This window comes from Peromyscus leucopus, chromosome 19 (genome assembly GCF_004664715.2).
Source record: "Peromyscus leucopus breed LL Stock chromosome 19, UCI_PerLeu_2.1, whole genome shotgun sequence".
Classification (NCBI taxonomy): domain Eukaryota; kingdom Metazoa; phylum Chordata; class Mammalia; order Rodentia; family Cricetidae; genus Peromyscus; species Peromyscus leucopus.
In genome coordinates this window covers 70,200,587-70,344,765 of record NC_051079.1, presented here as the reverse complement: position 1 = coordinate 70,344,765, position 144,179 = coordinate 70,200,587, and the positions used below count along the sequence as shown (strand labels likewise).

Here is a 144,179-nt window from a genome sequence, read left to right as displayed (position 1 = left end):
TATATACCTTCAACAGGATGTGAATGAATCCCTTAGGGAAGTCTGTGAATAAAATAGTAAAAACAGTTCAAGACATGAAAGTACAAATAGACCACTCATGGAAACCTAAACTGAGATGAAACTGGAAGTGAATAATTTAGGAATTCAAATAAAAACACCAATGGTGGGCTGGAGAAATGGCTCAGAGGTTAAGAGCACTGCTTGCTCTTCCAAAGGTCCTGAGTTCAATTCCCAGCAACCACATGGAGGCTCACAACCGTCTGTAATGAGATCTGGCGCCCTCTTCTGGCCTGCAGGGATACATGCAGGCAGAATATTGTATACATAATAAATAAATTAAAAAAAAAAAAAACCCAATGGTAAGCTTCACCAGCAGCATACAATACATGGAAGAGAGACCCTCAGGCATTGAAAGCAAGGTAGAAGAAACGGATATTGTTATGCCCAGATCGCAGGGACCCCCAAAAGACCACCACAGAGACTGAGCCCTGCATGTAAAAGCAAAGAGCCTTTACTTCAAGCTCCAGAGTTTGGTCCCTCTGTCTGTCTGACAGAGCAGAGAGCCCTGAGCTCAGGTGGGGCAGAGTTTTTATCATAGCAGAGGTTGGGGTGAGGGGATTTCCAGGGTCCAGAACCCTGATTGGCTGACAATTGTCTAGGAGTATCTGTAAAACAAACAATAAGTGTGTGCTAGACTCAAGGACATCTGGCCACCTTATCTAATGGTTGGAATGTTTGGGAGGTCAGGTACTTCCTCATCACAGTGTGGATCCCTGGGTGGTATCAGCTTAAGGCTTTTCCTGGATCTGGGTGTTGCCTGCCAGTCAGTAAGCCTGTCACAGAAGCTGTGTCTAGGCTCCTAAACCTGTCATGGCTGCTGTGTGGTCAAGCTATTTTGGGGCCCCTTCACAGATGTTGCAATCAAAGAAAATGTTAAATCTAAAAAAAAAAAAAAAAAAAAAAAAAAATCCAAGCACAGAACACCCAAGGAATCTGGGACACCATGAAAAGACCAAATCTGCACATATTAGGAATAGAGGAAGGAGAAGAAATTCAGGTCAAAGGCACAGAAAACATTCTCATCAAAATCATAGAAGAAAATGTCTCTAACCTAAAGAAGGAGGTGCCTAGCAGAGTACAAGAAGCATAAAGGATGCCAGATAAACAGGACCAGAAAAGAAATTCCCCTTGACACATAATATTCAAAAACAGTAAACATGCAGAACAAAGAAAGATTAGTAAAAACTGGAAGGGGAAAAGACCAAGTGTCCTATAAAGGCAGACCCACTAGACTAACACACGACTTTTCAATGGAGACTCTCAAAGCGGGAAGGCCCTGAATGGATGTTCTACAGATTCTAAGACACCACAAAGGCCAGCCCAGGCTACTCCACAAAGCAAAATTATCCAACACAATAGATGGAGAGGGGAAAATATTTCATAATAAAACCAAATTTAAGCAGTATCTATCTATAAATCCAGCTCCACAGAAGGAAAACTCCAATCTGAAGAGATTAACCACACCCAGGAAAACAAGGAATAAATAATTCCAGTAAGTCAACAGAGGGAAGAAAACCCACACCATGACAACAAAATACCAGGGGTCAGTGGACACGCTCATTGATAGCTTTCAATGCTAATGGTCTGAGTTCCCCAAGAAAAAGACACAGACTAACAGATTGGTTTAGAAAATCGGATCCATCTTTCTGCTGCACCCAGCAAACACATTAACTTCGAGGACAGACACCACCTTAGGGCAAAAGGATGGAATATCTTTATTCTAAGCAAATGGATTCGAGAAGCTAGCAGGGGCAGCCGTTTTAATACCTGACAAAATAGTCCTCAAACCAAAACTAATCAGAATAGAGGAATACATTACATGCTCATCAAAGGAAAAATTCACCAACAGGTTATTGCAATTTTAAACATCTATGCACCAAACACCAGGGCATCCAAGTTCATAAACAAACAAACAAACAAACAAACAAACAAACAAAACCCACGACTACAGCTAAAAGCACACACTGGCCGTCACATAGTGATAGTGGGTAACTTCAACACCCCACTTTCCCCGATAGGAAGGGCATTCGGACAAAAACTGAACCCAGCTCATTTAGAGTGAGCTAGGGAGGGAGCCAGAGACAGTTCAAGTCGGCTGATGAAGGGGAAGCTGGATTTCTTCGGGGTGCGTCCCCTACCAAGCTGACCACACCCAGTGAGGGGCCTCACACCCAGCAGTACAAGGGCAGCACACGTTCAGTGGACTACAAAGAGAAAAAGGAGTGTCGAGGGTGAGGATGGATCTGAGCTTAGTTAGGAGGCACAGCAGGATGTGAATATAATCAAAATATGTTGCATGCACATATCGAGTTCTCAAAAAAAAAAAAAATGAACTATTTAAAAAGACCTCCCTCCAGTGGAAAGAAAAAAATGGTAAAAGTGGTGGGCAGCACTGACATTGTGAGCCGAGATTTTCTCCAGGGAAATGGGGGTGGGGCGGGGCGTGGGGTGGGGGGGAGACATAATTGCTGGGACATTTGGAAAGAAAGGGCGGATGTAAACGAGGCAGACTTCAGAATCAGAAAGAGCAAAGTGACCACTTAGGGTCATTTTTGAGAGGAAGTAAAAAACACTGTAAAGGAATTGACCTTCTCTAAAGCTTAGCCCACGAGGGTGGTGCATGTCCTGGATCATAATGCATCCAATAAGCGGTGTCCTGGCCTGGACTCGGGGCTACAGAACGCACCATTGTTATCAGCCAGCGCTACAGCAGTACACAGTACACAGTGGCAGAAACCAGAAACCGCTTTAATCCTCCTTCATGCTGGACGTGAAACAAGGGACAGCTTGTGGGAAAAGGCTGTGTGGGTACCGTGGAGACCACAGGGTGGTTGGCTTGGCATTTCTGCTCCTGCATTGCACGCATTTTGGAAGGGCAAGGAGGGCACAGCTGGGACAGACCATGGAGTCCCTGTCCAAGGCATGCAGTCCACCTGGAAGAGGAACGCTTTGTGGTCCAGTGTGCGGTCAGCATGCAGGGCAGCAAGGGTGACTGCAGGAGGAACTCCACCCTGAGTCTGGCACCACCCTGGCCTCTGAGATGGCTCCCTCCCTGCCAGTGGAATTCTTTCCTACCAAAGGCTATGGGGGAGGGGAGCGGGGGATCCCTATGACTCAGGAGCTGTGGGAGGGGGAGTACAGCTCTTGGATGCACTCCAGGGAAGCTGTGTCTCCTGTTACTTTACAGTCAGAAACCCCAGTGCAGGGGAGGAGGCTGGGCTGTTCTGGAGGGCTGGACTCATCTTGCCTCTTGCCTTAGAAGGCTTTGTGAAAAATTCCAGGAGGGAAGTAGGTCTGGGGTCAATTAGGAGGCTGTGCTATGAAATAATGTTCTTGGTGCCTGGATCTGCAGGCCTCGAGGACGTAATCAGCTGTTCCAGTTTCTCATTCTGTGGTGGACTGGTAGGCCCTGCCATGCACGGGGAAAGGAAATGCTTCTTCCAGAACTTTCGAAGGCTGCTGGAATAAGCTGGTTATTCCACACACAGGGGGTCCGAGGGTGAGCTTCATGAGGTGAGAATTGTGTCATTCCGTGGAACAGGAGTTGCTTTCTGATTCTGTGGGCCTGGCTGCACTGTCTTGTCTTCTATGACCCCCACGGTCATACTCACAGGCATGATGTCTGGTCTCACTGAGGATGGAGCTAACACTGTCCACATTGATTATGCCGGTCCACCCTGTACGGTCGCCCTGCAGACTCAGGACAACACTCAAAAGTTATTTTCTCCCTCTCTGTCAAAGCCTTGGGAAGAAAAGGAAACACAGAAATCATACTAAATCCTGAAGGGGAGAGTAAACAACCTCTCCTGATGACCTTTGACCTCCTGCTGTATTAAGACCCCAGGGGAGGTTAAGGTCCCAGGCTTAGCATATGACCCCCCTCTGTGTCGAGCTGAAGTGGCCCTTTGTTTTAGGTTTCTCTTGCTGTGATAAAATGCCACAACCCAGGCAACTTATAAAAGAAAGCATTTAATTTCAGTTTACAGTTTCAAGGGTTAGAGTCACAATGGTGGAACAAAGGCCTGAAGGCAGGAAGAGCTGAGAGCTTACACCTTTATCTGCTAGTGTGTGTGTGTGTGTGTGTGTGTGTGTGTGTGTGTGTGTGTGTGTGTGTGATAAATGGAAATAACTTGGGCTTTTGAAACTTTGAAGCCAGCCCCCAGTGATGTACCTCCTCCAACAAGGACACCCCCCACCCCACCCCACCCGACCCCTCACCTCAGTCCTTCTCCAACAGCTCTATCAACTACCAACTACTCAAATCTATGAGCCTGGGGCAGGGGCGGGGGCGGGGGGAGGCACCTTCATTCAAACCACCATATCCTCTGTGGCCAGACCAGCAATCGGTGCCAACTGTGCCCTCCAGGGTGACCCAAAAGCTGGACATGGTACACTTCATTCTCAGGAATTCGCTGTTGTAGAGGAGGCAAAGATTCCTAGGTAAGACACTAACTTGTCATACAGAGCAGCATACATTTTTTTTTTCTTTCTCTTTTTTCCTTCACAGGTCTGTAAGTCGAAGTTCAGGTTTAAGAGGGGTTTCCTGTGTCCCGAAGAAGCCAAGAAGTGTTTTTTTCTTCCTCTCCTGGCCACTGGCCTCCTGTCTCTTGCTGCTCTCCCACTTCCATTGTGGCTTCCACACTCATGTCCCGTTCAGTACTCTCAGCTTCTGTCCTAAAGGTTACTCAAGGTGGGCAGAGTGACCCTGTCCGTGCTCCTCAGATTCTGCTGGGCCTGCGAGACAGGTCATGGAAGTTCAGATGTTAGTCTCAGCACACTCAGGCCTGAGAACCACACTTGAAAGAGTTCACCGTCGTGGGCCTGGCTCACGAAGGTGGGCCTCCCTGGTGAGATTCTAACACTTTGGCACGTTCTGGTCTGCTTGCCTCCTCGGCTATGTGAGGAAAACACCAGAAGGGGCAGCTGATACAGGAAGGGAGGCGTCCTGGGCCCACTCAGAGCTGGGGATTGATTGGTTTGCGTCTGTAAAAGCGGAGAATCTCAGAGACCAACATAGCAGAGGGTATGTGCAGTGTGGCTTCAGATTTGCTCTGGCAGAGGCCTCTGGATTGAACTCTCCAGAATTAGCACCAGCCCCAGAAACAGGGGTGCTTTCTGAGAGCACATAGGTAGCAATGCCTTGGGGGTGCCCACGCACCCCATCCTGACCACTGCTGCTCATTTTTGTCGTCCCTTGATCTCCTGGAGACAGCCCTCGGACTAGCAGCATCTTCCAACAACCAACAAAGGTGCAGACATCCATCCCCACCGCCGGGGTCTTAAAGGGTCTTTGGGGAAGCTAGGAAACATTTTGGTCATTGTGATCCAGTCCTCCGTGAGAGCATAGGTCTCCCTCTGTGATCCACAATAAGGTCACTTAGAAAACGAAGACTGACGGGAACATCCGTCACCATCACGAGGACAGTGTAGCCTGACAGGCAGGTGAACAGCTGGGCTCTGAAGCTTCCCGCTCAGGGCTGACTCACCCAACACCTTCACCTATCTTCCGGTTGTTTAAAGTGTGTTCCCACTGGCCACTCCTCCCAATGTGGAGGCAAACTGCGGGCAGCACTCACCACCTTAACCTCTAGGTTGAAGCAGTAGGCAAGTGCCGGAAAACAGGTTGCTCTCCCTTCAAGGTGGCCACGGTGCCTCTGTTTCTGTACCATTTTTCACAAGTGATTCCATAATCGAGTTGGCACAGTTTTCAAGCATAAAACAAATGCAGCTGTAGCGTTATTTCTCTTCTTGTTGCTGCCCTAGAAGAAGTAGACCTGGGGCCAGTGAGATGGTTCCGTGAGTCAATGTCCTGACTGTCACACAAGAGGACCTGAGTTCCATCCCAGGGACCTACTCCGAGAAGGAGAGAACTGACTCCTACAAGCTGTCTTCTGGCCTCCACGTGGGCATCGTGGCATGCCCACACACCCCCACACACGAAATACGTTTACATTTTTATAAAAGTGGTAGATCTGGCTGTTGCTGAAGAATGACAGAGGGAAGGAGACAGTGTCGCCTCTGAGGCTGCTAAGGGTGGGGTGGTCACATGACACTCACTGTTCCAGTCAGAATTTTTTTACTGGCACAGTGAACTTTTGTCCCACATTGTCTAGACAACTGCAATCTCAAGAGTTTTGTTTTGTTATATATATATATATGTATATGTATATATATGCAAAAAAATGGGTGCCGAGAGCTGAACCCATGTCCTCTTTGCAAGAGTTCTCTTAACTGCAGAGCCATCTTTCCAGCATCCATTTTGTCCATTTCTTGCTTGAGTAGAGGTATAGTTGCCAAGATGTGAGTCCTCATTTTTTATTTTTCTACGGGAATGTGCCTTCTGACAGAGGGAAGGGACAGATCAGAGAGCGCCTGTCTCTCCAGCTCCAGGCTTACTTACAGATAGAGAGTCCCAAGTGCCATGGTCCCATCTTCCCACGTGAGAGATGAACTTGAGTAAGTCAGAGGAGTGACGTGTTAAAGGGTGGGTGCGAAGTAACAGGAGATTTTCCGTGTGATGGAATTTGATGTCAGAGACAGCGAAAGCTGCTCATTCCCCATGAGTAGGGATGTAGGAATTGCCGGAGGCAGATGTCCAGCTATGTGTAATTCCACACAGATTAAAGATGCCATGCATCTACTCAAGCAAGAAATGGACAAAATGGATGCTGGAAAGATGGCTCAGCAGTTAAGAGAACTTTTTGCTCTTGCAAAGAGGACATGGGTTCAGCTCTCGGCACCCATTTTTGTTGTTGTTGTTGTTTTTTTTGCAACCATCAGTAACTCCATTTCTAGGGGATCTGACGCCCTCTTCTGCCCTCCCTGGGCACCAGGCACACACCTAGTCCACAGATGTACATGTGGACAAAACACTCATACACAAAAGAAATAAATCTAAAACAGAAAGGAAGAAAAAGGGGCTGGAGAGATGGCTCAGCACTTAAGAGCACTGGCTGCTCTTCCAGAGGACCCGGGTTCAATTCCCAGCACTTGTAAGTCAGCTCACAACTGTCCGCAGCTCCAGTGCCAGGGTATCTGACACCCTCACACAGATGTACAAACAGGCAACACACCAATGCAGGGAATAGATAAATCATTAGAAATGTTTAAAAAAGAGGAAAGAAGGAGAAACTGTCAAAACGGAACACACGGGTTTGACACAAATTCCCTCAGAAAGTGTCCCTGCTCACTGGCCATCACACCCAGTGGGACCGGAAGCAGCAGGACGGTGGGGTCTGTGCAGGGACAGCCCTCTGCAGCCACGTCTGTAAGTCTGGTGGCCAGTTCCACCCCACCCACCAATGTAAGAGCAGGAGGCCAAAGGTCTGGTAGGAGGAGGTTAGGGACATAGTTCTATGGTAGAGTGCTTGTCTAGACTATTCTAGGCACCGGCTACAATAGATAGTTAGTACAAAAACATTTGTGTCCTACCTCACATCCCACCAAGGTTGAAAGCCGTCATTTCTATCTCCCTTCTGGACCAACTTTCATAATTAACATATAGATATGTAGATGTATGTGTGGACATATATCTATATATATATATCCATATATATATGGACTAAAAATGATTGCTGGCACGGATGATGTCCATGTACATAAAGATTGCTAAATCTCACCACGAGAAGTTCAGTATAGCCATGGTCTCCTCTTTCTAGACGATACAACCAAGGTTGGTTGACATGATGGGAAACTGAGGTTTGCTGACCTTTCTGTGAGTCCCACTGATAAGGTACTCTCTGCTTTACAGGAAGGTGTCAGTAAAGCCTTGAGGTGCAGAGTGACCGGGAAGGACAGGTGCCTGGTCACCTTCCTGCTTTCATGGAAAGTCTTCAGACTCCTCACAACCAACATCGGAAGCTTTGAGTAAGCTGTGAATCACTCTTAGTGTCAGACCCATCACAGGTCCCTCAGAAAACATCCTTAAAGTGTCCTTCCTGTTGTGTGCTAGATTTTTAAAACAAACATTGAAAAAATCTCTCATATCTAATGGGACTAGCCTACGCCCATTGATAGATGAATGGATACAGAAAATGTAGTATATATACACAATGGAGTTTTCTTTAGCAGTAAAAGAGGGTGAAATTAGGTTATTTGCAGGAAAAAAAAAATGGATGTAACTAGAGATCACCACTGTCTTAGTTAGGGTTACTATTGCTGTGATGGAACACCATGACCAAAGCAACTTTGGGAGGAGAGGGTGTATTCAGCTTACACTTCTGCAGCATTATTCATTGTCAAAGGAAGCCAGGACAGGAACTCAAACAGGGCAGGAACCTGGAGGCAGGAGTTGATGCAGAGGCCATGGAGGGGTGCTGCTTACTGGCTTACTCATCAAGGCTTGTTCAGCCTGCTTTCTTATAGAACCCAGAACCACCTGCCCATGGAGGGCACCACCCACAATGGGCTGGGACCTCCCTCATCAATCACTAATTGAGAATATGCCCCACAGGCTTGCCTACTGTCTGATCTTACGGGACGTTTTCTTATCTGAGGTTCCCTCCCTTCAGATGACTTTAGCTTGTGTTGTGTTGATATAAAACTATCCAGCACAATCTTGTTGAGTGAAATAAGCCAGGCTCAGAAGACAAACACTCATTTTTTCTAATATGTTAAATATATATATATATTCATATACACATATGGAATGGAAATAAAAGGGGAACTGTTTAGGTGGGAGCCCAATCGGCATCTACATATACTCCCCAAAGGTTGGGATGTTGGGGATCTCCCCTGGAGCTGCTCTCTCTAAACCCTGCCCCTGAGAAAGTCCACCATGCAGCTGTTCCACCCCTGGAGGGTATTTAAGGTCCCGCCCAAGACTTCCCTGGTTTCCTTCATGGCTTCTCCTCTTCCCCTGGGGCCACCCAGGAATGCTCTGATCAGATTAAACCTGGATTTACTAATTCGGCCTGATCTGTCTTATCACATCATCGGTGTTACTCACCACCAGGGGTTTAAACTTTTCAGGAAGCATGAGTGGAGGGAAGAGGGAAATATCTAAAGGAGGGCAGGGGCGGGTACTAGGGAAGGGAGAAAGATAAAATAGCATTTCTTTCATTTTTAGGATCTAGATTTAACTCTGTGGTGTGTCTAAGATGATGAGTCCTCATTGTCAGCACAGCTGGATTGAAGCACCCAGGAGACACACTTCTGGGAATAAGTTTGAAGGTGTTTCCAGAAAGGTCTAACTGCCGCAAAGAAGACCTACCCTGAATGTGGGGCAGTACCATCACATGGGCTGAATAAAAAGGGAAAAAGAAGAAAGAGGTATTAATTACTTGTCTATTGCTGTGGTATAACACCATGACCAAGGCAACCTACAGAAGAAATGGTTTATTAGGACTTAGGATTCCAGAGGGCTAGAGTCCTTGAAGGTAGAGCGAAGGCTTACATCTTGACCCAAGCACAAAAAACGGAGAGACAGATCTGGCAATGGCTTGAGTCTTTAAACTCTCAAAGCCCGCCTCCGGTGACACCTTCCTTCATTAAGACCATTCCTCTCCAGCCTTCCTGAACAGCGCTGCCGAGTGGGGGCCAGGCATTCAAAAGCCTGAGACTATAGGGAACATCTCTCCTTCCTCCACCACGAAAGTCAACTGATGCTGGCATCCCTTTCTCTGCTTCCTGACCTGTCAGATGCAAGCAAGCTCCTGTGTCTGGCCGACATGAGAAACTGTACCTTCAAACTGTAAGCCAAAACAAATCCTTCCTTCCTTAAGGGTTTCCAAAAGTCATTTCATTTCTAAACTAAATTTAGAATAGAAAATCTTTTTTAGAGATGAGATTATTATTCGGCAGTAGGAGCACTTGCCTTGAATGCACAGGCTCTGGGTTCAATTCTCAGCACAGAGAGAGATGGCGGGAAGCACTCTAAAGAGACTTTAATTTTTAATGTTAGATTTAGTATTAGCAAGCAGCTAGTTCTACATCTGAGGACTGTTGGTGTGATCATGTTTAAGGGACCTGAGAACAGCCAGTCCACGTCTATGCCAGGCAAAGACCCCAGCGGTCCCATATGAACTTTTGAAAATGCAATACTGGCCTGGGGCGCTTGCCTAACAAGCATGGAGCATGAAGTGAAGCATATTTTCTTTCTCTTTTCCTGGTGAATTGTAGAGATGGCTCAGTGGTTAAGAATATTGATAGTTCTTCCAGGAGACCAGTACCCAGGTGTCGACTCCCAACTGTCTATAACTCCAGTTCCAGGGGATCTGAGGCCTTCCATCTTCTGGCCTTCCTAGGTACCAGGCATACATATGGTGCAGACTTAGGTGTAGGCAAATACATGTAACTTACATATAACATAAAATATAGTTTACAAAAAGAAAAACGAGTCAACCAGTGGTGCCTAGCACTTGGAAGGCGAAGGCAGTAGGGTCGTGAGTTTGAGGCTACGTACATTTCAGCCACAGCTACACAGCATGACCCTATCTACAGAATTTTCAAAAATCAAAGTAGGGCATGTAGTTCGGTATTTTGGTACTGGCGGACAAAGCCGATTCAGGTACCACGCGAAGCAGGCAAGTACATTTTCTGCTGCTTTTCCTCACATTGTAAAAATGAGGCTCACTTCTTCCTGGTATTCCTTAGCCATGCAAATCATCTCCTTTGGATAAATATGCTTTGGAAGTAACAAACATTTTAACCAAACTATCTTTCTAATGTATGCTATAAAAATAACTTAAGTGAAGATAAAAATGTATGGCTTCTCTTTATCAGGGCTTATGCTGCTGACCTCTAAGGAGGGCAACATGCTTCACTTAACCTCATAAACGCTCTTCTCTTTCCTGTCCTATTGTGCTCTGCCCACCATTCTCTGTGTTCAGCCCTGTTGAGATTATTAGCACACACAGACTCCAGTTACATAATCCTTGGGGAAAGAAACCTTTAAAGATTCTTTATGCGGGCACTAAGAATGATTTAAGGAGGATTAATCATTGGCTGATTTGATTATCAGGCACAAACTATTCTTTCCAGGATGTATAACTGAAACACTCTCTTCCAGCTGCAAAAGGAAATTGCTCATGATATATAGAGGAAAATGAAAAATGGGCTCCTAACCAGGACATTATGAATGCTCGTGATGAATTTGAGTCTGAACACAGTAGAACCCTTTCACACTTCAGGGCAATTGAAAATGTCAAATAATTCCTCAAGTATAATGTGTAGTTTGTTAACCCCTAAGAGAGTCTTCATGCTCTCTGTGTGAGGGGGCGGATGGAATTGGGACACAGTGATGGTGAGACAGGAACATTTACCCAGGACCATGTCCTCTTCCTAGAGATCCTGCCCATAGTGCTGTCTCAGCACCAGAAAGGGTCAGCGGAGCACACAGTCAATTCACTGGTGAATTTCAAGGGCCACGGTGACTAAGGACTGAGCAAGGTCAGGGGCTGGGAATTTTCTACCCAGTGTGGAATCAGAGACAATGACGCACTTAGAATGAGCTGCTGATTAATGACATCGGCAATGATACTGCTCATGGATCAATTTTTAAGAGGTAATCCCATCATTCTGTCCCAGGAAAAATATGGCAAACAGCTCCATCAGGTATTCTCCAAAGAACAAGCTTAGAAAGCAAGTCAAGTAATGAGAAATGCCCAGCCTCAGAAATGGCTAACGGAACACAAGGAGCCGGGCGGTGGTGGCGCACTTTAATCCCAGCACTGGAGAGGCAGAGGTAGGCAGACCTCTGAGTGTGAGGCCAGCCTGGTCTACAGAGTGAGTTCCAGGACAGCCAGGGCTACACAAAGAAACCCTGTCTTGAAAAACCACAAAACAACAAAAACTAAGTAGTCAAATAAACTTTCCTTGTCCATTCAACACGACAAGTTCCCCGCCCCAATGAAAATGCTTAATTTTTGCAAAGAAGTTGGAAATGTGCAAACGTCTTGTGTGCTGTTGGTGGAATAAATGGTATGTTATCCAGGTTTTCACCACAGAGGCAAGGACCAGAAAACGATTTAAAAGAGGACATTTGGCTTATGGCTTCAGGCCAGCCCATGGTCTCTTGGCTCTGTTACTCTCCCTGTGGCAAAGAAGGCAAGACATAATGGTGGGGCATGTGTGGTGGAGTGACAGTGAAGCTGCTAACTCATGGTGGCAAGAAGGAGACAGACAGACAGACAGACAGGGGGGTAGACAGGTAGCTAGATAGGCAGACAGATGGGTAGATAGATAGATAGATAGATAGATAGATAGATAGATAGATAGACAGATAGGTAGATAGATGTAGCATGAATCTTAACAGTTCTTATTAATAAAAACAAACCCGGAGCCAGGTATTGGGGTGAATGCTGGAACATCAGAGAAGCAGAACAAGCCACAGCCACCTCACCTTGCCAATTCCTCAGCTGATCTTGTTTCCTCAAACTGGAAGCTTCTGAGTCCTCATCCAAATGGATCTCAGCTGAACTGTGCTGCTCAAAGCCTAAAAGCTTAACCAGGCTCTAGTTCCTCATCCTCAAGCCTTAAATAGCTTTCTGCCATCACTTCCTGGGATTGAAGGCTCACTTCCTGGGATTAAAGGCGTGAGTCACTGTGCCTGGTTGTTTCCAGTGTGTCTTTAAACTCACAGAGATCCGGATGGATCTCTGCCCTCCAAGTGATAGGATTAAAGGCATGTGTGCCACCATTTTCTGGCCTCTATATCTAGTGACTGTTCTGTTCTCTGACCCCAGATAAGTTTATTAGGGTGCACAATATTATGGGGAACACAATATCACCACAGGTAGATAGATGGATGGATAGGTAGGTAGGTAGGTAGGTAGGTAGGTAGATAGATAGATGATAGAGAATGCATAGACTATACCCTGAAAAGGAATGCCTATGTCCTGCTCCCTTCAACTCCATCTCCTCGGGAACCATGCCCTCCCAATAGTCCACTCAGTTTCAGACCCATCTATACATTACATCGATGGGGTCGGAGGCCTCAATCTTAACCTTTGAATATAGATTCTGTTTCTTTCTCTGTTGCTGTAATAAAATATGATGACAGAGCAAGGGAAGGGAGAAAAGACTTCTTTTGACTCACGGTTCCAAGGGGATTCAGTCCGCCATGGTAGGAAAGCCATGACGTAGGGAGCAGGAGGCTGACGAGTCACGAAGTGAAGAAGAAGAGAGAGAGGGGACTGGGGCCAATCCACACAGCCTCAGGGCCTGCCACGATGAAGCGCTCCCTCCAGTCAGGCTCCACTTCCTGAAGGGTTCACGACCTCTCCAAACAGCACCACCCCTGGGGACAAGGTGTTCAAAGTGAGCATGTGGGGGACATTTCATATTCAAACTGCAACAGCTGTATTGGGGGCCCATCCTCCACCTGAGTCTCCAGCGGGCAGTCCAGGTGGGGGTCTTTCTCACAGGGTGTTTGCTACCCAGACTTTTCCAGTGAAAAGATGAAGAACATGATCGTCATGGTCAGTTTCAGCTGTCAAGTTGACGTAACTCAGGGTCACAAGGGAAGGGGACCCTCAATAGGGGGATTGCCTGGATCATACTGGCCTCTGGCCGTATCTGTGAGGCATTTTCCTAATGGCTAATTGAGGTAGGATAGTCCAGGCAAGTGCTGGTGGTGCCTTCGTGGGCATGGGCTGTGTAAGAAAGGAAGCTGACCACGAGCCTGGAAAGCAAGCCAGTAAGCTGTGTTCCTCCTTGCTTCCTGCTTCGGCTCCTGCCTTTGGAGTCCCTGCCTTGAGTTCCTGCTGTAGCTTCCCCTGAGGACCTGGAATCTGAAAGAAACCCTTTCCTCTTCAAATTGGCTTTGGTCAGCACTTTCCCACAGTCACAGAAACCAGCTAGGAGGTGGGAGGTGTGTCCTGCCCACCATGGTTCTGTGCACCATACAGAAGAACGGATGATTCTCCTCAGTGCAGAGAATCACCTTACCAACCTCGTTGTCATTAGTAATGGAAAATTCGTGTGTTGAGGGAAAGAATGTGTAGCTAAGTTGTGCTCATTGAGATCTCCCTTCCTTCCCTCTCCCTCCCTCCATCTCTCTCCTTCCTTCCTTCCTTTTTTGAAGCATGGTCTCAATGTGGCCCAGACTAGCCTCAAACTCACTATGTGGTCAAGGATGGTCTTGAACTCTGGACTCTCCTGCCCGTGTCTCCTGAATACTGGGATTCCAATGAACACCATCATGCCCAGTTTGTGTTGGAGATGGAGCTGCGGGCTTCGTGCACGCCAGGTAAGCAATTATCCCCAGCTCCACAGGTTTTCTTTTTCTTTTCTAAAATCCGAGATCTCGTGTAGCCCAAGCTGCCCTTGAATCACTGCCTAGTGAAATATGATCTTGAACTCCTGATGCTCCTGCCTTTGCCTCCTAAATTCTGAGGTTTATAGGTATGTGCCACCACTCAGCTGAGATTTTTCTGATTATAAAAATAAGATATTGTCACTGTATTGGGAAAGAGGAAAACCAGTAAAAAGTATGATGTTGCAAATTAAAAAGACTCATGGTCCTGTCTTCATTTTTCAGTATTTATTCCCTCCCTGAGAGTCCACACAGCTCTAGGCTCTCCTAGGGTCAGGAAATAGCAAACCACACCAACCAACCAACCAAATACCCCTGCTACTTTGGATAGCACTTAGAAAAGAATAGGCACATCATTTACCTCCTTGTTGTTTGTATCTTTGGGGAAGAATTACTTTCCATAAATACTAAGTAACAAGTCAGTAAACACATAAGCTTGTATAGGCACTCGTGTGCCCTCCTCCATAGGGAGTGCTTTGAAACTGGTGGCTGATGAGCAGCTCAGGGATGAAAACTGTCCTTGGGTTGTAGACTGCATGGTCTTCGGACCCACTGTGGGTCTCTGCCCGCAATCCTTATGTGTCTGGATTAATGGTGTAACAAGGTTTAGCCCTGTCCCTCAGATTCAACTATTCAGAGGGACTGCTGCCCATCTAGATGAAGACTCCCTCAGCTCCCTGAAGACCAGATAGCTGCCACACAGATGTATATGTCTACAAAATTCAGAGACATAATTTTTTTTTTTTTTACCAATGGAAAAATAAACAGTGCCAGCATCCCAGAGGGATGCCCGCTCAGCATGTTTATTACATCCATGCATTAGTTATTACTGCTCACAGGAGCTGAGGTGTGGAATTGCCTGCGTGCCCATCAGCGGAAGGCTGGAGGAAGCAAATGTGATACACACAGTAGGGTTGTGTGCAGCCATAAACAATGAAGAGTATGGGGTCCAGGAAGGCAAGAGGGGGTGAATTAAAACAAAGTACCATGACACACACACACACACTCCTACCCCTCAGGAGGCAGAGGCAGGTGGAGCTCTGTGAGTTCTAGGACAGCCTGGTCCACATAGGAATTTCAGGCCAGCCAGGGCTATATAGTGGGACCATAACTCAAAGAAAAAAAAAAAAAAGGGCTGAGAATTTTATCATTTGCAGAAAATAGATAGAACTGGAGATTGTTGTGTGAAGCAAAATGAGCCAGATTCAGAAAGATAGAATATCACATGTGCTTTCTCTCCTATGCAGAATCTAGGGGTGTGTGTGTGTGTGTGTGTGTGTGCATGTGTGCGTGACGTGAAAGTAGACTGGAGACTATCTATCAGGGAGAAGGAAGGCAGCAGCAGAAGGCAAAAGAGGAAAGAGAAAGGGTGAGTATGAGCAGAGTCCACAGTGTGCGTGTGTGAAGATTTCATCATCAAACTCATCATTTTATGCTATTTAAAAAATTTATATAAGAAAAACTAATAAAGAGGTATGAACTTAACTGCTTCCCGGAAGTACTTCCTCCTTGTGTGCATGAGCAGCTGTGGCTGTGCCCTCTGTGACTTCCTGCCTTCTGTGACCCCGGAAGAGACAGCCCCCAGGTTTCTACAACGCTTGTAGATCCGCAGCTTGAGCTTTGGCCCAGTGATGGCCAGGTGCTCAGCGGCTTCTCCTCCTACTATCCGGTTATGTCAGGCTGAGGATTGGTGTCATGTGACCTGGATCCACAGAACCCAAGCCCAGCTCCCTCCCTGTTAATGCACAGTCAAGCATTACTCTGCTAACATAAAATAGTCTTCGGCATCAAGCCTTCTGTGGATAGAACTAGTCTGTTTTTTTTTTTCCCCTTCTAACGAGATCACTTCTGGCAATCTCTAGCATTTCCTTTTGCTAGAGCATGAGTCACCTCTAGAGGCTTCTGATGGACACTGTATGATGTAGAGTTCAACATCCCTCCATCCTGACCTCTGTTCTCCCAAGGCACCTTAGGAAGAAACCGAGAGAATGATGGTGAAAATCCTCCTCCATGCTGTGATACAGAGGAAGGCACACCCTCGTCCAGTTTAGGTTTCTGGGATAGAGTCTCACTATGCAGTCCTGGGTAGCCTCAAACTATGAGGACTCAGAGAACCCCGTCTTTCCAGTGCTGACACTCAAGGCATGCACTACCGTGCTGGCTCAACTCTTATCCATTCGAAAGTCTGTAAACCGTGATGTGTCTCCTCTTTTTCCCAGCCTTCTCCTTGGCCTCAAGGGAGGTTGTTTAGCCCCGGGTAACTGGTGGGAGTGGAGGTTTGGAGAGAGAGAGAAGGGGATAGGTAATGTCCAGCAGGGGGGAGGGCGGGGAGGGCTGAGGGTGTATGTGTGCAGAGCTCCTTCAGTGCTGGTTCAGTACCTCAGCAGCCGCAGCTATAAATGCGAGCTCGAGCTCGAGGCATGCCTCCTCCCTGCCCCCTGCCCTACCCTACCCTCACTGAAGGCAGCTACAGGCAGCGCTGGGGAGGTGTTTTGGTATACAGCACTGTTGCAGCAGTCTTCCGTGGGAGGCACTCATAGCCTCATGCTCTGCACCAGCAGGACTTGGGCACAGATGATCTCTCTCACCCTTGCTGTTCCCAAGATCTGATTAGACTCGGCGGCTACTACATGGGCCTTAAGGTGAGCCTGTTGATATGAGTCATCCTAAAGTAAGAACAGTACAGCCAAAACTCAGTGGGCTAGTTTTAACCATGGCTACTCTGGTGGTTTGAAAGAAAATGGCCCCTAAAGGGAATGGCACTATTAGGAGGCATGGCCTTGCTGGAGTGGGTGTGGTCTTGTTGGAGGAAGTGTGGACTTTGAGGTCCCATATGATGCTCAAGCCATGTTCAGTGGGACAGACCACTTCCTGTTGCCTGCAAGATGTAGGACGCTCAGCTCCTTCTCTAGCACCATGTCTGCCTGAATGCCACATGTCACACCATGATGATAATGGACTGAACTTCTGAAACTGTAAGCTACCACCCCAATTAAATGTTTTCTTTATAAGAGTTGCCATGGTCATGGTATCTCTTCACAGCAATAGAAACCCTAACTGAGACAGCTACCACATATAAAGATTTTCAGAAAAAAAAATTGTATCTGGGCTAATAATGTATTTCATTTCAAGTCAAAAAGCTCTGAAATCCTACTTCCTGAATATATAATTATAACATATTAAGTATCCAAGGGTAGAAGCTACATAATAACTATATTGTTCTTTAGAATAGATTCCCAGATGACTTGCTTGCTTACTTTTTGAGGCAGGATTTCAGGTAGCCCTGATGGGTCTCAAACTCACCATGTAGCTGAGGATGACCCAGAATCCCTGACCTTTTTGTCTCCCCCTTCAGAGTTCTGGGATTGCAGACATAGCCACCATGACCAGCCTCTGTGGTACTGAGGATTGAATCCAGGGCCTCGTGTATCCTGGGCAGGTACAATATCAACTGAGCCTTATCTCCAGAAGCAGCAGATTTGGTTGAAGGGTTTTTTTTTAATGCCTCTTCTTCATGTATATGTGTGTGAGATGTGTGTGTGTGTGTGTGTGTGTGTGTGTGTGTGTGTGTGTGTGTGTGTGTGTGTGAGAGAGAGAGAGAGAGAGAGAGAGAGAGAGAGAGAGAGAGAGAGGTGTGTGTGTTCACATGTGTCATGTGTGCACTTGTACTTGTTAACAATACTAAATGTGCTTAGCTGGTCCATCAACATTTGTACTTTCATGGTTGTTTTTATTTTATGTGTATTGGTATTTTGCCTGCATGTATGTCTGTGTGAGGGTGACAGATCCCTTGGAACCAGAGTTACAGCCGGTTGTGAGCTGCTATGTGGTTGCTGGGAATTGAACCCATGTCCTCTGGAAGAACAGCCAGTGCTATTTACTGCTGAGCCCCATAGACAGAAACTTTTGTTTTGTTTTGTTTTTCGAGACAGGGTTTCTCTGTGTAGTTTTGGAGTCTGTCTTGGAACTCACTCTGTAGACCAGGCTGGCCTCGAACTCAGAGATCCGCCTGGGATTCAGAGTGCTGGGATTAAAGGCGTGCATCGCTGCCCAGCCTCTTTCATGGTTGTTGTCATGGTGATCTGAAGGGCCAGCTCTGGGTCTACCTGTGATTTTTTTGTCTCAGGTCTCCATGGAGATAAAGCAAATGCTTTCTTTGTGTGTGTGTTTGTGTGTGTTGGGGCGGGGAGGGGGGAGAGGGTGTTGTTGTTGGAGGAATCCTGCTGTTTTTGTGGTTTTCTGAGAAACAACTTTCCGTGTCTCCAAGTAAAGCCTCTATAATTCTCGAGTTGCAGAGGTGTCAGACCTATGGAGACTACCAGCGCCTACTCTGATGAGCTCAGTAAATGGTTTCTGAGAAGTGAGGTGGCTTAGCTGTGTGGCAGCTGGCCACACGGGCCCTGCTTCCTGACTCTGACTCCTCTGGTGGCACTGTAGAGCGGCTCCTGGACCTTCCCGGCTGGAGTAGAGAGTCACCAGTCTGTGCATGTGGTAGAGAGCAGGGTAAACTATAAACCCTGAAGTCCATTCACTTTTTTCAAGCTGCAGTCAGGGCTTGGTTATTCAAAGCACCCTGCCTTGCCATCCACCACTGGAGGTCAGGCCTGTGTAGGAGATGGCAGCTCTGAGACTCCTGCACTGTGACGTGTCATCACTAGGTGGCAGTATCCTGATCCTCTCCCTCTGTCCCTTAACTGCTCAGGGTGCCTGATTCTGCCCTGTCACTCAGCCTAGCCTGCAGAAGTGGAGAAGGCGTAGTTTCATGTCAGGCTTCTGACCACCTTGGTCCTGGCTCACATCAAACACATGGATGGGGCTAGTGAGAGGACTCTGTGGGTAAAGATGCTTGGCACGAAATCTAGGTGACCTAAGGGCCGTCCTGGGAGCCCACTTAGAGGGAGAAGAGAATGACTCCACGCGGTTCTCCCCTGACCTCCACATTTGCATGCAGCAGGAATCTTAAAAGTTCTTATTGATAAAATCAAACCCGGACCCAGGTATTGGGGTGAATATTGGAAGATCAGAGAACAAGCCACAGCTAACCTCACCTGGCCAACTTCTCAGCTGATCTTGTTTCCTCAGACTGGAAGCTTCTGTGTCCTCATCCCAATGGCTCTCAGCTGAACTGCTGCTCGAAAGCCTGAAAGCTTAACCAGCCAAATGCTTAACCAGTCAAATGCTTCTAGTTTCTGGTCCTCATGCCTTATATACCTTTCTGCTTTCTACCATCATTTCCTAGGATTAAAGGCTCGCTTTCTGGGATTAAAGGCGTGAGTCACCATGCCTGGCTGTTTCCAATGTGGCCTTGAACTCACAGAGATCCCAGATGGATTTCTGCCTCTGGAATGCTAGGATTAAAGGTGTCTGCTATTACTGCCTAACTAGTGGCTTTTCTGTTCTCTGACCCCAGATAAGTTTATTAAAGTACACAATATTTTGGGGAACACAATACCACCACATTTCCTCTCTTTTTGTCTAAAATTAAAGAAAGCTTATAACTAATAGAAGAAAAACTATCCAATAAGTATATACAATATATATAGCCAAAAATTACGTTAATGATGTCTAGTCCATTAACATTTGACAGATTCCGATAAAAACTCCATTATATATATTAACAATGTCCAGTCCAGTAACATCTGATAAACTCAGACCAAAAAATTTTCATTACTTATCTTATTTAAAACAAGTAGTTCCTTTTTAAAAGTAGATTCCATAATCTCCCTTCTTATCTTATCATATCCATTTGCACCCAAGCAGGGGTAAAGAATGTGCAACTGTGTGTGGTGTGTTGATGCACACCTGTAACCCCAGTACTCAGGATGTGGAGGTAGGAGGGTCAGAAGTTCAAGTCATCCTCAGCTATACTGAGAGTGCAAGACCAATCTGGGCTACGTAAGACTCTATCTTGAAAAAAACTATTCATGAACCTAATTTTAAACAGGCAGAATTAAAAACAGGGAAATCAGTGGGAACGGAAAACCTCCCAGGCTATCACAGATTAAGATGTCTGCTGGTGACAACTGTGATGAAGATGTGGAGGGCACAGAGTGCCGGGAAAACTGTATATAACAAGCATGTTGGAGAGGATGTGGAACCCCAGCAAAGCCCTCGGACAATGCGGGGAGGCAATCGCAAGAGTGATGTTATTTATAAAAGCCCGAACAACAAAACAAACAAAAACGATAATCAGAAGTAGCCTATTTTTTTGGCAAGAGAAAAAAATATAGCTATTGGAATAGTTATTTTTGTGTTACCATGACCAAAATATCTGGCAGAAACAGCTCAAGGAAGGAGAAAGATTTCTTTTGCTCCAGCTTTAGGAGCAAAATTTCAAGTCCACCAAGTGTGTGGTGGCAGGGACATGTGGCAGGGGATGTTCTTAGGGCTGCAGCTCAGAAAGCAGGGTCTGACCAGAGCCTGGGGTGGGGGGGGGGAGCGGGAAGCTGGCTACAGACTTCAAAGGCACGCCTCCCTCTAGTGGTGACCTACTTCCTCCAGCCGGGCTCTACCTCGGAAAGGTTCCCGTCTCCCAAAAGGGTGCCACCCACTGGAGACCAGGTGCTCCAACTGGAAACTGTACAGACTGTTCTAGATCTGTATTCTAGAATATTCTAGATCTATAGCATCGCAGCCATGCACAGGACCGTGCATAGCACAGAAAGTGAATGAAATGCAGTTTACACAACGGTGAAGATGATGGGTGGAAACGCACCCGGCTGGGTACTCACGTGAGGAGGGTCAAACACGATGCTCCACACGGCCTTGGGATTCAGACACAGCGGACCGTGATTCCTTAGTGTTTTCCCACTTAACATAAAACACCCTGACAAAAGCAACTTGGAGAAAACAAGAAAACAACCCTTTCTTGGAGAAAAGTTTTATTTTGGCCCACAGTTCAAGCCACAGTTCCTCATGTTGGGGGAAGTAAGCCAGAGAGAATTTGAAGCAGCTGGTCACATGACAAGGTCCTCAGTCAGAAGAGAGCAACAGGTGCAGGAATGCTAGAGCCCAGCTCACTGTCTCCACTTACACCATCAGCTTCCACCTACAATTAAGATGGATCTTCCCACATCAATTAACACAGTCAAGCCAATTCCCCGCTGGTGTGCTCAGAGACACCTTTCCCAGGTGAGTCTAGCTGCTGTCATTGACAGTTAATGCTAACCATCACAGATGATTGACAATGCTAACCATCACAGATGACTGACAGTCAATGCTAACCATCACAGATGATTGACAATGCTAACCATCACAGATGACTGACAGTGCTAACCATCACAGATGATTGACAGTCAATGCTAACCATCACAGATGATTGACAATGCTAACCATCACAGATGACTGACAATGCTAACTATCACAGATGATTGACAGTCAATGCTAACTATCACAGATGATTGACAGTCAATGCTAACCATCACTGGTGATGACTTCTGTGCTTTGACTCTAAGAATCCTTTTTTGGAGGGGGAGAGTGGGAAGGTGAAACTCTCAGCTCCTCTCCCCACTGTGGGCCCTTCGCATCTGCCCTGAACTGGCTGTGCGCACGCAGGGCTCCCACAGTCCCTCACAGAAACAGGGTGATGCTATGCAAGAGCCAGTAGCTTTGTGGTGCACCTCAATTGCTGCATGACTTCCTCTCGGTTCCGTCGTGCGGGAATCAGCAAAACAGAATTCTTGGAGCATAGGAATGAAAAGGACAGGCTGAAACTTGAGAACTGAAACTCTGCCAGCAGAACAGGAGATGGAGCTATATAAGGTCTCAAAAGAGGGAGAGTGTGAGTATACCTGTGTCAGCAGGGCCAGGGGAATAAATCCTCAAGGGACATCCTCCTGCTTCCTGCCTTCCTGGGCTCCAGGGTAAGCAGAAGGTGCTGGGCTGGAGTCCCCAGGATTACAGAGGACAGTGGGAGGCTGCCCTAGTATCCCCCACCTCCCCTGTGAGGCTAGTCCGTCATATCAGGAAGCTTGTGCAGCACTGATAAACTTTTCATTATAGTGAAGAGTGACTCATGTCTGTGATCAGGCAGGCGAGCAGGTGTGGCCTGGCCCTGGAGGGTGTGACTCTTAAACCTCATCCAGCCAGCTTCCGGGAGAAGGGAGTGCTAAGTGTTTATATTAGCTGTGGAACACTTGTAGCTGGTTAAACCTTGGAGTCCTTGAGGAGCAGCAGGATCCGTGTTCCCTCTTGTAGTCCGAGACCTAGAAAAGTGAAGTGATTTCCTGGGGAGTCATCCTGCTTGACACATGACTTTATGTAGTGGAAGTTTATGTTGTTTTTCAGCTCCACAGCCTGTCACCTCCAAATGTTGACTTTTAGAATACTCACTTTTCCTGAGATTTGAGGTAAGGGAGGTGTGGAGCATCCTCTCTGTCCTGCCTGGGCAGGTGAGCCTAACTTGATGGTAGAAAGGCTGAGAGAGGAATTTTACACAGGAGATTACCTACCTCCAAACAGGAAAGCGTGTCCATGTCTGTTCAGGAGAAAAATCACCGGATCTTTTCACCCAGAAACTAAAACTGCTCTCCCAGCTGACATTGTCACTCAAGGTCAACCAGCCAGGAACCTGCTGCAGGGGCCAGTCTTCAGCACCCCAGCACGTGTTTACTCATGGGATATACACATCCATCCTACTTTCAAAATGATAGCTCATGTCGCCGCAGTTCATAATGCACACTGCCCTGAACAGTTTATAGAAATGGAAACCCTAAGATTTATTGTACAATAGGACTGCATAAACCTCCTTTTTATTTCCCTGAGGTGGGAGGCTAGTTATGGAGTTTGGAAAAGCCATGTCGTCCTATCAGAGGGACAAGTGTAATTGTTCCTTCTGAGGAAGGTTTGTGTCCTCTGCCCAGGAGCCAGTGTGTAGGGTCAGGGGACACACATGCCCTGTGGTTCTTTTATGGCCTGGTACTGCTTCCCACTGTAGTGAAGTCCTTAGTGATAAAAAAAGTGACATGGCTGAACTGCTGACCCATGATGAATGTGAGCATACTGTCTACTGCATCCCCAGTGTGGGTGGAGAGCAAATGGTTTGTCACTTTTGCCTAAAGGCTTGGTTGGTGCGAGACCAAAAAAAAAAAAAAAGGTTGGGGGTGGGGGAGAAGACTGTCAAGAGGGCTCCAGGTAGGAGTACACAAACATGAAAGCTGGAATTCAGCAGAAAATATCACATGGGGCCGGACGGTGGTGGCGCACGCCTTTAATCCCAGCGCTCGGGAAGCAGAGGCAGGCGGATCTCCGTGAGTTCGAGGCCAGCCTGGACTACAGAGTGAGTTCCAGGACAGCTGCAAAGCTACAGAGAAATCCTGTCTCGAAAAACCAAAAAAAAAAAAAAAAAGTACAAAGCTGTAGGGCCCTGGTCTTCTCCCATATTGAGTAAAGCCATTGCCTGCTTGCTGACCTTGACCAGATGTCCTCCCTGTGATAATTCCCTGCCGGTATCCACCCTTCTGAATGCTTAAGGGAAGTTCCTTGTTTGTGTATCCTGCATATTGGGTGTTAACAGCTTAGATGCAAGATTGTAAACATCAATAGCGAACTTCTGCCCTCTGGGGTTCTCCCATTGTGCTGTAAGCCTGTATTTAAGGTTTCCTCCCTCTTTCAATAAACGGCATTCGACATTCTGCTGAGGCGAGTGACCCGCTGTGTTTGTCTCTGTTTTTTCATCCACAGCCCCTCGCTCAGACAGGGTGAATGGGTGGTGGTAGCACGGGCGTTATCAGTACACAAAGCTTAAAAAAAAATCACATGGAAAAAGCACTGGCTAGGAGATGTGAAGAACGGCTCTGCTACACACTTTCCATGAACTAGTCAAAGGATGTTACTTGACACTTGTAGGTCTCACTGTACTCATGGATAAAGCTGGGTGACTCTTAATGGATCCACAGTTACATTGCAAACTGCCCCCAAATGGAATTTCAGGTCCCTGTACCCTCTTGTTATTAAGATAACATAGAGTCTTGCCTAGCACACAACAAGTCTGGAGTTGGATCCCTAGCCTCACACAAGCAGAGTGTGGTGTCTGTATCTAGCCCTGAGGCGGCAGAAGCAGTGTGTTAGTCCTTTTCTATGGTGATATTTTATTTGTACTGAAATGTGATTTTATTTGTATGTTAATAAATAAAGTTGCCTGGGGGTCAGAGCTAATAGCAAGCCATAGCAGAAGCTAGGCGGTGGTGGTGCACGCCTTTAATCCCAGCACTTGGGAGGCAGAGCCAGGCAGATCTCTGTGTGTTCAAGGATACAGCCAGCATGGAGACACACGCCTTTAATCTCAATACCAACCACAGAAGACCTGGAGGTCTGTACAGAAAGGCAGTGACGAGGAGATCATGTGGTTGGGTTTACAACCAATGAGAAGGCAGAATAGAAAGTCAATAAAAAGGACAAACACACAGGAAGTAGGTCTCTTAGCTGAGGAGGACAGCAGCGGCAGTGAAGGGTAAAGTTTTTAGCTTTTAGCTATTGCTTCGACCTCTTGGGCTTTCATCTTTGCATTGGCTCTGTGTTTCTTATTTAATAAGATGGTTACATCTACACTTTTCTGTTGCTGTGATAAGACATCATGACCAAGGTAACTTCCACAAGGGTTTATTTGAGCTTACAGTTACAGAGGGATGAGTCCATCTTGGCAGGGAATAATGGCAGCAGGTGGCAGGCACGGTAGCAGGAACACTGGAGAGCTCATATCTCAAACTACAAGTAGGAAGCAGAAAAGGTAAACTGGAATTTCTGGTGTGGCTTTGAGAGTTTCAAGCCCGCTCCCAAGAGACATACTTCTTCCAGCAAGGCCGTATCAACTAAATATACTCAAACAGTGCCACCAATGGGGACTAAGTATTTTGAACATATGGGGGACATTCTCATTTAAATCACCACAGACAGCTACATAAAAAGACAACCCGACCAACCAAAATGATTTTATTCAGAATTCCAATGTTTTGCCTGTCCCTTCTTTAGCAGTTTTCAGGGCCAAATCTGTTTGTAATTAAAATTTGGAAAAGAACATTTACACGTTTCACCAGCCTGTATGTCAGTGTACCATGTACATGGCTGACAGCTAAGGCCAGAAGAGGGAATCAGAGCCCCTAGAACTGGAGTTCAGTTCCAGACAGCTGTGAGCTGCCTTGTGGGTGTTGGGAATTGAACCCTGGTCCTCTGAAGAGCAGCAAGTGCTCTTGACTACTGGGCCATCTCTCCAGCAGTAGCTGTCATTTTAATCCTAAAGAAGTTACTATTGTATTTCTCGAAGTTTCCACGTGAGAAGCTTGAGTCTGGATTCTGTCATAATTTCCTATTAGAGGCGGTCTTCAGAGTGCTTGCTTCCCTCTAGTCCTGTTGGAACGGCTTTGGGTTTGTGGTTCCAGGGGAACACTAAAGTGGAATATCTTTCTGGATGAAAGATTCAAGTATTATTAACTGCATAGGTAGGTGGACAGCAGGACAGTGGGGCCCTGAGGACATGAGGGAGAAGGTAGGGTCCCCTCTTATGTATTTACATACCTGATTGCAGTCAAGCTACCTGTTAGTTATTTGGCGGTGTTGTGTTCTTACCCTGCAAGGAAATGTCACGAAACATGACAGAATCTGCTAATAAGAGTTTTATTAAAGATAAAGGGACAGAGAGTGCACAGGCCTGTGGGAGAGACACATGTGTGGAGAAGAAGAAGGAACCAGGAACATGGCGCTTGTTTTTTAAAGGCTGGGCGTGCCCAGGTCACGTCACTACTCCATGTATGTGCATAGATCACATGGCCACGTTGCACGCTTACGTCGCCATGAAACATCACGGGTCCTGGTCACGCGAGACACCTTGACCCAGAAATGGCTATCTTGACCTGGAACTGGCTAAGCAGAAGTGTCCGCCGGGCATATACAAACATGCCTGACCATGGGAGTGTGTTGTGAACCCTTCACTACCTGGCTGGTAGGGAGAAGGCGTGAGTCTGTTAGCCTGGAGCCTGTATGTATATGTTAGTTAGGGTTTTCATTGCTGTGAAGAGACACCATGACCAGGGCAACTCTTATAAAGAAAACATTTAATTGAAGTGGCTTACTTATGGTTTCAGAAGTTCAGTCCATTATCATCATGGTGGGGAGTATGGTGGCATGCAGGCAGGCTGGAGAAGAAGCTGAGAGTCCTACATCTTGCTGGCTCGGACACTGGGAGTAGCTTCAGCCTAGAACTCAAAGCTCACCCTAGAGAGATTTGTCCTGACCATGGGCCAGGCAGGACCAGGAAAACTCTAGCTACAAATGGTGCCCAACGGCTTGAGATTCCACCTTAAATCTGAGAATATTTAATAAGCAGTTCTAAACAGAGCCCAAACCTGCTTCATGTCTCATAAGAGAAACCAGATGCCCCAACATGTGGGCTTGAGCTACTCTATGGCGGGTTTGAAACGTGGGCTTGACCTGTTCCCGCCGAGTTACACAGATGGTTCTGTAAGCTGAGCAACATGCTGCATGGTGGATTTAGTCTTTACTAGTTAAAAAAAAGGGGGGGCGGTTTCTGGGGTACATGTGCTGCTTTGATAGAAGCATAGACCCACTGCTTCTGAGAGTTGATGGCTCCCAGAGCTGGGGGCCATGTTGGGATGCTGAGGTGGGTACAGCCAGCAGCCACAGCACTGGTTCAGTCTTAGAATGTTGCAGTTTATTTTTTTTTTTATTTATTTTTTTTATTTATTTATTTATTTATTTTTTTTTTGGTTTTCCGAGACAGGGTTTCTCTGTGTAGCTTTGCGCCTTTCCTGGAACTCACTTGGTAGCCCAGGCTGGCCTCGAACTCACAGAGATCCGCCTGGCTCTGCCTCCTGAGTGCTGGGATTAAAGGCGTGCGCCACCACCGCCTGGCAGAATGTTGCAGTTTAAAGCAACAGGAACATAATAAGTCAGATTCAGATGGAATAGTTTACAATGTGTGTAAAATATACATAGGCTTGAAAGAGACAAAAAAAGGTGATATATACAGTTATATAAACAAATACATAGTTTTAAAAAATAAAGTCTTTAAAGAGACAGTAAAATTAATATAAAAATAAGCCACATAAAGATGGAAATCACACAGAGAATCTGGATTATGTTTTCTTTGATATTCTTAACAGCAGAAAGACATTTGATTGTAAAAGCTATTGAGTTAAGCCATTATGTATATTTTAAAGATACTTTGACTTCAAAATTTGGATCTAAGGATATGTTGCTTTGGAAAGGAGGCTCTGCTTTTGTTTCCCCAGAAAGCCAGAGGTTATAGATTTGTTCCAGATTAAGATACATCAGGTTTGACCAGCCAAGACCCCCTGAAAGGTCTCCAATGACACCACGGCCCAGATGATCCAACATCCAGAACAGTTTCAAGGCAACTGGCTCAGACAATACACCCTCACGGACTACCCCATAAGCCTAAAATTTTGTGTCCCCATAAGATACAGTGTCCCCCTCCAGCAGGAAGTAGAAAGAGAAGCTACGCCCAAATTCCCAAATATACCAAGCTGGCTTTAGAGATGGAATTGGCTCACTCCTTCTCTAAACCTAAGCATATTACTAAAAAAAAAAAAAAAAAAAAAAGGTTAAGAGATTCTTGTGTCCCATATCAGAAGAGCCCTCTGGTGTGGGACAGAGAAAAACCAATATTTTTTTTTAAATAGGTTGATTACAAATGTGATCCCTTTCTAAAAATGAAAAGTGGATATTATATAGATAATGATAAGATAAAGGGATAGATTATTGAACCTACTTTCCCCCCATTTTATTTATCTATTTTTCTATTATCAGCTTGATACAGTATAAATTCTTATACTAATAGTGAAATGTTTGATTGAGGTTTGCCCAGTAATTGAGTAAAACCAAAACTTATAAGCCACAGTCATCCTAGGGTCCCCCCTGCTATATAGCCTCCCTGATTCTGTGGGTTGCAGTCTGATTGTTCTTTGCTTTATATCTAGAATCCACTTATGAGTAAGTACATACCATGTTTGTTCTTCTGGGTTTGGGTTACTTCACTCAGGATGATTTTTTCTAGTTTCATCCATTTCTCTGCAAATTTCATACTGTCATTGTTTTTCTCTGCTGAGTAGTACTCCATTGTGTATATGTACCACATTTTCTTAACCCATTCTTCAGTTGACGGGCATCTAGGTTGTTTCCAAGTACTGGCTATTACAAATAGTGCTGCTATGAACATAGTTGAGCATGTATCTTTGTGGTATGATTGAGCATTCCTTGGGTATATGCCCAAGAGTAGTATGGCTGGGTCTTGAGGTAGTTCAATTCCCAATTTTCTGAGAGACCACCATACTGATTTCCACAGTGGTTGTACAAGTTTGCAATCCTACCAACAGTGGAGGAGTGTTCCCTTTGCTCCACATCCTCTGCAACATTGACTGTCATTAGTGTTGGCTTTTTTTTTTTTTTTTTTTTTTTTTTTTTTTTTTTTTTTTTTGGTTTTTCGAGACAGGGTTTCTCTGTGTAGCTTTGTGCCTTTCCTGGAACTCACTTGGTAGCACAACCGCCCGGCCAGTGTTTTTTATCTTAGCCATTCTGACAGGTATAAGGTTGTATGTCAGAGTCGTTTTGGTTTGCATTTCTCTTAAGATTAAGGATGTTGAGCATTTCTTTAAATGTCTTTCAGCCATTTGTGTTTCTTGTATTGAGAATTCTCTGCTTAGCTCTTTAGTCCATTTTTAAATCAATTGTTCAGTATTTTGATGTCTACTTTCTTGAGTTCTTTATATACTGTGGAGATCAATCCTCTGTCAGATGTGGGGTTGGTGAAGGTCTTTTCCCATTCTCTAGGCTGTATTTTTGTCTTATTGACTGTGTCTTTTGCCCTAAAAAACTTCTCAGTTTCAAGAGGTCCCATTTATTAATTGTTGTGCTCAGTGTCTGTGCTGCTGGTGTTATATTTAGGAAGTAATCTCCTGTGCCAATGCATTCAAGAGTACTTCCTACTTTCTCTTCTATTAAGTTTAGTGTAACTGGATTTATGTTGAGGTCTTTGATCCACTTGGGCTTGAGTTTTGTGCATGGTGACAGATATGGATCTATTTGTAACCTTTTACATATTGACATCCAGTTATGGCAGCACCATTTGTTGAAGATACTTTCTTTTTTCCATTGTATAGTTTTGGCTTCTTTGTCAAAAATCAGGTGTTCATATGTGCATCCATTAATGTCAGGGTCTTCGATTCGATTCCATTGGTCTGTATGTCGGTTTTTATACCAGTACCAAGCTGTTTTTATTACTATAGCTCTATAGTACAGCTTGATGTTAGGGATGGTGATTCCTCCAGAGGTTGCTTTATAATACAGGATTCTTTTAGTTATCCTGGGTGTTTTGTTTTTCCATATGAAGTTGAGTATTTTTCTTTCCAAGTCTGTGAAGAATTGTGTTGGGATTTTGATGGGGATTGCATTGAATCCGGAGATTGCTTTTGGTAAGATTGACATTTTTTTACTATGTTAATCCTACCTATCCATGAGCATGGGAGATCCTTCCATTTTCTGATATCTTCAATTTCTTTCTTTAGAGATTTAAATTCTTATCAAAAAGGTCCTTCACTTGCTTAGTTAGTGTTATCCCAAGGTATTTTATCTTATTTGTGGCTATTGTAAAGGGTGATGTTTCTCTGACTTCTTTCTCAACCCTTTTATCATTTGTGTATAGGAGGGCTACTGATTTTTTTGAGTTGATCTTGTATTCTGCCATATTACTGAAGGAGTTTATCAGCTGTAGGAGTTCCCTGGTAGAGTTTTTGGGGTCACTATGTATACTATCATATCATCTGCAAATAGTGAAAGTTTGACTTCTTCCTTTCCAATTTGTATCCCTTTGATCTCCTTTTGTTGTCTTATTGCTCTAGCTAGAACTTCAAGTACTATATTGAATAAATATGGGGAGAGTGGACAGCCTTGTCTTGTTCCTGATTTTAGTGGAATTGCTTTGAGTTTTTCTCTGTTTAATTTGATGGTGGCTGTTGGCTTGCTGTAAATTGCCTTTATTTTTTTTTTATTTTTGGTTTTTTGAGACAGGGTTTCTCTGCGTAGCTTTGCACCTTTCCTGGAGCTCACTTGGTAGCCCAGGCTGGCCTCGAACTCACAGAGATCTGCCTGGCTCTGCCTCCCGAGTGCTGGGATTAAAGGCGTGCGCCACCACCGCCCAGCGTAAATTGCCTTTATTTTGTTTAGGAATGTTCCTTCTATTCCTGATCTTTCTAAGACCTTTATCATGAAGGCATTTTGTCAAAGGCTTTTTCAGCATCTAATGAAATGATCATGTTTTTTTTTTCTTTCATTTTGTTTATATGGTGTATTACATTGACAGATTTTTGTATGTTGAACCATCCTTGCATCCCTAGGATGAAACCTACTTGGTCATGGTGGATAATTTTTTTGATGTGTTCTTGGATTCAGTTTGCCAATATTTTGTTGAGTATTTTTGCATCCGTGTTCTTGAGGGAGATTGGTCTGTAGTTCTCTTCTTTGTTGTGTTTTTGTGTGGTTTGCGTATCAGGATAATTGTAGCCTCATAAAAAAAAGTTTGGTAATGTTCCTTCTGTTTCTATTGTGTGGAACAATTTGAAGAGTATTGGAATTAGTTCTTCTTTGAAAATCTGGTAGAATTCTGCACTGAAACCATCTGGTCCTGGGCTTTTTTTGGTTGGGAGACTTTTTATGACTGTTTCTATTTCTTTAGGGGTTATTGGTCTATTTAAATAGTTTATCTAGTCTTGATTTAACTTTGGTATGTGGTATCTATCCAGAAATTTGTCCATTTCTTCCAGATTTTCCAATTTTGTGGAGTACAGGTTTTTGAAGTACAACCTGATGATTCTCTGGATTTCCTCGTTGTCTGTTGTTATGTCTCCCTTTTCATTTCTGATTTTGTTAATTTGGGTGCTCTCTCTTTGCCTTTTGGTTAATTTGGCTAGGAGTTTGTCTATCTTGTTGATTTTTTTCAAAGAACCAATTCTTTGTTTCATTGATTTTTTTTGTATTGTTCTCTTGGTGTCTATTTCATTGATTTCAGCTCTCAATTTGATTATTTCCTGGGGTCTTTTTCTCCTGGGTGAGTTTGTTTCTTTTTGTTCTAGAGCTTTCAGTTGTGCTGTTAAGTCATTGGTATGAGATTTCTCTGTCTTCTTTATGTGTGCATTTAGAGCTATGAATTTTCCTCTTAGCACTGCTTTCATAGTGTCCCATAAGTCTGGGTATGTTGTACTTTCATTTTCATTGAATTCTAGGAAATCTTTAATTTTTCTTTATATCTTCCTTGACCCATTCGTGTTTCAGGTGGGCATTATTCAGTTTCCATGAGATTGTAGACTTTCTATAATTTTTTTTGTTGTTGAAAATCTAACTTTGAAGCATGGTGGTCTGATAAGATACATGGTTAGTCCAATGTTTTTGTATCTGTTGAGATTTGCTTTGTGACCAAGCACGTGGTCAATTGTTGAGAAGGTTCCATGGGGTGCTGAGAAGAAGGTATATTCTTTTTTTTTTTTTTTTTTTTTTTTTTTTTTGGTTTTTCGAGACAGGGTTTCTCTGTGTAGCTTTGCGCCTTTCCTGGAGCTCACTTGGTAGCCCAGGCTGGCCTCAAACTCACAGAGATCCGCCTGCCTCTGCCTCCCGAGTGCTGGGATTAAAGGCGTGTGCCACCACTGCCCGGCGAAGGTATATTCTTTTATGTTAGGATGGAATGTTCTATAGATATCTATTAAGTCCATTTGACTCATAACATGTTAGGTCCTTTATTTCTTTGTTAAGTTTCAGTCTGGTAGATCTGTCTTTTGGCGAGAGTGGTGTGTTGAAATCTCCCACTACTAATGTGTGGGGTTTGATGTGCAACTTAAGCTTTAGTAATATTTCTTTTATGAATGTGGGTGCTTTTGTATTTGGAGCATAAATGTTTAGAATCGAGACTTCATCTTGGTGGATTTTTCCTGTGATAAATATGTAATGTCCATCCCGATCTCTTTTGATTGATTTTTAGTTTGAAGTCTATTTTATTAGATATTAGGGTAGCTTCACCAGCTTGCTTCTTAGGTCCATTTGATTGGAAAGCCTTTTCCCAGCCCTTTACTCTGAGGTAGTGTCTGTCTCTGAAGTTAAGGTGTGTTTCTTATATGCAGCAGAAGGATGGATCCTGTTTTCTTATCCATTCTGTCTGTATCTTTTTATTGATGAGTTGAGACAATTGATATTGATGGATCTTAATGACCAGTGATTGTTAAGTCCTGTTATTTTTTTGTCGTAGTGTTGCATTTTCCTTCTTTGGTATTTGTTGGTGTGGGATTATCTATTGCTTGAGTTTTCATGGGTGTGTTTAGCTCCTTTAGGTTGGATTTTTCCTTGTAGTGTTTTCTGTAGGGCTGGATTTGTGGATAGGTATTGTTTAAATCTGGTTTTATCATGGAATATTTTGTTTACTCCTTCTATGGTGATTGAGAATTTTGCTGAGTATAATAGTCTGGGTTGGCATCCATGGTCTCTTAGTGTCTGCATAACATTTGTCCAGGACCTTCTAGCTTTCATAGTCTCTATTGAGAAGTCTGGTGTTATTCTGATGGTGTTATTCTGGTGTTATTCTGCCTTTATATGTTACTTGGTCTTTTTCCTTTGTGGCTCTTAATATTTTTTCTTTGTTCTGTATGTTTAGTGTTTTGATTATTATGTGGTGAGGGGACTTTTTTTGGATCCAGCCTATTTGGTGTTCTGTAAGCTTCTTGTATCTTCATAGGTATTTCTTTCTTTAGTTTAGCAAAGTTTTCTTCTATGATTTTGTTGAATATATTTCTGTGCCTTTGAGTTGGTATTATTCTCCTTCTTCTATCCCTATTATTCTTATATATGGTCTTTTCATGGTGTCCCAAAGTTGTTGGACATTTTGTGTTACGACTTTTTTGTCTTTAGTGTTTTCTTTGACTGACGAATCTATTTTCTCTATTGTGTCTTCAGCGTCAGAGATTTTCTGTTCCAGCTCTTGCATTCGGTTGGTTATGCTTGCTTCTGTAGTTCCTGTTCGTTTAGTCAGGATATCTATTTCCAGCATTCCCTCAGTTTGTGTTTTCTTTATTGTCTCAATTTCAATTTCAAGTCTTGAATTGTTTCCTTCATCTGTTTAATTACTTTTTCTTGCCTTTCTTTGATTTCTTCCAATTTTTTGTTTGTTTTTTCTTCCATTTCTTAAAGTGTTTAAATTTTTTATTTCCTCTTTAATGGAGTTTTTCATTTCCTCTTTAAGGGTCTCTATCATCTTCTCAAAGTCATTTTTAGAATTGATTTCTTCTGCTTCTTCTGCCTTGGTATGTTCAGGTCTTACAGGTGTAGAATTGCTAGGTTCTGATGTTGTCATATAGGTCTTTATGTTTTTGCCTGTATTTTTGCACTGACGTCTACTCATCTCTTCCTCTGCTCGGTGTAGACGGTGTCTGTATCTGAAGGTGCCTCTCTTGTTCTAATTGTTAGTCTTGGTCCACTAGGAGTTCTTGGTTAATTCGGTGCCTTTGTGCTGTGGATATTGTTCTATATAAATAAAACCCTGATGGCCAGTGACCAGGCAGGAAGTAGGTGGCCAGGCAGGAAGTAGGTGGGACAAGGAGAGGAGAATTCTGGGAAGCGGAAGGCTGAGGGGGGAGACACTGCAGCCACCGCCAGGACAAGCAGCATGTAAAGACTCTGGTAAGCCACCAGCCACGTGGCAAGGTATAGATTTATAAAAATGAGTTAATTTAAGATAAAAGAACAGTTAGCAAGAAGCTTGCCATGGCCATACAGTTTATAAGTGATATAAGTGTCTGAGTGATTATTTTATAAGTGGATTATGGGACTGCGGGGCTTGGGGAACCTGGAGAGAAGCCCTCCAGCAACACCTTTGGGCTCTCTTTCTTTGGGAGCAGTTTAGTTCAATCCGTGCTAGTGGGTTCTGTCTCAGGAAGCAGTTGTTCCCAGTTGGTGCAGGGTCTGCTTATGGTTTCAGTAGTGGTTGTTAGGTTCATAAGGGTTGTTTTTTTTTTTTTTTTTTTTTTTTTTTTTTGGTGGGGGAACAGGAAAAGGTAGCTGTCTGTTCCCTGGGACTTTGATGGGTAGGACCTAGGGGCTAGAGACCTGATCTGCAATTTGGAGATGGGGGCTTACCTGTTCCCAGTCGGTGTAGTGTAGGCTTATGATTCTGGTGATCTGGTCCAGTGGCTGGGCGGTGCCTTCTTTTGTGTTCTCAGGTCATGTTTTGCTCATTTGTCAACTCCTCAGCTGATCTTGTTTCCTCAGACTGAAGACTGTAGGATTCTGAATCCTCTCCTGGATGGATCTCAGCTGAGCAGGTTGTTTTCACTAGTAAATCTTCACTCCTCCACTTTCTTTTATAAACTCCTATAGATGCAATTCTGTGTCTTATCCTGGTGGAGACAATGTTACCACTGGAGGATGTCTTTCTCTAGGACTGAATGTCACCAGGAGATGGCTGCTTTAACTACAGATTTAGACACAGTGGTTGGAGGCTGGAGTGTTTGTGACTCTCCTCCACACCACAGATACAGCTTCCTCTGAGTCTTGCTGGCAAATCTCCTTTTGAACCTACTTTTAAAGAGCAACTTGTTTAAAATGTTTCACATTGATATGGATTTTAGTTTATTGATACAAGTTTAAACCTAATTTTGTTATACTGTATATATATTTCTATTCTCATTTGAGGTGTTATGTTTATGTAACTCATTTAGATTGTAATGGATAATTAAGAAATACAGCCGGGCGGTGGTGGCGCACGCCTTTAATCCCAGCACTTGGGAGGCAGAGCCAGGCGGATCTCTGTGAGTTCGAGGCCAGCCTGGGCTACCAAGTGAGTTCCAGGAAAAGGCGCAAAGCTACACAGAGAAACCCTGTCTCGAAAAACCAAAAAAAAAAAAAAAAAAAAAAAAAAAAAAAGAAATACAGAATAATTAGTCTTCTATGACAGTCAAACTTGAGGCATGTTAGTTAAGTTTTCTATGTATATAGATATATTTCAGATAGATAGGTAACCTTCAAACACTTCAAAGACCTACAGAATATGGCATTTAAAATATTTTTAAAAATTTAGACTTTCTGGACAATGAGACATATCTGTTCATCACAGCACTGATTTACTTCAGAGAGGAGGATGGGCATCGAAGACACTCTATATGGAGTTTATCTTTTTCGGCAAAAATAGCCATTTGGGCAAGAAACTGTTCTTGCCTGGACTGTTTTGATCGACTGGACATGCAGGACCCATAGGAAGGTGACCACTGAACTTTGCTTGGCAAAATGGTCCTTCAGGTTGCTGCTTTGCAGAGGAAAGTGCCAGACATTCTACAGGACACAAAGAAAAGTGACTGAGAGACTCTAGGCCTGTGGCCTGAAGACAGATGCCCCAACTTTACAGAGGAACTTTGGATGACTGTCCAGGCTGCCAGCTTTCTCTGTCTACTCTTGCAAGACTCCAGAAAGTTGTTTGCATCCTTCTCCCATTCCTCGGGTAATATTATATCCTTCTGAGGTCTTTGATGTAGTTGAAGACAGTTATAATTTCCTTAGTTATGATAAGAGATAAGTTAGATATAAAACCTTAGACTCACAAATATAAGATAGATAGGATATCTTCTTTAATTTTTGCCAAATACAAATAGACTAGATATTATAGACTAGATATTGTAACTGTAATTCTTGCTTGATAATTGTTTTGTTATATGTAATTTTACCATGTGAAAGTTAAAATCTTCCTTTTTGAAAAAAAGAAAAGGGGAAGTGCTGTGGATATCACTCTGTATAAATAAAATGCTGATTGGCCAGTAGCTAGACAGGAAGTATAGGTAGGACAAGCAGAGAAGAGAATTCTGGGAACAGGAAGGCTGAGTCAGGAGATGCTGCTAGCCACCGCAATGAGTACCAACATGTAAGATACTGGTAAGCCATGAGCCATGTGGCAAGGTATAGATTTATAGAAATGGGTTAATTTAAGATGTAAGAACTAGATAGCTAGAAGCCTGAGCCATTAGGCCAAACAGTTTAAATAATAAAAGAGTCTGTGTATTTATTTTATAACTGGGCTAAGGGACTGCCGGGGCTTGGTGGGAGCTGGAGAGAAACTCTCCAGCTATACACCCCCACAGTGACACATTTCCTCCAACAAGGTCACACCTACTCCAACAAAGTCACACCTCCTGATAGTACCACTCCCTTTGGGGACCATTTTCTTTCAAAGCACCACAGTATAATAAACTCTGAAGGTGGCAAGAGCAAGAATCTACAAAAACAGGTTAACAGAGGAGCTTTACAACATGGCACATGGCCTTGGCTAACAATGATGGGTTGCAGGCATGGGATTCTCACGTTCACCTGGCAGCCATCCCTGGTGATACCAATGCAGCTCATCTGCAGAGCCTGAAGGGCCCCTCACAGGGACAAGGTTTGTTCTCACTTCCTGCCTCTCTCTCCCCTGCAGTGTGCTTGGAGATATGACTGAAATATCACAGCAAATTCTAACATGGATGTGGTTGTCATTTTTATCTAGCTGCTTAGTTTTTAAAAAATTCTAACTTGGGGGCTGGAGAGGTGGATCAGTGGTTAAGAATACTGGGGCTCTTCCAGAGGACCTGGCTTCAATTCCCAGCAACCACTTGGTGGCTCACAGGATATACTCAAAATTTTAAGTGTGAGATTGGGCATCATGGTACATGCCTTTAATGTCAGTACTCAGTAGGCAGAGGCAGGTATATCTCTGAGGCCAAGCTGGTCTACACAGTGAAACCCTTTTCCAAAAACAAACAAACAAAAATTTAAATTAGACATAAACTCTTACTGGATCCTAATTAAAAAGTAAGACATTTTAGGGACAACTGGAAAAATATGAATGTGGGCTAGATATTGTTCGGAACTTACTGTTTTTAAATATACATAAATAACCATGGCTCCATGACTGTCTGAGAAAATTTCTACTGAGTTATATATTGGTAAGATGCTGCATGCAATTTATTTTAAATAGTTCAGCAAAAATCTGTAGAAAAACTAATATGGTAAAAATATCAAGAACAGTTGGATCAAGGTGTTTGTTTTCCAAACTTTCTGTATGCTTGGTAACTTTATAATTAGAAGTTGGAAAACTGGAGTATTGTAAATCATTCCTCTCATTGCAGCACTCAGGAAGCCAAAGCAGGAGGATTGCTCTAAGTTCAAAGCTTGGGCTACCGTAGGGTGAGATCCAAGCCACTCAGGCCTAAGGGATATGTATACAAATACATAAGCAAGCAAGCTTTGATTTGGGGCCTTTCCTGGACCTTTAGCCCACTTCCATTGGGAAAGCCTTTGAGCTACCAATTTTAATGGATAGGTTAACTGCCTACAAGGATAAAAATTAATTGTGGAAAAATTAAGAACTTAACTAGAGTGGAGACAGGGAATGTGAAAGAGACAAGGTATACATTTAAAAAAGCCTGTCAAATGGATAATTCCAGAAAAGAGGTTGAAGTCGTATTTATAGAAACAATTTCTAAAAACAATTCCTGAGGCCACCTGCAGAATTTCTGGGAGTGTTAAGTGGGAAGACCTGTTCACGGGGACACCGTCTCGAGTCTGCTAGACAACACACACAGCAGCCGGAGAGGAGGAGACATGAGGAACCAGGGCTGACTCCCTGTCTGTCATGGTTCGGACGGGGAGTTGCCTAGCACGTGGAGGAGGTCACCCATGTCTTTCAGCTGCAGAGGCAGCATGAACAGCAGACAGCTGCCCCCACTGAGTCTGCTGGATCCCTAGCAAAGAGCAGCACTGTGACCGTTGAAAACCTGGAGCCTACGGAGGATGACAAGCTGCTTTTCCCTTCCAAGGTCCTCAGCATGTTGAACTAGCCAGTGCATCTCACAATTGACATGCCCAGGAAGCTTTCCTGAGGTTCCTTCCGGGTTGCAGTTCTAGTCAAAACCATTTTCGATCTCAACTCCTCCAGCCCCTTTGGAGTCCCACCTAAGAATCTGGCCTGGCCTTCAACCATCTATTCCGGTGGTTCTAACCTTCATATATATATAATATGTATATGATATATGTATACACACACATATATTGGCTTTTCGAGACAGGGTCTCTCTGTGTAGCTCTGGCTGTTCTGGAACTTGTTCTGTAGCCCAGGCTAGCCTTGAACTCACCGAGATCCACCTGCCTTTGCCTCTGGAGTGCTGAGATTAAAGGTGTGCACAACCATGCCTGGTCGATTCTCAACTGTCTTAATGCTGCGGCCCTTTAATACAGTTCCTCATGTGTGGTGGCCCCCAACCACAAAATTGGTTCGTTGTTATTTCATAACTCTAATTTTGCTACTGTTATGCATCATAACGTAAATATCTGATATGCAGGATATCTGACCCCCAAAGGAGCCATGACCCACAGGTTGAGAACTGATGTCCTATTCTTTTGCAGTCCCCAGAATGGCGCCAACACTCAGTGGATAACGGCCAAAACGGTGCTTGCTGTTAAACCTGTCAACCTGAAGGGACCTGGTGGACCCATGCGGTGGAAGGAGAGGAGAGAGCTGACTTTTGCAAGTCGTCCTCTGTCTTCCATGTGTGCACGGTACCTGCTGTCCCCTGCTGTGGGACGTTCTGTATGGCAAATGTGCTGCTCTGATTGGTCAGTAAATAAAACACTGATTGGCCAGTAGCCAGGCAGGCAGTATAGGCAGGACAAGGAGAGAGGAGAATTCTGGGAAGTGGAAGGCTGAGTCAGGGAGTCACTGCCAACTGCCACCATGACAAGCGACATGTAAAAGGTACTGGTAAGCCACAAGCCATGTGGCAACGTATACACTAATAGAAATGGGTTAATTTAAGATATAAGAACAGCTAGCTAGAAGCCTGAGCCATTAGGCCAAACAGTTTAAGTAATGTAAGTCTCTGTGTTTACTTGGTTGGGTCTGAGCGGGTGAGAGAGATTTGTCCTGACCGTGGGCCAGGCAGGACTGGAAAACTCTAGCTACAGCCCCCCACCAGCATAAATGAATAAATGCAGTAAAATGTCTTTAAAAAGAACAATAGCAGGGGCTGGAGAGATGGTTCAGGGGTTAAGAGCACTGGCTGCTCTTCCAGAGGTCAACTCCCAGCTCACAACCATCTGTAATAAGATCTGGTGTCCTCTTCTGGCCTGCACACATACATGCAGACAGAATACTGTATACTTAAAAAAAAAAAGAGCCAAGACAAAACATTCCAGGGGAGGGGGCTGCTGGTGTAAGCCCTGGTTCTGATGTTTGTCCCAGGTACCAAACCCCGGGTATCATGTTTCCTCATGCTTTTCTTTCTCCTGGTTCTAGCCTACTGGGTAGGTCCCATGTTAGCTGAGGGCAGGTCTTGCCTATCCAGGACAGGCAGCTGCACTTGAAATAAAATAATGTTTTCCTTGGACCTCTACGTATATTATTTAATCCAGTCAAGTTTGCATGTAACATCATCACGAAGGCACAGATTGGGGATATTAGGAATGACAAGGAGGCATTTGCATTGACCCTAAATGTATTAAACAAGTCATAAAAGGAAACTACAAAAAGTCTATGTCAATGTATTTGAAAACACAGGAGATGTATCAATTTTTACAAAACATGGAACACTTATTAAAAATTGAGTAATTAAATTATGAGTAGTTCATTAACACTTTTGAAATTGAGTTTGTAGTTTAAGACCAAAAGTAAATTTTGCACAAGTGTAAGACTGGAAACTCTTTGTGAGTGAAAAGTACTGGGAATGTTTCCCAGTATGTTTGGGGATGCTATCATCATTCTGACACTACAAGAAACACATCACAAAAAAGGGGTGAACGTCAGCATCACCCCCAGACCCAGCCTTAAAAACCTTAATATTTTTGCAAACAAAATATAGCAGTGTATGTAACAGTGTGGCTGAATTAGTTGGATTCTAAACACATGAGGTTAATTCACTGTGTTATGCTTAATGCGCAAAAGCCTGAAAAGGAGAACACATTTGGCTTATTCAAAGAATGACCTCAGCGGCCAGCGGTAAGACAGATGGGGTCTGAGCGAGTCCCGGGCTGTACCTAGGTGGAAAGTGGTTGAGTTTGGCACATCTACCGGAGACACCTGAGGGGTCTGCAGTGAAGAGTAGGCAGGAATTGTTCTAGACAGTTGATAACAAAATGGAACGGCCTCATCAAAGCACAGGTAATTTTCAAATACATGTGCTGAAAGGGACTGGACCTTCCATCCCCAATAGAATGTTCTTATTTCTTTTAAACTGGTGAATTCAAACAGAACTTTGTAGGGACAGAAAAGAGATGAGTGGTTGCCCAGGGACACGGGAGGAGACAACAGTGACAGGTGGGAGGAGCATGTTAGGGCGATGGGCTTGTTTCAGTGTATGTGCTCACTCAGATATGTGCCCGTGTCTCCTCCTCCCCGAGAGGAGCTGTAAGAGGCAGGCTGCAGTGGCTTTATTCTGGTTTAGTCTGCGATGGGAGAGATACTGCTGGGAATGCTTTTACAGACACAGGAAGAAAGGTGTCTGGAACTAGGGAAGCGATCTAGGATTCACAGAGAAACACTTTCATGTCTTTATTAGAACTGGTTGCTAAAGACAAAGCTCTTTAATAGCATTCTTCCCCTAGGTGTTCTATTGGCCACACACTTGAAAACTATCCGGATAGGACTGAGATCATCTGGTTCAGGGCTCTGTGAGGACAGGCCAACACCTAGGTTGTGCTTTCTCTGCTTGTGGGGCATTGTGGTGGTCCACAGAAGCTATCTAGTGAGACCTTACTCAGGGTCAGAGAATCTGAGCTTGCTTTACCCAGCAGGGCTGGGTTAAGGAGATGATTTGGCCATGGGCGTGGTTACCAGGTGTTTGGAAGGGTCTACATTTGGCTGTACGGTGTGCCCTGATCTTGCAAGGGGGAGGTCTTTTGCTTCTCCCCTTGGCACATTATAAAAAGCCCTTTTGAATAAACAACTGGGCATCTGGGTATTGACCCAGGGCCTTCCCCAAGCTATCCTGTGTCTGTCTTTCTTTTTTTTTTTTTTTTTTTTTTGGTTTTTTTCGAGACAGGGTTTCTCTGTGTAGCTTTGCGCCTTTCCTGGATCTCACTTGGTAGCCCAGGCTGGCCTCGAACTCACAGAGATCCGCCTGCCTCTGCCTCCCGAGTGCTGGGATTAAAGGCGTGCGCCACCAACGCCCGGCCGAGTGTCTGTCTTTCTTATCATCTCTATCATTTCCTCATTCCTCTCTCCCCCACCCAAGAACCCTTCAAAAGGTGAGAGCAGGTCGGAGCTGGACTCAGGCAGACTCCCACAGGCCATTACTCTAGAACTAAGGTGGCCAGGTCTCATGGCGCACATGAAAAGTTCTCTTGCCCAGAAGCACCACACTGTACTTTTATAGTTCAAACATGTTCACTAGCGGCAGGGTAAAATATAAAAGGAGGAACCAAACTGAAGGCTTGGGAGAGAAGGGTGGGAAATGCTCACAGGAAAAGCCACACGCTGCTGCGGTAAATGGTAAGAAAAGGATGATCGGGGTGATCCCTAGTCAGTTTTCTTTGGACCCTGGTCTGCTTCTGAGGTCCTGGAAATACCCGCGTTAGACCAGACTGTGTCCGTGCTTTAGGCAAGATCGTGAGAAAAGCAGCCACCGTGTGTTGCCGAGGCCCTTGCTTCCCCTTAACTTTCCTGACACGAGGTAACTGCTGTCTAGGAGGGATGCTATGAAGAATCAACCCTGTAGGACCGGGGCACTGCAGCTGCTAGCACACCCTAGCCAGCACCTGTACAGTGGGAACTGTAGTAACCACACAACAGTAACTGCAGTGGTTCATTTTGGCTCCATTAAAAAGACCACGTCACCCAAACAACAGACTGGTGTGATTTTTAAGTGCTGTGAGTGAACCTATTCTGCTTGGACTGACTTTTAATCAGCTGTATTACTGTATGACTTATTGGGTTAGTTAACGTACTTACTGTCTCTGATTTCTTCCTTTCCCCCTTCATCCTGATTTACTCATTTATTTCACCTTACATATATTTCTTATAAAATTGTTTCAAATCCTTCTCACAGAAAATAGGATATACATTCACATATACGTACAATTTGAGTAGAGTCATATACATAGAAAATAAATTATATGTATGTCTGTGTGTGGGTTTGTATATGAGAGCACTGCCTTCAGAGGCCAAAAGAGGTTAGATCCCTTGAAACTCAAGTTACAGGTGGTTGCAAGCAAGCGAGATGGGTGCTGGGACCTGAACTTGGTCCCCTGTGAACAATGCCTGCTCTGAACCATTGAGCCATCTCCCCAGCTCCCACCCTCTCACTCCCACAGTGAGGTTTTTTCAGCCAATGTCCGCCTTTAGCCCTAGTGCATATGAAATACATTTCCATATATACCCCCCCACCCCCAACTCAAGGATATTCCTAATGGATGCGACTACAAGCAGGACAGAAGAACAGTGAGTTTCAAGCCCCCAGATCTGCTGAAAACCCACGTGGCCTTCAGCAAACTTCTTAATTTCTTTCAATTAGTTTCAGGGGCTAGAGAGATGGCTCAGAGGTTAAGAGCATTGACTGTTCTTCCAGAGGTCCTGAGTTCAATTCCCAGCAACCACATGGTGGCTCACAACCATTTATAATGAGATCCGATGCCCTCTTCTGGCCTGCAGGCAAATATACAGACAGCACACTGTATACATAATAAATAAATCTTAAAAAAGAATGTGGCAATCAACTTCTTTCAATTAGTTGATTCACCTGTTCAGTGAGAGCTCCCAGGGCTGACTGCCGGAAGGACTGGAGACTCTCTATGAAGGACTACATATTCACTTAAACACATGTGCTAGTAATCATTGTTGGTCATCGGGTGCAGATCTTGGCTGTATGTCCTTGTTTTCGGTTAACTTGAGATTCTGCCAAGTTCAACATCCCTGTAACTATGCCTGCAACTCTAGCTTTCCCAAGGCTGAGGCAGGATCATGTGTTGCAGGCCAGATTGCATACACAGTGTAATCCTGTTTTACAAAAACAATTATGATTTAAAAAATAGCTTGTGTGTGTCTGCATGAGAGTGTGTGGGTGTACATGCCAGGATGTTCCTGTGGAGACTCAAACTCCAGTCATCAGGTTTGTGTGGCAAGTGCCTTTTCTCAGTGATTTTTCTTGTAAACTTTCAATTCAGCTTCTAGGCCTGCCTGAGCTTTCTTTTTCAGTGACAAACTTCACATGAACTACCTGGCACACAAAACTTGATTTTTTTTTCTCCCTTTGTAACCTGGTTCTTACCTGCAAAGACTTTCACCATCCATCCCTGCTTGTTAATATGTAACCATTTCCCAAGACTCACTTCAAAAGCCTCTTCCTACTTTTTCACTTGTAACCAATCTTGTTTTCAAAAATCTACTCTGGTACATTGTTTTAAAAGAATATATTAGTATGTGTGGGGCCTGGGTGGCACAGCACACACGTGGGGTGACTCTGGAGTTCGTGTCACTGGGGTTCACGGACTCTGGCTGCTAGGCCTTTCCGAGGAATGCTTTACCCCGCTAAGTCATCCCCTTAGCCCGAGATTTTTGTTGTTGTTGTTGCTTTTCCAGACAGGGTTTCTCTGTAGCTTTGGAGCCTTTTCTGAACTCGCTCTGTAGACCAGGCTGGCCTTGAACTCAGAGACTGGCCAGCCTCTGCCTCCCTCAGATGAAAGTCGTGCACCACCACTGCCCAAGATTTTTAAAACTCCTATTTTAGCATTTGAGCTGTTATCTGGTTTCTCTTCAGATCTTACTAATCTTTGACTTTTTAAGCATTTATTCTAGTTTTGTGTCTTTCTTGTTTCATCACCCAGGCTCTAATTGTTCAGCTTGAAGACTTATTTATTTTTGTATGCCTCAGGTAAACATGGGCTATTACTTTGAACTACCCCACTAAGAATTCTGAGGTCATATAATACTTCTGGCTTACTGATCTTTTTTTTTTTTTTCCCTTCACATTTTGACACAAGGTCTCACTTAAGCCTGGAACTTACCACATAGCCTAGGTTAGCTTCAACTTTATATTACAGTCTTTCCGATCTTGGGATTAAAGGCGAGTCAGCACACTCTTGCTAGATACTGGATTCTCAACCTGGCTTCAGTCTGTCCTGCTGTGACTTTATCACTGGTCGGAGTTAAAACAGACAAGAAGGCACTCCCGACACGGAAAACTTCCAGGCTAAAATGGAGCCTGGGAGAGAGCGGTGCATCGCTGAAGTCAGCAGGTTGCCGGTAGTCCACGGGCATCTCGGTGGGTAGGTGTTCCTTCCCCGGCCTTTCGTCCCTCCGGAGGAGGTCTGGGCAGGTACGCTTAGAAAGGAGTCCGGAGTAGAAGGATGGGCTGGGACACTTGGCCTGCTTGGGATCAGAGGTGACCGTCAACACAAGTGACATAGGCAAGCGCATGACAACCGAACCACACTCGGACCCTTGCCGTTCCCTGGGGTGGGGGTGGGGGTGGGTGCAGGGACGGGAGGGCTGACGTCCGCACCGGCCTCGGAGGTCCGGGGTGGAGACAAGAGTCGGCGACACCGAGGGACCTCCGGAGCCGAGTGCACACACACCCAGGCCCGCCGGCCCGCAGGCCTCCGAAGCCGGCGGTTCGCCGAGCCCGGTGACGCCGCCGCCGCCGCCTGGCCGGCCGGCCGCGCATGCGCACAACGGCGCCCCCGCCCCCCACGGCCCGCTCCCAACGCCCCCGCCGCGGCCCGCGGGCCATGGAACCCGCCGAGGCCGGCGCGGTCCGAGCGCTGCTGCCCGAGCGTCCGGGCGCCGTAGCCCTGTGAGCCCGGCGGGCTGGGTCCGGCCGGTGCCGCCGCCCGCCCGCCCGCTCGCTCGCTCGCCCGGCCGGCCCGCCCGCCCGCCGGCCCGCCGGTGCCGCGCGTGCGCGCCCCGCCGAGTGAGAGCGCGAGTGAGGAGGGGTGGGCCGCCGCGACGATGCCGCGGGGCCGCCCCCGAAGTCCCGGGACGGCGCGGCGCGCGGCGACTCCGGTAAGGCCCGCGGCGGCCACCGAGTCCCCGGATGGGCGCGGGGTGCGCCGGGAGCGGCGCGGAGGGCGGGCGGCAGCGACTGGCCGGGCGGGCGCAGCGCTGGGCGGACGGATACGGGCGCCGCGGCCGGGCCCCTCCGCGCTGGGCCTACTTTCCGGGCCGTGGCGGCGCGGGGGCGGCGGCGCGGGCGGCGGCTTCCTCCTCCTCCTCCTCCTGCTCCCGAGTTCCTGTCGGCTTCCCTCCCCGAGCCCCTCGCTCCGCGGCGGCGGCGGCAGAGCCTCAGCCCTTCGAACCCCCTCGCCGTCCTCCCGAGTCCTCCCGTGTCGCCGGCTCAGCTCCGTGGCGGCGGCGGCGGCGTCGCCGTCGTCGTCCCCAGTCTCCTCCCTCCCTCCCTCCATGTCTCCCTGTCCCTTCCGCCCGTCCCCTGCCCGCCTCGGCCGTCCTCGGCACAGGCCCGAGGGAGTGCCCGCTCTTCCGGTGTGTCCCTGGTTCCGCGTTTCTAAGGGACCCCGGCCCGGCGGGGACCAGGGGGGGCTCGGAGGCCGTGGGGACCGCGCACAGTTGGCTGGGCTGCGCACAGTAGGCCTCGGGGAGCACTGCTCCCCGTCTTGTATGCCTCGCTGGCTGAATTCGTGTGCGATAACCCGGGTCTGTCCCTTCAGGAAGGAGAAGTGCACAGTTTTTTTTTTTTTTTTTTACAGCGGGCAAAGTGATGGGGAACATGTCACCCGCACCGTCGCCTCCCCTCAGCCTGGAGCTTAGTGGGGGCCCCTCCTCCAGCGCGAGGAGGAGGAGGAGGAAACAGGCATCCATTGCCACAGCATTCTTTTGAGATGGGATGGGGGTCATCGGGTGGAGAGGCACAGAGCTCGGCTGTACGAGCCAGGGTTTAGTGTCAGTCTTGGGAGATACCTGCCCTGGAGTCCCAGCGTTTGTGGTCCCGAAGCAGCCCTGGGCGGTTTGTGCAGTCAAGCTGGCTGGGAAAGGACCCTGCTTGGGCTCTGGGAAGGCGGTGCCTGTCTGGGACGCAATGGAAGGTGAATCGCCCCAACTTCTATTATGTTTACATAGCCGGTTGCTGCTTGGTGACTCAGGGTTTGACTGTCCTTGGGGATGAGTGCACTGAGTTTCCAGAGCTGTCATCAAGGAGCCCAGGTGCAGACGCCCACGCTCAGATCGGCTCTGCACCTACAAAGGACTGGGCTAAGTTGGTCCTTTGGGAGAAAGGGGTGAGGAGTTGGCCTCAGTTCGAGCTTGGGAACAGGACACCCAACTAGAAGTTTCTTAGTACTGCTGTTGCTCTTGACAAAGTCAACAGGCGTGTCAATTAGGTCAGTATGAACACTGTTGATGAACTACAGTCAGCGATTTCACACTCACTGTTTTCGTGGACTGCTGGAGCAGTGGTGGCTGTATAGTAATATTAGTCAGGTGTGAAGACCCGTGGTTGAGAATAATTGAGTAAATTGCTCAGGATATTCATCAATGGCTGATGCCCGACTGCTTTGGCCTTGGCCATATTTTCATAGGGGTGTGTGTGTGTGTGTGTGTGTGTGTGTGTGTGTGTGTGTGCGCGTGCGCGTGCGCGCTCCTGTGTTTATGGTGTTTGTTTTTGATAACATGTTTTATGCTAATAATAATGTAAGGTGTAGTGTGGAAGCAGGCTTAGAGAGAAAGAATGTAACGTTTCCATTGAGACGAGGCTGAGAGTTCACTTCTCTCCCAGCACTCTACATTTTACCAGATGGTACCACTGTCCACAAAGGACCAAATTTAAGAATAATTCTGTTTCTCTTGTTTTCCAAGACATTCCATAACTAAGTCTTTAAAAATTTTTAATTACATTTTTCTCTTTGTGTACGTCTGTTAGCAAGTTCTCTTTTCCACACTGGGCCACCTCTCCAGCTCCATAGCTAACTTGGTAGCTGCTTCCTCACACCTGGCTTCGCAGTCCACCACACCTTTCCAAAGTATCCACAGGTCAAAGGTGGGGCTTTAAAACTGGACTCTGCTGTTTGTCACTTCCAGTCTATCACATTTCACTGGATGTTCTTTTCAAATGTAATCTAGGGCCACAACCTGGCTAAACTTCAGAGTAGTTCAAACCACACACTCCCCAAACCTCTGGGACTCAGTCTTCAGCTCTCTTGACTCTGGCACTAACCTTTGCTGCTCTCCTTGATGGTGCCAATTTTTTTTTTTTTTCTTTTTACTTTTGTTCTTTGCTTTTGGCCTTTTTGATTCCCTCCTTTGAGAGACCATCTTTTTTTTTTTTTTTTTTTTTTCCGAGACAGGGTTTCTCTGTGTAGCTTTGCGCCTTTCCTGGAAGTCACTTGGTAGCCCAGGCTGGCCTCGAACTCACAGAGATCCACCTGGCTCTGCCTCCTGAATGCTGGGATTAAAGGCGTGTGCCACCACCACCTGGCAGGATTATTATTTTTAACAGTGTCTTGCTGTGTAACCTTGGCTGACCTAGAATTCCACGTTTTCCTGTCTTGGCACGCACTATCATGCCCAGCATATTATGAACTTTAAGGGTCATTCTGAATTTTTTTGCAATTGAGGGGAAGGAACTGAAGTTCTAGAGATAAAGTGATTTGGAAGGTGAATCCACCCAGGAGCCATGGGAGCTTGAAGATTTCTATCTCTATTGGAATCTAGAATTCTTGATCTGCTTGATAAAAACAGTGACAGGTGCTATGTATTGTGCTAGGTGCTGGGGGTACAAAACGAAACCCAGATACTCTGTTGTCGCTCTTCAGGACAGTGTGTAGGATAGGATGCAAACAGTAGTCTGAGTTTCCTAGAGAAAATAGTGGGAAAATTGAAGTGTCTGAAGTGACTGGCAGCAGGGCGTGGTCCTGCGGTCTGTCATCCCCGTTTGGATGGTAGAGACAGTAGGGTCCGGTTCAAGGCCACTCCTAGCTACAGGGTGAGTTCAAGCTCTGTCCAGGCTACCAGAAACCTTATCTCAAAAGCACACAAAAACTAAAACCAAAAAAAGGAATGTTGACCAACAAAAACCACACTCCTGGAATAAGACTAGGGTATATAGATAAAGAACTGAGCCTCGCTAGGTGTGGTGGTACACAACCCTTATTCCCAGCACTTGAGAGGCAGAGACAGGCAATCTGTGTGGTTTCTAGGACAGCCTGGTCTACAGAGCAAGTTCCGGGCCAGCCAGAGCTACATAGTGAGACCCTGTCTTGAGAGAAGGAGGGAGGGAGGGGGAGGAAAAGAAAGGAGGAAGAAGGAGAGATCTGCCCCACCTGTAGATGGATTACCCAGCATTTATATAATTCAGAGTTGTGCCATTAAGGCTGAGTGCTCCCAACTTATTGTTTATTTATTTTTATGTATTTTTTCTGTTTTCCAGAAAGTTCAAGAACTTTTTTTAATAAATTCCAATGTGGTTTACTTTCCAAACATTTGATATTTTAAAATTACCTTTTTTTGTTACTGACTTGTAGCCTAGTTGTCAGAAGACCCGTTTTAGATTAATCACTTGGATTTCCTGAGACCTGTTTCATAGTATCTGATCCATATTTGCTAAGCAGTCCATGTGTGTTGTCATCATAAATGCTCAGTAACTTAGAAAAGTGTTATTTCTCCCTTATAATTTATGTTTGGCCATTCTAATGATTTACATTTCATTAAGATTAATGGTGTTGAGCATCTGTGTAGACCTTTTGATCCTGACAGGAAGAAGGACCCATTTTGGCCCACGGGTTCAGAGTTTCTGGCCTGTTGGTTCTGACCTGCCTTAGTAAGGCTGTACATTGTACTGCAGGATCTTAAGGAGGCTACTCACTTCATAGCAGATAGGAAATAGAGAAGGGAACAGAGGGGCCTTGGACATCATATGTCCCCAGGGACATGTCCCTAGTGACCTACTTCCCAGAGCTTCCAGAACCAACCAGATGGGATCAGGCCTTCAGAACACAAGCCTTTTTGGAAGACACTTCATATCTAAACCACAGTACTCTCTTCTTCTGTATTTGTTGACATTATTATATCTTTAGGAAAATGGTTATTAAATTTGTTCCTCATTTCAAACTTCGTTGGTTTGCCTTTTGAATGTCTAGTTACATGACTTGACTTGCAGATGTTTTCTCCCATTCTGTAGCTAGTTAAGAGTCCAGGAGTATAGAAATATAAAATTATAAACTTAAGGAATGGAAACAGAGAGCTATCAGCTTGGCTAACAAAAAAAAAAAAAAAAAAAGGATTAATTTTTAACTGGGCCCCTCTGTGTTTTATGATGGGCAGCTCTGTCAACAACCCAAATGCTAGTTTTCTTTGCTAAAGATTGCCCTTTGCAGCCCTGGGGTTAGCTATTCTTCAGTAACCCCCACCACTCACTACCGAAACCAAAGTTGACTTTTAATGAGTTCTGTGTGACAACCTGCCTTGCCTGTTTCGTATTCCTCCCCATGGGAGCCCAGCTCTGTCAGAAGTTGCAGGTTTGGGCAAACATCAACTAACTGAGTCAGGAAGGGCTGCAGGGATACACAAATATTGTTTAGCTGAAACCCCTTAAAACCTTGTTGATGGAAAATTGTAAAAACCTAAAACCATTTGTCTCTAAAAGTTTAACTTCAAAATTGTAAAAATGCCTTTGTCTATGTCTCATGCTTACCCCTTATTATAAAAAGAAGCCATAGCCCTTCCGGCTGCCACAGCCTCAGAATTTCAACACTGGCTGTGGTCTCAGCTAGCTGATAAGCTTTTGTGACCCACATTTTTTTTTTTTTTTAATTTTTAATTTTTTCTGGAATAAAGTTTGCTTCTGGTTTAATAGACTTTGATGGTCTGTCCCCCATTATGGCGAGACCCTGTCCCAACACTAGTAGTAAGAAAATGAAAAAAAGTTTTTTTTCTAGAACTTTATTTTGTGTGCATTGGTGTGAAGGTGTCAGATCCTCTGGAACTAGAGCCACAGACAGCCATAAGCTACCATGTGGGTGCTGGGAAATGAACCCCGGTCACTCAGAAGAGCAGCCAGTGCTCTCAACTGCTGAGCCATCCTTTCAGCCCCCAAGAGAATGAAAACTTAATTGATAGTTTTATTTGACCTATAAAGCTGATTTCCTACATACAGAGTAGCTTCTGGGCCTGACACATGTATTGTCAATCATTTGGAGGTAACTTGACACATGCACGTGCGCGCGCACACATACACACACACACACACACACACACACACACACACACACACACACACACACATAGTTTGCAATTCTAAAGAATGTGCACTTACTGTATATTAGTATAAAGTGTAAGTACACCCCAGACAGGGTAGATAGAGACTAGTGGAGCAGACTGATAGTCTGGAAGTGAACCTTCACAGCCTACCAAGAGTGTCAGTCACTCCAAAAAATGGCTTCCAGGACAGGAGGGTGGCTGGCTATATGTAAAATAATAAATGTGCATTCTTACCTTATACCACTTACAAAAGTAAATTCAAATCAGGACATATATCTCATTTAAGAACCAAGACTATAGAACTTATTCTCAGCCCCTTGACCATTTAAGAGTATTTATAAGCTGCTGCCCACTGCAGCAAGAGTCTTGTTAGGCGAGAGGTTTGGCCAAAGGTGAGAACAGTATTTGCTGGTCTCTATATAAAAATGTAAATACTTAGAAAGCAGTCTGAATAGTTAGTTAGCAGAGCGCTAGCCTAGCGTTCCCACTAGGGCCTGATATCTCTGGAGCCAGCCTGACTTGCCCTCTGTGGAGCAGTCTTCAAATCCAATCAGAAAGCATTTGGTTACCCCTATAACGTTCAGGCCACAACTGCATCAGTGGGCACATCTAGCATGACCTTGAAATTCTTATCCTGCCTGAGTCCATCTCATGAGAGTTGGGTTTACCATTGTACATCACTGTGCCTGGTTTCTCTGGTTCTTGGGATTGAAACAGGGCCTCATGCATGCTAACTAAGCATCGACCAGCTGAACTCTGTCCCCGGTCCCCATTGTGATACAGAATGGCATGTAATTTACTTGTCCCCTTGCATAGTTCTGGTGCATTATTTATTTATACCCCAATCCCAAGACTTGGCATGCATGTGCTTTAAAAATTGTAATTATTTAGAACATCTTTATTTGACATTCTTGGCAAATTTATGAGTACCTGTACTATATTGTTATGTTTTTTGATGTTTGAAAATACTTTTAAGTTTATAGCATTATTATACCTGTTTGGGAAATCCCTTTGTGTCAACAAAATTGACCAAGGGGTTGCAGTCACTCACTATCTGAGAACAAAAGTGTTTTTCTCTTTGACTTAGTCTTTCTTTGTAGCACTTTTCAGAGATAAATGAATTAGCAGATGAAGGCTTTTATATTTTTGTGGAGTTGAGCCTACTGAGTGGTATTTGAAAAAGTAACTTATTTATTTTTTATTTTACTTGCATTGGTGTTATGCCTGCAGATAGTGTGAGTTAGGTCTCACATGCCTCCGTGGGTTGTAGTAAAGGGAAACAGTATTGGATAAATTGACAAAATTCAAAGGACCTTCTTATGGGAGTATGTGTGTGTGTGTGGTGTGTGTGTTTCAGGTTTCTAGAAATCTTACCAAGTATTTTCAATTTTCTTGTCCCATATCTTAGGCATCCCAACATTTTTTATTTCTAATTTCAAACACGTCCATTTTTCAAATTTAGTGCCTTACTAATTTTATCTAAAAGTTTCCTACAAATCTGGTTTTATTTTATCTGTCTAATATCTATCTATCTATCTATCTATCTATCTATCTATCTATCTATCTATCTATCTATCATCTATCTATCTATCTATCTATCTATCTATCTATCTATCTATCTATCTGGTTTTTTGAGACAGGGTTTCTCTGTAGCTTTGGAGCCTGTCCTGGATCTCGCTCTGTAGACCAGGCTGGCCTCGAACTCACAGAGATCCACCTGTCTCTGCCTCCGGAGTGCTGGGATTAAAGGCGTGTGCCAGCACCACCCTGCCTGTGGTTTTTTTTTTTTTTTTTTTTTTTGGTTTTTCGAGACAGGGTTTCTCTGTGTAGCTCTGCGCCTTTCCTGGGACTCACTTGGTAGTCCAGGCTGGCCTCGAACTCACAGAGATCTACCTGGCTCTGCCTCCCGAGTGCTGAGATTAAAGGCATGCGCCACCACTGCCCTGCCTGTGTTTTTAATAATAGCTAAGTGAGGGGTTAGAGAGATGGCTCAGGGGTTAAGCCCACTTACTGTTCTTCTAAAGGACCTGGGTTCAATTCCCAGCACCCACATGTCAGTTTGCAACCATCTATAACTCAAGTTCTAGGAGATCCAATACCCTGTTCTGGCCTCTGAGAGCACAGTATACATGTGGTGCACAAGACATGTATGCAGGCAAAACATCTATAAATGTAAAATAACAATATAAAGAATTGGAAATAGACAAATGATTTAGTTTTATTTATGTAATGTGACTAACACCTGGTATTCATGAAATTTTATAGATGGCGTTTTGGCGTTGCACGATGATGACATTGATGATGACTGTCAGATGCCAAGTTTCCACAAATGTGAAATCTGTTTGCTGTCTTTTCCAAAAGAGTCACAGTTTCAGCGTCACATGAGGGAGCATGAGCAAAACGACAAGGTGGGTGTTCCTAAAAGGACTCCAGAATGAGGGTTCTGAATTTGGAGGTGGTATAGAGTCAACATGTGAGAGGAAAATTGTAGCTCATTTCACAGTATGTAAACATTTTGGCATTCTTTTGAGAATGTGCTCTAGTGAATGTCTATATTGAAATTATTTATGGGTAACTTTGTTTCCTATACAACTGTATTCAGGGTGGTTATTTTGAAATGTGTTTTCCTTAGAGGGCGTTTTGCTTTCAAGTTGTCTTTATGGCATTCTTGAGGCTTTAGATTTTTGTTTAACAGGAGTCAGTACTGTCTTCGGGGGATGGCTGGAGGTGAGGATTATATGCAGAGCCTTGTGTGTGTTTAGCATGGGTTCTACCATTGAGCTGCTCCTTCTTCTAAAGAGAGAGTTGAACCCTTTTATGCTAATCCTCCAGCTGTGACATAATGGGCTAGATGGAAAGCAGCTTAGAGTACAGTGGAGAGGGGTGGCTGATGTTCCTTCGCTCAGAGAGCGGCAGCTGGTCTCTCTGGAGATGGAGTAGTGAATAGCTCAGGTTTCACTTCACATGCTGCTGTCACCTGGAGCTGGTGGAAGACATGGCCTGTGTTTCCCAAGCCCCAGTCTGAAGGGCTGCAGAGAAACACCAGCCTTTCTTTTCACATGGAAGAGAATGTTGCCCACGTCGAGGAAACTTTGCACTGAGGGAAGCAACTGTGGAAATCTAGAGGAAAACTTACATTTCCTAATTTTTCTAGAAGTGATTTTGTTTACAGTGAGTGAGTTTGTCAGAAATGGAAGGAAAACCTAATCTAATGGGTTGAACTTTCTCACATCTCACAGGGGACTACAACCCAATAGATTTGTTTTCAGTATTTCACATTAGAAATAGTTTTGGAGTTAGGTATTGTGGCACATGCTTATCCCAACACTTGGGAGGTGAAGGCAGGAGGATTGAGAGTTTGAGACTGGATAATATAATGTTCCCTACCATTAAGAAAAAAGAAAGTCAGTATTTTTTTTAATGTTCTATAAAATCTTTATTGACAAATAATTCACCTAGTATACAGTTTGCCTGTTTGCACAATTTGCTAGACTTTAGTCCAGCATCCTCATAGCCCATGACACCATCACCACTTTCTATTTTAGAACATCGCTGTCTTCAATTTCATGCATACATACAATGTATGGTGATTACATTCCACCTTATTTATTTATTTATTTTTGTTTTTTGAGACAGGGTTTCTTTGTTTAGCTTTGCACCTTTCCTGGAACTCACTCTGTAGACCAGGCTGGCCTCGAACTCACAGAGTTCTGCCTGGCTCTGCCTCCCGAGTGCTGGGATTAAAGGTGTGCACCACCACACCTGGTACTTACTATTTTAATGACATCTTTAGAAAGATCGTAACTCAGTTTCTTTTTTTCTGTCAAATAGCCACACCGATGTGACCAGTGTCCCCAAACATTTAATGTTGAGTTCAACCTGACACTTCATAAGTGTACACATAATGCAGAAGATCCTGTCTGTCCTGTGTGCAACAAGCGTTTCTCCCGAGTGGCCAGTCTCAAAGCACATATTATGCTCCATGAAAAGGAAGAGGTAAGTGTTTAACATGTATTTGTTACTGATTGTTAAATGCATTAATCGTTAGCCTGACTTTACACAGGGCTGACTTTAAAAGCTTCTTTACTTCTGAAACCTCAGTTCTAGAGCATTTGCCTGTTACCACGTCAGCTACCTCTGTTCCTAGCTCAGTCCACTCTACCCATGATAAAGATCACAAGTAAGCAAGAAAGACCATTCAGGAGACTCTCTGACATAATGTTCCAGTGTAGAGGGGCAGCATAGTAGAGTGTCTTCTGGGTGACTTGAATAGTAATCTGAAAAGCCTGATTATACCACCAGGAGGGGCTGTGGCATGCAAATGTATGATTGTGATTTGTACCAATTGCAGAGTCTCACGCGAGGACCAATAGGCCATGAATTAAAGAAATTAATTTTTTTAAAATTCAGGGCGGGGGTGGGGTGGTGGTGCTTCTCACTCTGACCTGTTTGAGAAATGAGCAGAATCATGTAGATTCTTCAAGGCTTGTCTTTCTTGGAGTAGTCTTCCCAAGCTGATGTCATTTGTCTGGATGATTGTGATGGAGCAAGTCCTGGAGTAGAAGCTATGCCGTTGGAGGGTAGCTTCTTCTTCTTCTTTTTTTTTTTTTGGTTTTTCGAGACGGGGTTTATTTGTGTAGTGTAGCCCTAGCTGTCCTGGAACTAGCTCTCTGGAACTCACAGAGATCCGCCTGCCTCTGCCTCTTGAGTGCTGGGATTAAAGGTGTGCGCTGCCATTGTCCATCGAGCATCGCTTCTGTAAAGTGACGGAAGTGTCCAGACAGTGGCTTGCCATGGTGATGATACTCAGTGGCAGAGGAGAGGCCGCTCTGCACTAGAGGCAGTGCTACTCCCAGTGGCGCACACCTTTAATCCCAGCACTGGGAGGCAGAGCCAGGCGGATCTCTGTGAGTTTGAGGCCAGCCTGGGCTACAGAGTGAGATCCAGGAAAGGCGCAAAGCTACATAGAGAAACCCTGTCTCGAAAAAAAAAAAAAAAAAACAAAACAAAAAAAAAAAAGACATACCATTTGTATTGGCCTTTTTTTTTTCCCCAGCAGCGAGTATTGAACCTGCCAAGCAAATGCTCTGTCACTGAGCTGTACCCCAACGTGTACATTTTTTTTTAAATTAATTAATTAATTTTTAAAGTTTTCCAGACTGGCCTTGAATTCACTCTATAGTCCATGCAGGCCTTGAACATACGGCCTTTCGTCTTCAACCTTCCAAGTAGTTGGGATTATAGGCCTGTCCCCCAAGGTCTTGGCATAATAGTGATTTCTTCTCAAATGTGGAAGTGGATTTGATCCTGTTAAGCCCTAGGCACGTGGGAACCCTGTTTTGGAAATGGGAACGGAGTGCAGGTGGGGGCAAGTTCACAGGTTGTCCACACTGCTCAGAACCAGTGATTGTGCAGCCTCACGGCGTGTACGTTCACCTGTGCCGCTCAGCACAGACACGGCTGTGGTCTTTGAGGTCGGGGCTGAGTACGTACGTGCTGTGGGAAAACAAGGGGCTGAGCCCAGGGGTGACGACGGTAAGAGAGTCTGTGATGAGCTGTGGAGTCGAGGCTGTGAGGTGAAATGCAGGCATGGTAATAATTTGGAGGGTAAGATCATTGGGTGAAGGTCTTTGAAGTTCTGCTTTACTCTGTGTTCTGGCAGGGCCCATTCCCAGGGTCACAGTAAAGAATGGACATGCTTTCCCATGGGCACACTTACCCTGTTTTTGTTTGTTTTGATACGGTCTGATGCCTCCCAGGCTGACCTGGAAATCCCTGTGTAGTCAAGGATGGCCTAACACTTCCTCCTACCTCGACTTGTAGAGGAGTGCTGGGCTGCAGGGGTGCAGTGTCACACCCGGGCTGCACTGCTGGAGTCCGCATACCTAGCCTGGTGACCGTATGTCATCTCCCCAGCCTCTGCAGGACCCACAACAGTCTTCTGTTCCCTCTGCTGCTCTCCTTCACACAACTTAACGTTTATTTGCTTTTCTCTGTGACTAGAAAGAGGGATGTACAGTCATTCATCACTCTAAAAGGCTTTGGATTTTTACACCATGTTTCCAAAACCTTGCTTTCATTGTATTTGTTCTTTTACAAACTTGGTTCAAGTTCTTTTCTGGGTGGGTTTCAGGAGGAGCTTGCAGTTGTTTGCTACTGGCTCCATTTGCTGGGCCCTTGTTCTGTTGTCAGGGGTCACCAGAGGTGGGGATGGTGCTCCAAGTGACAAGGGGTGCAGCCGTAGAAAGTGCTCAGTGTTGGGAGCACAGGCTGCTCTGGGGGAGGACCTGGGTTTGCTTCCTAGCACCCACTTGGTAGCTCACAACTGCCCATAACTTCAGTTCCAGAAAATCTCATGCCCTCTTCTGGCCTCTTTGAGTGCTGCGTGCATGCGGTACATACGTGCAGACCAAACACTCACAGTGATAAAATAAACGTCAGTAATATGATTTTCAAAAGTCACTCTTGAAACCTGCGCTCGTTTATAAATTGATTTGAAAATAACATAAAAACACATTTTGATATATGTACTTAGGAAGCATAAGTGACCCCTGATAGAGGCATTTTTAGAGCATTGTAAACTATTTCCCTTACTGCTCTGCTGAAATTAATAGTCTCAAATCCCTTGAGATCAGTATTCTATCAAGTTATTCAAACTAGGGAAGAAAAATAACTGTAGTTTCTAAATATTAAGAATATTTCTGGCCAGGCGGTGGTGGCGCACACCTTTAACCCCAGCACTTGGGAGGCAGAGGCAGGCGGATCTCTGTGAGTTCAAGGCCAGCCTGGTCTACAGAGTGAGTTCCAGGGAAGGTGCAAAGCTACACAGAGAAACCTTGTCTCAAAAAACAAAAACAAACAAACAAACAAAAAGAATATTTCCTTACACTTCACATAATTATTAAAGTTAATGTTCCTTATTGAGTGTAGTCATCTCCCTTACAGGGTGCTGTTGGATGTTTGGGGAGTAGCAGATGCATCCCCCAATACTGGCAGACCTAGCAGTTCACAGGGAGGCTGCACACACTTGTTGATTGTTGTGATTTCGGGTGGGTCCTGTTTATGTAATGGAGGAGGCGGGTTCTTTGGGGTGAATTTGGAGTACTTGATGCATTGAGCATCATTTTGGAGTCCATACAGAGACTAGGAGAGATCGGCCCCTGGACTGCTGGGGCTTGGCAAAACAGTGCAGCATATTGAGATTGGAGAGGCTGAGGAGAGATGAGTCAGTGTTCAGGCCTGCTGAAGAAAGGCTTCCATTTCAGGAGCTCTGAGGCTGGAGAGCAGTCTTAATCTTGTGTGTTCTGGCTCTTCAGAGATGGTATGTCGTCAGCCAAGTACGTGCTGTGTGAAATTTCCTCCATGTACTCCATTGGCTACTCAGGAGCATTATAATTACCTAAGATAGTGTAAGAGGAGACTTGATGCTACCGAGGATGTGGAGGATGCAGAGACTTCCTCAGTTGTCTCTGGGCTACTGAGACAGGAGGAAGGTCAGGTCAGTAGCAGAGAGACAGTGATGGCATGTGTTGACTTTGGTGCTTCACCATCCGTTCTTCCCTGAGCCAATTGTATAGAAACCAGTGTCTTCACACAGGCATATTCTGAGAGATGTGTGCATGATGTCCATGTAGATCGCTTCCCAGATGTGCTCATTTGACCATTCTGTAAAACAGGGAGAGAGCTGGATGGTGGTGGCGCACTCCTTTAATCCCAGCACTCGGGAAGCAGAGGCAGGAGGAGCTCTGTGAGTTCGAGGCCAGCTTGGTCTACAGAACTGGTTCCAGGACAGTCACACCTTGTCTCAACAAACAAACAAACAAGCAAGCAAGCAAGCAAGGGAGAGAAAAGGTGGTGGTGTGAGCCGAGCAGCAAGGGAGCAAGGTGGGGAGGGGGTGTCAGAGTCCGGCTCTGTGTTGTGGTTTACAAAGTATTTATTTCCTTATTTTCATGTGGACGTATGTGTGCCTGAGTCTACAGGTGTGCACCGTGTGCACTCTTGGTACCCGGGGAGGTCAGAAGAGGCATCTCTTCTCCTGGAACTGTGTTTACATGCAGGTCCTCTGGAAGAGTGGCCAGTGCTCTTCACAACCAAGCTGTCTCTCCAGCTCCTGGCTTGTAGTTTTGAGCCTGGATAAGGGATAGAATTATTAATAAAAAATAAATATTTTCTCTGCCAAACTCATTCATGGATTGGGATTGTTATTTTTTTTCCTTTTGGCAGTACCCTAGAGTAAATTTTCATTATTTTCCAAGTTACTAACAATCTAGTAGTTTATTAATTCTTAAGTCATTGTATTATAATGTCAATTTGAAATCACTATTAGATTTCTTAAGTTTATTCTCTTCATTCTTAACCTTTTTCTATAGCAGAGCTATAAGTACAGTCAGTTAATAACCTAATTTTACCGAGCTTTGCATTCAAAACTGATATACAGAATAATAGAGGAATTCTGATGGAAAGAAATAGAAGGACTGGGGATCAAACTCAGCGGGCAGAGTTAACCCCCAGTACTACATAAAGAGGGTGTTGTGGCATAGGCCTGTAACCCTAGCCACCTACCCAGGGGAGCTAGATCAAGGAAGATCAGAAATTCAAGGTCATTCTTGGTACATAGTGAGTTTTTTGCTAGCTGGGATTATATGAAACCATGCTTCACAACAAAGAAAAATGACCTTTTGTGATTTGGAACTGATAATAATAGTTTATACTCATGGGTAGAGTACTCTTTTCATGTTTGGACAGTTCACTAGGGTCATGACATAAGTCAGTGCTGTACATGAAACTGCACATGTGTTCATGGATTGAAGTTGTCTTCATCCAGCACTGGCCATCTGTAGAAGTAATTATCATTGCCATGCTCTTTTGTCATCGCTGTCATTTCTCTTCACTTAGCCCTCTTCTTCTGTGGGGGTGGAAGTGAGCACACCAGGCTCATGTTGTTGTCACAGACAGCCCCGTGGTCAAATCACCCTACTCCACAGTGGCTAGCCCACACTGTCCGGTCGGAATGGACTGGAATAACAACCTGCTAGCAGCCACATTACTTCACAGAGCCTCATTAAGCTGGTTGTTGTGTCGCACACCTTTAATCTTACCATTCGGGAGATAGAGGCAGGCAGATCTCATGAGTTTGAGGCTAGCTTGCCCTACGTAGTGAGTTCCAGGCCAGCCAGAGCTACAGTACGAAACCCTGTCTAACAAAAACCAAAAACCCAAACCAAAGCAAAAAACCCTCATTAAGCAGGTGAGATGATTGTTAAAATATACTTAGATATAAGCTGTTCAAGTCCTTAAGACTGGAGGGTTTTTGATGGCTTTGGTTTGGGCACAGGGTAAGTCCTCTGTGTTCCCTACTTAGCAGTCTAGCTGCCCATGTGGATTACTTGGCCTGTAGTCAAAACTCAGTGGACAGTGAGGCATTTCCATTGACAGATGTGTCACCTGCCATTGTTTTATGGTGTTCCGTAGATTATAATCTCACCTAGAAGTCTTTTCTGACCTTGTGTTGAAGTCCTTCTGTTTTCTCTGAAGTGTTCATGGAACACATGAACCAGTTGCCAAGTGCCCAGTAGCTTTTTGATGTAGAGTTCAGTTTGTTTGAAAATCGTGGTTTTTGTTTTTTATCCTTTACTGGTAGAAATGATTGTTATACATTCCACTTTGGACACAATGATGCATTTTTGAGAGGCGAGGGTGATATTATTCCAGAGGAAGGTATCATTGTGGACTGATGTTCACAGTGGCACCAGTTCTTTTAAGGAGCGGTGGCTTGGAAATGTTCCTTTTCCAGAACCTCATTTGCTCTGAGTGTGGGGATGAGTTCACGCTGCACAGCCAGCTGGCCATACACATGGAGGAGCACCGGCAGGAGCTGGCAAACAACCGAGCCCACACCTGCAAGGCCTGTAAGGAGGAGTTCGAGACGACGCCCGAGCTGAAGGAGCACATGAAGACTCACTGTAAAGTTAGGTATGGGTCATTCCCAGACTAGCACAGTCAAAACCCTGGGGGATACAGAAAACTGGCCTGCTTTGCTGTGGTTGACTCAAGGATTTGGTGGTGTAGGAAGAAAAGCAGCAGATGTGAGCACACAGCTGATTTGTTCTGGTGTCACACTGTTGTTAACATGTTCGAGTACAAGTCCAGTTTCCTTACGGGTGTTTGGGTACATACACATACTCCTGGCCACACCTAACAGGTTTTGCAGGTTCTTAAATTTTACCTGTTCTTACTTACGTGGTTTCTTTACTTTTTTATTTTTTAAAAAACTTTTTAAATTTATTTTTGACAACTTGATACGTGTATATAATGTTTTTGATCATATTCACCCATCCCCTTCTTTCCTGCGTCCTCTCTGCAATTCTTTCCAACACTTCTCATTCCTATTTTTTTTAACGTTTTATAAAATCTTTATTGACAAATAATTCACCTAGTATATAATTTGCCTGTTTGCACAATTTGCTAGACTTTAGTCCAGCATCCTCATAGCCCATGACACCATCACCACTTTCTATTTTAGAACATCGCTGTCTTCAATTTCATGTACACATACAATGTATGGTGATTACATTCCACCTTATTTTTTTAAATGAACATAATATTTGGAATTGTAACCATTTTCAGGTTCACAATTCAGTGGAACAAATTACATTCAAGATATTAATTACACTTGTTCCTATTTTCATGTTTTTTTTTTTTTTTTAATGTCACCAAATTTAGTTAGGTTTGCTTGCATGTGCATGACTGTGGTATTATTTACTGGATCATGGACAGCTTACAAGTGGCTAACCTCCTGAAGCAAAAGCAACCATGAACTGCCAATGGCCAAGGCCTCATGAAAGCTGATAGGCCAGTATTGTACAGATCTGTGCAGGTAAGCACAGCTGCTGTGCACAGCTCATGAGTGCAGTGGCCACATGTTGTCTAGGAAGCTGCTTCACAGCACCCCTCCTTATCCTCTGGCTCTCAATTCTTTTTTTTTTTAAAGGTTTATTTATTTATTATGTATACAGAAGAGGGTGCCAGATCTCATTACAGATGGTTGTGAGCCACCATGTGGTTGCTGGGAATTGAACTCAGGACCTCTGGAAGAGCAGTCAGTGCTCTTAACCTCTGAGCCATCTCTCCAGCCCCGGCTCTCAATTCTTTATGCTCCTTCTTCTCCAGTGGTCCCTGAGCCTTGGGGTGGGGAGGAATGTTTGTTTTTTAATAACAAAGCAGTAAAGGAGGTTGTCCTGGCTGCCGGGTTTCCCTTTCCTGCTGGTGGCCATCAGCTGTCACTTTCACTGAGCTGACTTCTGGTGTCTTCTGTTGTTTTTGGTTGTGTATGTGGGTTTTTGTTTGTTTTAAAGATAGGGTCTCTCTCTGTAGCCCATGTTGACCTCCTGCTCATGGAGATCCCGAGTACTAGGATAACAGGTATATGCCTCTGTGCTGGCCACCAAGCTGATTCTGACAGACTGCTTTAAAGGACAGTGTCAGCAGTTGTTCAGCAGTTCTGTTATCAATCTAGTCTGCCACCACGCCAAGGTCCAGTGGTTAGGAAATGTCTTATTTTTAACAAGAAGTCTTATACCAGTTAACTCAGAAAGTTTATGGAGTCTATAAACACTGGGCAGCATGTAATATACTCCTAGGGTGCACTTTAGACAGGGGACTCGAGAAGGTGGTTCCTGCCTTCTGTCTTTCATGTTCACTTTGCCTATTGTTGACTAATATCCCCATTACTTTAGTGTCTGATTTGTTTTTGTTTTTTGAGACAGGATTTTGCTGCATAGTCCAGGCTGACCTTAAACTTACCATCCTCTTACTTCCATATCCTGAGTGCTAGGTTATAGGCATGCATTGCTATTTCAGTGGTTTTTACTTTAAAAATACAGTGTGGGTTGGGAATATATCTCAGTTGGTTGAGTGCTTGCCTGCCATGCACAAAGTTCTGGGTTTAGTCCCTATCACTCTAGCATGTGTGATGGTGCATGTGTGTAATCTAAGCAGTAGGGGAGTAGCAGCAGAATCACCGGGAGTGTTCTCATTCTCTCTCTACATGTGAGTCTGTATACATGTATATAGAAGACATGCTTTCTACACACACTGGGTTCAGGAGCTGACTGGAAATGTATGGGTGGTTGCTTTTCTCATGGACAGCCTTAGCAGGCCGGCAGCAGGCTGCCAGGAGGCTCTCTGTTCTGTGGGTAGGCCGTGCTCTCCTGCAGTGTTGGTGGCTGGTAGGTGGCATGCTGAGAGTAAAACAAGCAGCTTTTGAAGATGGATTTGGAGAATCCATGTGAGGTCTTAAGATTTGAACCTAAGGAGTTTCCAGTTCTCGACATGGAAAGGAACAGGTTGACATGGCATAGGGTTCTTTCTTCTTTTTTTGTTAGTGCCAGAGATTTATTGGGAGAGGGGAGAGGGAGAGGGGAGAGGGGAGAGGGGAGAGAGAGTGAAAGAGTGGAAGGCCATCTTCGAGTGGGAACATGAGAGAGGCAGACAGACAGACAGACAGGAAACAAGAGGAACAAGAGAGGGCACTGACGGACAGGTACTTTTAAGGGGTACGCCTGTCGCAGAGCTGACAGTGGAAAGGCACCTGGTGGCAGGTCACGACGTAACTGCGCCGAGGCTGAGGAAGGGGCACAGGGTTCTTTTTGATGTTTGGCTGTTGCTGTTGGCCAGCCAGTGTCCAGGGAGGTCAAGTCAAGAGTCAATTGTCTAGCTGTGTGGTGGAAGGTACTGCCGATCACAGAGAGCTGTGGGAGAGCATGGACTTGTTGGTGGAGAACTCCTGTCTGCATGGGCCTCTATGCTGACTGAACCAGCAAAACATGCTTTAAAAGATACCTTCCCATTTGCTTCCCAGTCAGTGTGAGGGCTGGAACAAACGAAGCTTCCCTTTTCACAGGACTCATACATGTGTGCTTTTGTGTTTGTATGTTGGACAGATAAATGTCTGATTATCATTAAAGCATGTTCTGATGACCACCCAGCTGACCTCTGTGGTAGTAGTTCACTTAGGAACTGTAATGTAAGGATGACTCAACGTTTTCCCCATATGTCGTACTAGGGCATCAGGTACAAGATCTTACAATCGGAACGTTGACAGGAGCAGCTTCACATACTCGTGCCCACACTGTGGAAAGACATTTCAAAAGCCCAGTCAGTTAACGCGACACATAAGGATACACACAGGTATGAGAAACATATGCTTTCCCGTGGTTTATCATGTGACTTGAAGGAAAGAAAGTGTGCTTACTGTTAATTCAACTTGGAGTTTAACCCTAGCTTCTCTGGAGTCCACTGTACAACCTCGGTGCAGGGAGCTAATGTCAGTAGTTGTTCTAGATTATAAATGAAAAAATGCAGACAAGTGTTTGGGTCCAGTGAGCTCCAGTCAGTTGGAGTTGACATTATGGTTGTTACTTGCGTGGCACCTGGGCTAGTTAGATCCACAGAAGCAGAGGCAGCACAGGATCTGTGGGTGACAATTCGGCTTTAATGAAGCCGGCTACAAAATGCTCAGGCAGCTGGGCATGACAGGACAGACCTGTAATCCTAGCACTCGGGAGGCTGAGGTAGGAAGGTAGGGCTTTGGGGACACCTTAGCTACATAGGAGTTCCAGGCCAGCCTGGTCTACAGTTTGAGACTCTGCTTCACAAAACCAATCAACTAACCAACTAGACAGCATTAAAATCACAAAACCCGTGTTTCTCCATGTATTACCTTGCTTGCTTGTTAGGCTTGCTTGAGTATTTGAAATAAATACAGTATTCACAACTGAATAGTCTTTGCCATTTTGTGTAAGACAGTTTATGCTCTTGTGAGTAGTGCATGTGTTCTCTAGAGAAGGATGAAGGAAATGACAAACGTGTATCTATTAAAATGAAGACGGTAACGACCCATGCTCCGGATTGTTTGATTCACAGCGACAGAACAGCGTGGACTCAGAGCTGTTTGGCTGGCTGCTTTGACCAGTTCTGACTGTGCTGTGCTGCTCTTTCCATTTTTTGTGTGTCCTAATGAAATGTCTCATATACTGTATTTCAGAATCACTCAGATAATTTCTTAGCTCACTTATATGCCAGTATAAAGTTGATATTTTCAGAGCATCGTTCTATATTCCCTAAATCAAGGGAAGAAAAAAGTGCTGTCTTTAGAATGTTGGCATAGGGACATGGTTGAGGTGGTTGAGTACTTGTCCACCATGCATAAAGTCCTGGGTTCCGTTCCTGGTACTACACAAACTAGATGTGGTATATGCTTGTCATCCTAGCATTTGGGAGGTGGAGGCAGGAGGATCAAAAGTTCAAGGTCAGCCAGGCATAGTAATGCACACCTTTGATACCAACATTCTGGAGGCAGAAGCAGGGGAGCTGGGTGAGTTCAAGGCTAGCTTGGTCTACATAGGGAATTCTAGACCAGAAAGGATAGATGATGAGACCTTGTCTCAAAAAGAGTCAAGTTTAAGTCATCATTAACTATAGTAAGTTTGAGGCCAGTCTGGGATACATGAAACCCTGTATCAAAAGGAAAAATGTGATAAAACATTGTGTTTTAGAGAGTTGAGTTCTAGCTTATCTTCCTTTAATGAAAAAATAGCTTGAAGGGGTTACATCTCTTAAAGTAAGAACATACAAAGAAAACAGTACTTAATGCTGCTTTCTTAGGCCTTTTATACTATTAACAGTTTGATGTCTGCTCCTTGAGATTTTTTTTTCTGCACATCCATAAATGCATACATCAGAGTAGTGCATTCCCTAGGCACAATGCTGTTAGACACTTTCATGTGATTTTGGGAATTGACCATATGCCCTCTTCTTGGCATTGAGCTTTTCATCACACTTAGTCATCATGGCTGGCCTCTTGAGTGCATGGAATGCTGGGGAAGTCCTCAGCATCTTCTTACTAGCTTGCAAGGCTCGAGAGCAGGTAGGCTAACAAACATGCTCCTAAGTAGAAGGCTCATGTGTTCTCCGCTTGGTCTTTGAGTGGATGTGCCTCATGTGACGTGATGATGTGATGTGGTGATCTTCATGAGCTACTGCTTCAGTTCTATGAACCCCATCCAGGAAAGGCGAGGTGCATCTCAGCTAATACCACTAGAACAGAAAGGATGCCTCTGGTAAGGACACCCCATGCCTAGGACCCACGGTTCTTGTTGAGCATCCTAGCTGTGTGTCCCTCCCCAATGGTACCTCTTCTCTAAGATCACTCCCATCTCCATTTCACTAATTTTCTTAACTCTGAGGTCGGTTCAGAGAAGTACGGAATCTATCTGCTCAAATATTTCCCAGGGAATGGAATTCTTAAGACATTGAACTAGTTTGTAGTTAGATTTTAACTACATAATTTTCTCTTTTCAGTCATTTATCAGTGAATGACTACCTATAGAATGATAGTGCATGTGACATGCTAAAGTTAAGAGTCATGAACAGGACAGTTAAAAACCTTTCTTTCTTGGAGCATGTATTGTAAGAGAAGTTGAACAATAAGTGGACTGTCAAAAGTTACTGATTACAGGTCATATGGAGGGAGTTAAGCAAAAATGAGGAGCAAGGATTACAGGACAGACATGGGGGATTTTGAAATCAACTAGAATTGGTTGAAAAGTCCTTCTTGTGATACTGTAGCATGGGCAGAAGAACCATGAGGGAGCAAGCTATGTGGGTTCTCAGGGAGGATGGGCAGGCCTAGGTGACAGACCTTCAGTGTGAGGGAACAGAAGGTTCAGTGGAGAGCAGCGGCTGAGTGGGACTGAGAAGCTCTGGAGGCATTGAGCAAAGCAAGTTTGCTGTGCTGTCATTCAGAAAGAGCCCCTCTGTTGAGGGCAGCCCAGACGGCCCGGTGGAAGCCGCAGGGCTGCTCAGGGGTCAGGAGGAAGGATGGGGCTGTGCCCTTCTGGAGGCAGTAGTTTGGACAGTGAGCAGGGCTGCCCAGGGAGTAGGGTAGGCTGAGAGAAGGCCATGGAAGACGGGCTCTGCGAGAACTGCGTGCGATTTGCTTGGGACATGGGGAGGTTTGTCCAAGACAGCTTGAAGTTTAAAGAGAACCTGTATATGAGTTTGGAATCCCTGGGAGATGTTTTGGCTGGAGGGATAGGTTGGAGCCTTGAGTTTATATGCCTTGTGTATTTCTGTCCTCCTAAAATGCTCACATTGATTCTTTTTCTCTCTGGCTAGGTGAAAGGCCGTTTAAATGCAGTGAGTGTGGAAAAGCTTTTAACCAGAAGGGGGCCTTGCAGACCCACATGATCAAGCACACAGGAGAAAAGCCGCACGCCTGTGCCTTTTGTCCTGCCGCCTTTTCTCAGAAGGGGAACCTGCAGTCCCACGTGCAGAGGGTCCACTCAGAGGTGAGCGTGGTGGTTGGGCTCTGCACACTATCTCAGAGTGAGTTCCTGCCTAGCCTGAGAAAGTATGCTACAGTTTTGAAAAGTGCAGACTGAGCTTATGTACAGTAACCTATTTTAGCAGAAATACCGTGATGGGAACATACTGTTTTGTTGTTGTTGACAGGTCTTGCTCTGAGGCTTCCGCTGGTGTGGTACTCAGCATGTAGTTAGGCTGACCTGGCATTCATAGCAGTCCTTCAGCGTCAGCTTCCTGAGTGTTGGGATCATGTGTGCCACCGTAACAGGCTCTTTTGGTTTATTTATTATATGTGGGAGAAATACAACATCCATCTTGTCTTCTTACTAAGTATTTAAGAATGATAATACTTTCGTAGATGTGACCTGTCGACTATAACCATCAATTTGAGCAATGGACACGGTCAAGTGTAAGAGGTGAGAGACAAGGGGTACAGCAGAAAGTGCTGGTCTTCCCCAGACAGCGTGGAGCTGGCCCGTGGCCCGTGGCCCGTGGCACACTTCTTTACAGACATAGCTGCACATTATTGCCTTGCTGCGTGGGTCAGCTCAAATGATCGCACTTGGCTTAATTGAAGATCTCCTGGAAACATTTGTGTTAACTAGGTTAAACTTTGCTTTTTCTTTTTGTTTTTTTTTGTTTTTTCGAGATAGGGTTTCTCTGTGTAGTTTTGGTGCCTACCCTGGATCTCACTCTGTAGACCAGGCTGGCCTCCAATTTACAGAGATCTGCCTGGCTCTGCCTTCCAAGTGCTGGGATTAAAGGTGTGTGCCACCGCTGCCTGGCTTAAACTTTGTTTTAATAGCAGTGTGTCTATTAGTTATAGTGTCTTAGTTATGGCTTAATTACAGAATATAAAGGAATATTTTAACACAAATACTTTTTTATTATACAATAGAAACTATCATTAAAAACAAATATGTATCTTTAAATTTTTTCATGGAGTTAAACCTTAAGTACTACCTAGGGAGCTAAAAAAATGTAACAAAAATTAAATGACTGACACATATAATCTCAACACTCAGGAGGCTGAGGCAGGAGGATTGTGAATTTGAGGGCAGTCTGGGCTAGTTAGTTTTGTCTCAATAATGACAATAAAAACCAAAATAAACCCAACAGAAGCCCCCTTAATAAAAGCAGAGCTAGGACTGAGGATAGCTCTGCTGAGAGTGCTGACTTTGCAGACGGAGGACTTGAGTTCTGTCTGCAGAATCCACACCGGGAAAAAGACAGGCGTGATGGCGCACGCGTGTGACCCCAGTGCTGTGGAGATGGAGACAGGCAGATCCTGAGGGCTTGCAGGCCAGCCCTCCTAGCTGAATCAGCAAGTTCGAGGCAAATTTTCTTTACTATAACTTAAATATGCTCATCTATTACCTAAAGATTTGAAAAATGACTTTTTCCTTTTTTTAAGGTAAAAAATGGGCCTACTTATAACTGTACAGAATGTAGCTGCATTTTTAAAAGTTTAGGTAGCTTAAACACTCATATCAGCAAGATGCACATGGGTGGACCCTCGAATTCCACAAGTTCTTCAGAGACTGCGCATGTTATAACGGTAAGTTTAATCATTTGATTTTTAGAGGGGCTTAAAAAAACAAAAACCTCAAATCTCATTTTAAATACGAACCTTTAACTTAAGTATTTAGTACCAAAAAGTACAGTTAAGGTTTTCTAAGTAAGGTGTTTTTTGTTTTTTGTTTTTTTTTTTCCTAATTCATGAAAATGAGTCTGTGTAAACTTCAGGGTAATGATACATAGTCTTGATGTGTGGCTTGTCATCTGAACTGTAGAACTGGGAAAATTATCAGTAATTTATGGAATTCAATTCTTGCAGTCAATGCTATTGATGACCATTAAATCTTGTTTATCTTTAATTAAGAGTTAATCTGCTTTGTAGGTAATGTTTCTTATTTTCTCATGTGGCAGTAATAATATTTCCTAAGTCTTTAGGAATATCAAATTCTGCTTTCTAGTGCATGTATTTAGAAATGGAATGACTCTTAAGTACAGACAGGCATACTCAAACATGTTACCTAAAAAAACACAGTCCTACACAAATGCACATATGGGCACACACACATTTTTGTATGCGTTTTTCTTAGAATTTTATAACAGATTAATCAGTAACTTCTACCATATTTGACCAGTTGATAATAAATTACAAAATCAAAGCATAGATTGTAGTATCATTAAAGTTGACTAAAAAGTGCAGAAGAATTTTCATTCTATTTTGGGATTTAAAAAATTGAATATTTTAGTATGTCAATAACCAAATAATAGTTTCACCATTTCCTTTGACAGTATGTAAATCAAAAGGTGGTTATACTAAATAATCTGGATAATAACTTGTGTGTGTATGAGAGAGAGGGAGCATGCTACAGAGAGAGGAGAGAGAATGAGCGTAAGAGAGAGAGAGAGCTGCGTCTACAACAAGATTGTTTCTTTTCTTTTTGGTTTTTCGAGACAGGGTTTCTCTGTGTACTTTTGGTGCCTGTCCTGGATCTCATTCTGTAGACCTGGCTGGCCTCGAACTCATAGAGATCTGCCTGGCTCTGCCTCCTGAATGCTGGGATTAAGGGATGCCCCACTACTGCCCAGCTGGATTGTTTTTTTTTTAAACCTCTTTTTTTCTGAAGTGTGCACTTTCTTCTGAAATCCACTCCTGCTGCATCTGATCTGCTTCTTTTTTCTCCCCTCTTCCATCCTTCACGGCTCTTGCCATCTCTGGCAGCCTGTTTCTGTCTCAGAAGACAAAGTTAAGCCAGATTGCCATGCACAGCTGGTGAAGGCTTACTTTGTATGCATGTGACCAAGTGTATTTTTCATCAGGGTTCTTTAGAGGAACAGAACTTACAGAATGAATGTCTGTCTGTCTGTCTATCTATCTATCTATCTATCTATCTATCATCCATCTCTCTCTCTCTTTTTTTTTTTTTTTTCTTTTTCGAGACAGGGTTTCTCTGTGTAGCTTTGCATCTTTCCTGGAACTCACTTGGTAGCTCAGGCTGACCTTGAACTCACAGAGATCCACCTGGCTCTGCCTCCCCAGTGCTGGGATTAAAGGCGTGCGCCACCACCGCCCGGCCCATCTATCTCTTATCTATCTATCTGTCTGTCTGTCTGTCTATGTATCTATCCTCCATTCATCTATCAATCATCTGTCTATCTATCTAAATCTATCTATCATCTGTCTGTCTGATCTATCTCTATTGTTTGTCCGTCCATCCATCCATCCATCATCCATCTATCCATCTATCAATCATCTATCTATTTATATATCATCTGTCTGTCTGTCTATCATATGTCGTCATTGTCCCCCCCCCCCAAAGAGAATTTATTAGAATGGCTTATAGGCAGGCTATGGTCCAGCTAGTCTAACAATGATTGTCTACCAACAGAAAGTCCAAGAATCCAATAGCTTCACAATCCACAAGGCTGCTGTCTCAGAATCGTCTTCAGTATACCCCAGAATCCTGAAGAGTAGGCTCTAATGCCAGTGAAGGGATGATGGACTTGCTCGTGAGAGTGAGGACAATCAGGCAAAGAGATCCAGCTGCCTTCCTCCATGTCCTTATATAGTCTGTCCATAGAAGGGCTGGCCCAGATTTAAGGTGGAAATTCACACTTTGAATCCTCTGGATTAAAGGTGGATCTTTCCAACTCAAAAGATTTAATTATGAAAAACATCGCTCACAAGTATGCCCAGCCCTCTTTGGTTTTTACTTAGTTCCAGATGTAGTCAAGTTGACAACCAAGAATGGCCACCACACCAAGGAGCCTGTTTGCTTGTTTTTTTCTTAAGTTTTAATTTTTTGTTTGACAAGTCATTTTCACTCCCCTCCATTCATCTATCTCTTTTATCCTTCTCCCTCCCCAACTAGAACTCTTCTTCTCAACAAGTTCCCTTTACTTTCTGTGTGTGATCAGTGAAGTGTGTGAGACTTGCCTGAGCATGGCTGTGAGTTAATTTACTAGAGCCGTGGCTGCACCACTAAAAGAGCGACAGCGCCTCCTTCCACAACTCTGAATTGCTAGTGATCCCCGGGAGGGGTAGGGCCCAGAGGCCCCGCCCTCATCCATAATGAATTGTTGAGGGATACAGTTTCCGTACCTTTGTGCAGATAACCATAGCTACGTGTGTTTATGAGTGGGAAGGGCTATGTCAGTGCCTCTTTTTGGCTACACGTCTCACCATCCTCTGGCTCGGATTCTTTCCATCCCTCTTCCGTGGGATCCCGTTCTTCAGCGTGGTGTCAGAGCACAGAGGACTTTAGTGTGAGGGACTAAATGCCTTAAAAAGCACCCTGAGTCTTGTTAGATAGTTTTTTATCTCACTCCCTCCCTCTCTCTGTCTTTCTCTCTCTCTCTAATCTATCTGTCTATCTATCTATCTATCTATCTATCTATCTATCTATCTATCTATCTATCTATCAATCATCTATCATCCATTGCCTGAAGGTTCCTTGTGGTTCTATGGAGGATGGCACGAGATTGTTTATCATCGTTTCAACATCATTTGTCCAGCAGTTTTACGAACACAAGACTAAAACAGAATGTGCAGTGACCTCCCAGTATTTTTCTCACTGCCAGTCGCTTTTGTTACTAGTGAACACTGTATTGCTGGGGTTCACTTGCTGTCATTGGTGAGTGACTCAGATACATTGTAACTAACTGTGTAGCTCCTTTTGGTCATCTGCATTCTGTAGGTGTAGATGAGTCTGTCTGCCTCTGCAGCACCAGGCTTAACTTGCACTGCCCTTAACCGACTTTGGACCTGGCATCTCAGCTCCTGAGGTCTGGCAGGAATCAGGCTGGCTTTTCCAGTACTTTTTTGTCTATAGCATATCAGAAATGTGTTAAATATTTTGTCCACATTGGCCTCCCTCCCTTTCTTTGCCTCCGTGTCTGTCTTTCCTTAATGTTACGATTTTTTAATTTACTCAGTCTGTTTTGGTGGATAATGGGAAGATGAAGGTTGATAGCCTCTACCCCTCACATAAGAACTCTTAGACTGTTGTAGAAGGGTTTATTGAGTGTCTTCTTATAAGAGCTAACGTTGTGCCTCACAGAAATCACTGGGGAATTACATTTCAGCTTTTAAGTTTGGGAAGCAGCAGTAGCTTTTGATGCTATTAGAGAGGATGTTCCCTTAATATAGTTTGTGTTTAAATTGGAAGGTGCATTTTTAATGAAAATGTTGCTGTGTTCCAGGCCACGATCTTTCAGACTTTGCCTCTGCAGCAGGTGGAAGCCCAGGTCTCATCAGTCTCTAGTCAGCAGAATTCTCAGGCAGTGACTGATGTCATTCAGCAGCTTCTGGAACTGTCTGAGCCGGGGCCGGTAGAGGCACAGCAGTCCCCACAGTCTGGGCGGCAACTGAGTGTGACAGTGGGCATCAACCAGGACATCCTCCAGGTGAAGCATGCTTACCTACTGGGCAGGGCTTTCACGTTTGGGGTCTCAGAGATCAGGGTTTATTAATGAGCAGTAGAGATGCAAGGAATGTGGTTTAAAAGTGTGGCCACATTGAAAATGATAGTAGTACAAAAAATATGCCTATGTGATCACCAACAGGAGGTGCTGAATTCTAAACAATTTGTTAACCTGTACATTTAAGAAAAATGGAAACTTTTTTTAATTCCATAAATGAGCTAACTGGACATGGGTAGGTTCTTTAAAGCTTGTCCTGTGTCCATCTATCTCTGTTGAGAGAGTGAAGTGTTTCATTCTTCCAGAGACGCAGGTGTACAAGTTAGATGGTCCTGGGCATGCGTAGTATGGAGGACATGGATGTTGTCATTGGTGTGTGAATGAATGGCCCCAGCACTCTGGGAGATGAGGAGGAAGGATGTTGGAGCAGTTTCTCAGTTCTCCCAGCTCTGGGCCAGAGTGTGGCATTCACAGATGTGTTTCCCTCCAGCGAGGCGGGTGTCCTCTTTTCTCTGTACCTTATGATAAGTTGGTTAGGTGTGCCTCAAAGGTGGACCCAAGGTAACTTGTGACTCAAATATGTTAGAGACAGCTCAAGTTGTCTGAGCTAAGATTTCTGAATGTTAGTTAATTATTTTAATTCCATTAATTTAAGAACTGTAACTACTTATATCACGTTTTGGGTGGGAGTGAGATGTCAGGTATTAGAAGGGATGTCGTAGCCTCCTAGAGTAAAGTCTCTTGGAATTGTAGAACTTATTTCTTGGAGTGGAGTTAGAGTTCTGTGGGTAAAACTTTATGGCATCTTGGGATAGCTTTTGGTAGGCACATTTGGGCTGTCGCCTTTTCTAACCTTATAGTTTTGTTCTGTCTCAGCAAGCCTTAGAAAACAGTGGGCTGTCTTCACTTCCAGTTGCAGCTCCTCCCAGCGACTGCAGCCATGCTCAGCCGTCCACGGGCTCTCCTCAGAGTCCACATGCCTCTAGTGTCTGTGCTGAGCAAGCTGATTCCATGGATGCTGAGCAGGAAAAGGGACAGGAAAGCCCTGAGAAGATGGATAAGAAAGAGAAAAAAATTATGAAGAAGAAGTCACCGTTTCTACCTGGTAATTTACTATATACTTTTCCTTTCAGATACTTTGATGGTGTTGTGCTTGTGTTAGGAAATGTGCCTCCCACTTTCCTGAAGTGATGTCTTCACATCAGGCTCTGAATCTTCACTATAGTTGCCTGGTGTTGAGAAGTAGGAGAGTGATAACTGCACATTTCTTCATGTCCTCCTGACTCAGAAGGCTACTTCCCTGCGTCCAGTCACAGGGCTGGCTCTCAGAGTGTCTTTATCTTCTTGCTGTTTCATCTGGGGGCTTTGAGCAACTCCAGATCCATGGCTTCTTCAATTCTTGCCTTGGCTGCTACTTGCCCTGTGGCCCCCTATCCCCCAGCCTCCTGGAAGACTCTCCTCATTCTTCACGGGTGCTGCCACTTGACAGCTTCCAGGCCTGTTCCACCTGAACCGCCAGCCTGTCTTACTCCTTGCTGCGGACCCTTTCCCACTCTTCTGGGTCTTCCTCCACCTAGCCCGACCTGTCCTCAGGCTTTCTTGTGCTGTTGTTGACATCCTCGTACTTTACAGTTGGGTTCCTGCTATCCCAACCCTGCTTTTAGGGGCCTTTCTGCATAGAGAATGTCTGTCTTTACCCTTCCAGTCACTATAAACTCTGGCTATCTCTCAAGACTGATTTTAGTGTGATGTCTGCATGGAGGCTCTCGAGTGGCTGAGCTCATTCCGATCCCATCTATGCAGCATACTACTGGATGGGGTGATGCACGCTGAGGATTGTTGCAATGTCTTTGCTGCACTGCACCTCTGGCCTGGAGTGTGTTTTCTCAGTTGACTGCCCTGGGTTGCATGTTGCTCTTTCACAGCAGCAGGTGTTCACCAAGAGTCCTGTGCTGTACAGACCTCTTCTGTGACTGTAAGTCTTGGGCAACACGGCCATCTCTGTGGACATGATGACATGTGAATGGGGAACCCTGGTTTCTCACTCAATCCAACATCACAACAACATTCTTTTATTCCCTTGATCTGGTCCGTTGCTCCCTGTGAGAGAAATGGGAAGGTGGAATGAAGCATCTGAATTTCACGGTCTGTGAAGGAAAAAGGAAAGGATAAAAACATTCTTTGTCTACATATGCTTCTAATGAACAGATGCAAATTCAAAGTCCATGGTGTGAGACCTTTTACATGTATTATCATGGCTCTTGTCTAGTTGGTGTGCTAAATTAAAAATATTCTCAGATCTGTCTGCAGGCCACTGAGTGAGGAATAATCTGCGTGAGTCCTTTTCCAATGCTGTGACTAAGTTTCTGAGAGAAGCAGCTTACTCCGGGAAGGAATTATTTCAGCTTGTGATTTTAGAGAGCAGACAATCGTGGGGAAAGTGTGGCAGCTGGTGTGTCATTGCGTTGTTTCCTGTCAGGAGGCAGAGCGATGGATGCGGGTGCTCAGCTTGCTTTCTCTTTCCTCATTTAGCCTGGCACCCCAGTCTCTGGAATTTTACCACTCACATTCCGCACATTCAGGGTGGGTCTTGCTTTTCTGGTTAGATCTCTCTGGAAACAGGCACACTTATAGGTGTGATTCCACTCCCAGTTAGCTTAATGATGAAAATTAGCCCCCTAGTATCTTTTGTACCCGTGAACATGGTTTTCTTCTATTGATGATGTCTTAGAGTCTAAAGATCTGGTAAATTTTCTATTGGACTTATTCTTTTATCTTGTTCTTTTTGGGGGCATGAATTGTTGCTAGATTGCTTTTCCAGTTATTTGTTGGTATAGGGAAAGGTGATTGAGTTACATGTATTGATTGTGAATCCAGCAACTTTTAATGTCTCTTTATTGTGGCAGTTCATTTCTAGATGATTTTGTGTTTTCTATGTAGACAATTTTTTTTAGATTATTCTTATTTACTATTTATTGATCTCTGTCTCTATCTATCTATCTCTATCTATCTATATTTATTTTGTGTGTGTGTGTGTGTGTGTGTGTGTGTGTGTGTGTGTGTGTGTGTAGGTAGGTCAGGGTATTAACAGCTGAAGGGGTCCAGGGATTGAATTCAGGTCAGACCTGGTGGTAAGTGCCTTTATCCACTGAACCATCTTGTTGACTCCTTTTAAATTTTTAATTATGTATCAATGTGTATGTCTGTGTGTGGGTTATGTGCATGTTAGTGCAGGTGCCAAGGGAGCTAGAAGTGTCTCATCTCTTTGAGCTGGAGCTACAGGTGGTTGTGAGCCCCATGATGTGGGTCTTGGGTCCTCTGTAACAGCAATGTGTAGTTCTAGCTGCCCAACCAGCTCTCCAGCTCCCAGGTAGACATTTTTTTCCCCTCAAGATAAGATTTCTCTGTGTAGCCTTGGCTGTCCTGGAATTTTCTCTGTAGATCAGGCTGGTCTCATAGACATCTGCCTGCCTCTGCCTCCCAAGTGCTAGGATTAAAGACATGCATTACCACCTCCCAGCTCCATATAGGCATTTTTATTGTGTAAAAGCAATGGCAGTTTTGCAATTCTTTTTTGTTTGTGACATGGGATCCTTATATAGCCATGGCTGGTCTGGAACACATTATGTAGCCCAGACTGCTCTCTAACTTGCTTCTGTTTCCCAAATGCTGGGACTGCAGCCATTATCACTGTATTTGGCTAATTCATTTTGTTTTTGTTGTTGTTTTTGTTACTGTTTTTGAGACAAGGTCCTATATACAGGTTGCTTTTAGGTGAAAGTCCAACTCAGTCTCCTAAGTGCTGGGATTATGGGTGTGCTCATATCTATCATACCTGACTAGTATTTCTGTTCTTACTCTATTGGTTTGTCCTTCTCACATGTGTAGCTGGAGTTTTCTCCAGTCCTGCTCGCTCAGACCCAAGTAAACTCACAGAGACTTCTATTACTTATAAACTGTGTGGTCGTGGCAGGCTTCTGGCTATCTAGTTCTTCTATCTTAAATTAACCCATTTCTATTAATCTATATGTTGTCATGTGGCTCATGGCTTACCGGTACTTTACTCTTGCTTCTCTTAGAGATATTTTTGTTAGTCTGTCATTTGTGTCTTCATACTCATTCTCCCCACCCCTGTGTGTGTATAACTATTTGTGTATACCCATACACAAACAAATGCAAGGTGACTGCAGAGGACAGAAGTGGGCATTGGGTTCCCTAGAGCTGGAGTTATAGGTGGTTGTTAGTTGTCCGACAGAGGTCTGGGAACTGAACTCGGTGGTCTGAAAGAGCAGTACTTGCTCTTCCTCACTGAGCTATTTCTCTAGTCCATTATTTCTTTTTTCTTTTTTCTTTTTTTTAAAAAAATATTTATTTATTATGTATACAGTGTTCTGTCTGCACATATCCCCACAGGGCAGAAGAGGACACCAGATCTCATTACAGATGGTTGTGAGCCACCATGTGGTTGCTGGGAATGGAACTCAGGACCTTTGGAAGAGCAAGCAGTGCTCTTAACCTCTGAGCCATCTCTCCAGCCCTACTCTTGCTTCTTATGGCAGCGGCTGGCAGCGGCTCCTGGCTCAGCCTTCTACTTCCCAGAATTCTCCTCTCTCCTTATCCTGCCTACACTATCCTTCCTGCCTGGCTACTAGCCAATTAGCGTTTTATTTATCAATCAATCAGCAATACCTTCACAGCATACAGAAAGACATTCCCAGCACACATGGAGCTATATAGATGTATTGACAGAAGTTTGCTACCTTCTCTGTTTTAAGGGAATGAGTCAGATTTAGGAAATGCTCTTCTATGCTTATTTTGCCAAGTATGTTCTTGGTACTCATGTTGATTATTACCAGCACCCTTTCTTTTTCTTTATTTTGTGATCATATTGTGTTATGTTTACTACAGAGTGTGGTAAATTATAGTCATTGGTTATTAATGTGAAACAAATCATGTTGCATTTAGGTTAAAATCCTTCCCTACTCTCTTACCCTGAAGGGAAAGAAATAGGGACTGATAGAGCCAGATATGCTAGGTGCTGGACTCCATCCTTCACCTAACTTCACCCCATCCATTTATTTATTTTTTTTAAAATAACACATTGCTAGATTTGATTGGCCTTGTTATTTTAGATCTTACTTTAATATGTATGTGTACATCTGTTGGTAAAAAGAACTGTATAGCCCCTACTTTTAAATCAATTTTTTATATCATTCCATTGTGGGATACACATTCACATTGAAGTAGTTTAAAGAATTGTGATTGATATTTACAAAAGGCTAGTTTTGACAGTTAGATATAGTCTGTAGCTAGAGTTTTCCTGTCTTGCCCACAGTCAGGACAAATCTCTGTCACCCGCCAGTCCCACAGCCGCTCAGACCCAACCAAGTAAACATAGAGACTTATTTTGCTTACAAACTGTATGGCCGTGGCAGGCTTCTTGTTAACTGTTCTTATAGCTTAAATTAATCCATTTCTATAAATCTATACCTTGCCACGTGGCTTGTGGCTTACCGGCATCTTCACATGCTGCTTGTCCTGGCGGCGGCTGGCAGTGACTCATTCTGCCTTCCTGTTCTTTCTTTTCTCCTTGCTGTTAGTCTTGCCTATACTTCCTGCCCAGCCACTGGCCAATCAGTATTTTATTTATTGACCAATCAGAGCAACACATTTGCCATACAGAACATCCCACAGCAATAGTCTACCTATTTTGTGCTTGCACACATAAAAATGAAACTTTTCACTTTATTTAATTTCATTTTTATTAAAGTATAACATTTTCCAGTCTTATGGTTTTTTATATCAGATCTGCTTTAAAGTTCCAGTAAAGAAATTGAGGTGCTAGAATGGTTCTGCCATGTCTCTTGATGCAGAACAGAATCAGTGAGCAAGAAACTCTTTGTTGGGTGCTTCATTTAGTAGAAATTATCCACAGTTTATAGATGATTCCAAATGAATACACTGCAGTAAGCCTGAAACAGTGTTAAAAACCCCAGCATTTGAGGGAAACATAGGGAGATCTAGTCCTTATGTCCTCTTTCCCTGGAAGCAGAGCTGGGAATAATTTTTTGAAACTTTATCATGGACTGCTGACACATTTCACAAAGTTAAAGTCGTCTGTAGAGCATCTTTACATTATGCCAGCATCCTTGCTGAGGGTGCTTGGCGTAGCTGAGGCCATGTGTCTGCACAGCTTGGTAAGCCAACACTGGTAGTATCCTCCAGACCAAGGTTTATGGTAAAGGTGCCAGAGAACATTCAGATCTCCCTGGTCCATCGGTGACTCTCCAGAGTTTCTACTGATTGTGAGGGAGAACACCTTTCTGTTATTTGGACATGGATATTTGGCTTCTTTTTGGATGACAGTAATCAGGTCCGTGGCACTCCCTGCTGCACAGTGAACCACCAAAACTGATTGAGGGAAGACAGAGTAATGTCTTTGCAGTCCCTGTCCTTCCAGTGCTGGTCACAGTACAGCTCAGCACTGAGCCAAGGGCTGAGACCCTGTCATCGTCAGGATCCCTGATGTGTCTTATCCCGCCTTGCTGCGGTTGAGAAGGAGGAGCTGCTGACTCTTCCTTCCATCTTTGAACATGTGACTGATGAGGTGGTTGAGACAGAACTTCTTACCCTAGGTAGATGCTGTAGGCAAGTCTGTGGGCATTTTCTTAATTACTGATTGATGGGGGAGGGCCCAGCCCATTGTGGGTGGTGCCATCCCTGGGCTGGTGGTCCTGGGTTCTATAAGAAAGCAGGCTGAGCAAGCCATGGGGAGCAAGTCAGCAAGCAGTACCCCTCCATGACTTCTGCATCAGCTCCTGCCTCCAGGTTCCTGCCCTGTGTGAGTCCCTGCCCTGACTTCCTTCAGTGATGAACTGTGGTGTGGAAGCGTAAGCCAAATAACCCTTTTCCTCCCCAAGTCATTTTGGCCCTGGTGTTTCACTGCAGCAATAGAAACCCTAACAAAGACAGTAAGTAGTCTGCTGTTGAAGGAGCACATGAACTCCATTTCTAAGAATAGCTTTCTTTCTTTAAATATTTTGAAATTTTATTTTAAAGTATATATGTGTCTGTATATGGGTATGTGCACATGGGAGCAGGTGCCCATGGACACCTGAAGGGGTGTCTGAGCCACTGGAGCTGGAGTGCCAGGCATTTTTGTGAGCCACCTGGCAGGGCTGCTGGGAGCTGAACTCTGAAAGAACAGTGTGTCCTCTTAATGACTGAGCCTGTCTGGAGCCCTACTGAGAATATCTTTTGTGAACCACACCTGAGACTTGCCAAGAACTCCCGGAGCAATCCATAGAACTTTTAAAAGAGCCATATTTTGTGGTCTGCCTCCTTTTGGGGGCTTTGCTGGGTCATCTGGCATATTTTATAGCCTGGTTGAGAAAGTCTGTCAGAGATGCCATGTGTTCATCTTGTGTCAGCAACAACTTTTCTACCAGAATTTAAAGCTGCTCTGTTGCTAAGCAGCGGACTCCTTCTTGGTGCCTCCGCTGTCTCATAACATCTCACTGTCTGTAATTAGCACCCCGCTGTCTCACCTAAATAAACAGGTGACCATCACTTTCCTCAGTAGAGGAAATGCTAGTCGTTTGTGTTCAGAGCATCCTCAAGGATGCATTGCTGAGTTTCCTGAGAGTGGATACATCTGGAAGCCAGAAATTATCTCTGCTGAGACCGATCCAAGAAAGCTGTTGGTGCTTGTGGGATACGTTGAGGTTCAATTCTGAAGTTTTCCATATCTGGCAAGAGTTAATTTTAAAATTAAATTAAAATTTTGATTTTCATTTTTGTATATGTGTATTTGTATAAATATATGTCATGTGTGTGGAGGTACCTGTAGAGGCCAGAAGAGGGCACCTCCCCTGGAGCTGGAATTACAGGTGGTTATGAGCTGCCTGGTGTGGATGCTAGGATTTGAACTTAGGTCCTCTGCCAGAGCAGGAAGCTCTTTTAACTGCTGAGCTGTCTTGCCAGCTCTTCTAACAAGAGTGTCTGCATATTTGTGATAGAAGCTGACAGTGACCCTACACAAGCCCGAGTTATACCCTTTGGAGTACCATCCATTGGACCATCCTCTGAAAGCCCTGCCCTATAAGGTATTGTACACACATTAGCAGGCTCACTGTTACAGTTCAGCTGCCACAAATCATGAAGTCTGTTCCTGGAACCTGTAGGATTGAGAACTTGGCAAGCAGTAGCAGGCAGCAATACCTAAAGCAAAAGTAAGCCAGTTTTAACAGTGATATCAGCCATTCTTATAGTCCACAAACATGGCTTCATCTTCAGCATCGTTTGAAAGGTGAATCGTTTCTCATTAGTTTCTTCATGGTAGTCAATGTGCTTACATCTCCATTGACTTTTTGCTGATATAGGGTGCTTTGAAATACCAAGATTCCCATAGCAAGAATTGCTCCATGTTAAGAGCAAGATCATCATGAATTAGCCACTGCAATGTCAGGACCACTTTTGTTTCAGCAGCTCCAAGTGCGTCTTAAGCACTCTTGATATCCAGTCCACATCAGTGAATCCAGCTGACTATTGGTGACTGTCCTTCTGCACTTGTGAGCCTGAAACATCTGGCCAGGAGGGCGACATCTTTCTGGTGAGTGCTGGCAAACCAAACACGCTCAAGTACTTGATTCAAAGACTGGACTAGTTTCACTTCGTCAGTAGAGTCCCGTTTTATTTTCAGACAGACCATCGCATGCATCTCCCATGGAAACTCTGTTGACCCGTGGCGTAGCAATGCTGTTCTTGCTTTGAAAGCTGAAAGCCTTTAATGTGTTATGTGGTCTGGAACTTCAGCATGTGATTGCCAGGTGTCTGGGAGAATCCCTTGATACTCTAGATAAGCCCAACATTTTATCTGAGGTAGTTAATCTTGATTGTCAACTTAGTTGGATCTAGAATTGTCTTTGGAGATTAGAAAGCACCTCTCTGGGTGTGTCTTTGAGAATATTTCCAGAAAGGATTAACTAGAGGCAAGACCCATTGAATGTGGGTGGCACCATCTCATAGGCCCAGTTAAAATCAAAGTGGGAGGAGCGGGGCGGGGGGGTGGGGGGATGGGGTGGGGGGGTGGGCCTTATTTGCACAGTCGTTCTGGATGGGAGCTCTTCTGTTCTGCTTTGCCTGCCTTACATGGTGGACTGACACTTGTGAAACTACTGGGTAAATAAATACTGTTTGAAGTGGTTTGTGTCAGGCATTTTGACACAGGGCTGGGAAGGTAACTAACACTGACACACTATTGTCTTCTTTTGTTTTTTGCTTTTTGGTTTTTCGAGACAGGGTTCTCTGTGCCCTGGCTATCCTGGAACTCACTTAGTAGACCAGGCTGTCTTTAAACTCACAGAGCCCCATCTGCCTCTGCCTCCCAAGTACTGAGATTAAAGGCGTGTACCACCACTCCATACTGTCTTAATTTGTGATGGGAGTTTTCTCATTATTCAAAGTCTACTTCTGACACCACAGAAAACCCAGGCAGTTTCCCCGTCACCCCGCTTTCTCACCCCTTTGCACTGCCAGGACTGACGAACGGGGAGAACCCACCTTGTCCTCTTGTCTCCTTTTGTTCTCTGCTGTGGCTGCTGCTCATGTTGGAGATGGAGTTGGCTGGACCATGTTCCCAGGTGTTGTCTCCTGGGAAAGCTGTTTGATGAGTGAGGAAGACAGAAAAGTCTTAGCATCCAGTACCTGCTACAGGGTCCAGTAGGAGAGAGCCACTTCCCCGCTAGAGAAGTTCTTGAGCACTCTTCTTCCCTTGGAGTTAGTCATTGTGAGTTCAGGTACCCATCTTAGCACTTCTTTTTTTTTTTTTTTTTTTTTTTTTTTTCAAGACAGGGTTTCTCTGTGTAGCTTTGCACCTTTCCTGGAACTCACTTGGTAGCCCAGGCTGGCCTCGAACTCGCAGAGATCCTCCTGCCTCTGCCTCCCGAGTGCTGGGATTAAAGGTGTGCACCACCACCGCCCGGCTCCATCTTAGCACTTCTAATGTTTCCTACTGAAGACCTGCTCTCCTGGAGATAGCTGTCACCTCAAGGAACTTTTTGATTCCTTTGGAGCTTGGTGTACTGTTTGACATGGGAAGCTGGGAGAACAGGAGAACAGACCTCTTTGAGGTAGCTGCACTAAGGCTCCAGGACTACAGGGGTCTTTATCTGTACCCCGAGTCAATCAGTTAACACTTCGCATGCCAGCTTGTCAGCTTTCTTATCTGTGTTGGGGTGACTGATTGCACAGACAGAAGAGAATCGAGTAGAAAATCTGTGTGACGTGGGTGGCATGGTGTCTAACACAAGAGTAACAGAACTCCGAGGGTACACGTGGTTAGTGTCTAGAAAGGAGGAACTTGGTCACATCATACCTCAGAAGATGCAAATGACCTAGGAAGGGTGGGGAAGCAGTTCTTCCTTTTGTGAAGAAAGGTGCAGTTTGGGTACTTTGCTTTCCAGGTTGCTTTTACCATATGATAAGAGTGTCCTGGTTATATGCCTGAATAGAAGTTAGTTTTCTGGGTGTTTCTCTGTTTATTTGACCTGATCACTATTCACTAAATGGATGTGATTATTTATCTTGTGCTCACACAGCATTGCAGCAGATGTTTATAGCTCATGTTAATTTACCTTCAGGTTACATTTCTAGAAGTAGCAAAGGTTTCAAAGAATAAATTCTATGAACATTTTTGTTAATCTTATTCATTTCTATTTTTGTGTGTGAACATTCTTAAAAGGTTTTAGTTTGAAATAATTCTAGTCTTAGCAGAAAGGTTTAGAGCACAAAGGATTCCCCTGTACCATTCATCCAGATTCTCCAGAACGAATTTTCCAAGTGATTCGGGGTGCACCCTTTCACTGTAAATACTTTGATGCACATTTCTTAAAGGAAAGGATGTCTTCCTGTGTAACTATACTTAACAGTCGATGAACATCAGGACATTACATCTGACTAGTAATATTACTCAATCTCCAGATCTTATTCAGGCTTCACTCTTTGTCAGAAGGTGCATGGTACATGCATTCTGTTGTTTTCTGCTCTTAAGACAGGGTCTCCTGTAAACCTTATAGCTTTGAGCTCTGTAGCTGCACATGGCCCCCGCACTCTTGACCCTCCCTTTCCCCCTCCCCTCTCCCACCCTCCCCTCCCCTCCCCCTCCCTCCCCTCCCCCTTCCCCTCCCTCCCCCACACTCCCTCCCCTCCCCTCCCCCTCCCCCACCCCTTCCCCCTGCTGAAGTTGCAGGCGTGACCACCGCAATTGGTCATTTTGTACAGAACCCTGAAAGTTTGATCTGTCCTGACAGGTCACTTTGACTAGGTTGGATGGATTTATTTGAAATACTGGTCTCTTAACAGTGTTCTAAAGAGATTGTTACTAAATTTTAGGACTGATAGGCTAAAAACGGCACATTATTGTAGTTTCAATTTATATTTTCTTTTAAGGAACAAGGTGAGAGTACCTCCCTGCATGATGAGAAGCGCCTGCCTGCATTTTTATGTTGCATTCATTCTTGTACTTTTGTATTCGTTTATTATTGTTTACTTCTTGGTCCTTTAAAAAGTGTAGTATTTTCTTATCCATTCTTCCTAGTTAGCCTTTTTTGTCTGTGTGGGAGAAATGTTTCATGTTTGTGAAGCTACGGTTTTCAAACATGTTCTGCATTTTGGGCTTTGTGACATTTATCCTTCAACAATGTGACAGAAACATGGCTTTCTCTTTAAATTTTTAAATTTTATTTGTTTCTCTATTTGTGTGTCGGTTGCTTGTGCAACAGTGTGTTTGTTGGGGTCAGAGAATTACAGGAGTTGGTCCTTTGCACCATGTTAGCCCAGGGCTTGAATCTGAGGTCATCTGGCTTAGCCTCAGGCTAAGGCTCCTTCCCGTGAGCCTTCCCTCTCTCCCTGGAGCTTCCACACCTCTAAGAACACCACTGTTAAGTTGGTTACTTCGGCTTGCTGAGTCTAGCACCACCTTTATTGAGTGTCAGTCTCCAGATCTAGTTGGCTCTTCATTTTGCAGACTGTTCTAGTCTCCTCCTCAGCCATTTCCTTCTATATTGATAAGGTATATTCAACTTTTCCTGGCTTTGGACTTGTTTGTAAAAGTTAACACTAGATGCTGAGTTTTAGAAAATTAACTTTCATCTTGAAGAACGTGATCAGAGTGTATTTGAGGAAAGCACTTGCCCAGCTAGGGAAACTTACCTAATGCAGATCACATTGGAAATCTGGATTCAGTTTTTCTTTTTTCCAAATATCTACATCTTATATTTGAGATAGTCTCTGTGCTGTCAGTTTGTAGTCCCTGTTATAATCTAGTCCTAGAAATAATTAAGCTTGACAGTTTCCTATTGTGTCCTCTTACATATCGAAGTACATATTTTTCATGTCCAAAACTAACCCTGATTTCTAGGTGACTTCTCCGGTCTAGCTAGTATGTACTGAGTTCTGTTACTACTTCCTCTCCCTTTCTTATTCTCTCCTCATTTTCTTTTCTGTCTGAATAATTCTTGCAAAGAACATTAGTAGAGAAAATATTCCTTTGGCAAATATGAAAAATTCTTTGTATTTTATGACCATAAAGAGGAGATAAAAGATTTTCTTCTTTCCTTTGCAGACAGGTTGAAACTAATTTGAGTTGAAACTTCATTTACCTGGCTAAAGTCTGTTTAATTTTAAGTGTGTTCTTTACCTGAATTATCTTGTTGTTATTATAAATGCCTGTTTGATTTCACAGGTAAGTCTGACTGAAGATATTAAAAAGGGGGGCTAGAGACATGGCTCAGTGGATTGAATGTGTATTGCTCTTCCAGAGGGCCCAAGTTCAGTTCGCACACCCACATTATGCCTGTAATTGCAGCTCGTACCTCTTTCTGCCCCTATATAAACACATAATTAAAATAAAAGCTTTTCAAAAAAAATACTAAAAGTAAAAATGTATTTTATTTCAAGTTTTTGATTTGAATAAATCATTTGTTTCCATGCATTGCCATTTTTTTTTTCTGCTAGCAATAGTTTTGAACTAGGGTCAGAACTGTATAATAGTATCCTTAGTTGCAGATGACAGAATCTTTTGCTTTGGTCTATGAATTCTCCATATTTACACATGCTGTGTTTTTGCCTTAACTATTAATTCCCTATTGTTGCATTAGAGCTTTCCATTTCCAAATGATTTGCATTTTTATGAGCTTATCTTTGTCATTTAAGATGCTCAGTAAATCTCAAGCATCTTCCCTTCTGTTCTTGTCCTTCAAGTTGATCATGGAGTTACTTTTAAAAAAATACTTATCAGTTAAGAGTTTCATACAAGGTGCTTTGAAGTCTACTCATCCCTTTCCCTAACTCTGCCCTGTCTCTCTCAGCAGCTGACAGTTGCCAATAGCTCCATGGCTAGTGGGTAGGATTTCCTGCCTAACTTCCATCTCCATGCTAGGGTTTAGTCTGTCTTGGCTTGTACAGGTTTCCATTGTTGCCAACTACATGTACTATATGTACAGTGGCTCTGCTGTGTCCAGAACACATGTTTCCTAATAGTAACCCATCACCTCTTACACTCTTTCCTGCTCTCTTCCTTGGTGACCTTTGAGTCTTATCGGGGTGCAGTTCCATTTAGGACTGAACATTCTTCAGCCTATTACTCTGCACCATCATGGAGTCATTTGATCACACTTGCTTTCCTTCTTATCCAGACTGAACTCTGTTCTGTGAACCCTGATTTACACATTACTGCATGTTCATTTAGCTGCCTAAAGTGGGGCATTACAAATTGCCTCCTCAGGGAATTTTAGGGCTTTCTTCAAAATTATTATCCTTGATAATGTCCATAATGTAGAGCTTTCATTTTTCAGTGATGGATCGCGTGTCTTTGATGGAACGCTTATAGCTTCCCATTGATGCAGTGAGCTGCTGTAGCCTGCCTCTCCAGGAAGACAGGACACTGCAGGACCTTTATGTGCTACTATAGTTTCCAGGTCATGTGGACTATCGCTTTTCCTTGTCACTGCAGGCTCCATTCGGGAGGAGAACGGGGTACGGTGGCACGTGTGTCCCTACTGCACAAAGGAGTTCCGGAAGCCCAGTGACCTTGTGCGCCACATTCGCATCCACACCCATGAGAAGCCCTTCAAGTGTCCACAGTGTTTCCGGGCCTTTGCCGTGAAGAGCACACTGACTGCTCACATCAAAACTCACACTGGCATCAAGGCCTTCAAGTGCCAGTATTGCATGAAGAGCTTTTCCACCTCAGGGAGCCTCAAGGTGCACATCCGCCTCCACACAGGTGTGCACATGCTGGTTGGGGTGCAGGAAGTACAGTGGCGAAACTCTCCAGGGTCTTTCTTCCCTCCCCCGCTTTTGTTGATTTGTGACCTTGATCCCCATGGAAACAAGGATATGGTGGGAGAGGCATCAGAAAAGGAATATTATAAATCAACACATTGGCAATGGGTGGGAAGATTCCTATGGGAGACCAGACTTAGCTTTAGACCCATCAAACCTGGAGGAAGAGATATGTATTCCACAATCTCAGGGGGCATGTATACCTTAACTGGGGCTCCATATGTTCATAAGCAACAGTGTTATTGAGATAAAAAATTCATTAAGTGTACAGTTCTAATTGAAACATTTTTATTGCTCCCCCTACCCCAAGCTCCATAGTCACTGGCAGTCATGAACCCAGAGCTCCTTTGCTGGGCTGATTGAGGAGACTGCAGAAGCTCAAACTGGCCTTCTTTGTTATCTTCATTTTCATTTCCTAGTAAAATTATGAGAGGAAATTACTTTTATAGAAGGGATACCATAGTGGAGGATGATGGCATGTCTCTGCCTTATCATTACTACTTAGTGAAGTTGCCTCTTATTGCTTTTTTACAAGATATCAGTTGTTGTCTGAGCACTGGTGTGTCTCATCTCAATTGCCTCCCAGGAAGAGTGTTTTTCTATTTTATGGGTGTTAGTTGGAGAGACAGGGCTGACACAGTTTGGGCTTATTCGGGATGACTTGTTATTTGAATGTGCATATTTACAACTGAAGGATTTGTTCTCAAAATAGCATATGTCCTTTCTTACTTGAAAAGCTATTGTATAGCTTAACATCTATAATAGTACTAATTAAAAGCAAGAAGACAATAACTGATTTATAAAATACATGAAATCCCAAATGTGGAACAGCACGTGGTCAAGTATTTGAAGTGTTCTATATGGACACCTTTTTGTTGTTGCTGACATGTAATTCCTTGAAATAATTCTAAAATGTCCTTTGTTTTATTAGGAGTTAGACCTTTTGCTTGTCCTCACTGTGATAAAAAATTCCGAACCTCAGGCCATAGGAAGACTCACATAGCCTCCCACTTTAAACACACGGAGCTGAGGAAGATGAGGCACCAGCGCAAGCCTTCGAAGGTCCGGGTCGGCAGGAGCAGTGTTCCCGTCCCCGACATCCCTCTGCAAGAGCCGATTCTCATAACTGACTTAGGTAAGACGGGTCCCAGAGTGCTGGGGCTGATCAGATGCTCTTCCTTTGGGACCTTGGGAGGGGTGTGCATACACTATGGTGTATGCAGGAAATACTTAGGCCTAGTATTGATGACATCATCATTAGAAATTGCTTTGTTGGGCTAGCACGTTCCACAATCAAGATTAAAATCTTAAAGTGCTGCAGAAAATGTGGTTTTTGTTTTAGATGAATAGTGTGAAAGGAAAAGTAGTCTCATGTGAGTCCTCATTAAAGAGGTACTTCCGCTTCTGTGGACCCATGAAGGTGAAGAGGAATGTTAACATAGAACACCCAGTGCAAGTTATTTGTGTCTTTGGATTTCCATGTAGTGTGTTCGAGGTTCCTGTTCTGGCTGCTCAGTCTTTGTATTAGAAAGAAAAAGAAACTCGATCTGTTTCTAACTTTGTTTTACTGTCACTGATAGTAGAATTAAGACATAATATGACTTTATTAGCCAGTGGCACATTCCCTGTCTTCCTCACAGATGGCACCAGGCCATCTCTCTTTCCAGGGCCACTTTTTTTTTTTTTAAATCAGTTTTCTACATGTATGCAGTGCATTGTGCTTACAATCACAGCTCATTACCATCTTTTATTTCCCTCCAATTCCTGCTGAGCTCCTTCTTCCTCCCAGCCAGCCCCCTTTTACTTCTCTGTCTTTATTCTATGCAGACATCATACAGGAAGTCGTCTCTGTTGTTCATCTCTGTGTTCATAATTGCAGCGCCCACGCCATACCCAGAAGATAGTGTTTCACAGCAACCCTTCCCATCTCCCAGCTCTTCTTCCTGCATCCCTTCTTCCATGGTGTTCTCTGGATCTTGGATAGGGTGGTATACATGTTGCATTTTGTCTGAAGTCCAAACAGTCAGTTCTTCTCATCGTTTTGACCAGTTTGAGTCTCTACATTGGCTTTTACAGGCCTCTTTTGGAAGGACACTAATTTCACTCATGAGAGCTCCAGCTCAGTGACTAGTCATCTCATGAACTGCTCCCTTCTCATTCCTGTCACATTGTAGTTTAGATTTCAACATAAGATTTCCATGGGGACACAAGCATCTGGACTGGAGCACTCATTAAGTTTTACAGGTGGATTTGCATTTTATGCAGTCCCCATATTAAGTAATTTTCCAATTCAAAGTATTCTAACCTGAGCAAAATTAATACCAAACATACTGTGACTTAGTATGACAAGGGTTAAGGGTTGTATGGAATTAAATCTTAGTTTGATGTAAGTTATAGCGTAACAATGAGATGATCAGTATAGCCATTGACCCTTTTAAAAGATGTATAATTTTTAAAATTATATGTGTGTATGCATCTTACGGGATCTATACATGTGAGTGCAGGTGCACACACAGGCCTAGAGCTGGAGTTACAGGTGGTTGTAAGCCACTTGATATAGGTGCTAGGAACTCAACTTGAGTTTTTTACAAATGCATTGTGTCCTCTCACCTGCTGAGCCACCTCTCTAAGACCCTCTGAATTTTCATATAGCTAAGATTATGACATAAAAATATATAAGCCAGAACAATTGAGAAGAGAAACATCAGGTTCTGAATTATAGGGAGAAAGATCAGTTTAAACTGATCTTTAACTTTAACTTAAACTTAACTTTAACTTTAAACACAGTGCATTTCTTGGTTTTTTTTTCCCTTTGAGACCAGATGCCCTGTATTTTAGGCTGTGGATAGCTTTAAACTTGTTACTCTCCGTTTATACCTGAGTGCTGGGACTGTGAACATGCACTGTCACTCACAGTTCATGGGGCATAAGGGGCAGAATGCAGAGCTGTGTGCCTGCCCGGTCAGTAAGCCCTCTCCCTTGAACTGTATCCTCAGCCCCATAGGAGGTTTCTTAGAGCGATATCATCTTTTATATCCAAATATGTACTCTTAAAAAGGCATAAAATAGTTCACATTCTAAGGTATAGAAAATCTTCAATAAAACCTGGAAACTTAATGTGTTATAATCTTTGATTACAGTTAAATGAAAACATAAAAGCTGTCTAAAATTCATTGATGAAAGGAAAGACTTAAAGTAAGTCGTCTGTTAGGAATGGGACTAAACCTAAACATAGTGTATGGGCTGAAGCTGCCCTCACAAAAGTCAGGCTTTTGAGCACTTCTTGTGAAAAGTAAGAGTGAAGGACACAGTGTTTTTCTCTAAAGATCAGATGACAGAATGAAAACAGTGGCAGGGAGTTTTATTAGTGTGTAAATAAGTTAAGATAAAGTAGTGATTTCATAAAACTTAAAAATAGTAAAGTAGATAACATGACTTGACCCCAATGAACTAAAGGGAAAATAAGGAAATCTACAGTGAGGGAAAAGAAGCAATGAATGAAAATGAGATAAGAAAGTGCAGGTGATCGTCTACAGCTAGCTGAAAGCATTGGTGCAGATGATCGTCTACAGCTAGCTGAAAGCACTTGGAAATCCAAGTGAAATGGCCTTGTCCTGGGGAGTATACTCCCCAGAAGTGATGATGTAAGAAATGGAGACTAGTGATGCCGCAAATGACAGTCAGTAGAACTCCTCTCCAGCACCCTCTTCTCTAGTGTGAGCGCTGCAGGCCTTGAGGGGTGCATTTGTCCCATTGGATCGCTTCTGAGATAGGAAACATGCTGTGTACTACATAGGGGTTGGGTTTCTTCTGTAATTTACAAAAAATGGACGCTGATATTTTCTTCAGGTTTTAAATCAGGTTAAACAACTTTGGATTTCTGTATTTGTTTTTGTTTGTTTGTTTGTTTTTTGAGACATGGTTTTTCTGTGTAGCCCTGGCTGTCCTGGAACTCACGCTCTGTAGGCCAGGCTGGCCTCTAACTCAGAGATCCGTCTGCCTCTGCCTCCTGAGTGCTGAGATTAAAGGCCTGTGCCACCACCGCCCGGCGTGTTTAGTATATTTAACAATGACTAAAACAGCAAACATAAACTCAAAAAATAAACCACCATACATTGATGTTATTTTTACATACGACAATTAACCCAGATATTACATATATGTGCTGAGATGCAAGTTTTATTTCATACACCTAAATCTACGCCACACACACACACACACACACACACACACACACACACACAGAAGCTGTAACTGTAGATAAGAATACAGGTTGAGGATCCTTAATCTAAAGTATGAACTGTTCCATAATCCAAGCATTTTGAACACTAAAATGAAAGGGAAAATTCCATATCTGTTCTCTTGTGACAGGTCACAAATGGCAGAGATATTAAGATTATTATATGAAATTATCTTCAGGTTATGTGTATACAGTAAACAAAAAATAAATGAATTTTGTCTTCAAACTTGAGTCCTAATCCCCCCCATTATTTATTTATTTTTTTTACTACATCTATGTAAAATACCTGGAATTCAAAACATTTGTTTCAAAGCACTTTGGGTAGGAGGTACTCAGCTTATGTGTAGATTATTCCCAACTCCAAAATTTAGGTGCTTGTTACTCTGTTTAAAACCTAGATCCTAACTTTAAAAAAAAAAAAAAAAGCATTCGAAGTATACCCAAGAAGCTCGAGTAAAATATCATCCCGCATGCTGTAACCATGGTGGCGCTCAACTGCGGGGGGCCGGAGAGCACTTTGCACCAAGGTACAGCACACTCAGAACCTGGGTCCAGTGGCAGTGGACCCAGAAAAGACATCAGCTTCAGTGGCTCGTGAGTCCAGCCTGCAAATGAGATCTCAGCCAAGCCAGTCATGTGGCCCAAGGCAAAGTTAACAGCTGCCCAAGACCCCGTTTCTATGTCCATCAAAATAGAGGAAGGCAGTGTTGAGAGGTTTGGGGGAACAGCTCTAAAAGTCTGGAAAATCTTTGACCATATGGATCTATGCTAGCAAACAACTTTCCTTAATAAGAGGTGAAATTATATGCCGGGCAGTGGTGGCGCACGCCTTTAATCCCAGCACTTGGGAGGCAGAGGCAGGTGGATCTCTGTGAGTTCAAGGCCAGCCTGGGCTACAGAGCGAGATCCAGGAAAGGCCCAAAGCTACACAGAGAAACCCTGTCTCAAAAAAACTAAAACAAAAACAAACAAAGAGGTGAACTTACTTGTCATAGTATATTAATGTACTCTAATACTATCTAAGGTAACAGTTTGGGTATAAAACATTATGCTGAATGTAACCAGAATGACCTAAACAGTCCATCTACTCCTCAACAGGTCAAATAATTGTAACAATACCCTTCCAAAATCTTCCCTATCCTGTTTGTATCAGAACTGATCCCACAGCCAAAACTTGTCTAGAGCCCCCAAAGAGCCAACTCTGCCTAATATAGTCACATCCATTAAGGAGGAATAAAGGATCCCAATAGTCTGCACTGTGCAGCTAACACTAAGAACTGTTTCCCTCTTGTATCTCAGCCAGGACAAAAGGAAAATTCCACTATTACATCTGTGAAGATAAAGAACGAAAAGTTCTGTAGAATAAGAGATTCACAAACTTGAAGTCAAGAAACCCAAAGTTCAGCCGATGGTGTGGTGAAATACCTTTAATCCCAACTCTCAAGGCAGAGGGCTTGTTGTAATTAGCCTTGTTTTGATAGACCTTGTCTGAACAAAATTAGCAGAGATAAAAATGAGAATTACTTTATTTAATGGCCTAGAGGAGGGCCCCTCCCTGCCTCCTAGCCCAAACACCTCAGGATGTTTTCACGACTCATGTACTTGGAAACCATTTCAGAGACTGGAATTGCATGCAGGAGGGAAGACACTGAAGTGCTGCTGTGTGTACTGGAATTGTTCACGTCAGTGTTGTTTACCCATTCAGAGAATACCCACGGAGCCCCATACAGGATTATAGTAGAGTTCTGTGTTGACAGCTGGGGAAGGAAGCAGGAGGAGACTGTCACCTGTTAGGACCTGCGGAAGGGGTTAAGGTCTGCAGAAGCAGAAGCAGTGAGTTTAGGGAAAAGAATTGGAACAAAGGAGATGATGCCATCTGTAATAACTTAGAAGTCTGTATCAAGTATAAGCAGTGAGTTTAGGGAAAGGTATTGGGACACAGCTTGCGATTTTAGGGAAAGCCAGGAAAAATGGTATGTCTTAAAAGATGCATAGTTATAGCCGGGCGGTGGTGGCGCACACCTTTAATCCCAGCACTCGGGAGGCAGAGCCAGGCGGATCTCTGTGAGTTCGAGGCCAGCCTGGGCTACCAAGTGAGCTCCAGGAAAGGCACAAAGCTACGCAGAGAAACCCTGTCTCGAAAAACCAAAAAAAAAAAAAAAAAAAAAGATGCATAGTTGCTTTGAAGTTAGTGGCATTGCTGAGGGGTGAAGGAGGGTCGGAGGGCAGTGTTGGCAAGTGCGTGCTTAATCTTGACATCAGGAGGGATAGTCCAGTCTTCCTCTTAATGTTCCAGATAACTATTCAGTTACTGAAGTTTGACAAGTAAGTTTGTGCTGGGTTGTGTGCATAGCCCAAAGGCATTATCACTTTGTGTTTGTTAATGATCAAACCAAGGGAATCCTTTATTTAATAAAAGCACGTAAATCTTGAAATACATAGGTCAATAATCTTAAAAAGTGTTAATTTATTTATTTTACTTTATGTGTATGTTTTGTCTACATACATGTAGGTGTACCACATGTGTGCTTGTTAGATCTCCTGGAACTGGGGTTAGGGATGGTTGTGAACCACTGTGTGTGCTGGGTATTGAACCCAGTTCTGCAAGAACAACAAAATCCTCTTAACCGTGGAGACATCTCTCCAGCCTCTAGTTAATTATCTTGCCATTCTCAAATATCCCTTTAATAAAACTTTTAGGGAAAATGCTGACCTTTACAGAACAAAATGTCATGTTAGAAGTATTTCTGTTTTGAGTTTATTATTGTACTTTATGCAGTATTCATACTAGATACAGAGATATTTAAAATCCTGACAAAAGTTTTGGATGTGCATATATAAATTCCATGTCAGCACATGTCTATATTGAAAGTAAATGTAGAAAGCCATTAAATATGGATCTGGAATCCAGTGTATATGTATAATAATATACACATTCTTAAGGGACAGAAAATAGCAGTTGACAAATATTCACCACAGGCATTGAAGTGACTCGATTAAATAGATGACAGTTCACGGCATGGTTAATGTGCATTTGTTGTGACATTGGAGCCCACAGCCCTTCGGAGTTCTTATCTTTAGCTTAAAGCAGATGCCTTTGACATAGTAGTAGTAACACTAACAATGAATTATTCCTGCTTTTCTTTGGATTTGTAGGTCTTATCCAGCCCATTCCAAAAAACCAATTTTTCCAAAATTATTTTAATAATAATTATGGCAATGAAGCAGACAGACCATACAAATGTTTTTACTGTCATCGAGCATACAAGAAGTCTTGCCATCTCAAACAGCACATCAGGTAAGGCCTGAGGGGAGGCAGAGATTGAGTGCGAGTACAGTCAGTGACCTAGAGACTGTGGGTCTAGGGTGCTGTGGGAGCTTGTGGTTAAAATACCTTATCTGACCAAAAAATAAAATTGATTTGTGGTTTTTTTTTTTTAAATTCTGGGATATATTCATTCAAATATTTTAGTCAGAAATTGCCCCTGAGTTTTATTTATATTCCAATTCTATTTAGTGTTTGCAATTTCCAGCATTTTTGTTTTTTTAATTAGAATGTTTAACTTGTACTTACCAGAGCTTAACTCTTGATCTAGAATTTGTTCACGAGAGGTAGTGTGGTATTCTGAAAATGGAACTCTACAGAAGATAGGTGTTTTCACTTCAGTGTGTGCAGCTCAGTGTCTCTGAACAAGTCACATAGCTAAACTCTCAGATTTGCTCACATAAAATGTACGAAGGGAGACTTTCCTGCTTACCTTTAAAAGAGTGTCATAGAGTGAAGTATGAGTTTACACTTGTTATAAATGTGTAATACATATATTAAGGGTTTTTTTTTCCACTGCTTTTTAGATCACATACGGGTGAGAAACCTTTCAAATGTTCTCAGTGTGGTAGAGGCTTCGTCTCTGCAGGAGTGCTCAAAGCACATGTCCGGACACACACGGGCCTGAAATCCTTCAAGTGTCTGATCTGCAATGGAGCCTTCACCACAGGGGGCAGCTTGCGGAGACACATGGGCATACATAATGACCTCCGCCCCTATATGTGTCCCTATTGCCAGAAGACATTCAAGACTTCCCTAAACTGCAAAAAACACATGAAAACCCACAGGTAGGTGTAGTGTTGATGTACCTGCTGTTTAATTATCTTCCTAATTCCCAGATGGGGTGGGGATCAGGTAAGAAGTAACTGTCTGATGCCTGTATTGTTGGTTCTAACTTGGAGTGTATTGGGTGAGAAATTTGGCTGTCTATGCTTAGGGATTATCGAGAGCCATAGATGACAGCTTAAACTTAGGTGTGATGCTCCTGCTTGTAATCTAAGGACGGGAAAGGCTGGGGCAGAAGGATCGCTGTCAGTTCAAGACCAGACTGGGCTAGAGAATGAGACTCTGTCTCTAACAAATAAAGAACCCAAACCAGCCCTAACACACACACACACACACACACACACACACACACACACACACACACACACACACACACACTCATACACTCATTCTCTCTCTCTCCCCTTCCTTCTTTCCTTCGTTTTTTTTTTTTTTTTGAAAACAGGGTCTCCTGTGTAGCTCCAGATGGCCTCAAAGTACTGATGGCTGGGGATTACACATGTAGATATCACCATACCCAGTTAACATTTTTACTTTTAATACTGAGGCAGTCCATATTAGGCTAAATGCCTTACTGTAAACTCTCTTTTAAGCTGATAGTCAAAGGTTAGCTCTAACATGGCTAGATGGGGAAGATTTTTAAGAAGAAATTTGTCAGTCCCATGATTTATAGGTTTAATAAAAAACTTGTGTGTGTGTGTGTGTGTGAGTGCACATGTGTGCTCTGGCATACATGTGGAAGTTATGAAGATAGCTTGTAGAAGTTAGTTCCCTCCTACTGTGTGGGCTCTGGGGCTTGAATTCAGGTTGCCATGCTTGAGTGGGAAGAGCCCTTACTTGTTGAACCATCTCCCTGGCCTGATTGCTGGGGTTTATAAATGAATTTCAGTGGTATTCTAGTTCTGAATTGTAGACCATGAGTCTCAGATATGCTATGAGCCTGTTATTCAGCATAACCTATAGTTAATATTTGGTACAAAGCTAGCTCAGCTGTGATGGATGTAATATAAAAAAGGCATGTTTCTGACCAAAGACTGAGGCCAGCATTCCTGTGAAGCAGTCTGGAGTGTTGTGCAGAGCATATCCGCTCATCTTAAGTGAAGGCTAGCCTTGGCCCACCACGGAAGAATGTTAAACCTGCTGTCTGGGACCACTGACAGCATTTCAGCTCAGCTGCATCCACCTGCACATTCCCTACAAAAAGCCCCCTGTCCCTGCCCCCAGTAGATAGATTAACTGTAATAGGTCATTTTGTTTTGTTTTGGTCTTTTCCTGACTCTCAGCACATTTAACAAGATGGATTGACTTGATTCTGAAATACTTATCCAGAAAGTTACCTGCTGCTATGGATCATCCAGGCAGCATCGTATTGGTGGTGGTGTAGTAGACCTCACAGTTACATGTCTGGCTGTGCCACATTGCAGTTTGTGGATGTGATTCAATGCTATGATGTGTTTGGGACCTGGGAATCCCTGTTGATGGGGTTGTTTAGTGCCGTTCCCACTTTGGTAGTAGGGTGACTCACAAGCTATGGAGAGGCCTGGAGCATAGGAGTTCGGGTGCTGTGTGGCATGTTAAATACTATTTTGTTAGGAAGCCAGGCCTCTAGAGTGTACCTTCTGTGAAAATGTTAGGAATACAGGTTTTAGGACCTCTCTTCATGGTCAGTGGCGTAATTACCACTCTGGGTCTCTTGAATTAGGTCAAATATTTTTGGTCTCTGGGTCATGGTTACTCTGAGGGAGAATGCATCACTGTATGACTCTGCAGTGTGTTAGAGACCGACCAGCCTGTCATACTATACATAGCTATTGACTACTTTTCTCTTTCTAATTTTGTACATTTGAATTGTCCTACAAGGAGAGATATATCCTGTGTTTCTTCCTTGGTCTATTTTGGAGTTCCCAAAATTTAATACACATTTATATTAAAGATACAGGAGAAAGCCCAAGAGACCTCAGCCCTACATAAAGAACTACAGGCAGCTAAGGAACGCTGAGAGTGGGAGAAACCTTCTTCCCTGGGAAGAGCACGCTGATTGTTCATTCAGTACTAAATGGTCAGCCCTGAACACACGCATAAAAGTAAAAGTAACACTATACAGACTGAGCAGGTTGTATTTATGTATTGAAAAAAAAAATATATATATATATATGTTGTGTAGCTATATATACATATATGTTATATAGCTACAATTTTTAAAAGGCTGTCATTTTGAAAGAAAGCAAGGAGATAGGGAAGAAGGGACGAGGGAAACGATGTAATTATTATAACCTTAAAAATTAAAAGAAATAACTTAAAAATAGACATACATGAGTATAGAAGTAAGATTCATAAAAATGAAAACCAGGCACCTACAGAAGGAAGCAGAAGATCCATGTGACACAGTTTTCAGGGAAGGATGGACAGAAGACTTTCAAGTACAGAGACCATAAGGGAGTAGACATGTTTTCTGACTTCTTGACGTTACGTGTGCATTTGTTATCTGCTCTGTAGAGAAAAGAATTGAGAATTGAATTGGCTATTGAGAAATGAAGAGGCAAGATTTTGAAATCTAGATACATTAAGACTCTAGAATGGGGTTGGGGATTTAGCTCAGGCCCTGGTTCGATCCTCAGCTCCAAAAAAAAAAAAGACTCTAGAGTAGAACATATACATTTTACAGTTTGTGGGCTTAACCGTGCACATGGGGGGGGGGGGATACTCATTATCTTAGGTTCTTTGTATGGTACTAGCCAATTAATTAGATGATTGATGTAGGTTTCTTAAAGTTCTTGTATTCTTACACTAAATCCAATGTTCATCTTTCTCTATGAAAGAGAAATTGTTGATCCTGAGGAATATATACTGGGTATGCTTTATATATATAAATATTGCTATGAACAGCATTAACATGAGAAAATCAGAAAGGACTATGCCTCATAGTATGTATTTTGAAACACACTGATTAGCCTATTGTGTTAGTTGATTTTGTCATTGATATGGCAAGTATCTGACAAACCAGTTTAAAGGATGGATGATTATCTTACATCACAAATCAGAAGCTCATGGTGGTCAGCCAACACCATTACTTTTAAGCTGTGCTGAGGCAGGATATTATGGCAGAGGACTAATTCAACAGTCTACTCATCTCTTGGTATTCAGGAAGCAGAAAGAAAGGGAAAGGAAGGTTCAGCGGACAAGTGACATTCTTCAAAGGCATGCATTATCCAACAAGATCCTGTTGTTGGTTGTTTTTGCTTTTTTGGTGGGAGCCTGCCACCCAGCTTCCAAATAAATCACACAAGAAGGCTTATTCTTAATTATAAATGCCCAGCTTTAGCTTGGCTTGTTACTTGCCAGCTTTTCTTAATTTTAAATTATCTCATCTACCTTTAGCCTCTGGGCTTTTCCTTTTCTTACTTCTGTATATCTTACTTTCACTCTTACTTTGTGGCTGGTTGTGTGGCTGTGTGGCTGTGTGGCTGGTTCCTAGCATTCCCCTCTCCTTGTTCTCTTCCTCTTCTTTTCTCTCTCTCTCTCCCTTCCTCAGATTTCTCCTCCTCTTTTATTCTCTCTGCCTGACAGCCCCGCCTATCCTTTTTCCTGCCTTGCCATTGGCTGTTCAGCTTTTTATTAGACCATTAGGTTTTGTTTTTTTTTTTTTTTTTTTGGTTTTTCAAGACAGGGTTTCTCTGTGTAGCTTTGCGCCTTTCCTGGAACTCACTTGGTAGCCCAGGCTGGCCTCGAACTCACAGAGATCTGCCTGGCTCTGCCTCCCAAGTGCTGGGATTAAAGGCGTGCGCCACCACCGCCCGGCCCATTAGGTATTTTTTTAAGACAGGCACAGTAACACAGCTTCACAGAGTTAAACAAATGCAACGTGAGTTAAACAAATGCAACATAAACAAATGCAACCCATGTTTGCATCATTAAACAAATGTTCCACAGCATAAACAATTGTGACACACCTTAAAGTCATATTCCACAACAAGGTCCTACTTCCTACTTTCACCACTTCACTCAGAAGCCATCATATTAGGAATTGAGGGAGGGATTCATCCATTGAACACATCAGATCCTCCTAGTCTAGTTATTTCCTCAGAGGCTCACTTCTGAGCATTGCTGTATTGGAAACTAAGTCTTCAGCACATAAATAACAAAAAAAACCTGTCTGCCCTGGACCAAGAGTCAACAGATTGCAAGATTGCTTTTAAAGGGGTGGGGTTTGTTCTGAGACATTGGTTCACTATGTAGTGCAGGATAGCTTTGAACTCATAGCCATTTTCCTGCATCAGCCTCCTCCATGCTGAGTTTACAGGTGTGCACTATTGTTCCGGGTTTTTACACTTCAGGATCTTGTTGTGTCTTTTCGTGCCTTCAAGTCCTGTGTCTGCCGATAGCAACTGAAGACAACAGGGTTTCCTTTAGATTGTAAAGTAGTTAACGTTTAGCTAGATTCACACTATGATTTCAAAATGAAATAATTGAAGAATAAAATTGCCATTTTAGTGAATGACATCTTTCACAGATGTATCTATACTGTTGATAGTGTCTACTTTATGAATTGCTGCTTTCCCAAAGATATGAACTAGCCCAGCAGCTCCAGCAGCATCAGGAGGCTTCCTCCATAGACGACAGCACTGTGGACCAGCAGAGCTTGCAAGTGTCAGTCCCCCTGCCTGTGGAGATCGAGGGTGCAGAACTGCAGCAGACCCCGGAGACAGTGGCAGCAGACCCTGAGGCGATTCTAGAACTGGGGCCACAGCATGTGGTAGGCACAGAAGATGCGGAGCTTGGACAGCAGTTGGCAGATGAGCCTTTGGGAGCCGAGGAAGGTACTGCTTCGGGACCTTGAGCTTTTCTGATGATCCCAGCAGAGTCTTGTGGTCCTCAGACTCAGGATGTAATTATCCCTGTTGCCTTTGTTTTTGGTGCTGGGGGTAATATCCAGAGCCTTGTGTAGGCTGAGCACTGTATCACCGAGATATATCAGCTGTCCTGCATGCCTTTTGAGAGTCACAGCTTGTGCTAAGTAACATCACATACACAGCTGTGATGTGAGAACTTTAGCATTATCCTTTACATTCTTAACCGAACACCAGCTGCTCAACTTTATGCTCATTTTCGGGGAGTTGGTGGTTTTTGTTTTTGTTTTTTTCTGATGTGGGTCGGGGTTGTTGTATGTTTTAAACACAAAGCAATGTGACTTCTTGGTGGCAAATTTTTAAATGACTTGAAATCTTAGGTCTACAGAAAAACAAATGTGTCAGCATGGCCTTCTGTGTGTCCATGTGTCCATGTTGAGTATATGCATGTCTTATAGAAATGTAAGATCTTTTATGCAGTTTTTATAAACTTCTTTTGAGATATTGTCAACATTTTCCCTTTTAGCCATGCACACTAGTGTTCTGTGACAGGGACTCCATGTAGATTCCCAGACCAGCACGGCTGGTAGCTGTCGGCGGTCACAGGAGACGGGGTTCCTGGTCGAGAGTGTAAAGCAGCATGCTGCTTTGTTTCTCAGCAGTGTTTGTCAACAGAAAGTGTCAGCTGAGCCACATCACTGTGCTCAGCGGGACTGGTGCTCTGCGTCCCAGCAAGCTCCATCTTACCAGGCTTGTTAGCAGACGGTTTGCCGGCCAATTCATGGTTTTATTCTGTGGATGTCCTAAAATTGATTTAGTCTATTGGCACGATTGTCCATGTTTTATCCCCTATGATGCCTGAGTTTTACATAATTACTAAGTATAGCTGCATTTTAGAATATTTTATATATATATATATAAACTTTTAGAATGAATATTACCTTCCTCTTGTGTTTTCAAAATGAGAACTAACTTTGAAAACTGACTAGCATGCTTTGAGATGGATCAGCACATGGGAGATGACTGTAGACATTGTGCATGTCTTTCTCTTTGCCCTTAGATGGGTTTGCAGCTTCCCAGGATCCTCTCCCAGGGCCCATGGACCAGTTTGAAGAGCAGACTACTCCACAGCAGCCTTTTGAGTCTGCAGGGCTTTCACAAGGTCGGTGTGAATTCAGTGAGTCTGCAGACCAGCTGACCTGGGCTGTGTTTAGCTTGCAAACCTTAGACTGTTTCTCTGAGGACTCTTGTAAAATTTTATGGTTTAGTCCCAGTAATTTCATGCATTTATGGTTTTTATATAATATTTTGTAATCTCCTCATCTCCTAAAAATGACTTTTACAGCCATTCTATGCAGGGTTTCCATCCCCAAGAAGGTGATGGGTTGAAATGAAGATCTGGTGGGTGTAGCCATAAGTTTTCTCAGGTCCCACCCAGCCCTGAGGTCCCGCAGCCACTTATAAAATAAAATAATCATTCAGAGGCTTAATATTATCTACAAACTGTATGGCCTATGTCAGGCCTCTTGCTAGCTAGTTCTTATATCTTAAATTAACCCATTTCCACTAATCTATGTTCCGTGGCTTTACCGGTCTGCTGGCACGTGGCTCCTTTGGCTGGCGTCTCCCCTCACTCTCCTTTCTCCTCTCACTGTCTCTCCTGGATTTTCCTGCCTGGCTCCATCCTGCCCTGCCACAGGCCAATGCAGCTTTATTTATCAACCAATCAGAGCAGCATATATACACAGCATACGTCACAGAAAGACATCCCACAGCACTTTTTGATTAGACAGAAAGGGGAGTGCTGTAGGTTGTCTTTCTATAGGCTGTGAACATGTGTTACTCCCATTGGCTAATAAATAAAGCTGCTTTGGCCTATGGCAGGGCAGGATGGAGCCAGGTGGGAAAATCCAAGAGAGACAGTGAAAGGAGAGAGGAGAGTGAGACACCAGCTGCCACCAAAGGAGCTACAAGATGCCAGCAGACTGGTAACGCCATGGCCACATGGCAACTAATAGAAATGGGTTGAGTTAAGTTATAAGAGCTAGCTAGCAAGAAGTGTGACCCATAGGCCATATAGTTGGTAATTAATGTAAGCCTCTATGTGTTTACTTGGAGCCAAGTGGCTGCAGGACGCAGGTGGGAGAGATTTGTCTGGACCTCGGGCCTGGCAGGACCAGAGAAAATTCCCACTAAAGGTGAGAACTGGTGTTCATGGCTGGAATATAAAGCCTGTCTCCCAGGGACATGGACTAGGCATAGCATCCTGCCTGCCTATTAGCAGTCAACTTAGAGCTGCTAAAACAACACCATAATCTTGATTCTCATTCAGGCAGCAGAAAATGCCTAAACATCTTTTCTTTAAAAATTAACTTTTACCTTTTGTATAACATTTGTAGAGCTCCTGTACCTAATTTGTTTCAGGTTTCGCAGTGACTGACACGTACAATCAACAGACCCCATTTCCACCTGTGCAGCAGCTGCAGGATTCTAGCACACTTGAGTCCCAGGCCTTGTCTACGAGTTTCCACCAGCAAAACTTACTGCAGGTCCCAAGCTCTGACGCCATCAGTGTGGTGAGTGTGTGCAGAGGGCCGAACGGCTCTTATCCAGCAGCTGTCTTCCTGTCTTCGGTTGTAGTCATTTCCAGGACACTTGCTTACTGGGGCTTACTTAGGTGGTGCTTTCTTACTCTTTGTCTCTTAGGGAGCCTACCCTCCAGCTCCCAAATAAATCACACATGGAGGCTTGTTCTTACTTATAAATGTCCAGCCTTAGCTTGGCTTATTTCTAGCCAGCTTTCCTTAACTTTAAATTATCCTGTCTGTCTTCTGCCTGTGGGCCTTTCCCGTACTCTTACTTCTGTAAATCTTACTCTTACTCCATGGCTTGCTGTGTAGCTGGCTGGCTGGCCCCTGATGTCCTCCTCCTCCTCTGGCTACTTCTCCCTTTCTCCTCCCAGATTTCTCCTTCTATATATCCTCTCTGCCTGCCAGCCCTGCCTATTTCTCTCTCTTGCCTCACTATTGGTCATTCAGCTCTTTATTAGACCATCAGGTGTTTTACACAGGCACAGTAACACAGCTTCACAGAGTTAAACAAATACAACATAAACAAAAGTAACACACCTTAAAATAATAGTCTACAACATTTAGGTCCAGTACACTCGGGTTAGTATCTGTGATGCGTCATGTGCAGTACATAGAACCATATTTTTTCTTAAAGTGTCTTAACTTTACTTCATCTGATTGACACCATGGGCAGCTTTGCTATTTTGACTGAAAGCCAGGAATTTGCTAGTGTGTTTGTTATATAAGAAGTTGAAGAATGTTGCTTTAGGCACAAAATGTAATTTTGTTTGCAGAATCATAAATAGTAGAAGGAAAATAAAATTCATGTTGACATATTAAAAACAAATATTATACAAAACATTTATTTCTTTAATAGGTTTCCTTATAACATTTTCATTCATAATTAATTTTTTTCTCTTACTCAGGTTAGAGACACAGAAGTGTTTGTTTGATTTTTTTCTTTTGCAAGTTTTTCAACAGTGTTAAAAATGACAGACAAATCAATAGTTACCTCTTTAAAACTCTACCGATCGATGTTAGCAGTAGGCATGAAAAGCCAGAGCCCTTCCTCTGAGGTTGAAACCACGGAGTTTTTTGGCAGGTGATGAATCTGGTGTGGAGAACATGCTGTGTAGTAGCTGAGCTTTGCTGTACAGCCCTCTGAGGAGAAGTTTGCCTGCCTAGTGTAGGTGATGGAGAAAGATGGGACTTGGTCTCATTTGGTCATGGAGGTTGGGTAAGAAAAGACCTTGCTTCTATTACCATGCAAGCGTGTTTACAGTCTACCCTTTAGTTATCCAGGTATTCTGAAGTCTTGTTTTGAAGTTAGAAAGCATTGACCAAGCTGGGGTTAGTGCTGCTGTGCTGCTGTGGGCTGTGGTCCTTGTGTCAGAATAGGGGTCAGGTGACTGCTCTTTGGTACTGTCTCTGAGAGGTAGAGGTGGCTTTTTTTCCCCTAGGCTCTTGTGACAAGAGAGAAGTCTTAGTCTCCTCAGAAAGTAGCATATTTATCCACAGCAGTGTGTTATTTTCTACTGCTGACAACATATCTCAGGTAACCAACTTCAAAGCAGGAAAGGGTTATTTTGCTTCATGATTTCAGAAATTTTGGTTCATGGGGCATGGTAGAGCGTCATACTGGGGCACATGTGGTAGAGAAAAATGCTTACCTTGTGGCATCTGGGGGAGAGAGAGGAAAGTTTGGCGTTCCAATTTCCCCTACAAGAGCATGTCCTCAATAACAATGTCCTCCAAGTGGGTCTTCCCGACGACCAGTCCCCAATAGTGTCACAGAATAGCAGTCAGTCCTTTAGAATATTATAGGATGTTTAAGATCCAGTCTTCACAGGCAGTAGAGTCAAGCTGATGAAGGAGTAATCCTTTTTAAGGCAAATCATGTTTGTTTATACTTTGTACTAAATTGGCTTATTAGTCAGGCATGGAGGTCCACATCTATAAACCCAACACTTGGGAGGCTGAGCTAGGAGGATCATGAGTTTGAGACAAGCTTGATCACGATAGCACACTCCAGGCTAGCCTTGGCTAACTGGACTTAGACTCTGCCTCCAATAACCTATGGATAAATAGTTTAATAGACAGTAAATACATACTTAATCATGTCTATGTCAATCACTTATAATTTCTCTGTTTCAAACTATTACAATGGACTACTTGTGGGTTTTTTTTCTTTGAAAACTGTATTATAAGCATTTATATCTTTGTTCTTATTGAGTCATCTTATACTTATTTATAGGTAGTCATTATTTTTGATTTATATTTCTGATTATTTTAGGCAGCTCGTTTGCTTCCAGAGTCATCTCAAGAGGATCTAGACCTACAAACACAACGTCCACAGTTCCTGGAGGATAGCGAGGACCAGAGCAGGCGCTCTTACAGGTGATCACTGCTCAGTGCCGCCGCCCCCCCAGCCCCCCGCTCCTGAGGCTGAGTGCTAACTGTGCCCCTGCAGTGTTCTCGGGGTGGGAAGTAGGTCTCCTCACCACCCGTTTATAAAGGGTCCAGAAGGTGGTTCTTGTTGGGCTTGAATGATGATGAAACCAAATACTGTCTCCTGGGGAGTTGCAGCATTTACCAATTTCAGAATAATACATTTAGGATTACAAATATCCTGTACAGAACTGGATCCAGCAATTAATTGTCCTTGCATCTATTTTATACTGCCTGTTCTGTGCCCTGAGTATGGAACAGTGCCATGGTTTATCGAAGAACACTGACCCTCTATTGCCAGGTGTCTGGCTGCTCGGCAGTCATGCTCTGAGTGAACAGGATCTGAGTTCTCTGTGTTTTTTTTCCAGATGTGACTATTGCAACAAAGGCTTCAAGAAGTCCAGCCACTTGAAGCAGCATGTGCGTTCACACACAGGGGAGAAACCTTACAAGTGCAAGCTCTGTGGGCGTGGCTTTGTCTCTTCTGGGGTCCTCAAGTCTCATGAGAAGACACACACAGGTTATTGTCTCTTTCCTGTAGAAAGGTCCTGGAGACTAAATGGTCTTTAGTGGTCATATTCTTTCACTTAGTACAGTGCATTGTTTGAGGTTCATCTGTGTTATAGCATGGATTAGTACTAGGATCCTTCTTATGGTCCATAATGTTTCATTAGATGGATAAATCAAGCTTAATTGACCTATTTATCAGTTCTACCGTTTGACTTTTGTGAATAATTCTGTATGGATATGGCTTTATTTCTTCATCAAGGAACACTATTGCTAGACCATAAGAATAACCCTGTTTAGGGCTGGGGATAGTTCTGGGGATGGCGATTATTGGAGAACACATGCTTAGCATGTGTAAAGCCCTGGGTTCAAAACACTCCAAAAGCAGCCCACCTGCAAACTTCCAAGTAACTTTTCCATGTCTATCAGCAAATGTATGAAGGTCCTGATTCTTCTTCCTCCCATCAATAATTGTACTCTGTGTCTTTTTGCTGTTGCCATACTTGAGTGGGAAGCAATCACTTGTTGAGGGCATGATTTATGTACCTTGAGTGGTTCATGGTGTTGAATTTCTTCCCATGTACTTGTTGAGAATTCTCTGTTCTAATCATTCTTCCATTTTAAAGTTAGGCTATTTGTTTTATTATCAGTTTGGTAAAGTGTTTTAAAAATATAGCCTGGACATTGGATCTTTATCAGATATATAGTTTGCCGTTAATTATAGTTATCTGTTGATAACTATATGTATTCTGTTTAATATGTAATATATACATTAACATCAGTATGCATTCTACATAAGGCTTTATTTGAAAATGAGGGCGCACCACTTCCAAATGCACAGAGGAAGAAAAGCCTGTGGATGTGTCTGTTGGTGACTAGGTGATTTTAGGGCTGTTGAAGAGGCAGTCGTGAGATTAGTGGTACATAGGAAGTACTGTTCTGGAGTCCGGGAGAGCCAGTCCATTGAGGGAAAGCAGGGTCAGGCTGGGTGCTTCTGAGGCTCTGTTCTTTCAGACAGGGACTGTCACACTGGACTTCATCAGGAGGGAGGACATGGAAGGCTCACAGGGCCTTCCTGGGTCTAACTAACAAGCCATTAGCCGTGGCTGCAGCTCGAAGATGCTCCAGAGAGACATTTTGAAGGGCCTGTCTACAGACAAGCCACAGCTGAGATGTCAAAGCTGGGGACAGAGAGTCTTGGCTTGTGAGCAGCCTCTCCTGAGAGCTCTCCATTTAGTAGAGATAGAATCAGACATACCCTGTCCGTGTCATTGTCTCTAACATCATCCAGTCAAAATCTGAAGCTGTAAGCAGGATAAACTCTGCTTCCATATTTGTTGGCCCTCGCATGCCTGCGATTTGGGGATGATGAAGTCCCGCTGTCCCTGACTGCTTTCGTCTGTTGACACAGGAGTCAAGGCATTCAGCTGCAGCCTCTGCAATGCCTCCTTCACCACCAACGGCAGCCTCACGCGGCACATGGCCACACATATGAGCCTGAAGCCTTACAAGTGTCCCTTCTGCGAAGAGGGCTTTCGGACCGCAATTCACTGTAAAAAGCACATGAAGAGACACCAGGCCGTCCCTTCTGCAACCTCCACAGCTGCAGAGACAGAGGGAGGAGGTAGTTTCTGTTTGGATTGAAAGTTTATAGTCAAATGCCAATTTAGTTATAAGTTACACATCGATTTGATATTGTAATCTTACAAACTAAGCTTAGTAGTACCGTGAATTTTTAATTTAAGAGTGTGTTATTGAATGGACATTGTCTGTGTGTGGGTGTGTGTGTCGGGTCAGAGGACAACTATGGCGTTGGTTCTCCCCTCCACCTTCACATGGGCCCTGGGTATTGAACTCAGGTTCCCAGGTTTATGCAGCAAGTACTGTTACCTGCCTTGGAGAAGCCCCTGAATCAACATAGCTATAATTTATGTCTCTGTACAGTTTTATTTTCTGAATATGAAAGCCTCCATGCCCTTTGAGAAAATACTGAGAGATCACAGTGAAGGTGTTGGCTTTCCCAGTCCCCAGGCACTGACTTGGCTTCTAATTCAGCATGTGCCCTTGCGGCTGCACTCGGCATGCGTATGGGTGGAGCTGTGCTGTACTCTATAATGCGTTTGACTAGTGAGCACAGATCTGTATCAGATGTGTCCGTGTAGTTGTGTTTTATTAGGATGTGCTGTAAGTGAAGGCAGAGCTAATTTTTGATTTCCCCTGAAATTGTACAGCCGCATTTGTGAGAAGGCCCCCTGGCCAGAGGTCTCCTCAGTGTCGTATTGTATTACTTCATTAATTCACATAAAGCACTGTGTGGTTGGAGAGATTAATCTCATTTTCTACCAAACATTACACAAATTAATTTGCCTGACTCCTGTACCTTAAGTTTATTATTCTGGTGCGTATTCTGCTTCTGTTTATTGGATGGTTTCCTTTTAGTTTATTCTATAAGCGAAGCTGGTACTAGAATGTGCATGTTTTATTTTCGCATGTGATACCAGCACACAGCAGTGTCATGTTTTCATGAGCATAGGTCTTACACAGCCATGTAGTGTGTGTGTCTCGTTTTTGTTAGTGTTACCGCTGGTGCTGTTACTGTGGTGCTCAGTGTCCTGCCCATGCCACTGGCTGTCTTTTGGCAGCACTGAGATGAGCTGAGTGAGGAGTGCTTTGCTTTCTTCCCAGCTCTTTATCCCCATTTACTTGTGGTCGTCTACCGATGAGGTTACAAGTCACCATAGGATCCCTCTTGTGGTAGACTAAAGTGAAAGTAGTGTAGATTTGTCTTAAAGTTTGAAAAGTGAGTCTTTACAATTTGCCTAAACCACTTTAAATTACAAAAGCCTTGACTTCAGGGTCTCGGCTTCATCAGCAGACAGTTCTGTGAAGGGTTTCAGACAGTACTCCTTAAATCCTGTCGTTTGGATAGTGTCCACTAATGAGCAGGCATGAATGGTGTTCCAGACCAGTCACATGTTTCTTCTTAGCAGTTACAAAAGTCTGTAGATACTGAGGCTGGAGAGATGGCTAAGAGGTTAAGAGTTCTGAGTTCAATTCCCAGCAACCACAGGGTGGCTCACAACCACCTATAATGAGATCTGACGCCCTCTTCTGGCTTGCAGATTTTTATAAAAAAATCTTCCTTAAAAAAAGGAAAGATAACATTAAATCAATATTAGGTTGATGTGTAGGCCCTGTTAGGGCTTTGCCACACTGCACTAATATTTACAGATACTGTAATGAGTCTTTCTGTTTTCCTGTCTTGAATCTCTCGTAGCCAGAGGAGAGAGTTGCCTGGGGTTTACCCTGCCCCACCGATGTTTGTGAGTGGACTTTAATATTTTGAATGGTTAGCCATTTGTCTTTACTTGGGCTCTCTTTTATTTTTGCTGTATATTTTGCTTAATTTTATTGTCTTTTCCTTATTCATGACTTGTTCTATATGGATCTATATATATCTTGGTAATTTGAAAATTTTTAACACAATCATCTCCATATTTCATTGTTGGTGTTGGTGGGGGCCACTATCTATTACTTACTTCTAAATCTTTGAGAGTTTACAAATGTAATATGAAGTTCTTATTTGTGGTATTTCCTTTTTCTAGAACTTTTCTGAGTACATACTGAATTTCTTGGCTCTGTCTTCCATGACTGACCTCCTTTCAGCCCTTCTCTCCTTCCTGTCTGTCACCTCTTTTCTCACTATGTTCTAGAACATTAATCCAGTAATCCAGTAATCCTTCACACTTACTAATTGAGTTAACACTATTCACTTTCCTATTTCAACTTTATGTTGGATTTAAGTGTTGCAGTCATGAGTCCCTTGCTCTCAGTCCTATACTTTTTATTCTTATATTTTCATAGCAGTTTCGTCGTGTCAAGCAACTGGAACTTATTCTTTTCTTTTTTTTTTTGGTTTTTCAAGACAGAGTTTCTCTGTGTAGTTTTGCGCCTTTCCTGGAGCTCACTTGGTAGCCCAGGCTGGCCTCGAACTCACAGAGATCCGCCTGGCTCTGCCTCCTGAATGCTGGGATTAAAGGCGTGCGCCACCACGCCCAGCAATTTTTTTTTTTTTTTTTTTGGTTGGAACTTATTCTTGTGATGAGTGTGTGTGTGTATTCTAAGTTTCTTCTTTGTGGTCATTCTCATTGATTGAGGGTTCTTTGTTATTCTGTTATGTTGGTCTCTGATTTTGGGGCATCTGGTTGTATTTACCTAGTAATCAGTGTTGGCCATAGTCCTATGTGAATATCTCTAGATCCTGGTGGCTCTGTGGGCCTTGCCGTTCTTGAGCTCCTGCTGGGCTGTAAGCTGGCAGAAGCTAGCCTTGGACTAGCACAGATTCCTGGTCCTCCTTCCTTGTCTCACCTCACCAGGTCAGGTGAGTTCCTGTGAGTTCCCGTCAGTGGTCTGAAATGTGGTTCGTTCAGTTATTAACACTAACTTGACATGCTTCATCTTCGTTTTCCCATGTTGAACTGGATTTTTAATGGGGGCTTTGTACCCTTTTCCACACTCTGCTTTCCACAGACACATGTGTGGAGGAAGAGGAAGACACTTCTGACAGGAGTGCATCAAGAAAGCCTCGGCCTGAGGTCATTACTTTCACAGAAGAGGAGACAGCCCAGCTGGCCAAAATTCAGCCCCAGGAGAGTGCTACAGTGTCTGAGAAGGTCCTGGTGCAGTCGGCTGCAGAAAAGGACCGAATCAGTGAGATGAAGGATAAGCAAGCAGAGCTTGAGGCCGAACCCAAGCACGCCAACTGCTGCACATACTGTCCTAAGAGCTTCAAGAAGCCCAGCGACCTGGTGAGGTGAGGATGCTGTCTCTGTGTCCAGAGCTCTTGCAGACTTGAGAGTGCACGCTGATGCTGTTCACTCCGGTGTGGGACGTTACCCATGGAGTGTGTGGTTCTAAGCCTGCATCAACTTGATAGTGAGCTCGTGTAGAATGGTGCTGAGGAACTCTTGCTTGTGCATTTTTCTGTATGATTGTGATAGAAGCAGAGAATGGGCCAAATTAATTGAGGAGCAGAGAGTGCTGGGCTGTGCCAGGCATAGAAGACTGGCGGGTAAGTTCTTAGAGAGCACAGGACAAACTAGAGGCCACCAGATGTCACGGCTCAAGCAGCTAACTGATGGCTGCTGTGCAAGAGGGAGTATAGCAGAGCGGTTAAGAATTGGGGACCCGGGCGGCAGAGGCAGGCGGACCTCTGTGAGTTCAAGGCCAGCCTGGTCTATAGACCGAGATCCAGGACAGACACCAAAACTACAGAGAAACCCTGTCTCGAAAAACCAAAAGAAAAAAATGAACTTGGGACCCTATACTCTGGGGGAAGCTGGAAGAGTGCAGGGGTGTAGCGTGGGAAGAAGCGAGCCGTGCCCGGATGCGGTCATCCAGTTTGTCGTCATGACCCTGAGCTCCGCTCGAGGAGCTCACAGAGCCAGCAGGCCAGGCTGGTGGGCACTGTGACAAACAGCAGAGCCGTGGTCTCAGTCAGTGCTCCCGTGTAGACTGCACGCTTTGTTCTACGGTGAAGTTAAGAGTTATTCAGAAATAGTAGCATATGATTTTGTTGTGATTATAAATTCATGAAGTTGTTTGTAAATATGTATACGGTTCAAAATAAGATTCCTTAATTGGAAATGCTTTCTTACTAGGCATGTTCGAATCCATACTGGAGAAAAGCCGTATAAGTGTGACGAGTGTGGGAAGAGCTTCACTGTGAAGTCGACTTTAGACTGTCATGTGAAGACGCACACCGGTAAGGAGCGGTCCCTCAGACCCGGGACTCCTGCGGGCGCGTCTGGGGGTCTGTGCACACATGCTTCAGAATTACAGAGGACTCAAAATAGGAACTATGAAAAAGTGGATTACAAAGGTTTTTGTAATTCCTGATATAAGGAAATTGGTTTAACTCGTAAAGGGATGGAGGGGTCAAACCTCAAAAATCAAATTGTAAATTACCTGTGTTCTTACTCAGACTTGCTCCTCTTCTTTCAGAAGGTCCCTTTAGTTTCTTTTGGGCCAAAGAGTTTGCTGGGACTCGGTGAGTCTGTTGACAGTTACCACATTACATGTGAGGAGAAAAATCTTATCAAGGGGAAAATAGTGTCTTGTTTCCTTGGCCTTTTTCTTTATCCGACTTGAGGATATGAGAATCAGCTCTATTAAAAACACAACTCTTTTTTTAACAGAAAACGATAGTTTACATTACGATTCATAACAGCAGCAACATTACAATTATGAAGTAACAATGAACGAGTTTTATGGCTGGGGGCCAGCACCCCATGAGGAAGTGCATTAAAGGGCCGCAGCGTTAGCAGGGTTGAGAGCTGCTGAATTAGAAGAAGGCCTCTTCTCTGAGCCATGGCACTGTGTGTGTGACCTGAGGCAATGGTTGCACAGCCCCCCAACTCCACTGAGAGTGTGTTTGTTTTAAGACATAACTAGCCAGGAGAGTGTTCGCCATGTAGGAACAGGAACTCTTCAGTGAATGTTAGACGTCATTACTGGGGTCCACCGGGTAGCATCATGGAAGTTACCCATATTCCAGAGTTTTAGGTCATGAGTTTGAACAAATAACTACAAATGGAATTTTTTATGCTTATGTTAAGTTCTATGATTCTTTCCTGATGGATTATTTTCGACAACTAACCCGGGATAAACTCCTTTGTTAAGACTTCCTCATACGCGTTGTCTGTTGTTCCATCAGGTTCCAGGGTCTCTTATGTTATGCTGTGGACTTGCTGAGGGTGGATGGGCTGACTCTGCTGAGCCTGGAAGACCCAGGTCCAGTACACTGTGTTCCCATGCTGGTGCCCTGTGTGTTCCCTGATCAGCAGAGCTGTTCCAGTCTATGTGGGGTGGGAATTCAGCTTAGGCCGCATAGGTAAGACAAACTGTTTTCCCCACTTTGGAATGACAGGGTGACTTCTGGAGACTCCCCCACCCTCCCTCAACAATATGGGGTCTCAGACTTACTCTGTGAGTCTGCCTGATTATCGCTGGTGGAAGGGGGCTCTTGCTTCCTGGCTTCTGAGCCGGAGCTCTTCTAGGGCAGTCATTGTCAGTGGCATTGGTGGCTCTTACTATGCAGTGATGGTGAGAACCAGAGGGGCAGCAATAGGCTACACAACCCTGGGCAGACACAGGACCCGCGGGCTCAGGATGGTACTCCATACACATTCTTCACGTGTGGTGCTGTCTGTGCTGGCACATCTCCCCTTCCAGGCTGGCAGAGAGAAAATAGACACCGAGATCTTCAGTCGCCTCTGTACAAACTAAAAGGACAGGAGTGTTGCCCAGGGCTAAGTCTTGTAGTGAGAGTAAATCAGTACTTGAGTCAAGGCTCCATGGAATGTGGTGATTTCAGATTAGACGTCTCAGGGTTGTGGGAACACGAACCAGGTTGTAGACAGTGTGTGAAGAGGTGGATTTCTACAGCTGCCTGTGGTGGCACAGCATCCTTGCTCCAGAGCCAACTGCACTTTGGTCCAGGAAGCCAGCGCAGTGTATCCACGCTTCCTGGTAGAGGGTTTCTGTGAGCTCTGGTTGTCACTGGTTCCCGCTGACTTGTGCTGATCTTCTTCCAGGCCAGAAGCTGTTCAGCTGTCATGTCTGCAGCAACGCCTTCTCCACGAAAGGAAGTCTGAAGGTGCATATGCGCCTGCACACGGGAGCGAAGCCCTTCAAGTGTCCTCACTGTGAGCTGCGCTTCCGCACTTCTGGCCGGAGGAAGACTCACATGCAGTTCCACTACAAGTCGGACCCAAAGAAAGCCAGGAAGCCTGTGACCCGGAGCTCATCAGAAAGTCTCCAGTCTGTGAACCTCCTCAACTCCTCTCCCCCTGACCCCAATGTGTTCATCATGAACAACTCGGTTCTGACGGGGCAGTTTGAGCAGAGTGTGCTGCAGCCAGGGCTCGTGGGTCAAGCTATCCTTCCCGCCTCTGTTTCAGGTAAGAGACCAGCATTTGTCCCTCTGTTGCCCCAGGAAGACAGCCCTCGGAGCCTTTCCTCGGCAGTGGGGAAGCTGCTGCTTCCCTCCCACGGTGTCTGCGATAAACACTGGGGTGCTCTGCTAAGCTCTGGCTGCAGTGAGTCTCTACACACTTCCCCCCTGGTTGGCGTGTCATTTGCAGATACTCACCACTTGAACCCAGTGGAGGTATCCTGTTGACATTGGTCACACAAGGCTTAAAAGTATTACACTTACACCAGTTGGATTTGTTTGTGACTTACAAGTAAGTGCTACAATTCCTGCAGGTGTTGGACATCCTAGGGTCTTTCTCTTCTGTGTCTTTCCACTTGAGGCCGAAAAGCCAGACTGCCACTCGGTGGCTACTTTGTGTTTACTTGTGGACCAGTCAGTCGTCTCTTTTAGTCTGTTTCCTGGAGTCTGACATGGGGAGATTATTTATTTCATAGGCACTGTTTTGTTATAAAGCAGATGATATGTCTGTGTATAAATGTTTGTAGTATTTAACTAGATATGTGACTATAACATGTAAAACTTCTGTATTCTAAGATCTCTATGGAAAAAGTGAGTTCTTTTAGAGTTAAAGCATTTACAGTATTAAGTCCTTTTGTTTCTCATTCTCGAACCAGCTGGTGGGGACTTGACAGTGTCTCTGACTGATGGGAGTTTGGCCACCCTGGAAGGTATCCAGTTACAGCTGGCTGCTAATTTGGTTGGCCCAAATGTGCAGATTTCTGGACTCGATCCCTCCAGCATCAACAACATCACGTTGCAGGTGTGGTGACTGCGTTGTGTTCTGTGCTTCCGCGTTGTCCGACTCGCGTGGAAGCACGGCCTTTTCACGTCCGCCTGTCTGTGCTGCTTTACAGATTGACCCGGGCATCCTGCAGCAGACCCTGCAGCAGGGCAGCCTGCTTGCTCAGCCTGTCCCGGCGGAGTCTGGCGCAGGCTCACAGAACGCCTCTGCGCAGGCGTCGGACAGCTCTGTCCCCGCCAGTGTCGTCATCCAGCCCATCTCAGGCCTGTCCTTACAGCCCACAGTGACGTCTGCCAACCTCACCATTGGCCCGCTCTCTGAGCAGGATTCTGTGCTGACCACCACCAGCAGCGGTAAGAGCCCATTGCTCTTTACTGTCGACGCTAGGATTTCACTCTGTTGTTCATGGCAACACATTTGGTGTTAGGTTAGTGTAACGCCACTTTTCATCTCTCTGTAAAGCTCACCAAAGAAATAAAAACCCTTAAGTTTTCTTAGTGTTGATGGTGCTCACTCAGCATATGTCCATTTTATTGTTCATGGAATTATTTTTTCACACTGGCTTTTTGTATTATCATTTCACTTACCTCCTCTTTCAATCACAGGGCCTTGTGAATTCGAGGGCAAGTTTTATCCTTTTAGATAAAGTAATTAGAAGTAACTGATGATTCATTCTGAGTGTTTGTCTTTTAAAAATAATCCTTTAACTAAGATGCTTTTCATATAAACCAGGAGAAACGTGTTTCCTTAGAGCTCAGTGTTAATTTACTTTGTGATGATGAGCAGGGACACAGGACCTCACTCAAGTGATGACTTCACAAGGCCTTGTGTCCACTTCGACTGGCCCCCACGAGATCACCCTGACCATCAACAACTCAAGTCTCAGCCAGGTCCTTGCCCAGGCTGCTGGCCCTGCCGCCACATCGTCCTCGGGCTCTCCGCAGGAGATCACGCTGACAATCTCTGGTTAGTAAGTTCACATTTTAGATGTTTGGCTTACAGCATCAGGCCTTCTTGTTTGTGTCTTTTTCAGCACTCGGTTGTGTAAAGACATCTTATCTCATTTTTGTGACAGGTTCAAATCTAGTAAAATCTAGTATCAGAAGAAACACATGTGTTTCCTACTCGACTTCCCGGTTCTGTAGCGCTAATTATGGAATTAACCTGTAGAGTTGGCTACTTTTGCCATATGGCTTTGCACGAAGAGCTTCCTGACTCTTGTTCCTACATCACTCGTCTGAGCTGTGTACAGCAGGAAGCTAAAAACCCTCCTCCTGCTGTATCTTTAGAACACTACTAAGATTACATAGAATGGTTAAATGTGCTAAGACCATTGAGAAAACAAGTAAGTGGGAAGTGCTCTGGCAATAAAGAGCCCTTGACATTACCAAGCCACCCCAGATGTCAGCCATGGTCCCCGGTGCGCTCCTCCCTTGTGCCCCTCCCTGTTCCTCAGAGTCACTCTCACGGCACGCTGGGGCCTGTGTGCCTGGGCCCTGCTGTACTTTGCCCACGTGATTCCTTGCTCTGCAGCTTTCATTCCTTTATGGAAACTGAGTTTTCTTTAAAACACAAAGCCACAGTCTTGTGCAGCTCAGCCTGCCTCAGACTCATCGTGTAGCCAAGAATGATATCGAAGCTCCGATTCTCCCTCCTCTGCCTCCTCAGTGCTCAGAGTTACAAGGATGTATTGCTGTGCCTAATGTAGTATTTTTTGTTACTGTGATAAAATGCCGTGACCAAGGCAGTTTATACAAGGAAAAGTTTATTTGGGTTGTGGTTCCAGATGGAGAACCCATAATGGCCGGTGAGGTATGGTAGCAAACAGCAGGATCAGAAAAAGTTGAGATATCACATCTCAGCTTCCCAAGGACGCAGAAAAGAGTGAACTGGAAGTCGGGTAAGGCTGTCACCTCTAAGCCTGCCCCCAGTGGCCTACTTCCTCCAGCAGAAGGCTCTCCACTTCCCCAACAGCAGCAGCAGCTGGGAGTGAGTCCTGCGATGCACGAGCCATGGAGGAGTTTCTCACCCACATCACCACATCCAGTATCAAGGCTAGGGATTAAGCCTAGGGTTTTGTGCTGCTAGGCAGACAGCTGCACCCCCAGCCAGCCCAGATGTTCTTTTTGAATTAATAAATTTTATAGCACTTGCCGTCATTTAACAGTGCATTCAACCTCATAACCTGCAGTATTACAGTTAAAAGTAAGAACGTGTTCACCAAAAATCCAAGTACAAGCTTTGTTTTTCAGGAGGCCTTACTTTCCTATGTGCTGTACTTTTGAGTGACACGCTGTGACTCTGACCTGCTGCAGGACAACACACATAAACCTTGGATTTTGTATGGTTCAGTAACCCTTCGTCTCTGATTATAAATATTGAGTTTTCATATTAGAAATATAGAAGGGCATTTGAAGAAAGCTATTTTGATCAGTGTGGTGATGAATAGAATTTTGTTAAAAACTTTTTTGGGGGAGTGTTCTCAATGTTGGATATGTGCTAGATCTTATCAGAAACATGCAGAATTCTGCTTCTAGTTTAGAAATTAAGTTCTTCACTTTTGTATTTCCTGTTTTTCTATACTTAGCCATATTCTTATACTATTGCTGTGGGTATAGTAGAAAGGTAGCGGTATATAACATTAAGTCTTCATTTATTTTACTTAAAAGGTTTGTTGTGTCAGACCATTTCTGGTCAGCTACTCAGGTAGAGTTCTGTGTGCTGCTTGTTGAAAGCATCTTGATGCCATATACAAATTGTCATTTGGTTTGTATAGTGCACAGTATGATATGTTGTGTGAACATACATGTTATTTAAGTCATGTAGTCTTAGAGGGGTGTGTAAGTCCTAGCATTTGGAGACAAAAAAACAAAACATTGTGTAAAAGTTAGGCTAGTCCTTCTCCTCCCCAAATGGATGTGTGCATATGCAGCAGGTGGCTTTCCTGGACGTTTGCAGCCAGTTGTTAGTAAAAAGTGATGGCTAGTAAGAACCAGTAACACGACCCCGAGTACTTGGAGCATATCATGGGGTCTGTTGAGTGCATGGCCTCCTTCGCTGATAGCAGCAGTACTTTCTTTTTATTTTGTCCAGACTTGGGTTTGTACTGCATGGATGTGCTTCAGCATTCAGAACTGCAGTATAGCGTCTTCATCCTCTGCTCTCTTTTCCCTTGAGTCTTTAATCTCACCCACTCCTAATATTACAACAGAGTTCCAAGGCATCTTGTCTTTTTTTAAGTCTTCCAAAGCATTAGTGTGGTTTTCATGAAAGCTTCTGTAGATATTTTCACTGTGTTGTATATCATTTAGGTACAGTAGGCAATAGAACTGCTCAAGTAGGTTTTGAACCTTAGAGGAACGTGTCACAGCATGCTAATGCATGCTGAGAAGCAGTCGGAATACACTGGGCAGCAAGCTGTCAACACAGGGATGCTCAGCATTGGCTGAGTCTGGAAGCTTATTGTACGGAAGTCGGTTAAGGAAGGTTCTTTTAGTGTTTGGTGATGTCACTTACATACATTTAAGCATTTTTTTTTTTTTAACCGCATCTGGCAGTGGACTACATTTGGAAGTATTTTCAGTTCATTGAAAGTGTTATTCAACAAAGGATATGGTTTTAAGTTTCTAAATAAAGTAGAATTCTTAAGTAGTTTAAAAAGTAAGAACAAATGCTTCCATTGAGAGAAATATAGGTCATACATTTATTGAACGTTATGAAATGTTATTAAAAAAACAAAAGCTTCACAGCTGGGTGTGATGGTGCACACCCTTAATCCTAGCACTTGGGAGGCAGAGGCAGACGGATCTCTTGAGTTTGATGCTACAGATCGAGTTCCAGGACAGTCAGAACTACACAGAAAAACACTGTCTTGAAAAAACAAGCAAAAGCAACCCCAAAGCTTTGAGGACTGTATTGCATGTTGAGTACACTTAGTAAAGAGTAGATTGGGTCTCTGTTTTGAGATATATTTCCGTAGAGAGCTTACTGAGCTCAGTTACTTTGGATATCGTGAACTAAGTGAAGAATAAGGTTGTTGTTGGTGTCTGTGACCAGTGACCAGTCTGTAGGTAGCTCTTCATGTAAATCTCCAGTGTCACACTAGGTAGGCACATAGTCATGGATTTAACTGTGGCAGACATCACCATATCTAGGTAAAGAGCTTGCCTTTAATAAGTGGAGGAACTAGACTGTATTTTAGGGCTGGGCATTGTGGCCCGCACCTATAATTCTAGTACTCTGGAGGCTTAGTGTCCTGATGCACGGTGCCAGAAACAGGTAAGCATGTTTGTTTCTTTCCACGATTTCGGAATCTTTTAAATAGCAGCAAATACACAGGGTTTGGCCATTTCATTGACAGCACTTTGTCGTATAGTTCTGCCTAATCTGGTGACCTGGATTAGATGAATGTAGGTTCTTTTATTCTACTCTTAATTACTAGTATTTTCGTATCATAAAGCATACAGTAAATGTTTCTGTATATGTGGTTTACAGAATGAGTACAAGCTAATAAAGAGGCTGTGGTAGAGTTAAAGAAGTTTCAGAAGTGGGCTGAGAAAGAGTCTGTATTGATAAGGTAATGAACCAGACCAATGCCAGGAGGAAGCTGCCAGAGTCATGGTTGGGGAGGGAAGTTGTTCCAGGTGTGAGGTACAAGGCTGAATCAGGGTTTGAGAACAGAATACAATGGGTTCAGGTCCAGACCGTTGAGCAGATGAACAGGCTGGCAGTTGAGTAAGCCAACCTCAGCAGTGGGACTGTCGTAGTCAGGGTCATTGCTGCTGTGATGACACAGTATGACCAAAGCAAGCTGGGGAGGAGAAGGTTTATTCAGCTTACATGTCTGCATCACAGTTTGTTATCAAAGGGAGTCAGGACAGGAACTCAAACTTGGCAGGAATGGGAGGCAAGAGCTGATGCAGAGGCCATGGAGGGGTGCTGCTTACTGGCTTGCTCCCCATGGCTTGCTCAGCCTGCTTTCTTATAGAACCCAGGACCACCAGCCCAGGGATGGCACCACCCACAATGGACTGGGCCCTCCCCCATCAATCAGTAATTAAGTAAATGCTTTATAGGCCTGCTTCTGATTGAGGCATTTTCTCAATTGAGGTTCCCTCCTCTCTGATGACTCTAGCTTGTGTCAAGTTGATATAGAACTGTCCAGTGCAGGCACCAAGCCAACCTGAAAGTCCAGGGGCAGTTGAGGAGTCCTCTGCTTGTTGATCCTTGACATATGCACCAAGTATCAGATGATAGGTTGCTGTGAGGCCATGCCATCATAATGTTAGGTGTCCATGACTTTATTTGGGGCCCTGGTGAGAGAGTTACACCCTTACCTTGGTTTGTTGTGTCCCACAAGTTTGATTTTAAGACACCTATGTACCCCTATAGCCTCAGTTACCCCAGTAAATTATAGAGTAGCTCCCTTTCTACTCCCAGGAATAAGCATTTGATCAGTCTGCTGGACGCATGGTACCTGGCAGGTGACGCAATCTCTGGTCTACCCAGGGCTGCACCTGTTCTCAGAGTGGATTGAGAAGCTGCTTGTAATTTGGGTGGTACTCAGCTAAGAACCACTGTTTCATACAGTGTGGAGTAACTTAGAGCATGCTCCGCCTCATCTCAGCACTGAAGAACGTCAGGAGTTCTAGGTCAGCCTGAGCTCTATGTCATGACCCTGTTTCCAAAGGAGGGTAGGAGGAGGGAGATGTCCTTTAAAGCACGAAGAATACATCAGCTTCAGGTTTTGTCATGTGACCTATTATTTCATAAAGATCAGTGCTCTGTGTGTAATTCTGTGAGAAGAATTCTATCCTGCTTTATACGTTTGCTCTGGGCCATGACTTTCTCAGCCCTGAATGGCAGACCAACAAGACTAACAAGGCTTTCTGAGGACTTCCAGCTGTATTGCATCTAAAGTCGGGTTCAGGCCAAACATGGTGGATATGCCTTTAGTCCCAGTACTTGGGAGGCAGGGGCAGATGGATCTCTGTGAGTTCAAGGCCTGCCTGATCTATAGAGTGAGTTCCAGGACATCCAAGTCTTTGTAGAGAGACTCTGTCTCAAATAATAGATAGATGGATGAATGGATAGATGGATGGATGGATAGATAGATAGATATAGATAGATAGATGATAGATAGAAAGATGATAGAGAGAGACATAGATGATAGAGATAGGTAGGTAGGTAGTCAGACTCTTGTTAGTAAATGAGCTCAAATAAGATAATTACAGATTCATAAGTAACAGTTTATGCCAGGAGGCAGTGGTGGTGCTCACCCTTAATCCCAGCACTTGAGAGGCAGAGGCAGGTGGATCCCTGAGTTAGAGGCCAGCCTGGTCTACATAGCAAGTTCCAGGACAGCCACAGCTACAAAGAGAAACCTTGTCTCAAAAAAACCAAAACAAAACAAAATGAAAAACCCAATCAACAAACAGCTCAGGAGTGCATGTGTACTTAGTTTTCTACTTCACAGATGTTTTCTTCATTTGTTAGCTTTAGTTTCCAGATCTGTGTATCAAACAAGGAGAAAATAGTCTAGAAAATAGCCTTCTGCATTTTGTACTGAAAGGTAGAGTGTCTTTGTTCCGGCCTCCTCCTACAGGAAAGAAACCTGAGGATCAGGAAGCACTTTCAGTTTTACTGGCACTGGCTCAGTGGATTCACGTCCAGAGGCCTTAGAGCGTGGGGCTTTGTCTTAGAGACATTTTTAGTCCCCTTCCCCAGTGTGGTAACATACATATTCATTGGGCATTTTGTGTCTGTAGGACCGTGACACTAAGGCTACATGACGCAGTAGGGCTACTGTGACACCACTGAGTGTGATGTAGTGATGGACAGTATGTGACAGGTGCTAGAGAACAGGGAGGCGATAGGCTGAGCAGAGGTGCGCTGACTGATTAAGTGACTTCCCCCTTTGCTTTAAAAGGCTCTTACTACATCCTCCATATTCATTCAAAATACCTTATGAACCAGTTGCTTATTTAGGAAAAGATTGAGTACCTACTGTGTGGCCGAATTGTATGAAATCTGAGAATATTTCACTGAACAGGGTAATTGTGCTCACCTACATTCCAGGTGTTGATAATCCATGAGTCAATGTGTGATTGTCACTGTAGCACAAGATGGTGCTGAGAGCACACCATAGGACATAGGGAGACTGTCTGCATAGCTCCTGAAGATGAAGGTGAGCTGAAATGGATTCTGGGAAGTCTGTGGTGCGTTTCTGCTTAACTCTGTCGGCCTTTGCTGAACTGAGGAAGGCTCTAGCTGACAGCACAGGCATGTATAGGACCTCAGAGGATTTTCCAGCCACCGTCTCTCCCTCTCATTTGATCAAGGGCATGCTGAGAGCTTTGTCTGCATGGCACGTTAGCAGGTGCACACATGTCCAAACCCAGGGCTGGGGACCGTCATCCCTCCAGACCCTTGGCTCGCCACCTGTTCTCCTGGCTGCTGTCAAGTTACCCAGTCCCTGCCTTGCCTTGTCATAGAACTTAATTCTTTTACTTACTGATTTGAAATGAGAGAGTTGTGTGTTGCTTTGCTTTTCCTCCCTTCAATTTTTGTGAAAGTAAAAGGCCATTTCTCTGTTTGCTAGTACTGGATAGGTTATTTTAGCTTTAGATCCTCTGGATTGAAGAACAATCCATTACTTTGTAACAGTTCAAAAACACAATTTCCCATCTTTTGCAGCAGAGGAAGCATTTCCCCAGGCCTGTAGCTGCACCCTGAGAGTGGCAGAGCCCTGGGAGTCGGGGCCAGGCTCAGCCTCCCCCATCTGATCCCCCATCTGTGTTCTTCTGCTTTTGTGAATTCCGAGAAAAACTGGTGATTCTTTCAAACTACTCCTGAAGTTTTATAAAATTATATTTATTACCCTTGCTTAGAAGATAATACCTTATCTCAACAAACTTAAAGCAGTATCTGCTTTTATTAACATGCTTTTTCTTTATTTTTGAGATTATAACATAATTATATCATTTCTCCTACTCCTTTTTTCTCCAAACCCTTTCCCCCTTGTTCTTATTCAAATTCATGGCTTTTTTTTTAATTAATTGTTGTTACATGTATATATGTATCTGCATATACATATATATTCTTAAATACAACCTGAGCAGTCTGTTCACTGTTACTTGTGTGTATAGTTCGGGGCTGACAGCTTCTTATTCTGTAGTTAATCAGTGTGCTCTCCCCTGTAAAAGGCCGTTTGTCCCACTCCCAGCGTTCCTTAGTCGCCGGTGGCTTTTGTGTGGGCCTCCTGGGCTTTCCCTGTCCTTTGGACAGGTCTTTTGTTGTCCTTTTGGAGCTCATGTCTAGGTGCTCATGTTGGTAAGACCTTAGGAGTGTGCCTTCTGCATTCCTGACAGACCGTCTCACGCTTGTCTGATGCTCTGGCTCTTACACCCCCTCTTCCACAGTGTTCCTTGAACCTTAGCTGTGGAAGTATTTTGTAGATGTATCCACTGGGACTGGGTTCCACTCCAAATTTTAATTAGTTGTGGGTTTCTGTGGTCTCTGCCTGTTGCAATGAGAGTTTCCTTGATGAGCAGTGAGGACTACACTTAGCTGTGGGTGTAAGGGCAGATGTTTAGATCATTGTTAGGGATTGTGCTGCTTTAGTAAAGTGGTAGTTACAGGTTCTCCTCCAAGATCTATGACTTCAGTAGCACTGAGTAGTTTTCTGGGTTTCCGGTTCCGGTCCTGGTTTCCCTCTTGTTGAGCAGGTCTTAATCCTGTTAGAGAGCTGTTGGTTACTGTGAAGGTGTGTGTGTGCCACTGTCGCCACCTCACGAGGGTTACTGTGCCATGCCAGTTTCGGTGATTCCTCGGCACCATAGCTGGTAGGATTGTTGGTTGCTTACCTTTTTTGGAAGCTTGCATGGCACCTTCTTGTGGTACCAGTTGACACAATCTTACGGCAAATTCAGTGATCCTCTGGCTCTTAAAATCTTCCTGCTGCCCGCTCTTGCACAGTGTTTCCAGAACCTCGGGGAGGAGACATTCAGGTCAGTTCCAGCTCAGGCCTCTGTCCCTGTTTCTGAAGTGCATGGTGTCTTCAGCAATAAGGATTTACCTTCCACCTCTGGGGGGCAACCAGGGACAATAGCAAAATGTTTTGGGAATCTCATGAACAGCCTTGACCAACAACTCAAACGAGGGCTTCTCATGTCTGGTACTGGGGGTTTTGTTAGGTGGTCTTTGACACTTGCGGGGAGCATGGTCAGCCTACATGAAGAAAGGTAATTTAAACTGCATGTGTATATTATACACAGAATTGCAAGTATTATAAGGGTTTTTTTAAAGGTAAATAGTTAATAGTATGAGTTCTTGTAAGTTTTTCAGACATCTTATTATTTCTCTCTTCCACTCCTCCTGTGTTTCCTCCCTTCTCATCCCTGAAGAGCCCCCTTCCTCCCCCTTCCCTGATCAGATCACTGTACCCTACATTCCCCTTGACTCTCCTCCAGCCTTCTGCTGTGCTTACTTCCACCCCTCCTCAAGGAGCCCCTCCCCCTTCCCTGATCAGATCACTGTATCCTACGATTCCCCTCGACTCTCCTCCAGCCTTCTTCTGTGTTTACTTCCACCCCTCCTCAAGGAGCCCCTCCCCATTTCCCTGATCAGATCACTTGTACCCTGCTATTCTCTCTGTTGCTCCCCACCCCCTCTGCCCTGTCACTGGTCCTGGTTTACTCTCCTGGTTTCTGCACTTAGTCCAGAATATGCATTCACATCTGCACATCTGGAGCTAGGAGCTTCTAATGAAAGAAAACATGAAACATTTGTCTGTCTTGGTCTGGGTTACCTCCCTCAATGTGGTCTTTTCTACTTCCATCCATTTACCAGCAAAGTTCATGATTTCATTTTCCTTGCAGTTGAATAGTATTCCATAGTGTGTATGCACCACATTGTCATGATCTGCTTGTCAGTTGAAGGACATTTTGGTTGTTTTTCTTTCCTGGCCATTGTGAATGAACATGGGCGAGCAACTATCTGTAGAGTAGGTTGTTAAGTCCTTTGGGCATATGCCAAGATTGGTATAGCTGAGTAATATGGTAGATTTATTTATAGCTTTTTGAGAATTCTCTACACTAATTCCCGTAGTGGCTAAATCAGTTTGTAATCCCATCAGCAGTGAATGAGGGCTCCCTTTTCTCTACACCTGTCCAATATTTTTTGTTGGTTGCTTTGTTGATCTTTGCAATTTTGACTGGGGTAAGATAAAATCTCAAAGTTGTTTTGATTTGCATTTCCCTAATTGCTAGGGATGATGAACATATTTTGAGATATTTCTTAGCCATTTCCCTCCTCTTTTGAGAACTCTGTTCAGGTATCAGGACCAAGGATCATTTTTTAAAACTCATTTTTAAGTTCTTTATATATTCTGAAAATTAATCTCTGTCAGATATATAGCTGGCAAAGATTCTCTCCTAGTCTGTGGGTGGCTTCTTCACCTGACTGATTGTTTCTTTAGCTGTGCAGAAGCTTTTTAGTTTTATGAAGGTATATACAGAGCCATAATAACACAAACAATAAGGTGCTGGTGCAGAAACAGACATGTAGAGCAATGAAGCAGAATTGAAGAAGACCCAAACACGAGTACACTTAACTTCAACCACTTAATAGATGATAAAGAAGCCAAAAAAATATATGCTGAAGAAAAGAAAGCATCTTCAATAATGGGGTGGGAAAATTAGATGTCTACATGCAGAAGAATGAAATTAGGCACATATCTATTGCTCTGCAAAAGAATTAACCAAAATGGATCAAAGATGTAAACGTAAGTCCTGGAAAACTGAAACCACTGGAAACAAGCATAGGCTGTACCCTACATGATGTGGTGGAGAAAAGGACTTCCTGAATAGGACTTCATTTGCCCAGGAACTAAGGCCAAGAGTTGACACAGCGTGACTTCACAGAACATGGTTTTTGTTTTGTTTCATTGTTGTTTTTGTTTTTGAAACAGGATCTTAGGTAGCCCAGGCTGGCTTCAGGCTAACTATGTAGCTAAAGTTGGCCTTTAACTCCTGCTCTTCCTCCTTTGGTCTCCTGTATTATAGGCATGTTCTTCCACATCTGACTTATTCAGTACTTCTTTTTTTTTTTTTTTGTTTGTTTTGTTTTTGTTTTTGTTTTTGTTTTTTTTTCGAGACAGGGTTTCTCTGTGTAGCTTTGCGCCTTTCCTGGAGCTCACTTGGTAGCCCAGGCTGGCCTCGAACTCACAGAGATCCGCCTGGCTCTGCCTCCCGAGTGCTGGGATTAAAGGCGTGCGCCACCAACGCCCGGCTTATTCAGTACTTCTTAAAGGTTACTTTTTTATTGTAATCATAAACTAAAACAAGACTTTATTGAGTTGTACCCTGGAGGAACAAAAAAAGAAAAAAAGAAAAAAGAGATAAGTTTAATCCTTACTTAAATATTAGACTTCATTTGTATCTTCTTGAGATTTTAGCAGATAGTAACCAAGAGCTGTTTATAGCTTATCCTCATTGTATGTTTAGGAGAAAGTCTTTGCTTTCATGTTGTAGCTTCGTGTCCTTTTCAGTTGTACTAAGGGCAGCTCCTCTCGGCAGGCATCTGTCTCTGTGAAAAGTGATTGGAGAATGCTGGGAAAGATTCTTGTTTGTGTAGAGTAGGAGCTATGGCGTTATCTGAAGCTCTTCCCGGAACAAGTGGACTTTCATTTTTCTCATTAGATTGCTTGTGCTGTGTTGGAACTTTCTGATGTGTGATGATCACTAGGCAGTGGGTAGGAGAGGTCCTTTGGTCCTTTGACCTCAGCAGGCAGGGTTAGGCTGTTCTGGGCCATCCAGTAGTGATGGGTAGTGCCAGCTTCAGTTTGCTCATTTTAACAGTGACTTGAGATGGGACTCTGAGAAACAGACTTCTGTTCAGTTGCCCTGGACTCCCAGGCAGTTAGTTACTCTGTGACTCTGCTCTTCACAGTGTCACCTAGGACTTTCCTTGTTTCTGTTCACTTGTGCAGCAACTGTGTGTTAGTGCATGAGCAAGGACATGTGGAGGGAGCACAAGGAGCCCTGCCTGTGGTGTTTTGTAACTGTAGCGCTGGTGCATGAGACACCCTCCACAGACCCATGCTCCTGCCTGGTGCATTAGCAATATGCACGGTGGGAGCAGGCGGGAGGGAGCCCCAGTGGCTGCTTCTGTGCCCACGAGCCTAGCCTCCTAATGGTTATACTGCTTTTGAAGGTTCCAGGTCTGTGCAGCACATTATGGGACTCCACGAGTGTGGATCTTTGGAGGCCTTGTATTTGGAGAACTCCACTTACAAGTAAGTAGCCTGGCTTTCCTGTTGGCCCCTGACTCTTAGGAGAGGCTCTGGATTGGTGTCACACAGGTCACAGAGAAGTATTGGTAGGAGCCTGTTTTCTTTTTATAACTTACAAGGACATAGTTTTATGAACTCAGCATATGTTTGTAGGTTAAGGGTTCAGGGTTGTGAGAACAGAGCACGTAGACCTGGCTGTGCATGTGTGCTTAATGCTGGTGCCCTCGCAGGACACAGGTAATCCTTTTCTAGCCCATCTCACTTGCCAGGAGAGCAGCACAGGAGTGTGTTTCTAGAAGGAAAGGCGTGTCTGGTTTTGCTTATTCTGCTCTCGATATCTTCCTTTCTCTTAGCATTGGCTGCTCAGTAAAATGTTTGAAGGTTTTGTTGCATCAAAAGAAAATGAAGATGTCATGCTGGATATGTTAATACTAAAAGAATTGTGTGAGATTTCTTTTGATAGTCTGCACTTCAGAATAAATAGACCTTTAGGATTGTGAGTGTGAAGAGATAGCAGAATCAAATTTGTCCACTACACTTGGTAACTAGTTGCTTCAGGGGTCCCATCTGGTTCTTTTCTTCAGTGGTCTGCGGTCCTAGAAATCCTTGCTGAGTTTTCTTTCTGTGGTGCCAGCATTGACTAGGGCCAGAGGCCTATCTTCCTCCTTCTGGTTTTCTATATCAGGCATGTCTAACTTGTAAAACTGTATGTGGCACTGCCCAACACAAAATTGTGAATTTACTTAAAACATGATTTTTTTTCCTTTTTGTAACTTAATTGCATGGTTCTTAAGCATGAACTTTGTAGATGACAATGCTGTTTCGAAGAGTCAAAAGGTTGGACACAGCTGCAGGATTATGCGGAAGGAGCAGGGGATGTTCTCTTGTACGTGCTTAGAAACCAAAGAAGAGTGCATCAAAGATGACCCATGATTTCCTTGTGGTGGTCCAGAGGGCCACTGCCATTGGCTTCAGATTAGCTCTTTCAGACTGCTCTTCCAGGCCCTAGGAGAATGCTTCCTCAGCTTTCTGCTGATTATTTATTTTGCTTCTCTTTTTAGAACTTAATCCTACAAGTGGGAGCCTCCCTTCAACAACACCGATGTCACCATCAGCCATTTCAACCCAGAACCTGGTCATGTCTTCATCAGGTGTGGGTGGTGACGCCAGTGTCACACTGACGCTGGCTGATACTCAGGGCATGCTGTCTGGAGGTCTGGACACGGTTACATTGAACATCACCTCTCAGGTGAGTGTCCTTCAGAGAGAACTCCTGGGACCCTTTGAAGAGGCTTTGTGAATCTGTTCTTTACTAAATATGTAGTTTTGTTTTTTCATTAAAGTAATATATTAAGTGTCGAGAGGGGAAGTTATGAACTGCTAAGAAGATTTCTTATTATAACATTGAGTAGCATCTTAGATTGACTTGTATGTACCTGATGATAATCAATGGCTGTCTTATTAACTTTTCCATGGCTGTGAGGAGACATAACCAAGGCAGCTCATAAAGCATTCAATTGAGGTTTGCGTACAGTGGCAGAGGGCTAGCCTGCCATCAGGAGTTGTTGGCAGGCAGGCAGGCATGCCTGCTGCTAGAGCAGTGGCCAGGAGCTTTCATCTTGATCCACAGGCAGCAGGCAGAGAGAGAGCATGGGACTGGGACTGGCCCGGGCTTTGGAAACCTCAAAGCTTACTCCTCAGTGGCATACTTCTTCCAACAAGGCCACACCTCCTCATCCTTCCTAAACAGTTCACCAAATGGGAAGCAAACCTTCAAATATATGAGCCTGCCTGTGGGGGCCTTCCTCATTCAAACCACCACACTGGACATCCATCGGTGTCCAGCCCTAGTTAGTCCCCATGTCAGTGTCCCAGCTTGGTCACATGGCATCCCCAGTCAGGAAGAGAGAGATGAATGCTGGTGCTCATCTTGCTGTCTTGTTTTTATTCAGTCCAGTGGGATGGATTGCCCACATTCAGGGTGGGTCTTCCCTCTTGATAACTCAGTCTAGAAACTTCCTCATAGACATGTCCAGAGGTTTGCTAGGTGAGTCTAGATGCAGTTGACAATTAGCACTAACCTGATCTTACCGACAGCCTCTGCAACCATTCCTCTTTCTCTGCAGGTTTGTCTGTGCTGTGTATTTCATGTAAACGTCATCATACATCATGTGGGGCTTTGGGAGTGGCCCTTTTTACTTGGATGGGTTTCCAGGGTTCACCCATGTTATATAGCATGTATTTACTTTACCCTTTTTATTGCTGAAAAATATTCCTGCATGTGGCTAGGTCACAATAATACTCCTTTGCACGAATACCCCTTAGTCCATTACATATCCAGTAGTTGATGAGAATTGGGCAGTTCCCACATTCAGGCTGCTGAGACATTCTGCCAGGCATCAAATGGACCTTTTTCATTGTGTTCATGTGGTGAATTTCAATTTCCAAAGTGATCGTGCCATAAAAGATCTTTATTTTCATTACATTTTTATTTAATTTGTGTGTGTATGTGTGTGTGTGTGTTCGTTCAGGCATGTATGTACCCTGGCACTCATGTGGAGGTCAGAAGACAACTTGTGTGAGTCAGTTATCTCCTTCCACCGTGTAGGTCTTGAGGACCAAACTTGGGCCCTTGGACTTGGCAGCAGATTCCATACCCACTGAGCCACACTGTCAACCCCTAAAGGTCTTTTAAAAATACTACTCATGGCTTGATAATGTGACAGCTTCTAAAATGATAATAATCTTTTACCAGGGCCAGCAATTCCCAGCGTTGCTCACGGATCCCTCTCTCTCAGGCCAAGGTGGAGCAGGCTCACCACAAGTCATATTAGTGAGCCACACTCCACAGTCCTCATCCGCTGCTGGTGAAGAAATAGCTTACCAGGTATGTGGCACCTGTGTTGCTCACAGTCAGCATTGGAAGGAACAGAGAAGGGGCCATGTGGGGTGGCCCTTTGTGAGTGCTGAGTGCCCTGTCAGAGCCAGAGCACAGGTGCTGAGCTCTGTGGCTCTCATGGCCAGGGCGGATGACAGCCCCAGGCCCTGGTCAGTAGCAGGGGTGGCAGCAGTGATGGGATGAGCTTCCTGCTCAGTCGTGGGGCTTCTTCCTTGAGTTTATAGCTCTTTTTATATATTTTCTTGAAGTACTTATTGGTCCTTTTATTTCTTCCTTTGCTTTTCATGTATATATTACCTGCATATGTATAGGTAAGACATTTTTCTTGTTTAATTGTTTTAGGACCCATACTTGTAGGAATGCCAGTCTGAATATAAAAAGTCTACAATGTTTCCCAGCACTTGACTGAGTCAGAAGTAAAGAGTAGGTGACTGGTGATGTGACTCTGGGAGCTTTAAACTTGGTGTGAACATTCTTAGGAAATGAGACATCAACTAGTTCACCAGTTTTTCAGCAGGACAAGGACTTTTTTTTTCATAAGATTAGATGTCAGCAGCATCAAGGAATTTTCCCCAGTTTTATCTTCAGTGACCAGAGCTTATAGCTGCAATCTCAGTGTGTATAATTAATTTTTTTGTGTCAAACTCTAGTACCTGCCACAAAGACTCCCAGGACGGAGAACTCTGGTGGAGTCATGTGGAGTCGTGTGTGTTCACGGAGAACTCTGGTGTGGTCATGTGGAGTCGTGTGTGTTCACGGAGAGCTCTGGTGTCGTCATGTGGAGTCAGGTTCTGTTGCTTCAGTGGAAGGTGCAGAGTAGAAACAGCAGGGTGGGGAGAGCTCAGATCAGCACTCAGGCCCAGCTGTGCGCCTGCACTGTTGATGGGTAGAGCACAGTTGTAGACAGTTGTGTCGGCTTCCTGTTCATTGAGTCAGCTGGCTCCAGTGGAAACTTTAGAGAGAGCGGTTAAGTTATTGGAAGGAATGAGTGAAGTGGGCCAGAGAGCAGCGTCTCCTGACTAAAATGTTGGTGCAGAAGCAACTTTGTGCATTTCCAACCATGAGGTGGCAGGCTTCTGTCGCACCCAATCTTCATTGCTTGCGTTTCTTTTCGTCCTTCTCTTTTCAAGACCCATTCTGTGTTTGTGAGTGTCTTGCCTTCACCTGTGCGTCATGTGCTGGCCGTGTATGCAGAGGCGAGAGGAGGGCATCCGGGCCTGGAACTGTAATCACAGGCCGTTGTGAGCGGCCATCGGGTGCTGGGACCGAACCCAGGTCCTCTGCAAGAGCAGCAAGTCCTCCTAACTGCCGAGCCACCCCCCACTCCCCGGAGGTCGTCTTTTACCCACTATCACAGAATGACTTTGATAATCATTTATTCTGGGCCTTGCAGACCTTTTCATTCACAAGTAATGCATTTTATGTGAATACTTTAACATATTTGTGTATTTTTTTTTCACTGACACACACACATACTCTCTGACATGAGTATTTAAAAAAGCCATCTTTGCAGTGTCTTCTGCTATTCTCTGTTTTGTTCTTTTTAATTATTTGTATCCACTCCTGAATATTCTGATGTTTTAAAACAGTATTCAACGAACTAGAAATAAAAATGTTGGCAAGTCATATAAATTTTCTTTATAATTGCTTTATTAGACCATTACTTATTTCTGAAGCTGAGGTCTCCTGTTTCTGTGGGATGCACAGTCAGCCTTCTATTTTATTTGCTGTTCTTGAAAGTTCTGGTGGCATCCCATGAAATTGACTTGAAAACCTACTCATTAGTTGGTGACCCGCAGTTTAGGTAAAATAACTTAGTTCAAACAAAGCTAATGAAACACCATTGATTGCTATTAAAGTTTTTTTTTTTTTTTTTTTTTTTTTTTTTTTTTGGTTTTTCGAGACAGGGTTTCTCTGTGTAGCTTTGCGCCTTTCCTGGAGCTCACTTGGTAGCCCAGGCTGGCCTCGAACTCACAGAGATCCGCCTGGCTTTGCCTCCCGAGTGCTGGGATTAAAGGCGTGCGCCACCACCGCCTGGCGCTATTAAAGTTTTTTAAGGCAGTATATGGAGATCCAAACCACAGCATTTTGTTAGGCTTGTATTTTATGTGCGTGTGCCCTTTGTATGCATGTGTATGGGGAGACGTAGCACGTGGGCTGGAAACCAGAGGACAACATGGAGAAGTTGGTTTTCTCCTTTCAACATGTGGGTCCCAGGGTCCTTAGGCTTGGAGATAGGTATCTTTACCAGCTGAACATGGTACTGGTCCAAAGCACAGCGTTTTAAACAATGTCTGACATTTTACATGCAAACCTTTCATGTACGCCTTATCTGGTCCTTACCAGCCCCAGTGGTGTTCCGTTGTGGCCAGGAGAGCAGTGTGGGAGCTGGGCTGATCGTGGTGGGTGTGTCCCCCAACCCCTCACTAGCCAGTGTCCTCAAGTACCCCAGTGATGCCAAGGCAGCCGTGTTTTCCGGCCTTACAGGCAGCATAGCCGTTATCTTTCCTGTCTGGCGTTCAGAGCCCACTTTCCCAGTAATGTAGAACCCGTAACTCTCTCCAGGTGACTGACGTCTCTGCCCAGCTGACCCCCAACAGCCAGCCTGAAAAGGAGGGCCCCTCACACCAGTGCCTGGACTGCGAGCGCGCCTTCTCCTCAGCCGCCGTGCTCATGCACCACAGCAAGGAGGTGCACGGGAAGGAGCGCATCCACGGCTGCCGCGTCTGCAGGAAGGCCTTCAAGCGGGCCACACACCTCAAGGTACACTCTGGGGACAGTGGGCAGCCCAGTTGTGGGGAGCCACCACCCCTCTAACGAAAGTGAAAACCGAGTGACACGTTTCTCCCACTGTATGTGTGTGTGTCAGTGAAAAGAAGCAGTTAGTGATGTAAATGTGTGTGCCGAGTTGTAGGCGTAACAGGCTTCTTGAGTGCTTGTGAATAGATTACACATTTATGTGCAGTTCACAATCAATTTTAATGTAAATTAAAGTTACACCAGACTATCATGTTTCACTCATCATATTGACAGAAATGTGAAAAGTTGTCAGCATGTCTGAGGCTCTGAGAAAACAAACTCATGGCTGCTGATATCTGCAGTATGACACTGTCCCTGATAAGCACAGGGTGACTAACAAAACTCCTTGTTCACCTGGGAGCAGTCTTGCAGGGGCCCCTTTGGCTAACACACAATGAGCATTTAGGGTTCCTCACCTTGTAGGCCACTGTAGCGAGGTGGGAGATAAAGGATGGGCCTTACATATGTGTAGGAAGGATGCAGAATCCTGGGAAGTAACTTCAAGCTAAGGTCCCATCCCCTCCCCTTGGCGGGGAGACAAAGTCTCACTTATTAGTGCTGGATAACCTGGAACTCTGTATGTCGACCAGGCTGGCTTTGAACTCACAGGGATCCACATGCCTCTGCCTCTCCCAAGTGCTGGGATTTAAGCACCATCATACCCAGCCTTCCCCTTTCCTTTAAGGGGACCCTGTGGGCAGCAGGGGAGGAGGAAGGAGAGGAGCAGACACCAGCAGAGCTGCAGGGGAAAAGCCTGACGAGGGCTGCTTGAGAAGGTGGCCACAGTCAGCACCCCCGTCACACAGCTAGTGTGCGGCGGGAGCAAAGCTGTGACTTCACTGTGACAAAAGTGTCCAACAAATCCCAGGTCGGGTGTCCTTCAGAATACACGAGAATCCTCAAACTGTCAAGGCTATCTGAAGCCGGAGAGGCTGAGGACCTGTTGTGGCAAAGAGGAGTATATGGAGACATGACAGCTTAACGTGTGACTTAATGTGGGCCTGGTCAGCTCTCCTATCAGGAAAGAACTAGGTGTCCACTCAAGCTGATAGTAGTGTATCACTGCTAGTCTGAATCGACAATGTTCCATGCCAGGAGAAAGGGTAAGGGTGGGGAAACCGTGCCTGTGAGGTGTGGATAGTTAGTTACATGGTATCGTCCTGTACTTTTCACCTCCTTCCTATAAATCTAACCCTGTCCAAAGAGTAGTCAAGCAATGTCAGCCACATACATAAGGAGGCCTGCTGTGAACCTGGGCTCTGTGTTCCTCGAGAGGCTCCAGCAGGTCTCTGTCTGCAGATAGCCTTCAAATGCTTCCTCTTTACTATACACACCCAAGCTCAAGCTCATTGTTCTCTTGGAACATGGACAGTCTGAGGCTCCATCTGCCTTTACCATGGCGAGCGGACCTCACTTTAAATGAGCCGATTACCCCCTCTCTGTCTGCTGTGTGGGACTCCAGTCTTCACTCTATAGGCCTGGGGTACCCTTCCTCCTTTTCATCGAAGCCAAAGCCTCACTAGCCAATGTTCACACATGGAGGCTTGGAGATGAAAGAAGCCAGGATTGCTTGCGATCCTTTTCCATGTCTGCAGATCAAGTAGAGTGCCTTGATCGGGGTGAAGGAGAGGAAACTGGATTGGAAAGAGAAACACTAGACAGGGTAGATAGATATTTAAAAGCTCTAGTCTGCTTCTTTGGGGATCACTGGCAGGGTTCACCCTGAGAGGTCCCTGTGGTGGACCTCTCAGCCTACACACGGCCTATACACTGCGCCATCATCTCCAGGAGGAATGTCTTCTCTGTCCATGTTCTTGTGCTTTGAAGCTGAAATGTGAGCGGTCTCAAATCCATTTACCTAACACAAGGGCTCACACAACGCTCGCATGCACCTGCTCAGATGTCTCCCTGCTGGAAACTCCTTGTCTTTATCCTGCTGACGCCCTCTAAGCCTCTGCTCTTTCCCATGGAAGCTCTAGGAAAGCACGTGGGCCGTACCTGGGGCCATCCCCAGACAGGACACAGGGGCTGCTGGGTAACCCTCTCTGTGTTCCCCTAAACAAGTCACTCCTGGCAGAGTGTTGATTTCCCTTTTCTAATGGCCTGGAAGAACTGATCTGCAGTACAGGAAGGCTAGTGAACAGTGAGAGTACTGCTTCCTTCCCTGGATCTGCTCCATATAATATAGGGCATGCCTCCCCAGGACCATGACACCCCCTCCCCCAGTCTCTGCTCTGTCCACCTGGCCAAACAGTGGAAGTCTGTCTGTCTGCTACACACTTCAGTGTTTCCTTTCTCAGCACTTAGGCAGGAGCTTCCTGCATAGAACAGACATGCCAGCATCTGTGGTGACAACATGAGAGCCACACTTGTCTGGCCCTCCTGCATGCTCGTCCATTCTGGAGAGCCACTCAGTCTCAGTGTAGCAAACTCTACCTGCTGCGATGAAAGAATGCAGTTGTCACTGCCTCAGCTTCAACTAGCAGCTCGGATGCTGTGCACACTACCAGTGTTACAGCAACTTTCTTTCCTTCTCTGGAAATGGCTTATAGAGTTACCATGCTGTCCTTCCCAATAGTAGATTATCCATTCTCCTCTATCCTTCTGCCTTCTGAGCATCAAGTGCCTAAGGTTTGTAAAAGAAATAGCTCCGTAAGTAGATGACTTCATCCTCTGAAGGTGTGGTGTTCACACAGCTCTACATAAATGAGTATCAGTTCCAGGCATTAGGAGTAGGCACAGCACAGTGTTCAGGTGACGGCTGAAGTCCTGGGCTCTGCGGCCTGACCTTGGCACCTAGGCTAAGAGCAGTTTTCTCATTTTCTGTTTGTCCTTTGACCCACCTCATAGGCTGTCTGCTGGAGCAGTGTTCTTCAGGAATCTGTGGTGCAGGGGCGAACAGTGGAGAGCTCACTTCTCTCTGAATCCTGCTTCAGGGCATAAGGCAGGCTAAAGACTCCTTCCTCTGTCAGGGTGACTGTGCACTTCATAAAACTTTGAAAATAGCTTCAGTGCCAGCCTTGGGGTACACAGTACAGTGGCTGTCATATTTCTGAGAAAGCCAGATCACACAGATGTAGAATCACTGACAGATTGAGTCACATCCATACAAAGTACAGTTATCTGATGCTGTCAGAAGATGTGGAATGCATTGTCCAGTGTTATTCTATAATTGGCAGGACCTACCCAGAGCTACAGGTGTGTGTGAGAGTTGTTGAGACAGTTTCCGTCCCCCTGAACTTTTAGGCCAAGCCTTTGTGAGCTGGCTGTGGGCCTTGACTTCCAGGTGAACTTATGAAATGTGGGAACAGAGAGGCTCCACCAGGCTCTTCCCTGGAGTACACTGTGTGAGGGTCGAAGTTTCCTGAGCTGTCTTTGCAGCTTGAGGAGGGAGATTTTGCCACTTGTGTGGACAAGCAGCTGCCAAGGCCATGGCTTCTCACCCTCATGCAACGGTGATAGGCTCCAGGTCCTGAAACCCCAGTCAGACGTCACCATGAGGTTGGCCTTAGAGGCCAATTGGATTTAATGATGATTCCTTTCTGTTGCTGTTCACATCTCTCAGTTCCATTAGGGCCTAATGTGTGCTGGTTTCCGTGTGTCCTAACGTGCTGTTTCTGTGTGTCCTGCCAGGAGCACATGCTGACACACCAGGCTGGCCCCTCGCTCAGCTCTCAGAAGCCCAGGGTATTCAAATGTGACACCTGCGAAAAGGCCTTTGCGAAACCCAGCCAGCTGGAACGGCACAGCCGCATCCACACAGGTAGTGAGAAGCGACGAGCTGCTGTGCCTGAAACGGGTCACTGCTGGGAAGGCGGAGTTAACCGTGGAGATAGCTGTGTGATATGATACCTTACTTACAGATAAGGTCCCTGTGTTCCACTTTGCCCTAGTTTTTGATCACCTTACCACCTTAACTCAATCACTTGAGATTTGGTAGTTCTCCCTGTGACCTTGGGGAATAGGAGTGCTTCCATGCTGTGGCCCCTCTCCCTCTGGTTGAGAAGGTAGAGGGCACCTCTTCAGCCCTCGAGGCCGGCTGCTGTGGGCTCTCTGCTGACTGCACTCTGCTGCATTTCTGCCTGCCTCTGCTCGAGCCTCTTCTGAGGAAAAGCAGGCGGAGAAACAAGCTCTATTGGCCTGTAGCATGTCTCATTGCCTTGCTGGGGAGGCAGAGCCCGAGGACACTGGAGCTCACTGTCCAGCTAGCCTAGCCTCCTGTCAAGTTCCAGACAGAAAGAGACTGTCTCAAAAGCAATGAAGAAGCCGGACATGGTGGTGCACATCTTTACACCCCACTGGACAGGCAGAGTCAGGCAAATCTCTGTAGTTCGAGGCTAGCCTGGTCTACATAGCAAGTTCCAGGCCAGCAGGATTACTCTGTCTCATACTGGCTTGACTGAGGGTTCTTGAGCCCCAAGCGCACATGCCCTGGAAAGGACGTCGTTGTGGAGGGGAGGCAGTGAGGCGGTCCCTTCCTGTGTGCTCCTGCTTCCACAGCTCCTGGCCTGCTGCTCCGCTCGGCTGCAGCTCCGCTCGGCTGCTGCTCCGCTCGGCTGCAGCTCCGCTCGGCTGCAGCTCCGCTCGGCTGCAGCTCCGCTCGGCTGCAGCTCCGCTCGGCTGCAGCGCTCAGGCCAGTGGTCCGTGCTGAACTGCTTGTCCCTGTAGCTGGTCTTCCCTTTGAGGGCAGGGACATTGCTGACTGGGTTTTAGGTCCTGATCGATAGGCTGCTGTGATCTTAACCCGTGCAAGGGGGGAAGGCGTCTGGTCACCTTTGGTTCTGTAGCACATGCAGCAGCCCCCCACAGAACACTGCTGCCTCCCAGTTCTTAGATCGCTGGGGGCTGAGCTGGGCTGCTCTGCCCTTGGCTTGGGCATTCTGGAGAAAAGGCCATTTCTGACTTCCAGGATGTTGGCCAAACCTGGCTCCTACGGGTGTGGATTACTCCTAGCCAGATAACTGCTCTAAGAGCTGTGTGATTAGCCAGGCCTGCCTGTTATCTCCTCCCCTGGAAGCAGCTGGTGAACAGCTCAGAATCACTTAGGAGGATGGTCAGAAATTTTTCAGTTTTGGGGCCTCACCCTAGGATGCTGAGATAAAGCCCCAGGTGCCATGCATGGTCACTAATGAGAAGGAACAGGACCAGCTCAACATGTAGTCAGGGAGTCAGGGATCCTTGCTGTTTGGGAACAGTCTGGGAGGCCTTGTGGGGAAGGGCCCTGATACTGCAGCAAGAGGCTTCTGGGGAGAGGTCATAACTCACCCCTAGGTCCCCAAAATGGTTCAGTGGTAGGGAGATTGCTCCCAAGAAGCAGGACCACCATGGCTGGCCAAGGGAGACCCTGGAGTCTGGTGTGCGTTCATCTGGGTAGCTCCCTCGGGTTCTGCATTTACCTGAAAGCCATCCGGTAGCATTTGAAAGATTATAGAAAACATTACTTTAAGTAGAGCTGATATTCTCATGTTCAGATGTCTTTTTCTTGTATCACATAAAATAGATTAGAACATCTTGTTTAAATTATGTGTATTCTATTTCTGGATATTTTTATGAGTCTGGGTACTCATTGAAGAAGGTTTCCTTTTTGTCTCAGCATGGAGTACCTCTGCCAGCACCCTGCTAATCAGCACTCAGGTGGTGGCAGGAGGAATGTCACTGAGTCGTCCTCAGCAGTGAGCATGTGTGGACTGAGGACAGTGTGTGCTGTGTGTGCAGTCTTGAGAATGACCCTGACCCCGGCCCGCCTTTCGCACACAGGGGAGCGGCCGTTCCACTGCACTCTGTGTGAGAAAGCCTTCAACCAGAAGAGCGCGCTGCAGGTGCACATGAAGAAGCACACTGGCGAGCGGCCCTACCGGTGTGACTACTGTGTCATGGGCTTCACGCAGAAGAGCAACATGAAGCTGCACATGAAGCGCGCGCACAGCTTTGTGGGTAAGAAGTCTGTCCCAGAGAAGGCACCCTGTTGGACACCTAGGGCGCTGGTGTTTCCCAGGGGTTCCCTTTACACAGCTCACTGGGGCCGTGCCCCATAGCCGCTGTAGGGACTGAAGTCTATGGAAGAGGCCCGCGCAAGGGAGCTGGGGAGAAGCTGAGCAGGGCCGGAAGCCTGTGTTGTGTCCGCTTCCCCGTCCCCTCGCCCTCCCTTCCTCTTTGCCTCCTCGTCTTCTTATTCCTCCTCTTTCTCCCCGCTTCCTCTCTTCTCTTCTTTCTCCTGAAACAGAGTTTAACTGTAGAATCCAGGCTGGCCTCACACTCTCAGTCTCCTCCTGAGGACTGGGATTTCAGTCTTTCACTACCATGCCCACCTTCAGACAGTGCTTTCTAGAGGGAGACCAGTGCTGAGCAGTGTGGACAGCACGACTGTCTGGAGTGCGGGTCAGAGGTCATCTGAGTGTCAGGAGGCGGGGCCTGTGGACTCCACATTGAACACCATTGCCTCCATTCTACCGACTGGGTCCAGGCCACACCAGTTGGGCCTTCTCTGTGGTTTGCAAGCACTGATGCCATCAGAATTGGGTCATAGGGCATGACTGTGTCCTGCTTGAGGTCTGGACCTCAAAGTAGCATGGCAGCAGCATCTTATTTAGCAAACTAAATCATTTAGGTCCTGCGCATGGTGGTGGGAGCTACACAAAGCAGGAGTATGGAATGTTAAAATCTGAGTTTCACAGCTGTGTGTGTAAAGTTCATGTAGTTGTAAGATGGTATGTTTTATTAGTGACCGTAGATAACCTTTGTGTAGTCGCTGGAGTTGTGTCTAGAAGTATCTGGGGCGCCCAAGGGGTAGAGCTGTGTCCTGTGTGGAGAGAATGTCACTGTTGCCAGCAATTCCTGCTTGTTGTTAGAGAAGTTGTCCATGTTGTGAGTGTTAGTAGTTGCTTGTCACTGATTCTGTGTTGGCATAGTCTCAGGATGTGAGAGCCCACATCACAGAGGCTGTGACCATCAGAAAGTTTACCTAGGGTTCAGTACTGGCTTATATGTGTGAGGCCTAGGGTTCCAGCTTCAGAATTACAAGTTGAAAAATGATTTACTGGGCCCAGATTATTTCATTTCACTGAGATGGGAAGCAAAGCAAGCTAGAGATTTCTTTTCTCCGGTTCCCATCTGCTCTTGTTTAAAAGTGCATGCTGGCCTGCTTCTAAGAGCTCAGGCTGACTCTCTCTTTGCTTCCGCAGCAACCTTGCAGGCAGCCGCTGTGGTCCAGGAGCAGGATGGGGAAGAGCTAAGGACCCTCCACTTAGAGGAAGTGGTGCAGGAGGCAGCGGGCGAGTGGCAGACCCTAACTAATGTCTTCTGATGCCATGGAAGAAGGCTGAGAGCATCCATGAAGCTACATTTGTGAAGATTAGATCACTCAGAGTTTCTGTTTTAAAACTTGGTGTTAAAAATCTACCACAATAGTTTTTTAACTAAAATTATTTGAAGAATCATTGTCATTCAAGGACTAATAGGAAAAATGCAAGCGCACTGTTTTCATTGGTCTACAAATCACAGAACCCGAGCACTACCGTGGGCACTTTGACCTCCTCGTGGCCAGGGTATGTCCTTAGCAGATGACCTGGATCTGACTATCCTTGCAGTGGGATTGGTGTTAGCAAAAGACAAGATGGGAAAACACACGCACGGTAGTTCATGAAGTTCAGAAGCGGTGCCATCTCCCACGGATGTTTTTCCACTTTTACTCTGCGGTTTACTAATTAGTAGCAGTCAGTTCTTTTCAGTACACTCAGTTCATGTAACTGATGCCTTGAGAGGTGGCTGGACCAGCTCTCTCTCCATCACAGACACCTAATCCCTAGTTAGAAGAACACAAGATCTGGCGACAGCAGGGCCACGGAGAAAATGTGACCGCAGGCAAGGACCAGCTGCTCACATGGATGTCCACACGCTTGCTGCATGAATCTGTTCAGTCACGTGTATTAGGTCATTGCAGAAGCACAAGCCATACCCTGTGAGCAGGGAGTGACAGTTGTCTCCTAAGGGACAGGAAGCTGTCCCTGTCCACCTCAGTAGATGACCTGTGTTTTAAGGCTAAGGACCCACACCCTGCGACTTCTCTCCTCATGCGTATGGAGGTGTGCCGTCACTTCAGGGGGTCCTTCAGTGTCAGCAGTGCTACCTGAGACATGTCCCAAACCAAATCCTCCTGCGCCGAGCAGTGCGTGCGCCTCAGCATTCCAAAGACAGTAGGTCCCCACTTCCTGTCAGTTCCCTGGAAACTATTTATATGTTCGATATGTGAATACCTGTGTACATAGACAGATCTATGGGCCTCCGTGTGGCTGAGAAGTATAGTTTGTAAATAGAAGCACTAGTCCTCGTCACAGAGCGCATCTGAGGCCACTCCCTGGTGCACTTCAGACCGGTGTCGTGTTCATTCTGTTAATAAATGGATATCTTTCTCATTGTAACATAAAGCTGGGCTCTATTTTTTTTCTGAAAAAAAAATTGCCTTTATTTTCTCTCATTGCCTCCTTGGTTTCAGAAGAGAGCAGTTTTATTATAAATATTATGTGGACTTGTTCATTAAGAGTCCTGAAGAGAGACATTTCACTGTTATTTTAAAAGGGCATCTTTGATTTTGTTCATTTTGTCGTCTGTATATAAGTAATATTGACAGTGACATAAAAACTTTTGTTATGTGAAAATATTTAAGTCAGAGAATTGTTAAATATTGTTACTTTTTTCCAAACTGATTTGTGTATTGTATATTTTTTTAAGAAGAAAAAAGCCTTACTTGACTCCTTGTAATACTGGACTTAAGACCCCCAGGCTCCCTGAATGTCAGTGTGTACACCCGGCTAAGGTAGTGTTTTCAGAAGAGTTGTAATCGTGAGAGAGTTTTAAAGTCTCTGCTGTTAATGCACTTTTTCTTTAATTTTTTATTAAAGTATTTTAGAAATATTAATTTTAATGAACAGATACCCCCAAATTGAAATGATTGGATTTAAATTGTTTTGTTCTTGCTGGGTTATTTATTTTCCTTTCAGCATTAACTGTCATCTCAGGACATGTGTACAGAGGTTGGCTACTTCCTGATTGTGTGGTGAATGCTGGCACTGACTGGCAGTCACCTGTGTGAGGAAGACTTGACCAGGGGAATCGGAAGCCTGCTTTTGTTTGGGTTAAAGAAAAGAAAATCTACCAGTAATCAATTTTTGTTTTTTGTTTTTTCTCAATTTACTAGCAAACAAACATGACATACATGTATTTTGATTTACTTTCTTACCATCAAAGCTGCTTCTTTGCCAACATTCCTTGAAAATACAAGGTTTCGAGAAGATAACTCACTTGAAAATTGTGGTTTACAGGTCGATCTCTGTATTTTAATGTTTAAAATACTGTTTTAGGAAGGTGATTTCTAGCCTCATGTATAACCAGGGTTTGGAGGATAGAGAACTGTATTTTTAGAACTCACTCTATATAACATATCTGTTTTGAAATAACTAAATGCAAAATGACATTAGGAAATGTGCTGTATGTGTTTTGTTTGTTTTTAAATCATGTTTCAGAATCACTAGTTGGGTGGGAAATAAATTTCAGGTATTTTTAGTAGAAAAAAACAAAACAAAACTGTAATGCTATTTCTTTGAACTGTGTGAAGTCCAGAGAGTGCGTATCCTCTGCTGTCTCCCTGAAGGCTGACAGGCGGATATGGCCCTTGACAACAAATCCTGTGTCGGGTGCAATCTTGTGGGTGCCGCTTGCGCCTTCAGTACTGTGGAGCCACTTGGTCCCTGGAGCAGGCTCCTGGTTGGTAGAAGAACAGCAGCATATCTCTGAAGGCAGGATGCAGCTAATCATGAGTACAGCTGAGGAGGCTGAGGGAACAGGAGAATCTGGCATGGACAGACCGTTCAGTAGGCCCTAGATCAAAGTGGACACGTGATGTTAACAGGAGTGCTTCTCACATCCATCAAGCTCTCCTGGGGCGCTTGTCAGTGCTGGGGTGCTTATGTAGCAGCACAAAGAAATCAGGGAGGGGAGAAGCATGCCGTAGGAGGCCAGAGAGGCTCCTCAGAAATTGCTTCCATAGCAAGGTGCCAATACAGTGGGCCGTGTGCACCAGAAAATGTGTGTTGCTTTGTATACCCTCTACACCATTTAAAAAAAACCTTGAGTTCTGTTCCTCCAAATTCTCAGGAGCACCATGAATTGAACACATCTGTGTAGTCTAGATTTGAGAGAGATTTAGTTCTTCCTGTGGGCCCTCTTTTGAGAAGTGTATTCACTCACTAAGACTCAGGTTCCAACCTAAATGACACCACACAGATGTATGTAAGTAGCATTTTATAAGGAATGATGTATCTGTAGGCCTGCTCTCGGGTTGAGGGATAGCTCATGCCTCCTTGCATAAGGTTTTCTCCATACCTTATTTCAAAATCCATACTTTGCCCTTCCTTCCAAGCCCCCATCAACAGTGACTCCAGGGCCTGGTGCTGCTGACTCATGAATCTTATGCACAGTGAGATTGGTCCATAGTCCATTCTTTTTTTTGCACTTGGTTTATATTCATGTGATGTGGGTAAAATTCATGTAATTGAGAGGAAAGTCTCAAGTGGGCTCTGATTGCAAACACTTGTAATCTCAACATTTGTAATCTCAACACTTGGGAAATGGAGACAGGAAGGTCAGAACCTCAAAGTCAGCCTCTCCTACATAGCAAGTTCCAGGCCAGCCTGGCTACTTGAGACTGTCTCAAAACAATAAAACCAAAAACCAAGTAAAGTATTTCAAAGTAGCTACCCACGAGAGCCCAATTTAGTGTCACTTAATCTGTTTGTTTGTTTTTTTTTTTTTTTTATCTTATTTTAGTGAAACAACTTGAAATCTGGTTGCACCCTGTTTGCTCTCTAAAAGTGAGACCTATGTAATTCACGGGAAGCTGATTCCTGTACTGCACACCCTGGCAGTGTGACGGTCGGTCGGTCGGTCGGCCACTGCTGCCTGACTGTCTTCCCACTGCACACCCTGGCAGTGTGACGGTCGGTTGGTCGGCCGGCCACTGCTGCCTCTGCCTGTCTTCCCAGACACCCTCACAGTTAGGTGAACATGTGTTCCACTTCACACCCTACCTGCACAGGCGCTGTGGTCATTTTTGGTATGGACTAAATGGTATAGATTTGTTAGTGTGTCAGGGGCAATAGGCAGTAATCAAAACATCGTGCTGTTTGATCTTTTCTATGTGTGATGCTTACGGCATGAAGACTTTTGTATTGAATCAAGATTTGTATATTTGACAAGTTCTAAAATGCCATAGTGATTGTTCTTCAGCCGCCACTAAGAAAATTCAAAGTTAAATTTTTAATTTACAGAAAAGTTCTCTTTTTATCTTCAGAATTGCCTCATGGTCTATTTATACATTGGATGATATTTATTTAATCCAGTTTTGTATTAGAAATGGATAGTTATGCCAAAAGCCATTGTGCTGGCTTTTAAAACAATAAAAATAGTTTTTGTATTATTTTAAAACTCCCGTGTATTTACTTCTTGTGGCCTGGGGTGAGTGGTGACCACATGCCCAGTGTGTTCTAGGGGCATGGGGCTGACCAGATTTTCTTCTGGGGCACACTCTGTTCCTCTGTCGTGTAAGCAGTGTTTCAGAGTGACTTGGGTGAATGAAAGTGACTGAGACCCGCCTGTTCATGTGAGCTGCAGTATGCGGGACTGACCTAGCATGTTGATGACTAGCCTTTTAGTGTACTGGCTATTTATTGTCACTTTTCCAGGGTGCATAGAGCCGATAGTTCTTACTCAGGCTTCAGTAGCAAGTCAAGAGTGCTGATTTGGGGCCCGTCGGACCTCTGGTTTGGGGCAGATGCAGGACTGGGAGGAGGGATGACGGGAAGCAGCTCTATACCTATGCTATCTCTTGGAAGGTTTGGCTCTGGGCTGGTGTAGGCTTAGGACAGGTCTACTGCCGTGGAGTGCCTTCCCATGTGTAAGGTGACCCCACGGCCGCTTGTCTTGAGACCTGCCGTGGAGGGGCACGGAAGCTTCACCTAGGGCTCACACATGTCCTGCCCAGCCTGGCCGAGTTTTT

The 144,179-nt window shown here is 44.5% G+C and overlaps 1 protein-coding gene across 5 annotated transcripts; it reads left to right on the top strand.

Annotated features, from left to right (window-relative positions):
* The first annotated feature begins 45,240 nt into the window (after positions 1-45,240).
* On the top strand, positions 45,241-143,608 carry Znf236 (zinc finger protein 236). Of its 5 annotated transcripts, none has more exons than XM_037197224.1 (31): positions 45,241-45,332; positions 52,803-52,945; positions 54,369-54,533; positions 60,332-60,510; positions 63,602-63,726; positions 66,715-66,887; positions 68,318-68,461; positions 72,118-72,321; positions 73,213-73,441; positions 86,348-86,620; positions 87,611-87,814; positions 94,076-94,217; positions 94,772-95,032; positions 99,594-99,847; positions 100,938-101,039; positions 102,302-102,453; positions 104,741-104,844; positions 105,264-105,415; positions 106,814-107,026; positions 109,933-110,215; positions 111,063-111,166; positions 112,998-113,363; positions 114,013-114,158; positions 114,253-114,493; positions 114,927-115,106; positions 127,494-127,681; positions 129,188-129,319; positions 131,897-132,094; positions 135,764-135,893; positions 137,888-138,064; positions 139,312-143,608. In XM_037197224.1, the coding sequence occupies exons 2-31, from the start codon at positions 52,850-52,852 to the stop codon at positions 139,431-139,433; spliced, it is 5,439 nt and encodes a 1,812-aa protein (XP_037053119.1). In that variant the 5' UTR covers positions 45,241-45,332; positions 52,803-52,849; the 3' UTR covers positions 139,434-143,608. The 5 variants fall into 5 exon arrangements, with proteins under 5 accessions (XP_037053119.1, XP_028729720.1, XP_037053120.1 ...); XM_028873887.2 differs by lacking the exon at positions 45,241-45,332 and adding an exon at positions 45,550-46,369; XM_028873888.2 differs by lacking the exons at positions 45,241-45,332; positions 52,803-52,945; positions 60,332-60,510 and having other exon boundaries at positions 54,452-54,533.
* The last annotated feature ends 571 nt before the right edge of the window (positions 143,609-144,179 follow it).

Bases quoted from the DNA above. Each gene is read 5' to 3' on its own strand.
- Znf236 (XM_028873887.2), top strand. From the start codon at position 46,171: ATGGGGGTCATCGGGTGGAGAGGCACAGAGCTCGGCTGTACGAGCCAG. The intron at 87,815-94,075 runs GTAAGACGGGTC...TTGGATTTGTAG, and splicing joins GATTCTCATAACTGACTTAG to GTCTTATCCAGCCCATTCCA. The intron at 111,167-112,997 runs GTAAGGAGCGGT...ATCTTCTTCCAG, and splicing joins TCATGTGAAGACGCACACCG to GCCAGAAGCTGTTCAGCTGT.